At 41.6% G+C, this 122897-nt stretch overlaps 1 protein-coding gene across 1 annotated transcript; it reads left to right on the forward strand.

The window, feature by feature from the left end:
* The first annotated feature begins 4841 nt into the window (after positions 1-4841).
* On the forward strand, positions 4842-79903 carry JDP2 (Jun dimerization protein 2). The gene is made up of 4 exons (XM_036735976.1): positions 4842-5041; positions 19335-19558; positions 62009-62113; positions 78695-79903. Exons 2-4 carry the CDS (start codon positions 19358-19360, stop codon positions 78878-78880), a joined length of 492 nt encoding a protein of 163 aa, XP_036591871.1. The 5' UTR covers positions 4842-5041; positions 19335-19357; the 3' UTR covers positions 78881-79903.
* The last annotated feature ends 42994 nt before the right edge of the window (positions 79904-122897 follow it).

Raw genomic sequence — 122897 nt, forward strand, 5'->3', positions numbered from 1 at the left:
GAGGGTCAGATATTATTGGTTCTAAGCCTTTTTTGACCTCTTAGAATATCATATTCCAAGATATTCTCACATTTGTATGCTACCAAGTCTTGTATAATCCTGATTATAGTTTCTGGATACTTTAACACTTTCTTTTTGGATGCTTCCAGTACATTTCCTTTGACCTGAAAGCTCTGGATTTTGGTTATGATATTCCTTGAAGTTTTCAATTTGAGATTTCTTTTGGAAGGTGATAAGTGGATTCTTTCTATTTTTACCTTTCTCTCTATTTCTTTATTTTTTATTTTTAGTTTACAACACTCAGTTCCACAAGTTTTTGAATTCCAAATTTTCTCTCCCTCCATCTCCTCCCCACTCCCCACCAAGACGTCATGTAATCTGATATAGGTTCTACATATACCTTCGCATTAAACTTATTTACATAATAATCAAGTTGTAAAGAAGAACTATAGCCAATGGAATGAATCATGAGAAAAAAGAAGAAAAAAAGAGAGCAAATAGTTTGCCTCAATCTGCACTCGGAGTCTGTAATTCTTTCTCTGGATGTGCATACCTTTTTCCATTGTGAGTCTTTTGGAGCTGTCTTTGGACCTTGCATTAATGTTTCCCTCTATTTCTAACAGATCTGATCAATTTTCATTTATGATTTCTCAACAGATGATATCCAGGGTTTTTTCCCCATCACAGTTTTTAAGAACTCTAATGATTCTTCAATTGTTTCTTCTATATATTTTCTTTTATTTTTTTCAATCTTTTGATTCTGTCCTAATATTTCTTGTTTCTTGAAATCATTGAGTTCTTTTTGCTCCACCTTCATTTTCAAAGAGTCTAATACTTGGCTAATACTTTCTTTTTTAAACTACTTATTCTCCTTCCTATTCTTTCTTTCAGAACCCTTATTTCACTTATCACTTCATTTTTTTTAACTCTTGCTTCATTTTTTCCAGTTACTCTTGGAGACCTTCTCCCATCTCCCACCTGAAATTCTGTTTGTATTTGTTGTGGAGTTGCTCTCATCTTTTGAATATAGTTCTTGAGCATCTCTTGACCTATATTCTTCCTTCATTGTGTTTGTCTTCTTCTCATCTCCAGCCGCAGTTCTGGGTTTGGGATACTGTGCCATAGTCAGGCTCTACGCTATCCTGCATTCTTGGGTAGTAAGGCTCTGTTTGGTTCTGAATTCAATCTCCTGGGCTCTTGCCACTGGTATGTGTACTTTCATGGATCTGGGAGGGTTAATTCCCCTCTGGATTGTCAGAGTGCTGTACTGTTCACAGACACCTGGAATTTCCTTGGTTATAGCATTGTGGTCTTTAGGAATTTTTGGAGTGTCCCCAGTTTGAGCTCTGTGGGCTTCTAAACATCCTTGGAGCTTTCCCATCAAAGCAGCCAGGGCTTCTAGCTCCTGGCAGTATCCCTGGTGAGAGTGCTGACAGGATTCCAGCCTATTCACCTGTGCTTTTTTTACCTGGCAGAATCTTTCTCCAATGCCTGCAGGCTTCTCGTTGCCTTTTTTGTGAAATCCTGGCTGAGTAGAGGTTCTTATTCTAGTTGCTCTCTGGTTTTCTTGATCATTATTCCACATGTGCTCTCTTGAGATCTTCATTGAAGTATTGACAGGAGTGCAGAACTCTTTTAGAATCTCTCACATCAGCATCTTAACCAGAAGTGATATGTCTCTGTTTTGTGCAAAGCAAAATTGATTTTATTTTGAGAACTTTGTACTTTTTTGAGATAACTGGAGATATCCTCATGGTTTGGGATATTGTGTCATGGCCTGGCTCTACACTATCTTGCACACTTTGATGGAGTTGTAAGGCCCTGTTTGGTCTTGACTTCAACTTCCTAGGTTCTTGCCACTGGCTTCTACCTTCCTAAATAGAATTGTTAATTTCCATCATAGAGACTAGCTGTCTATACTTTCTACACAGATGAAGTTAAAGGAGGAAACAGGCATTTTCTCATAAATTTATGCTGTGGAAACATCCAGTCAAACTCCTATGTCACTTATGTTTTGTACCACATTGTTTAGCACTTAATTTGCCATAAATTACATGTTGTTTTCTTTATTCATATCCCCTACCCTTATCTCCCTTACTAGACTCTAAGCTTCTTAAAGGAAAGGACCAAGTCTTCTTCTATTGTAGCCCTAAAGGACCTGGTAGAACGAATACAGTAGGTGCCACATAAGTGCTGGGTGATTGATTGGCAACTCAAGTTAATCTCTGTCTTCTTCCTTCCTTTCTTTCTTTAGTATCAATGGACTGATATGAGGGGAAATCCATTAACTTTTCAGTCTACTTTTCCATTCTAGGTACCTATACCTATATGTATCCATGCTCAGTAGACTTTAAAAGCCAATGAGCCTGGTAACCCAGGTAAGAGTAGAACAATTTGGGCAGAAATGAGGTGGCTCGCAACACTGCTATTGTCTCTCCCTCCAGATATTCCTGTATTTCATTTACTTTGTGGGGAAAAGAGAAATAAGAAAGCTGTAACAGTTCTCAAAGGGCTTATAGAAGATTTTGAGGCAGACTCTGGAGAGGACCTTGGCTTTAACCAAACAGGATAGTTATAAGTCCCTGTACATAGACTAGTTTGGTGTTTTCAAAGTCCCAGCTGAGAGCCCATAAAATATCACTGCTCCTGCTCAATGTGTTTCTTCCATATAAACGTCCAGACCTTAGGCCCCTAGGGAAGCCACCATAATGCACTTTCACTGTCTGTAGCTTTGATCTTTCCACTGTAGTAAAGGTATAGTCAGCCTTTCTAGTGCTGAGTTCTTGATCCTATATTAGACCATCAAATTACTTCTCATTCTCCAGGGTCTTTCGGGAGCTTTTGATCTTATTTCCTTTTGCCTGTTTAATTAGTTTGGTTCAGTGAAAATAACACTAGACTTGGAATCAGAGGGGCAGAATTCAAATCCTGATTTTGCTATTTATGATATATGAGACTTTGACTGAGTCACTTAACCTGTCTAGCCTCAGTTTCCTTATTTGTAAAATGAGATTGGACAAGATGACCTCCAAAGTCCCTTCCAACTCTTAAATATATGATCCTATGATCCTAAGTGTGAGGAGAAAAGCCACAAGGTTAGGGAGGATATTATTAACCTTCTCATCTGACAAATTTTCCTGAAGACAGGTATGTAAGAAGGAGAAAACACAGGCGGAAAGACAAAAATGTTACCTTCTTTTCCCCCATTCTCCTTGAAGATTCTACTCTCTGTTCACTCACTTCCATCTATCCCAAGTCTTGTTCAATTTGATTTTTTTTGACTTTGCGAACAAAGAAGCAATGAGCTTTTCCTTTCACTTCCTTTCTTTTGTTGACCTGACATCACATTGAGAAGGAGGATGAAGGTCCCACTATATAAACATCAGCACTTCTCTCTCTGACACAAAAAGGTAGGGGATTGGTTGGGAGTCAAAGGGGTTTGGAGGCGGGGGATGCCAACTATTGGTTTTTGTTTCTCATTTCTTCCTGTTGAGGGTTTCTTTTTGTCTCGCCTTCTCTGAATACCAGGGGATACTATAATTAGTTATCAGCCAGTTTGGGGGAGAGCCTTAAGTAGTCCCAGGACTCCACAACTCTTTCTGCTGAAGGGAATAAAAGTTATGATATGGGAGACTAGGGGTGCAATTCAGGCAGAATGGGGCTGCTGGGTGCTGTTTATTCATTTGAGCCATTTTGAGTGGATGGAGGTTAGTTAGGGGTTTGGTGGATGGAAGATAAATCCAAAGATAAAATTGTGTGCTGCCACTGGGAATCCTTTGGCTGGCATTTCCTCTTCAGTTATCTGAATTGTAAATGACAATGGAGCCCTTTCAATTGCTATCAAGGATGTTGATTGGGGGACAACCCCAACCCAGCAAGTTAAGAAGAGGAGGCACCCAAGCACAGAGGAAAGAGTGGTGGATTTGGGACCCAGGGGACCTACGTTCAAATCTTGGCTTTCGACAGTGTGACGTTGGGCAAGTGACTTAAACTCTCTGGACCTTTCCATCACCTGTAAAATGAGGTGGGTTGGACAAGATGACATCTAAGATCTCTTCCAGCTCTAAATCTATGATCCCATGATGTTAGAAAAGTTAATAGAAAGGGTGGGCGGGGAGCATGTGATGGGTTCACAGCCCGTGGTCCCAGAACTTGTTATATACCAATTGCCTTTTTCAGCGACCACCTACCTGCAGCTGATCTGTCTTTCACACACACGGGATTCGCGAGGAGCCGGGAAGGCATGAAGAAGATAATCAAATACAGGCTATGTATAAATGGGCTTCAGCTTTCTAAAACCTTCATCTTTTCTCTCTCCAAAGGGGCCAAATGGGGGTGGGGGAGGCAGCTAGAGCACACGAGAAGGGGAGGGGGCGGCGGTGATTGTGTGGTGTGCGAGTGTGGCCGGGTTTGGGGGGGGGGGTGCGCGAGTGTCTTACATAACCCTTCTGTCCTCCTCCCTTCTTCGGTTCTCTTGAAACGTAGGGTAGGAAAGAGGGAGCTGAAGGGATGCAGGTCAGGCTGTAGCTATGGGGTGATGCCTTCTTTCGGAGGTGAGGGTTGGGAGGAGGAGGGCGAGAAGACAGGAGGAGGTGAAGGTCAGTGGGTGTGTGGCGCCGGATCCACACCCCCCTTCCCTCCCCTGTCCCCTCCTTCCCTTCCTCTCTGTTCCCCTCTGACGTCTGGAGCTGGCAGCTTGGCCGGTTCCGCATTCCTGACCCCTCCCCGCCGCCCAGGGGCCGCTATATAACCGGGGCTGATGCAACCCATCCCGCCGCCCGCCACAGCCTGCGGGAGGGACGCACCGGGGCAGCGCAGCGACGGGGGGGTTGTGGCAGCAGCCGAGGCGGCGGAGGCTGCAGAGGCTGCAGAGGCAGCGGCTGCTGGCCAGGCGCCGCGGCGGCTCCCGGGACAGGACGGGCCTGGGCACGGGAACGGAGCTCTGGAGCCGGGCGGTAGCGGGGCTCGGCGTGCGGCCGTCCTCCGCCTGCTCCTGCAGCCCTGCGCGGGGGGCGCCGCCTCCGCTTCCTCCCTCTGCACGGTGGGTACAAGGGGCGCGAGCTTCGTGGGTTCTCCCCTCCCCCCGCTCCGGGGGGAAGCCCCCTGCAGACCTGGGCACCTGGGACACCCTCCACCCCCGGGCTCAGCGCCCTGCTCAGCCTGAGCCCCCTCCCTGGGCGGAGCTCCCTGCGCACCCTGAAACCCTTCCCTGAGTGCAGCTCCTTGAAGAGCTGGGACCGGTCCCCAAAGCAAGGTGCTTAAAACCTCTGAACTCTCTCTAGGGGAGAAGTGACCCGGGGAACCACCTCCCCTAGGCACAGCTCTCGCCACAGTGGCCTCTGGACTTCCCTAATGTCCCCTCCCCGGGACTACTCCTTTCGGCTGGGCTGCCGGATCCCTCTCTCCTTCGGTCCCTCTCTGCCTCCCCGCCCAGCTCTCCTCCTTAGTCCACTTGTGGGGAGTTCCTCTGCTCGGGGAGGCGGGGGAAGGCGGGGTGGGTGAAAAGAAAACTGTACAAAGCCGATGGGACAGTTACCTTGGGGCTGGAGACCTGGAGGACCAGAGTCTCGGAAACTGCAATATGCAAGGAAAAGAGGACGAAAACGATGTGAGGCCCGCCCCCTGCCCACCTTCTTGGAGAGGAAGCCCCAGGGAATCCCAGACCTCAAGGGATGGAAGTGGGAAGAGTTCAGTGGGAAAGGCATCTTGGGTTAAGATCCAGCGGGAAGAGGGCATCAGGGAATTCCAGGCTGTCTCTATGGTCTGTGCCCCCATTTTAGCCTGGAAGAGGGGCTGTGGGCTGTGGCCATCCCAGCTCCACCCTTCCCCACTTTGGGTTACATAAGGACCTGAGCAGAAACTGGCCTTTCCTCCCCTGGCTGCCGGGTCTGGCCCAGTGTTGAGGACTCTTCTGATCCATTGGAGTTTGGAGGTGGGAGGGGTTGTGAGCCAGTGTACAACATACCTGGACCCCTAGATGTTAGTGGCATGTTGACATGACTCTGGGGGTGAAGGGAAGAACAATACAAGTCAAAAGACCTTAGGGTTACTTAGAGGATGGACCTCTAGATGGGTGGGAAATTATTTCCTTCAGTAGGGAAGGAGTTGGAGGCCATGGTGGGGAGGCAAGGAGTTGCTTTCCCCATTTAGTTTCTTTCAGGTTTAACATTGAGAGCAGACCTGTCCTCTCTATGTGCTACATGTGCCCAGGGTATACCTGTAATGTTGGCTAGCGCCAACTGATTTTTTAGAATGTTCTTCAGTACAAGTGTAATCCTCTTGTCTGGATGGGGGAATCTCATCCTGAATGGTATTGTGAGACTGTTATAGATAGTATATGCCAAAGTTTAAATAAATTTTGTTGGAATCTTATGAGAACTGTTTTTAGGTCATCATCAATAGAAAGTGCTGGGAAATACAATATGGGGAGGAGACCTACTTCTTGTCATTATGGAGGCCCCAGTGAAGAACTCTCTACACAGCCTCTCCTCCTCTATTTCCCCTGAAGCTTTAGGAAACAGGTTTCATTGCTTTCATTTTTGTAACAAATCTGGCTTCAAGATAGATCTTCCTTTGCAGATTTTTAGGATAGATTTAAACCTGGAACCAGGTGCATGTGGTATTGATTTTAGACGTGTCTAAGAATCCCTGCATGGAATCCTTATAAATGGAGACCCTTAAAAAAAACAAGCTAGAGTCTCATTACCCCAAGAGAGGTAAGATAGGGTCCTGTCCAGTCATTGAGAGTTGGGGGTAAAAGGTGGATAGCTCTTATTCCTTCTGTTTTCTTTCTGCCATGACACTACTCCAGAACCCCAGGCATCTGCTGAATCTTCCTAGACAGTTGGAACCTTGTCTGACCTGAAGGGATAAGGTGCTTCTAGAAGTCATAAGAGTTGGGAGATCACTTCCTGCTTTCCTCTCCATTTCTAATGAAGTAACCCTTAGGGTGATGTGTTGATAGTGACTCCTCTGGCAGAAGGGGGTGGCAAAACTCACTGGGTATAGGTTTAGGGTCCTATGTGTATGCCTTAACTTTTACAGTGATGACTGCTGCCTGCGAGGGGTCCCTTTCCCTCCCTGGCTTTCCCTTGCTTTTGATGAAATTTGTTATCCTCCCCCCTGGCCTCCCATCTCCCCCATCTGTTTATAGGATATAGGTGCACCTTCTTTTTTCAGTCTGCAAAGTTGTACCCAGGATTGGAAGAGCCAAAGTCTTCTGACCTTGTAGTGTGGTGGGGCTGCTGGTGTTGCAATGGGGGCTACTCTTCATGCGAGGGCCTCCGTTTCCAGCTCAGCCCTGGAATGGAAGAGCCTTAAGCAGTTGGTCTGTCCTTGGTTCATTCAGCCTAAGTTCATTTGAGTAATTGCAGTTACAGCAGAGGGCAAGTTACATTCTTTCATTCTTTTTCAGCTTTCTGCTTTCGTTTGCTACAGTTTGCTTTTTTTCCATGGTAGTGAAATACGTTTGAAAGTGAAGGGGGGAAGGGAGAGAGGGAGAGAGACAGAGAGCAAGAGAAATGCTATGTGTGTGGGCACACGCATATGTATGCGTGTATGTATGTGTGTATACATATGTATGTAGAGAGAGGGCAACAGGCACCTTATTTTTTCCATTTTCCTTTAATTAAGGCCCTGTGGAGGTGTTTGAAAACAGAGGGTCTCCTATGCCTTTGAGGAGGGTGAGAACACTGTTTTCGCTGGTTCCAGGGCCATATGCAGTATATGGTGTCCAACGAAACTGGGCCTGGCTCGTTCTGTTGCTTGTCTTGGCAGTCAGTTCCATGGCTTGTATTACCAGTCCTGGAACGCAACCACTGCCAAGCTGTGTATGTGTATGTATATGTGTGTGTGTGCGCGCGCTTGCGAGTGTGCGTGAGTGCGTGTGTGTGTGTGTGTGTGTGTGTGTGTGTGTGTGTGTGTGTGTGTGTTCGTGCGCGTGTGGTTTGGCCTCTTAGAGCTCAGTTAGAGACAAACGCCTCAACAACCCAGGCGAGGAATTTTCAGCTTATGTTTCTCCATACTCACATGAACATTTCTGGCCGTGGGAGGCCTTTGCTAGAGCCCATATACTTGGGAGATTTTCTCCTGTGTTCTTCTATTGTTGCCTATGGGATTGCAGTTGTTAGACTTGGGTTGATGGAATTTTCGCTCTCAGTGGCATTTAAAAAATTACAGATCGCTGTCTAACTGCATGTTCTATTGTCTTGTGTGTGCATGTTTTACTACTGCCTTTTGATGCTAAGTTCAACAAATATTTTTGGGGGTATCTCTTGCATGAAAGGTGCTGTGCTGGCCAGCAGTGGTTAGGACTGGGGTGGTTAGAAAAGACAGCAGGATTAACTCGGTGGCAGTCACTTCCTGCCCAGTGGACTTTGAAGATCTGTGATTTATTTATTGCAGCCATTCCCTCTACCAATGCAGATCAAGGTAGCACTCATGCAATGAAAAGGGCAATAGATGTGGAGTCAGAAGATCTGGTTTCAAGTCCTGCCCCTGCCGATTCCTACTTGCATAACTTTGGGCAAGTAAATTCACTTCTGGGGCCCTCAGATTCCTCACGTGTAAAATGAAGTAGTGCAAATAGGTGGTTTCTTCTAGATCTAAGTCTATGATGCTATGAGTGATCTCTCTACATCTTTAAGAGATAGTCTTTATGAGTTATTGTGTCCAAAATATTCATCATCTGGTGGTGGCCAACTTTCTAGTGTTAAGCCATTCCCTAAGTACCCAAATTGGTTCTAGGGTAACAGGCACCAAGTTGTTTCTGAGACCATACTTAGTTTCTGGTGGCACAATCTTCAGGACCCCAGGGTCTCCTCCATGACATCATGTGGCATCAGTTATAAAGGAAGACTTGGATTGGAAGCCTGCCTCTGGTACATAGTAGCTATGTGACCCTGAGCAAATAACTTAACCCTTCAATGCCTCCAGACAACTCTAAGTCTATGAGTTAGAGACAGCTAGGAGACATAGCTCTGGGACTTGGAATTAGGAAGACCCAAGTTCAAATCCTGCCTTAGACACTTATTGGCTTTGTGACCCTGGACAAGTCACTTTACTTCTCTTAGACTGGGATTAAATTGGGATTATAGTAGCTCTCCCTCCCAGGTTTGTCACGAGGATCAGAGAGATCATAAAAGTATGGTGCTTTGCAAACCAGAAAGAACTATGGAAATACTAATTAGCGTTGGTTATGTTGCAGAATGTTGCTCAGGCACTTTTGTAGAAGGAGTTCCCTCACTGGGAGTTCCCATAACAATGAAATCATAGGCTCAGTCCCATCTGCCACTCCCGGCCCCCTACCCCACTAGTCCTTCAAATGAGCAGAGATGGCTATGTTTGCCCGGTTACAGTTTGCTTTCATGAACAGCCTTACAATGAAACTATTGCTTTTTTCTGTAGATTGGGTCACATAAATGCCCCTCTAGAACCCAGCGTTCCCAATTTTCACATATGGGTGAGACAATTCTAGGAAAACAGCTCCCTGGACAAAGTTGTGTGGCCCAGGTGGCGCACTGACCCCACTATTCCTTTTTCCCCATGTCGTTACATGGATGGAATGACCGAAGGTGCTGTTTTTATGCCTGCATTTGGAAGGATTAAAAACTAACCAGAATGGTAGAAGGCAGTTCTCTCTTGATGGTACCTCATTGCAAATGAAATGTGAAACCATGGCCCAATTTGGTGATCAGGAATGATTTGGGAGACCCTTATCAAAGGTCCAATATTAGGCCAACTGTCATAAAAAGTTTGCTTTGGGTCATATGGTCTTCTTTATTCAGGCTTTCAACTGGGTAGCTAGTAGTGTCATTGCACGACTGTTAAAAGAGTTCCGTATTGCCAGTCCATATATTTTTAAGGTGAGAAAGAATTCTCCAGAGAGGGCATTTGTCAGTGTAGCAGGTGAGTACCTGGTTGGGAACCAAATTTCAGGACTAAGAGAGACCTTCAGAGAATAAGGACTGGATTGTATTCCTCATGTAACAGTGATGAAGAAGGCCATAGGGACTGAGGATGATACAGATCTTTGGTCAGAATAGAAAATACTAGACATTCTGAAAGTCTGACCTTGGAATTTTCTCTGGATATCAACTCCAGATTTTACCCAGATTCTTTATTCTCCTGAATATTAGCCCAAGATCATCCACAATACCTGGGATGACCTTAATTCCAGAATGGCTCTGATCCTCGAGGGCATGTTTGTAAACTAAATTATGCCCAAATCCTAGAATTTAACCCCAAGCAGGAACTCCTTTATGACATTCCTGAGAAATGGTCATCCAGCCTTTACCTGAAGACCATGGCCTAGTACAATCCATTCTACTTTTTGACATCTCCTCACTGCCAATTGTTAAGAAGCTTTTCCTTTTGTAACATAACCACAGAGCCAATTGAGGGTCACAGAGTCATGGAACATTAAAATTGTAGACAACCTCAGCCAACCCCTTCACTTTACATATGAGGATACTGAGGCCCAGAGAAATTGAATGACTCGTTCAAAGTGACACAATTATTTGCAGCACTTTCCAACATACTGTTTTTTAAAAAAAAAAAAACAACACAAAAAAAACAAACAAACCATCAAGCCTATTTCTCAGAAATCCCCAGCAAAAATAACTTAGCAACTTTCCTCAGGAACCTTTTATCAGGTTTACAGCCATCTAAGTAAGAAGGTTCTTTCTTATGTGTATCCTTTGTTTGTGTTACTGCATTTAAGTTTATTTTCCCTCTTGTCTTTCATCATTAACAATGAAGAACATCTGATCACTTTCCACTTGGTAACAACCCTTTTTTTGAGGCAATTGGGGTTAAGTGACTTGCCCAGAGTCACAGAGCTAATAAGTGTCTGAGGGCAAATTGGAACTCAGGTCCTTGTGACTCCACAGCTGGTACTCTATTCACCGTGCCATTTAGCTGCCCTTTCTTGAACCTTTCTTGAAGTGAACTAAATCACTCCAATCTCCTCATTTTCAGACTAGCAGAGCCACCTGTTTTTAACTTTTCCTAATAAAGCCTATTTTCCACCCTTTCATTGTTTTGTTGTTTGTGGTTGTAAATCTTCTGTGGATCACCCTCAGTTTCTACCAATGCTTTTTAATGACACGATCCCAGACTGGCTATGACAAGAGCCTGATGAAAGCAGAATTAAACAGGCCCTGTTAGAGTCCTTTAGAGACATCCTAGTATCTGAAATGGATTGTCTTGGAAAGATGTGGCTTTCTGTCATTGTAAGCCATTAAAGGGAGCCTGGATGACACTTGTCTGGGGTTTGGAGGGGGGATTCTTGGTTAGGTATGGATTGGTCTTAAGCTGGAGTTCCTAACCTCTTGTGTGTGTGTGTGTGTGTGTGTGTGTGTGTGTGTGCGTGTGTGTGTGTGTGTGTGTGTGTATGTGTAAGTATGTGTGTGATGGGCCCCTTTGGCAGTCTAGTGAAACCTAAGGACCCTTTCTCAGAATCATGCTATCTTGCCTGCATTCAAAATCAAAGGAAATGTTAAATTTCAGTGAAAGGTTAGTGAAAATAATGATGTATTTTTCCTCTGCCCAGTGGACCCCAGGTTAAGAACATCTGACTAGATGATTTCTGAGTTCCCCTCTAATTCTGCGATCTCATCAAAATCTTAAATCTGGGGTTAGTTTTGGTTTGGGGTCTACCATAAATTTCTTGTCTCTTTCTGCCCGATTTGATACTGGCTGGTTCTTCTTCTTTCTCAGATGAGGATACATTTTCCTCTCCTGGGTGGCATCTAATAATATCATGAACCGATATCTCAACTTGTCAAAGGGCTTTTGAATTCTAGTCTTTTCTTTTGAGACACAAGCTGCTATTCTCAATTTTACATCAATTTTCAATTTAAGGGGTAGATTTCCTATTTTAATTCAGTTCAACAAATGCTCAATGAGTGCTTACTAAATATGAAATCCTAAGCTACAGGTAGTTTCCAAATCATTTCCACAATCAAGCCACTGATGGAAATAAGATAGTGAGGTTGATTCTCATTCTCATATTTTTTTTCGCCTAGTAGAAGAACATAAACATACCTCTATACTTTTTGGTTCTCAGTCATTTGGAACACTGGACATAGTTTTATTTTGTCTTCTAAGTTATTTAGCAAATATATTTTTCTTTTCTTAATTTCTTGATTTCTTTTGTTTTTGCATTACTTTGATTTCCAAACATATCCTTCCCTTCCAGCAAGCTACCAATTGTGTAACTAAATAAAACAGTAAGAGAAAAAAAAAACAGTTCAGCAAAACTGACCAATCCATCAGCTATGACAGTGTATGCAGTATGCCACACCCATAGACCGCCACCTCTAGGACATAGAATTTTAGAGGTGGAAGGGATCTCCTGAAACCTAGCCCAATTTGACTGCTTCTTGTCATCTGGCCTTGTTAGTCTCTTACATTGGTCAGAGTGGGTGTGGAAACTCATAATTATTTTGGCTTGTTTTTTTTTCTTTTTTTTTCCACTAGAGCCCTAAATTCCTTCAAATTAAAAGGAACAACAGCCCAGCTTTATATCTCTAACCAATTATTCCTTAAAAACAAATCAAATTCCCATCAAATTAAGAAGGTCTTTTGGCCTAATTCCTCCACCTTCTGCTCCTCAATGCTAGAGAAATGTAGGATGACTCCTGCATGGCGAATGTCAGCTGTTGTGGTTTTCTTTTAGGAATGGAATGTGTTAAGTATTTTGTGGTTTGCATCTAAGCAGTAAGGGGCTCCCTTGGGGAGAAGGAAACCAGGAGGGCTGTTGGTTCCCATAGGGAAAGAAAGCCTGCATGTGGGGTTCCAGAGTGAGGGGCTTCATTGAGAAAGGATGCTTAGGGAACAGGAAGAGATCTAGAGGGGAAAAGAAGACACTTGAATATTTCCCTGAGGGGGTGGCTGCCTACCCAGGGGTTTATACAGTAGCTGAGAATTCATTAAGTTTCTGAATCACTTTTTAATGTCTCATTCCCACCATCTGCGTGAAAATAAACAGAAGCTGCAGGCAGAATCCTTCCCATAACGGAAACAGGGTCTGGCTTCAATCTCCTAAAGATGGTCCTTGGAACTCTGCTTGGAGCCTCCTTATAACACTGTTCTCAAGATGGCTTTATAATGGAGCTCCTTTTAGCAGCTCCTTCTCCTTCTACTGAGAGGCAGGGTGCTATAGTGGATAGAGAACTGCCCTCAGAATCAGGGACGTCTGGGTTTGGGTCCTACTTGGGGTGCATGCTGTCTTTGGCAAATCACTTAACTTCTCAGTGAGCGTTTAATTCCCTCAGTTGTAGAGCACATGCTGATCTCCATTGAGAGGACTTTCCTTACCCTAGAGTTCCATATGCAAAGGAAATCGCAGATCAAGTCCAAAAAAATGTTTCGTTGCCTACATTCAAAATTGAAGGAAATGTAAAATTTCAGTGAAAGGTTAGTGAGAACAATGATACAATTTTCCTCCATTTAGGTTAAGAACACCAGGTTAGGCGATGTCTGCTTTCCAGCTCTGTAATATTGTTACGATCCTATTTTTTGCATTAGGGGTGACAGTATTAAATAACTTTCCTGTGGATAGTTTTAGTTTGGGATCTCTTAACGACTTCTGTATCTCTCTGCCCCTTCTCCCAGATGGCAGGCCTCTATCTCAACATGTCAAAAGGATTTTGAATTCTAGTCTTTTTTCTCTCTTGAGGCCATTACGCCTCTCTACAATCCCATTTTCCGCCAAGTTCTGCCTGATTAACATAAGTATCAGAGAGAGATTTCACTGTAAATCCTAACTCAGTCAGCATGCGTTTATTAGGTACCTACTTTGTGCCAGGCACTGCATGGAGCTAGGCTTTGCAACTGGCGGGTGTTTCTCTCCCTATTTCTACCACTTTGGTAATGCTGAGTATAAAAATTGAGTGTAATAAATGCCTTGAGTCAGGGCCCTGGGCACAAGAGAATCCTTTACCCTTATATCTAGTCTCCTTTTGGACCAGCACAGATAATTAGCTCCCTTTTTAACCTCTTACTTCTTCCTTCAAGCTCCCAAACAACCATGTGGCTTTAAGTTTCCTTCCTGTTCTAGGTCTTATGTATCCTTTTGAGCTTTACAAAACAACAGCCCTGTGAGGTAGGAAATACACTGATTTTACAGATGAGGAAACTGAGGCTGAGAAGATAAATAATTTCCTCAGGCCCCACAAGTAAGTGTCAGAGATGAGATTCAAAGCTGGTCTCTGGAGTTTAAGGCCAGTGTTCTTTCCATCATGACAAGCTGCCTTTTCCTCCATGTGGAGAAGGAGCTTTCCATGTTCTGCGTGTTGCTATATTTCCTTTCTTCGTTCCTTTTTTGTAAGGATGCCTTGGCTTAGTATCACTTCTTGGTATGGATTTCTTTATTATTCCCGTGGGTTCCATCAGTCACTTTTACAGGTCTTACTTTCAGAGGAGTGTCCCAGATGTCTGACAGTGAGGTGAATTAAATCCCCCTCAGAGAAATTAAGTCTCCTGTCCAGTCTAGGCTTTAGAGTGGTCATTAGCACAGTTAAATAATCACATGTGGGAGGATGTTAGAGACCATTTCTAATTCAATTTACCTTCTCAGATTATAGCACTCTGCATTAGGGGGACTTCTAGGGAATCCTAATAGTTTCCCTTTAATGGAATCATTAATGTAGCTGAATCCTTACATCCCAGCCGGGTTGGAGCTAATGAAATAGGTGACCACCCATTTGGTGTTGTTTCAGGAGCACTAGAAAGGCCTGATGGTCTGTTCTACCTAATGACTAATTTCTGAAATTATACCATTAGACCTTACTGTAAAGGCATCTTTGTGGTGCTGTGGATAGGGTGCTGGACCTAGAGTCAGGAAAACCCAAATTCAGATCCTGCCTCAGACACTTGCTAGCTGTGTGACAACAGCTAAGCCACAACCATTTTCTTTTCTGTAAAATAGAGATAATGATAGAACCTTTCTGTCAGGGTTGATCTGAGGATCTAATGAGATAATATTTGTAAAGGACATTACAAATCTTAAATCACTATATAAAAGCTATCTGTTATTTATCTCAGTTACTATAGAGATACTCTGGGAGGGACAGTGCTTGAACCTGTTAGCAGAAAAGGTCAAGCCAGTGGAGAGCTAGATTCTAATCAGTTAAACAAAGACTTTTGCCTCACCCCCTCCTTTTTTCATTTTGTATGTGTTTATTTTTGCCCTCCAGTCTGTGAGGAGTACCAAGACCAGATTCATCTTTTTTAGATGCTGTTTTGGACATTTCAGGTCCCCTTCTGTTAATCTCATAAGGTTTCCTATTGCCTACACAAAGAAGGCCTCCTTCATGGCCTAGCATCCAAGGCCTTCCACCATCGAATGGAATAATGCATAGGAAGTATTTTCCAAACCTTAACATTTCTTTATAAATGTCAGTTATTATGACCAAATTCCAAATTACCTTTTCCAGCTTTGTCTCTTACCACTACCCTACATGAGTGGTTTAAGCACCGTCTTCCATGTGCCCATGGTGAATTCTGGCCCCTTGGCCTTTGGGCAGACCATCCCATTCTCATTAGGAAGCTCTCATCACTCCTTTCTAGCATTCTGTCAATTCTTCAAAGCCTTGATGAAGTCACACAGCTCCCAGGAAGCCTGTCCCCAACCATCTTTCCTTCCTAGGAACTCCTCTACCACGTTTCTGTGTCTTCCTGAGTGAAATCCTGTTGGAGGATAGGGGCCGTGTCCTTTGTGTTTCTGTATCCCAAATAGAGTCAATGCCTTGCACGTTGGGTTTGAGACAAATGATAATGGGAGCTGCTGGATGAGAACACTCCATTGTTTGGTGCAAGTCAGCACCTTCTCTGCGACTTCTCTTCCTAGAGCACTGAGAGAGAGCTTAAGTGAATTGTCCAGAGTCACACGGCTAGGACACATCAGAGGCTAGATCTGAAATCAGGTTTCTTGGCTCCAAGTCCAGCTCTGTCTGCACTGGGCCATGCTGCCTCTTGCTTTTTACATGTAGTAGAGGCTTAATATATGGTTATAAAAGTACATTATGGTGACTTGTTGCATGATCTTAGACAAGTCACTGTACCTCAGTTTCCATATTTGTAAAGTGAAGTAAGTTGGACTAATTATTATTTTTACAGCCTTTTCCAGCTATAACTTTCAATGATTTATACCTTAGTGTGAATTGTAAAGCAAGTTTTGGTATTCATTCGTTCAGTAATCGTTTGTAAAGCACCTACTATGTGTCAGGTACTCTACAAAGCTCATAGTGGATATGAGGGACATAAGAGGGGATACTGGACACGTGTAAAAATAAGATTCATTGTGACTGACATTTATACAATGCTTTGTAAAACACTTTATATAAATGATCTCATTTATGGGAGTGATGGGTGAGAGCCTAGGGAGGGCGTGTGGAAAAAGAGATTGGGAGTGGGGAGAAAGAAAGGGCACGGAGTCAGAGAAGGCAGGGCTACTACACTCCACCCTCAGGCACTTCACATTTTTGTCTAGAGTTGGCTTTGCCAATAATATTAGCCACTCACATTTGTATGGGAAGTATATCAAAGTTTAAGAGGCTGAGTGTCGTAGTGATTCCAGCTTGGAAACCAGGAAGACCTAGGTTCATGTTCCACCTCTGACATGACTCACCTGTGTGACCATGGCCCATTCACTTAATTTTTGTCTGCCTCAGTTTTCTGAACTGTAAAATGGAGCCAATAATAGTACCTACCTCACAAGGTTGTTATGAGAATCAATTGAGTTAATATTTTAAGTATTGCTATTAAATGATAACATTTATTACTAGCTAAATGTTAACACAGTGGCTGGCACATAGTAGGTGCTTAATAAATGCTTGTTTCCTTCTTTCCTTTTCAGTGCTCTAGGGAAGTCTATAAATGGCAAGGGAGTACCTCATCCTCTCTCATATGTGTCTCCTCTCAGCTCACACAGCTGCCACCCTGCTATAGGCCCTTATCACCTCACACCTAAACTACTGTAATGAACTCCCTGGCTCATCTCTTCCCCACTCCACTTCATCTGCCACTCAGCTGCCATAGTGATTTGCCTAAAACATAAATCTGACCATGTCCCTCCCCTACTCAATAAACTCCAGTGGCTCCCTATTGCCTCCAGCATCAAATATAAAATGCTCTATTTGGCATTTCAAGTCCTTTATAATCTGACCTCCACAATACCTGTGATCCTGCTCATTGCCCTACCATTCCCCACACAAGAACCTCCATCTCCTGTTCACCAGATGTCCCTCATGCTTGGAATATTGTTCCTCCTCCCTTCCACTTCCTGGCTTCCCTGGCTTCCTTCAAGGTGAAGCTCAAAGCTCATCTTCTGTAAAAGAATTTTCCAGTCCCCCTAACTGCTAGTACTTTCCCTCTGAGATTGCCTTCTACTTGCATTGTACATATCTTGTGTGTACTTAGTTATTTGTATGTTTTCTCCTCCATGAAACTGTGAGGAGAATCCATGTGACTGTGTTTTTGTCTTTCTTTGTATCCTTTGCACTTAATATAGTGCCTGGTTCAGGGTTGGAGAACCTGTAGCCTTGAGGCCACATGTGGCCTTCTAGATCCTCAAGTGTGGCCCTTTGACTGAATCCAAACATCACAGAACAAATCCCCTTTATAAAAGGATTTGTTCTGTAAAACTTGGACTCAGTCAAAAGGCTGGACCCAAGAACCTAGAAGGCCACATGTGGCTTCAAGGCAGCAGGTCCCTCACCCCTGGGCCCTGGTGCATAGTAAGCATTTAATAAATTTTTGTTTTTGTTGAGTCATATCAGTTGTGTCTGACTCTTCATCACCCCATTTCAGGGTTTTCTTGGCAAAGACACTGGAGTGGTTTGCCATTTCTTTCTCTGGCTCGTTTTACAGATGAAGAAACTGAGGCAAACAGGGTTAAATGACTTGCTCTTTTAGGGTCACATAGCTAGTAAGAGTCTGAGGCAGGATTTGAACTCAGGAAGATGAATCTACCTGATTTCAAGCCTAGTGATCTATCTGCCTTGACTTAATAAATGCTTGTTGATTATTGACTGACTGACCTGAGAATCCTTTATCCCACTGAAATTACATAGGCACAGGCCCTCTCTCCATTAAGGTTTACAACACCTGTTCCTCCCAACAAACCTGGCAGTGTGAGTAGAGCAACTCTTATTGTCCTTCTTGTATGGAGAAGGGAACTGAGGCTGCTTTCCTCATCCAAGTTCCCACAACTTGTAAGTGTGAGAGCTGGAATTTGATCCCAGGTCCTCTGACTCCAGAAACAATACCCTTTCTCCCACACCAGGCTAGTGATGACCAATGGAACAGCTCTAACCCCATGTTCCTTTCAGACCAACATTCTAAAAAAGAGAATGGCGGACATAACTAACTAGAATTTAGCAGTGATGATGAAAATGAGACTCAAGGTGGTAGACCATTTTGGGTCAGTGGCACACAAGGGTCTTCATTAATGTAACTTGTGTCTTAGAATTCTTGTTTTCTACTTGTGAGCATCATTGAGGAGAGAGAAAAGCAAAAAGTCCATGCGGAGTACACGGAAATGTCTTGACCTTCTATATTCTTCCAACTCCTAATGATTTGTGGCTCCCTCCTATTTATCCTAATTGATTTGGAAGACATGATGTTGTATTGGTCAGGCTTACATCCATTGAGTCGGAGAGGTGTAGACATAAAGGATGGTTCATTTAAAGTCAGCTCAACATTTATCAAGCAACTGTAAGGTACAATGCATTGTGTTAGATGCTGGGGAAACTACAAAGATGAATGAAACTTGGTTCCTGCCCTGAGGAAACTTACAGTCTGATAGTAACATTTTTCATTCTCTACCTCTGGCCCTCACTTGAATTCTCCCACATTCTTTTTCTCATATACATATATCTTTTCATTCTCATATTCTCATATACATATCTCTTTTACATAGATTTATTCTGTATCAGAGGAATTATATGGGCTTAGAGGTAAACAGAATAAGCATGTGTGCCTTGAGTGGCTTTAGGAAACCCTCTCCCCCTCCAAATCTCTACTACCTAGTTGCCACTATTCACCATCAGTGATTCAGTCCTTTGGCCCTCTTTTAAAGTGGAATAATTCTAAAAGGTTAAATCTTTAACATTCTTAATTGTCAGCAATTAGTTTTCTTCTCGGCAGTAGGGCCTCGGGGTGGTGGGGAGAGATATCTCTCTTGAACATCTACAGAGGAGAGATTAAAAGGCTGCTCCAAAAGGAGAGGGCGAGTTGCTGAAGACTAAGGTCCCCTGCTTCATGGTTTCCCCCAGGGTCGGCATCACTTGGATGAGTGATGATCAGTGTTTCACTTTTTTCTCCCTTAGGCGGCGGCGTCATTCCTTCTGCTATGATGCCAGGGCAGATCCCAGACCCTTCCTTGACAGCAGGCGCTTTGCCAGGGCTTGGCCCCTTGACGGGACTCCCCGGCACTGCTCTGACAGCAGAGGAGCTGAAGTACGCTGACATCCGTAACATCGGTGCTGTGATCTCACCCTTACATTTCCTGGAGGTGAAATTGGGGAAGAGGCCTCAGCCTGTGAAGAGTGAGGTGAGTGGTCTTCCCCTTCTGCCTGCCTCTCCCTTACCTCTGGAATTGAGTTCCATCTCAGGAATTAAGTATCATGAGACCTAGCTCTCATCTTAATTCTTATGACTAGATGACTAGGAAGTCAAGTAATGGATTGATCTCTGTCCCAGGCTTCTCATCTGTCAAACGGGGGTGTTAATATTTGATTTGCCAACCTCCCAGAGGCTCAAATGAGAAAATGGTTATGAAAGTGCGAGGAAAAGTACAGACTATGCAGGCTTATTATCATCACCATCAACATCATCACAGCTACCACTTAATGCAGGCAGGTACCGACTCAGTGGACGCAGTGTTGTGTGCCGACGGCTTGTACCACCACCATCACCACCCTGCCCCCAGCCCTTAGGCTGAGTCACTGTAACTTTGTCATCCTCAGATGGTATTTGCTAAGTACCCATATGTGGCTGGAATAAGTTCCATCTGCGACAAAGGATTTCAAGACCTTTTATTTCAAGAAAGCAGTATTGTTCCAGAAATTGATTGAGCAGGAGGCCTAATGAGCTACCCCCTGGTCCCATTGATTTTTTAGCACCTACTTGCTATAGTCTCTTTGCTTCCCTGCACCCACCCCCAAAGTCCTCATTTAATACCTTATTATGTTGGGCCATACAAGGAACAGGGGAAATTCATTATGGAGAAGAAAAAGATTTAAAGGGCTACCAATCTGATGAAAGATTAGATTGTTTTGCATGGACCTAGAGGGAAGAACTAGGAATAGCATAGCAACCTATTAGAGAGGGGTTTCAAATAGTCATAAGGATCCATTTCCTAGCAGAGGTGTTAGATGGTGGAATGGGCTAGCTCAGGGGAAGCTGAAGGACCACTTCATTAGTATTTTCTAGAAAAGATCTCTGATTTGGGTATGGCTTAATTAGATGACCTTCACAGACCCTTCCAACAATAGGATTTTGCAGGGTCTTTTTGAAGGTTTTTTTTTAATACCATTTGCCTAGATCAGGGGTATGAAACCTGAGGCTTTGAGGCAACATGTGGCCCTCTAGGTCCTCAAGTGTGGCTCTTTGACTGAGTCCAAGTTTTACAGAACAATCCTTTTATTAAGGGGATTTGTTCTGTGAAGTTTGGATTCAATTAAAGGGCTGTACTTGAGGACCTAGAGGGCCACACATGGCCTCGAGGCCGCAGGTTCCCCACCCCAGTAGATGTATGGATTGTTTGATTCAGTGGGTATCTCTCCATGAAGGAAAGAGGCAGCAGGAGATGAAGGTTTCAGGGCATTCAGGGCAGATCTGATGCTAATACCTTGTTAAGTTAGGTTTGATAGGTACTCATAGGTCACGAAAAGTTAACAAAAATCAGCAAGAATTTATTAAGTCCCTATTATATGCTGGGCACTGTGTTTATCACTAAAATTTGCTTGGTCCTAATCTAACAAAAATATTCAATAAGCATGTAGTGACACAGCTTCAGTAGATATCTCTCTTCTCCCCGCCTTTGTCTCCAAATGGAGCCATATCTGGTCAGCAGGGCAGGGTGTGGTGACTCTTGGTCTCAAGACATCTAGTAAGCTAAAGGACACAGATCCCACATGGCTGGGACTTTTTGTTCCCATAGGTGGCCTGCAAGCCATGTCAATATAGTCAGGGGCTACCGGGAAGCTGTTATCAAGGGAGGCACGGCTTGGGCTTTACCCCATGACTTTATTGCCTTCTAGGGAAAAATCTAACTGAACCCGTGTGGTGGGCTCTTTAGGGGCTAGGGAACAACTGGGAAGAGATACTGTGGTAGATACTGGACTTATAACATAGGGGTAAGACCAAGCTGGAGGTGATGTGTACAGTTCCTGGGGGGAAGGAACTGGTACTTTTAATAGGCTAAGTTGCATCTATTAGCTTGCTGGAGGGTAGGATGAATCCTTTGAATATAGGAAGATAAGGGTCTGAAAGATTTATTCACTTCTTGGAAAGGTTCTGGTTCCTGGTAGTGGGTAGTGAAATCAGATATATAATTAACACCTTTCTCCATCATTGATTGCCGTCATATAAAAACTGAAAGAAAACGTCTCAGATCTAGTATAGCTAGACAGGTATTTCATAGCATCAGAGGATAAGGAATTTAGAGTTAGAAAGGATGTTATAGACCATCTACTTTAACCCATTTCACAGATGGGGAATTGAGGCCAAGAGTGGTTAACTGAATTGCCCAGCTTGAAAGCATCTGAGGTGGGATTCAAACACAGATCTTCCTGATTCCAAATCCAGCACTCTATCTACTATACTGTTGATTATTGACTGACAGCTAAGAGTTTATTTTCTTCTATGTAGGGTAGCAAGGTGGCCAAGTGGATAGGGTGCTAGGCCTGAAGTCACAAAGACTTGTATTCAGTTCTGGCCTATGACACATACTAGCTGTGTGACCTTGGTCTAGTCACTTAACTTCTGTCTATCTCACTTTCCTAAAATAGGGATGATAACAATAGCACCTACCTCACAGGGTTATTATGAGAATCAAATGAGATAATATTTATAAAGCACTTAGTACATACAAATGCTTATTCTTTGCCCTTCTAAATTAATTTAGTATATGATATGAAATTTACAACCATGCCAATCTATTAATTGCTAAGTTATTATTTATTATTAATAATAATACATTGACAATTAGATGTCATTTAAGTGACAACATGTGGTGGTGAGTGGACAATGGGGTTGTCTGCTTTTGACCCACACTAACTGTGTGATAAGAGCAAGGCACTGAACCTCTTAACTTCCTAGGCAACTATAAGTTGCAGATATTACCATTTCTGCCTTGGTGTACAGAATTTGCAGTTTGGAAATCTCCCCGCCAATGAGACCACACATCTTATTTCTCTTCCTAAGAAAAGAGATATAACTATAATATTTTTAGATTATCTAATCAGGGGTGGCTAGGTGGTGCAGTGGATAGAGTGCTGGGGCCTGAAATCAGGAAGACCTGAGTTCAAATCCGGCCTCAGACACTTACTAGCTGTGTGATCCTGGTCACTTACTCCTGTTTGCCTCAGCTTCCTTCTTGGTAAAATGCGCTGGAGAAGGCAATGGAAAACCACTCTGGTATCTCTGCCAAGAAAACTCCGAAGAGAAGTCATAAAGAGTCAGACATGATTCAAACGACTGGACAAATGATAACAAATTGTGTCATTTCCCTGCTCTTCCCAGAGAGTGCTACAGTCTCTTATAAAGTGCGTTGAACTAGTGATTGTGATACATCGTTTTCATCCTGGCTCCACCTGATTTGTGAATTAGGGCAAGTCCCTTTACCTTTCCAGCCTGTCAGGCTAGACGACCTCTCAAGGCCCTTCCACTCTAACATTTTGTGATTCTCCACTCTTGAGCACGACATAGGAGAGTCAGGGGTGTGCCAGTGAATGTTTAATAACTGACTCCCTGGGGTGGAGGGAAGTACTTATAACACACTTCTAAGTTTTATTTGTACTATTAATATTTTCTTTATTACTTTCTTAAGTCTAGACAATCAACAAAATAATAAATCAAGTCCTGATTTGTAGCCTTCACTGATTTCTGAAATGTAAATGTTCATAGAAAATTGAACAATTGGCTCTCAAGAGCCAGGATACCTCTGGATAAAGTGCTTTATTGGAAATCAGGAAAGTTAATTCAGTTGTTTTTCAGTCATGTCTGACTCTTCATGACCCCATTTGGGGTTTTCTTGGTAAAGATCCTGGAGTGATTTGCTATTTCATTCTTCAGCACATTTTACAGATGAGAAAACTGAGTCAAACAGGGCTAAGTGACTTGTCCAGGGTCACACAGCTAGTGTCTGGGGCCAGATTTGAACTCAGGAATATAAGTTTTACTATTCTAGTCACCTCACGCCTAGCTGCCTAGAAATCAGGAACACTGGGTTCAAATCTGGCCCCTGACCCTTAAGAAGCATTGTGACCACGCCCAACTCTCTGAGCGCCAATTTCCTCATCTGCAAAGTGGGGATAATAAAACCAGCATGTATGTACACATGTATGCATGTATGTATATATGTATGTATGTACACACGTATGTACGATGTGTATGTATGTATGTCTCTCACAGGATTGCTGTAAGTCACAGATGAAAGCATGTGTTCAAAATGCTTTGCAAAACTTAAGGTTTTATGTAAAATTCAGTTATTATTTCTTCTTCCCATTCCCCAAACTGAACTGTTGTCTCTTTTATATTATACAATGCACTGTATAAATGCTATTGAAAGCATTAAAGACTAGAATTTTAGGCACCTGAGTTCAAATCCTGCCTTGGACACCTACTAGCTGTGTGACCTTGGGCAAGTCAATTAACCTCTCTTAGTCCTACTTTCCTCATCTATAGAAATAGCATCTATCTCATAGGATTGCTGTGAAGTTCAAATGAGATAATAAATGTAAAGTGCTTTAGAAACCTAAAGCACTATAAACATACCGTCTGTTATTATTATTGTTCTTTTAGAAGGGGAAATTATATTACAAGATCAGTACGGAGTCAGATTTTTAGGGCACAGTTTTGCTCAACGGGAATTTGTCAAGGACACCCAATTTAATGCCACCTACCCCTTTCCACTCTGGAAAAAGGCGCTAAAGAACCTTTCCTTTTTAAAGAAAAAACTTTTTTTAGTTTGGGTATTTTTATACTTTACAGCCACCCAAAAAAATTGGTGGCATATGTCCTGTACCTGATAATGACGTCCTGTCCTCACAAGGACCCATAAAAATCTGCCATCGAAATGAGTCCGTGAAAAAAAAAGAAGCCATTTTTAGGGCATATTTGCATATCTTCCCCCTCACTGTCTGGCTTCAGTTTTCTGGGGAGTCAGGAAGATGTAGAATATTGTGCTAGTCTCTGGTCAGGCCACTGTCAAGACAGCATCTCACCCTTCCTTAAGCATGCTAATAGGTTTGCCTGGGGGAAGGCAAGGTGTAGGAAGATTGGAAAGGTAGGAGGGGGCCAGGTTATGAAGGGCTCTAAAAGGCAGAGGATTTTTTATGTGATGTATTTTTATTGTATCTTATATATATTGTATGTGTTACCTGGAGGTAATAGAGAGCTTTTGGAGTTTATTGACTAAAGGGATGATATTGTTAGACTTGTGTTTTAGAAAAATCAATTTGATAGTTGAATACAGGATGGATTAGAGAGTCTTGAGGCAAGGAGATCAACCAATAAGCTATTGCAGTAGTCCAGGCATGAGGTGATGAAGACCTGTGCCAGTGTGGTGGCCATGTCATCGAAAAAAAGGGGGCATATTGGGACAGCTAGGTGGCGTGGTGAGTAGAGCGCCGGCCCTGGAGTCAAGGGGACCTGAATTCAAATCCGGCCTCAGACACTTAGTAGTTGTGTGACCCTGGGTAAGTCACTTAACCCTGTCTGCCTCAGTTTCCTCATCTGTAAAATGGGCCAGAGAAGAAAATGGCAAACCATTCTAGTATCTTTGCTAAGAAACCCCCAAATGGGGTCACGACGAGTCAGACACGGCCAAAACGACTGAACAACGTGTGCCAGGTACTGGGCTAGTTGCTGAGGATACTAATACAAAGAATGAAATCATCTCTACCCAAAGGGAGCTTATAGATGAGGAAACTAAGGTCTAGAGAGTCATTCAGTCAATGAACAAACATTTGTGAAGCACCTACTATGTGCTAAGCACTGCGGAGACAAAGAAACATAAAAGGTAGTCCCTGCTCTCAAGGAGTTAACAGTCTAATTCAACATTCAACCAACTACATACAAACAAGCAATATGTAGGATAAATTGGAAATAATAATGGGGGAAGGCACTTGAGTTAGAGGCATCAGGAACTCTTCTTGTAGAAGGTGGGATTTTAGCTGGGACCTGAAGGAAGCCAGGAGGTGAAGATGAGGAGAAAGTATTTCATGCATGGGGGACTCCTGGAATTAAGAGGGAGAGTGTCCTTTGAGGAGCAGCAAGGGGGTCATTGTCATTGAACCACAGAGAGGTGGAGTGGTGGTGGTAAGGTGTAAGGCAACTGGAAGGGTTGGGGGCGGATCGGCTTATGAAGGGCTTTGAATGCCAAACAGAGGAATTTCTACTGTATCTTGGAGGTAATAGGGAGCCACTGGAGTTTATTGAGTGTGTGTGTGTTTGTGGGGCATGGTCAGACCTATGCTCTAGAAAGATCACTTTGACAGTTGAATGGAGCATGGACTGGAGGGGAGAGAGAGACCAACAAGGAGGCCGTCGAGGTGGAGTGACTTATCCAATAAATAGCAGAGCTGAGAGTCCTGCCCAGGTCTTCTACCTCCAAAACTAGGCCTCTTTTCCACTATATCATACTGTCCTTACTGTCCCCGATATCCCTTCCAGGTCTGATATTCGGTAACTACAGCCTGATTACCACTTACTGCCTGTTCGACTGTGTGTGTCCAGCTGCTTGTTTTGGAAACAAATTGTTTCCCTGGCTCTCTACCCCAAGTGTGTGTGTGTGTGTGTGTGTGTGTGTGTGTGTGTGTGTGTGTGTGTGTGTGTTTGTGTGTGTGCTGTACCAACTCAGTCCATTTCTGACTCAGCCTTCAGTTTGGTCAGATACTTTTCTAGACTAATCTTTCTGTCCTCGTGATACTCATCTTCACTCTGTCAGTCAGTCAATCAACATTTATTAAACACCAACTGTCTGCTAATTGCTAGAATCTTCTTGGAAGATGGGGGGAGGCAGAAGGTCACTGTTTCCTTTTCCCTTCCTAAGGAATCTTCCTTCAGTCTGGAGCATGTGGCCAGCTGTGTTCTGAGATCCATATCATAGTCCTTTGAGGGAAATAGCCAGGTTTGCCCCTTAGAATATAAGCTGTATGAAGGCAGCAGTCAGTAATTGTTAGCTACCAATTTTCCTGCTACATGGTCATGATGATGGTTGAGACTGAGAGAGGACACAGTTAGACTTTTTCTTTATTCCTTCTTCCCTCCCTCCCTTTGTTCCTTCGTTCCTTCTTTCCTTCCCTCCCTCTTTCTTTCTTCCTTTCCTTCCTTCTTTCTTTCTTTCTTTCCTTCTTTCTTTCTGACTGGGTCTCTGTACTTCACCCAGGCTGGACATGCAGTGGCTACTCACAGGCCTGGTCTCTCATCCCAATCTGCATAGGAGCTTTGACCTCCTCTGTTTCTGACCTGAGCTAGTTTGCCCCTCCTTAGGCAGCCTGGTGGCCCTCTCCCCACTCCCCAAGGGCATACCCACTACATTAATACCAAACTTAGTTTGGACACCTGATGATGGGCTTAGCCCACTGTAGCTCAGAACTCTCAAGCTTAAGAGATCCACCAGCTTCAGCCTCCCAGGTAGCAGCGATGGAGCTATGTGCCATTACACCTGACCAGACTGTATTCTTGGAGGTGATCAAGTGGTTTTTAGGCCACAGAATGAGACATCAAAGAGGTCTGGGTCATTCTGCCATGTAAAATTGAAATATAGGCAAGCTGTTCACCTGTAGCCCAGAGTCCTTGTGATGACTCCTGTGCTGTGGTTTTGAAGACTGATTTTCTCCCCACCTTTTTGTAGTTCTTTTTAGTTCCTCCATGCTTCCTTCTGCTTTCCACTTCCCTTATTCTTTCCCTCCTCTCTTCCTTCTGCAATGCCTCTATGAACATGGCCACCACGATAATAGATTCTGAATGCTTGGTTGGTGGATCTTGAAGCCAGCTGTCACCACTTTGCCCTCACTAAATCACAGAATTTCAGAGCTGGAAAGGACTTAATAAATCTCCACCTGTTCCAATCATGCCCCCCAGAAGTATACACTTTACAACTTACTTGACAAGTGGTCATCCTTTTCTTTACATGGATCCCCAGAGGGGCAATTGAGTATGGCCAGAAATTGGGAGTCTAAAAGTATCCAAACTAAAAAACTACTTTAAAAGTAAAGAAAGGGAGAAAAAAGCTTTATCATCAGATCTCTGGACTCTTGAAACTACTCTGTATTTACTTTTCTTTTTATTTCATATTGGCATATTTACATAAAAGTTGTTTCTATCCAATATAATATAAGCTCCTTGAGGGGAGGGTCTGTTTCATTTTTATCCTACCTCCCAGCATGGTGCCTGTTGAATGAATAAAAATTTTCCTGTCTTCTTCCTCAGTTCATAAGTGGTGACATACATACCAACTACACTGTTAGCACCCTTAACCTTTAAGATATCATGACTTTGAAGAAAACCAAAATTTACTTCTTTCTCGGGAAAGGTTGAGCCCCCATGTACTTCATCTCTACCTCTTAGAACCTCTGGCATCCTTCCAGGCTGAGCTTAAGAGCCACTTCCCACAAATGGCCTTCTGGGATCTCCTCAGTCATTGGCACTCTCTCCCACCTCCCCCGCAAAATTACTTTATGTTTATTTTGAACATATTTTGTATGTCTCTGCATAATGTTATTTCTACCCAGTAGAATGTATGCTACTTGAGGGCTGGGATTGTTTAGTTTTTGGCTTTGTTTTCCAGCATTTCGTATCATGCCTGTCATATAGTCCCTGCTTAATAAATGCTTGTTGAAAATCCTCTGCCAGCAGTACACGTCTCCTACTTACTCCATGTAGAGATACTGGATAAGTTCTTGTCTCTTTGGAATTTTCCACCTTGCCCCTCCATGGGCTACCTGTCCCTTCCAGCTTCCTATTATGGGTAGTCTTCTCCCCCACCCCCAATTAGAAAAGTAAGCTTCTTGAGGTCAAGGGCTGTCTTGCTTTTTTGTATTTGTATTCCCAGCACTTTGAACAGTGACTGACATGTTGTTGCTGAGTGATTTCAGTCATGTCCAACTCTTCATGACCCCATTTGGAGTTTTCTTGACCAAGATACTGGATTGGTTTGCCACTTTGTTCTTCAGCCCATTTTACAGATGAGGAACTGAGACCAACAAGGTTAAGTGACTTGCCCAGGATCACATAGCTAGTAAGTGTCTAAGGCTGGGTTTGAACTCATGAAGATGATTCCATGATGATTCTATCCACTGTGTCATCTAGCTACACGCCTGGTATATAGTAAGGGCTTAATAAATGCTTTATCTTTCCATAAAAAATTTTTAAATGCAGCTTTGTTGTAAAGCACACACATATGCATATATAATACACATACAACTTCCCTAGATGTTGTAAAATACACACATATATGTACACACACACACGAAACTTCCCTAGATGACAGCTAAAATGAATACATACTTCATGTTATTTGTGAAGCTAGCCCAGTTATCCAATTTAAGTCTCCATTTTAATATTAACAACATGATTTGAGAAGAGAAAACCCCCACTATATTCATGTTTAATTTCATAGGGAAATTGAGGTCTGGCTGTCAATATTACTCTGCTAGGATGTTTGCACTTAAGAGTAAACAGGGTTGGAATTTACATTTTCCATTTCAATAGTTCTACAGTTGTAGTCAGGGTCAGACTCTCTAAAGAGACCACCAGGGACAAGCCACTGGAGATTTGTGGGGTAACCTTCTCTTTTAGGAAAGGAAGCTGCCTTGACCTGTTGTCCTCAGAACTCTGCCTAGTGGTCTACAGTCTTAGGAATATGCCTAGAGTGTGATGGAAGCTGTCCTGCCTTGATGACAAGTCATTACTTGCACATACAGAGCACCATTTCTTCGCTTCTCTTTCATGAGTGCAGCTCACATTCCAACATGACTCTGAAATGCTCAATCGTAAAAGAGCCTCTCTTGAAGCTAGGATGCCCTCAGTGCATTCATCAATTCTAGGCTATATTTAAAAATCACAATTTATTTTAATAAGCAAAAACATTCCCCTAACATTGGCTTCAGTCCTCCAGGGTTTTTGTTGGTTTGTTTGTTTTTAATTTCTTTCTGGTATAGCGGGTAGCTCTGAACTAGAAATATGGAGACCTGGGCTCAGATTCATCTAGGTTGTAAATCCCTTGAAGGCAGAGAATGTATCTAATATTTCTTTGCTTCCTATCTCCCACACCAAACCTGCTATAATAGTAAGGAAGTTAGGAAAGGAAGAAAAAGGAATAAACATTTATATAGTGACTACTGTGTGCCAGGAAATGTGCTAATCCCTCTTACACATATGATCTCATGTGATCCTCCCAACACCACCTGTGAGGTAGGTGCTGCTACCATCCCCTGATAATAATATTACTATGTATTTTATATATACATAGACATAAATAAAATACTTGTTTTGTGGTCGAAGAAACTGAAGCAAATAGGTTAACTGACTTTCCCGGGGTCACACAGTTAGTGTCTGAGGCCAGATTTGAACTCAAGTCTTCCTGACTCAAAGCCCAGTGCGCTATCCTTTGTGCCTCACAAAGGAGGCACAAAAATGTATCTATCACACGAGAGACACTTAATAAATATATTGATCTGAAAGCTAATCAAATTGTGATCTTAGGAAAGTCACTTAACCTCTGTGTCTAAGTGACCTCATCTGTTAAGTGGGGAGAATGAGATCATAGGTCTAAGGCAGGAAGGGACATCAGAGATCGTCTAGTTCAGTTGCTTCATTTCACAGGTGAAGAAACTGAGGCCAAAGGTAGAGAAGTGACTTTCTCAAGGACACGTGGATAGCAAGTAGAAGAGCCAGGATTCAAACCCAGGTCCTTTTTTACTTCAGATCCAGCCCCCTTTCCACCGTACCATGGATAATATCGTCTGCTTTGCCTGCCTCTCAGGATTGTTCTGTGGCTCAGATAAGATAATAGCTAGCATTGTATAGCACTTTAAGGTTTGAAAAGCACTTTATTTACATTATCTTATTTGATCTGCATGACTACCCTGGGAGGGAGGTGCTATTATTATTATTCCCATTTTATAGATAAATAAATAGAGGCTGAGAGAAGCTAAGCAATACACCCATGGTCAAGTGTCTGAGGCAGGATTTGAACTCAGGACTTCCTGACTGCCAAGTTCAGCACTCTCTCTATTAGGCCCAGCAAAGCAAAAGCACCGGAAAGTATCATAAAAGAAGAAAAACAGGAGACTAAGGTGAACTGAGCAGAGATGTGTATGGGAGGGAAGGTGACAGGGCTAGGGCTAGAGGAGAATGAGGGTAGGTCAGTAGGTATGGAGTGTCTCAATGGACACTCGTCAGTCTTACTCTTTAAGAAGGGCAGTTCTTTTTAATATTAAGGAATTCCACTTTTTTGTGCTATGTCAGGTGTATGTGTTGCCGTAAAGACCAACTCTCTGGTGGACAGCAACATTGTGGGGGGGTGGGAGAGGGGTGGTGGAGGGAAGAGAGTGCCATTTTATACCTTGCCAAGCAAAGGAAGATAACCCAGTACCCTGTGCCAGCGTTGGCTCAATGCCCTCCATCAGTGTTCTGGAACAAAGGCAAAGGAGAATGTGGAAGAAGAATTGGGGAGAGTGTCAGAACATTCTATCTCTGCCTCTATCCGGATAATACCTTGGTTAGTGGCATTGGTAGCATGCTTAGCAAATTTGCAGGTTGCATAAAGTTGGGAGGGTTGACTACAACAATTAGCATAGCACCTGGCAAATACTAGGTGCTTAATAAATGTTTGCTGCCTGGATGACTCAGTCAAGATCCCAAATGATCTTGACAGGCTGGAGCATTGGGCCAGATTGAATCAGATGGAATTTAATTGGGATACATGGATTCAAAAAAATCTTATTCACAAGTGCAAGATAGGGAAAGCAGTCTTCTTGAAAAAGATCTGGGGGTGTTAGTAACCTACAAACTCAGTTTGAGTCATCAGTGTGATATGATTGCTGAGAAAGCTTATGTGATCGCAAGCAGCCTTAAGAGAAATGTAGCATCCAAGAATGAGGAGTTGATAACCTTGATTATTCTCAGCCGTAGTTAAACCACATCTGGATATTCTATTCTGGATGCTTCATGTTAGGAAGGTCATTGATCACCTGGAGAATATCCAGAGCAGCACAACCAAGATAGTGAGTAGCCTCAAGCTTTTGCTATATATGGATCACCTGAAGGAGCAGGGCATTTTTCTCCTGGAGAAAAGAAGATTTGAGGGAGTTGGGGTGGGATGGTGTTGTGTGGTGACCCAATACCTGTGTTTAAATATTTGAAGGGCTTTCATGTGGAAGAAATCTTAGCCTTGTTGTTTTGGGCCCCAAAAGGCAGTTCTCGGAGCAATGAAGAGGCAAATTTAACATTGAGGCAAGGAAAACTTCCTAACCATTTAAGTAGAATATGCTGGTTTAAGTTGTCATCCCCTTGCAGATGATATATCCTAGACCTATGTGGCCCACCCTAGTCTCTCTTCTAGGTTATGGTCTTACGCCATCAATTGCCTATTGGGCATTTCCAACTGGATGTCCTATAGGCATCTCAAACTTCTAAAATGGAACCCATTGTCCAAGAATGGGAAATTGAGAGGATTTCCATCAATTGGGGAATGGCTAAACAAGTTGTGATATATGAATGTAATGGAATGTTATTGTGCTATAAGAAATGATGACTTCAGAAAAGCTGGAAATACTTATATGAACTGATGCTGAGTGAAATGAGAAGAACCAGGAGAACATTGTATACAGTAACAGCCACAGTGTGTGATGACTGACTTTGATAGACTTAGCTCTTCTGAGCAATGCAAGGACCTAAAACAATTCCAAAAGACTCATGATGGAAAACGCCATCCACATCCAGAAAAAGAAATACGGAGTCTGAATGCAGATCAAAGCAGACTATTTTCTTTTTTTGTTTTTTTTGTCTTATGTTTTTCTTTCTCATGGTTACTCCCATTTGTTCTAATTCATCTATACAACATGGCTAATGTGAAAATATGCTTAGTATGTTTAACAGGAACGTAGAGCCTATATTGGATTTCATGCCATCTTGGGGAGGGAGGGGGAGAAAATTTAAAAAACTTATGGAAGTGAATGTTGAAAACTAAAAATAAATTAATATATTTTAAAAGAAATAATAAAATGGAACCCATTTTCTCCCTCTATTCACCCTCCCTCCCCAGGCTCCCAAATTTTCTCTCCCTTCTCATCCTGTTCCTGTCAAAGGTACCACCATCAGATTTGAAATCTTGGTAACATCCTCTTCCGTCACTCTCACTCATATTACCTTCCAAACAGTTGCCAAATATTGTTGCTTCTATTTCTGCAACTTCCCACATCCCCATTCACATAGCCCCCAGCCTGGTTTAGCCCTTCATCCCCTCTTCCTCAGATTATTGCAGTAGCAATCTTGGTCTCCCAGCCTCCTCTTCTCTCTCCAGTTCATCCTTTACACATCCTAAGGCAAAGGTACGATTACACTCCCCACTCCCCACTCAATAATAACCAGTGGCTCTGTATTGACTTCAGGATCAAAATATGAACTTCCCTATTTTGGTATTTATAGCTCTTTACAGCCTGGCCCCTTCTCACCTGCCCAGATTTCCTTTTACCTACTTTCTGGTCCAACAACAGTGGCCTACTTGTGGTTCCATCTCTCATCTTTTCCCTGTTCCTGGAATGCCCTCCCTCTTTATCTCTGCCTCTTGGAATCTCTGGTTTCCTTTAAATGCCATCTTCTTCGAGAGGCCTTTCATGGTCTCCCAGCTGCTACTATCTCTCTCTTTCAGGTTACCTTGTATCTCAATTATATTGATCTTGTATGTAACTTTCTATGTACAGTTATCCCTTCCACATTGCGACTTCCTCCATCTCGGTTTTGTTCTCTCTCTCTCTCTCTCTCTCTCTCTCTCTCTCTCTCTCTCTCTCTCATCACCTTGTATCTCAATTATATTATTATATTGATCTTTTATGTAATTTTCTGTGTGTCGTTATCCCTTACACATTATGACTGTCCCCATCTTGGTTTGGATCTCTCTCTCTCTCTCTCTCTCTCTCTCTCTCTCTCTCTCTCTCTCTCTCTCTCTCTCTCTCCCCCTTCCTCCCTCCCTCCCTCTCTCTCTCTTGTCACCTTGTATCTCGATTATATTGATTTTGTATGTAACTTTCTATGTACAGTTATCCCTTACACATTGCGACTTTCCCCAATGGGAATTTTGGGGAGTTTTACAGAAGCTACAGATGATAGGCAAAGTTTAGAAACTCAGAAATGCATAAAATATATGTACAGTATTGTATAATGGCAACATATTTTATCTTTTAATACTATAATAATTCAGACTTCTTTTCTGACATGCTAGTATGGCCAAAAAATTTTACAGGGATTTTCCAGATTGTGAGGGCACTGCTCCCCTAACCCTAACAATATGAAAGGCATAATATGTTTTCCCCCTTTCTTTAGAAGGTAAGCTCCCTGAGGGCAGGGGACATCTTTGCTTTTTCTTTGCATTCACAGGACTTAGGATAGTACGTGGCATATAGTAACACTTAATAAAACCCTACAGATTGATGGATAGTGGGTTCCCACTTATTGGATATCTTCAAACCGAGGCAGTTTGACCACTTGTTGGATAAATTGTAGAAGGAATTCTTTTAAGGTGTAGATTGAACTGAATGACTATCCCTTCTTACTGAAATTCAGTGATTCTATTAAGAAAAAACATACTGCTGGCTTCTGGGTAGCAGCTGAGCAGGAGCTGGCTTGTCAACCTGGGATGACACCAGGCAGCCTTGGGGGTAGGGAGCTGGGTGGTTAACTATCTCCATTCTAAGTGTTCTTCAGCAAGTCTATGCCTGAGACAGATAATGATTTTCTGTGTGCAATCTGAGCATAAGAAATTACCCTAAACTAGCTGATAAGCTAGGTAAATATTGGCTTAAGCACAACTGTGGTAGAGTGTTGTTTTTTTTAAGTCAGTGAAGCATGGCCAACAATTATAACAAATATTGCACATTTGGTTTTTAATTTGCAATTCTTCAGAATAGCATTGGCCTTTTTCTTCCTGACTCAGACTCTTTTTCTGTCTCAAACCTTGTTGGCAGAGACTCTCTCAATCTGTTCCTTTTGGGGGCAGATTCTCTCCACCCATCCTTGAAATGCTGCATTTTTCCACTTTGATTCCAACACCTTATTTATTAATCTCAAGAGTTTTTTGGTGTTGCTTTAAAAATTTTTTTTAAATTGCTCTTTTAAAAAAATGAAAGTAAAGTTTTTTGATCTGTGTGAGTGGTACCCAGAGCCAGCTGGTCATGTCTTTTTGTTGATCGTTGAACAGGCCAAGGGCATCATGAATGTTAACAGGTATTCATTCATTTTGATTTTTGGCTAATTTCTAAAGTTGATCACTCATATTTTCTTCATCCATTTCTATCTTCATCAGTGCCCTGTGGGAACATCAATGTTCTAGAAGTTTTTTTTTATTTGTGCACCTGTCTTAGAATTGAACACTCTTGAAAGATCCCACTAGTTCAGGTCATTGTGACACAGTCACCTATTCTGTCTAGATGGAGCCCCTGTGTTTTGGGGTTCCCTACTGATTATAGCTGAACAGAGACAACGAGGACTGTGTGACCCTGACTAAGTCAGGACCCATGTTCAGTTTTCTCCTTAGATGATGACCTGTGACACCTTTAATGAACCTCTTAACTTCTGCCTTGGTTTTCTTATCTATACAATGAGGTGGGGCAGTTAGACTAGAAGGCCTCTGAGGTGTCTTCCAGCTCTGTATTTATGATTTAATTAAAAAAATAATAATGTTACTTAAAACCCCTGTGAACCTTAGTTTCCTAACCTATAGAATGGGGTAGCAATAGCATCTCTCTCAAAGAGTTGTTGTGATGTGCAAGTAACATAATGTCTGTACTTGTTGTTCAGTCATTTTTCAGTCATGTCCAACTCTTTATGACCCCATTTGGGGTTTTCTTAGCAAAGATACTGCAGTGATTTGCCATTTCCTTCTCCAGCTCGTTTTACAGATGAAGAAACTGAGACAAACAGTGTTAAGTGACTTGCCCAGGGTCGTGTAGCTATTAAGTGTTTGAGGCCAGATTTGAACTCAGGAAGAGGAGTCTTCCTGACTCCAGGCCCAGAACTCTATCCACTGCCCCCACCTAGCTGTTGTGATGTCTACACAGTGCTTTGTAGACCATGAAGCACTGCAAAAATTTCAGCTATTATTATTGTTGGTATCATTGTTTCAGAAACTATGTTCTGGATCTAGGTAATCATCTGCCTATGGATACTTGGTACTCAGAAAGGGATATAATTTACTTACGTAAGAGGACTGAGGAGTTGGGCCAGGCATGTGGTTTTAAACATGCCACTTTGCTAGCCTTGAGGTGGGATACTCTTTTAAAGACTTTGTCCACTTGTGGTAAAACAACTAGACAAAATGGAGAACTGATATTTCAAATGTGGACAGTGATGGTCTGAGTTGATGGCCACACTGAGAGTTCTGCAGTTTTGTCTCGGCTAGACAGACACAGCAATAATTTCAGTTATTGTCACAAATAGTGAATCCGATGGCTCTTCAAATACTGCTCTCCCTCTCTTCCTCTCCCTCACTCCCCGTTTCCACATCATTAAATAACTTATTCTCATTTCCTTCAGTTATAGAGAGTGTGAAAGAAAGGTCATGGCTGGGTTCAAAGCCACCATGCATTTTTTTATGTGTGGGGAAAATGAGCACACAAATATATAGATAAATGGGCTTGGAGAAGGGTGGGTAATATAGAAGGAGTAACTAGTAACTATTAAGGGTATATAAATTTATTTTAAATTTAATTTCACAAAGATTTAAGTGCCTACTGTGTGCTAAGCATTGGAGAATACAAAGACGAAAATGAAAGTCTATTCTTAAGGAGCCTGTCATCCACTATTTAAATAATTAAATTATAGAGGTTGAGGGTGGGGTGGGGAAGAGAGTTTGAGTGAATCAATTCAAATCCATCTATACTTTTGAAAAGAAAAAGGTAACTCATGTGCTTGGCTTATTGTATAGGAACTAGACCTATAAATGATGATAAATTTGTTATAGTTGTATAGTCTTTTTCAGTTGTGTCCAACTCTTCATGGCCCCATTTGGGGTTTTCTTGGCAGAGATACAAGAGGCTCATTTTACAGATGAGGAAACTGAGGCCAACAGGGTGTAACTTGCCCAGGGTCACATACCTAGTAAATGTCTGAGGCCAGATTTGAACTCAGGAAGAGGGGTCAGGTCCTGACTCCAGGCCTAGCACTCTATGATGAATAGACAATAGTTTTTAAAAAATTTATTAAACTCTTAACATGTGCTGGGGCATATGGGAAGCATTGCGGATAAAAATAGAAAAGTGGAAATAGATTCTGCTCTCAAGGAGCTGTCATTCTATTACAAACCAACATATATTGGAGTTCTCCGCTGCAAGATGGAAAGGCCCATGGTTTTTAGGGTACAGTAGCAAAGCAGATGGTATTGAATCTTCTTTAGTGTCTTTAGTGTCATTTCCACTAATAAAACCCATAACCATTTCCGATGTTGGATCATTTGGTTCTGCTGTGGAGGCAGGAATTTTTCCTGGCTCTTGAGAGCTGTGGCTGCTGAGGATTTCATTGGAATAGGTAACTCCCAAGTGAGGAAATTCCTTCTACTGGTACAGGTTGGCACCTTCTCTGTCTTTTATGATCTTAGAGAGTTACCTAGAGCCAGTGGTGGGATTCAAATGAATTAACAACTGGTCCTTCACTGAGCCGAGATGATGCGCTTGCCTCCACCGCCACTAACAGCTAGTTGAATGAACCCAACCTAAAAACTGGCTGAATCCACCACTACCTAGAGCCCTAAGAGGTTTTCCAGGTCACATAGTCAGTATTATTAGAGGCAGGTTAGTATTATCATCTTTGCATATAAAGGAGAGCATATTGCCACTCTCCCCCCACCCTCCCACCCCCAATGTCCTTTCACTCTTCTCTGCCCCAGCAAAAAACCTTGCCTTGGTTCAGTTCTTTTGGAAACAGTGTCAATTTCTCTGCCCTTGGCTGTTCAAGAGTTATTTTCTGAGGAAGGGGAGGATTTTCTTTCTTTGCATTGCTAGTAACCTCTCAGATGCAAAGATTTTCTATGGAAATATGGTTTGTATCTGGGAGCAACTATAAGACTCTAGAATACATTTTTCTTCTGTCTTGATACTAAGCTTTCTCCGATTATGTTATTGAGGATTTTTTAAATACCTGGGGGTATATAGCAACATTTTAGGTGCTAGAAGTTCTGTGATGGGTATGGTGCTCTTTAGAGCACTGGATTTATAGTCAAGACCACGGTTCTAGAACCAACTTGCCACTTACCATGTGACCGTGAATGTGTTGCTTAATTTCCCTGGGCCCTCAGTTTTTTCATCTGAAATATGAAGAAGTTGGATTTATGCCCCTTAGAATCAGTAAACTAAGAGCCAGACTAATACTAGGTATACTGAAGTCTTAAGTTAGCCTAAATAAAAAATGTGTTAGCTTAAATGCCATCCTTGAACAGTCTGATCAATTTCCCATGTGTCCTTGATTCTATTGTTTCTGGTCTTCTTAAGCTTGTTTCATCAAGTATTCCCTGTCTCTCCTAGATCTTCAGTCTCTCCCTCTCCATGGGTTTCATCCCCTTTAACAACAAATACTAAATACAACTTATACTAAAAAAAAAATCCCTCTGCCCTGCCAATTTCTTATACTTTTATGCTATTTCCATTTGCTGCTAAATTATCTCTGAAGAGCAATCTTCACTTGATGCCTCCACTTCCTTTCTACCTACTCATTCCTTAACTCCTCAGAATCTGACTCCCACCCCCACCACTTTGCTGCCTCAAAATTCACCAACAACTTCCTAATCATTATCTTTCTTGATCTTTCTGCTGCATTTGACATTGTTGATGACTGCCTTTCTAGAAATTTTCTCTTCCTGTGGCTTCTGTGATAAAGAGATAGTCCTAGTTACTTGTCTATACTGCTCTTTTTCTCCCATCCCATAAATGGGGGTGACCCCCGAGGAGTCCGTTCTTGACTATCATTTCTTCTATCTCTACACTTATAATTTCTTCTACTTCTCCAGCTTCTGGAGAAGGAAATGGCGAGTCACTCTAGTATCTTTATCAAGAAAACCCCAAATCGAGTCATGAAGAGTCCAACATAACTGAAATTACTAAACAACAACTACAGCTTCAGCTATTACCTTTGTGCTGATGCTTAAAGATCATAAAATTTTTGACCTGAAAGGGACCTTAGAGATCATCTCGTCATAGGGTTCTTAACCTAGGGTCCATGAACTTTTAAAAAATTCTTTTTTTTATTTTAAAGCTCTTTAAAAAATATTCCGATAACTGTGTTTTAGTATACCTGATTGCCTTTGTAATCAAATATATTTTATTTTGTGCATTTAAAAACATTATTCAGAGAAAGGGTCCATAGGCTTTACCAGACTGCCAAAGTGGTCCACAACACAAAAAAAAATTAAGAACTACTGCTCTGGCCCAACTTACTTTATAGATGAAGAAACTAAGACTCAGCCTCCCAAACCTGTCTTTCTAACCATGACCTCTCTCTCTTGAGCTCTGAGCCTGTATTCTCCAACTAGGTGTCTCATTAGCATCTCAAACACAGTGTGTCCAAAACTGAACTCTTCATCTTTGGAATAACATCTGCTCTTTCTTCTGACTGTCTTATGTCTGACAGCAACACTGGTGTTCTCTCTGTTATTCAGAGAGTTATTTTTCAATTTGATTGTCCTTTCCCACTCTACCCAATCTTATTAGTTTTCATGTATTGTCACTTATGGGGCAGCTAGGTGGCACAGTGGGTAGAGCACTGAGCTTGGAATCAGGAAGAGTCATCTTCATGAGTTCAAATCTGGCTTCAGACACTTAATAGTTGTGTGATCCTAGGCAAGTCATTTAACCTTGTTTACCTCAGTTCCTCATCAGTAAAATGAGGTAAAGAAGAAAATGGCAGACCACTCCACTGTCTTTACCAAGAAAACCCCAAACAGGGTCACAAAGAGTCAGACACAGTTGAAAGGACTAAACAACAACCATCAATCATACCTTCAAAACAGCTCTCCCAAGCATCTCCTCCTCCCCATTTCTCCATTCCTCCTGTTCGTGTCCACTTAGATCACTTCATCAGTACCTATTATCTAGACTACTAATAATAACATAATTCATATTGCTATAGTTTATGGTAAGTACCATGGTGATTAAGCTCACTTTACAAATGAGAAAACTGAATCTCAGAGAGGTTAAGGGATTTGTCCAGAATCACACAGTTAGTAAGCTCAGAGCTAGGATTTAAATCCGATAAGTATCATAGTCTTTCAACTACGCTGCATTTATTGTCTTCCTAGTATTGTAATAATTTCCAAACTGGTCTCCTTACTGTTGGTTCTTCCTGTCCACAGCTACCGTAGTCTTCCCAAAGCACAGTTCTGATTATGTTGGCATCCTTCACACTCAGAAACCTTCGTGGGCTCTTTTATTTATCTACATAATCAAGTCCCAACTCCTCATGTCATTTGACTCAAGCCTTCACAAATTATTTCATTTGCTCCTCACGCTATCTCTGTGAAGTAGGTAACAAAATACTATTTCCATACTTATCGATAAGGACACCGAGACTGAAATTTTAAGTTACTTGCTAAGGACTATATAGCTAGTATCCTGGGTCTGTCCTGACCCAGGAAATGTTTTTCCAATGACAATGTGTCTTTTACATCTTCTTTTCATGAATCCTCCCTACAAATGCCAAAACAGTCTTCATAAAACCCACGTGTGACCGTGTCACTCCTATGCTTAATGACTTCTAGTGATGATCCATTGCTGTGGATGAATTATGAACTCATCAGCCTGGCATTTAAGATCTTACCCCATGTGGCCCCTTCCCACTTTTTCAGCCTTGTTTGCTACAACCACCCCACCCCCCATCATGAATTCAATGTTCCAGCTAAATTACTAGCTGTTTTCTGAATTTAATAATTCTTTTGCTTCCATGCATTCCCCATGCCTACAATGTATCTCTCCTCTTCTTTGACTTGCAGAATAATTTTTTCCCCTTTTAAGACAACTCAGTCATTACTTTCTCCATGAAGGATCCATCCAGGTGTTAGTACTCTCTGCTCAATATTCTTTTTACTCTAATTATTTATGCACATATTACATTTTCCCAGTTGAGTGTAAGCTTTTTTGAAGACAGGAGCTGTTTCACTTATGTCTTTTTAGCATCACCATCCAGGCATATAGCATCACCTTGCATATAGTAGGCACATAATAAATGATTACTGATTTTTGTTATTGTTGTTGTTTGTCCTTTGTTCTCAAGGAGGACCAATGACGTCAGGAAGGTGATGACTTGACTTGCAAGTGAATTGGATGTAAGTGAGGCAGAACTGTGCAAAGTCACCAGCCTCACTTACATCCAGTCATGGGGGTCCAGTGGCAAGACATAGGTCAGGACCATTGGCATTGGCTCCTGATGTTTACTGGACTGCATGGATGAGATGGGGTAGCACTGAATTCATCCTGTGGGCCATTCAAATTAATCTATTCTTCCCAACTGAGGTGGCCTAAAGCTTTCACTGTGGCATTGCATGTTCCTTCCTTTTCCTGGATATTCCTTGAACTCAGCCAGTTCTTCTATGAAGGCTGCCCTGATTCCTGCATCTCTCCCCTTATCTAGAAGGAATTTCTCCCTCCTCTCATAGCCTTTTGTTTGTCTCTTTCTTACGGGGCTTTGATAGCCTATCTTGTATCAGTTAATTTTTTATTGCTCTTTATATAATTCTTATCCCTCCTGGATTTTTGAAGGCTAAAGCCCATAAACCCTGAAAATAGTCCTGAGTGGTTGGGTGTAGGGTGTTTTCCTGCTAAGGATTAATTTAAAAGTTGTCTTAGGGGAAGGAAGGAATTATTGTATTTGAAACTCTTCTGGTCATTAACAGCTAACAGATAGTCTTAATGCTGGCACGTACAGTACAGCAAAGGACAAGCTATGGTAGAATGTCCTACTGCTTCATCTCTGCCTCCTGGCTTCCTCTAAGTCCCAGGCCAAATCCTACTTTCTACAGGAAACCTTTCCCAATCTACATTAATGTTAGTGCCTTCCTTTTTTCAATCATTGCCAGTTTATCCCTTATCTATCTTCTTTGTATATAATTGTTTGTATGTTGTCCCCTGCTATTAGACTGTGAGCTCCTTGAAGTCAGGGACTGTCTTTTACCGTGTGTGTGTGTGTGTGTGTGTGTGTGTGTGTGTGTGTGTGTGTCCTCAGTGCTTAGCTTAGTGTCTGGTGCACAGTAGGTGCATAATGAATACATAATGCATAATGAATGCATAATGAAATATTCACTGACTGTCAAGGTGACAGGCATTGGAGTACTAATGGTCCACTGACCAGCTGAGCTAAATTTGGAGAGAAAGGCTGATCAGCAGGTTGGTTACTCTATGAAGAACTCAAGAATGTCATCGTCTGAGGCTTAGAGGACTATCAGTGTGCTGCAATGTAGGTCTTGCCCATGCTAATGAAATCAGAGATTCTGGAAGTATGGAAGCATTTTTCCAAAGAGACTGTAAGGTCCTTGAGGGGGCTGGGACCTGTCTTACTCACCTTTTGATTCACAAACGATCATTTATTAAGCATTTATTTTTGTGTTAGGCACTGTGCTAAGCCCTGGGATACTAAGACAAAAGTGAAAGAAATACTCCCTGTCCTCAGGGGACATACATTCTAGTCAGGGGAGACAAAATGTACATAGATAGATAGATAGATAGATAGATAGATAGATAGATGGATGGATGGATGGATAGACAGACACAAAATAGACACAGGGTGATTTGGGAGGCAGCAAAAATCTTTCCTGGGTGGATCACTCCTCCTTATCTCCCCTTCTTCCTCCCTACAAAGTATTGATCATGAACCTCATATGTACTGAGTTCTCAACTGATACCTGACAAATGAGTATTGGAATATATTGAATATGATTTTTAGATTTCATTCATTTACACATTCAACAGACATTTTGTAAACCCCTGCTGTTTGTAGAGCACTGTACCAAGCCCTGGGGAGATAATAAAGTTTAGATAAGACAAGGTCTCTGCCCCATGGAGCTTACAGTATATTTAGTGGGGATAGGAAGGTATAACTCAAACAGAGATAGCTGTAGTGCACAATGAGTGCTATTGTAAAGTGCTTGATAAATTCTGAAAAGGAAGGAGATTGTTACTGATTGGTGTGTGTGGAGGTGGGGAATGGGAGATTGGGATAGGTTTCCTGAAGGACTTCACAAGATGGGTAGCTTTGACTCAGGTCAGCTAGGTGGCACAGTGCCACTGGGCTTGGAATCAGGAAGAGTCATATTCATAAGTTCAAATCTGGCTTTAGACGTTTACTAGCTGTGTGACCCTGAGCAAGTCACTTAACCCTGTTTGCCCCAGTTCCTCATCTTTAATATAAAATGAGCTGAAGAAAGAAATGGCAAACCACTCCGGTAACTTTGCCAAGAAACCCCCAAAATGGGGTCATGGAGAGTTGAACATGACTGAAATGAGTGAACAACAATAGCTTTGACTCAGGGATACTACTTAACCCAAAGAGGTTGTTACCCACGAGAAAATTTTTTAAAAGTGCCTATAGCAACATATTTATAATGATATAAAACTCCAGAAACAAAGTATGTGCTGAGTGATTGGGGAACAGCTTAATCAGCTATGGTATATGAATACAATGGGATATTCTTGCCTGTAAGAAATAACAAATCTGAGAAATTTAGAGAAATATGGGAAGACTTGGTTCAAGTAATGCAGAGGAAAAGAAAGCAGAGCCCAAAGAACAGTATCTATACCCAACAACTGCAACAATGTGCTACCAACCATATACAATGCTGGTAGGGTACTATCAGAGATAAAACAGGCTTTCTAGTAACAGTGTTAACAGAGACAGAAACTGACACATGCTATCAGTTGCAATCACTATATTAGGTGGTTTTGGGCGGATGATGACATTTAGTGTTTGGGAAGTGTCATTAACAGCTAACAGACAGTCTCAATGCCGGCACGTACAGTACGGCAACGGACAACCTGTGGTAGAATGTCCTACTGCCTCATCTCTGCCTCCATCTTCACTGGCTTCCTCCAAGTCCCAGCTTATCAAACAAAATATATCAACACTTTTATTTTTTTTAAAGAGTGGGTAGGATTCAGGCAAAGTGGGAAAGATGGGCACATGAGGCATAGGAAACAGGCACACAGGCAAGAGAGCACAGTATACTTTCCCAGGGAAGAGAGTAGATCAATCTGGCTTTACAGAGAAGTGCACGGAGGGTAGAGATATAAGCCAAAGCTCGAAAAGTCAAGGGGTTTTTTTATTGTGAAGGGCCTTGAATGCTAGGGAAAATGAGGACTAGGTCAGCATTTCTGCCTCCACCATATCATTTATATAAATATATGTATAATTTTTATATATTTATAATTATTTTATATATTTATATAATTATATATTATAATTATTACATGAAGTATTATTTGAGTAAGGCATTCTCACTTTCCCAAAGACTGGACAGCCTCTCCGTAGCACAAGATTTTTGTGCTTTAATTCACCATGAGCCACATGCCCCAACATTGCTAAACCATTCCTTTAACATTAATCACTCTTTCTGAAATTTAATTACATCAATTTCGTTATACCCATCACTCATCTTGAAATTGACTTTCTTCTTTCCTTGATTTCCATGCTCCTGGCTATGAAAGAATTTAGTGTTGTCACTTCTAAGAATTTATATCATCTGGAATTCAGAACCCTGGATCTGGAGGCTGTATCTTTCCTGGTCTCATAGTCATATGTACAGATGCCTTGTGCCAGAAAATAATTGGCATGAATCTGTGCTGAGCATAGTCTAAAAACTGAGCTTGCTTTGGAAGAGAATAAGTAAGCCAGGGACTTTATCTTCTGCCTTCCGGATAAAATGGCGATTTCTGTTTTTAAGTCATTTAAATTCAGATGGTTTAATTTGGAGCAGGACACGAAACATCCTTTTACTTGGACAGCTTGAGGACAGCAGCATAAGCACTCTAGTCTAATTGGTATTGAAGGAGCATTTTCCCTGGAATGTTTTTGTTCAGTCACATCCTACTCTTTGTGACCTCATTTGGGGTTTTCTTGGCAAAGATACTGGAGTGCTCTGCCATTTCCTTCTCCAACTCATTTTATAGATGAGGAACTGAGGCAAACAGGGTTTAATGACTTGCCCAGGGTCAGTGTAAGTGTCTGAATCTGGATTTGAACTCAGATCCTCCTGACTCCATGCCCAGCTCTCTATCCACTATATCACCTACCTGTCCTACTCTGAAGGGAATATCTTTGCACAAGATTTGCCTTTCTCTGTATCTTTTTTTTTCCAGTGAGGACAAACACATCAGAAGGAATGTTAGGTTCAGTAATGTCCAGAGATATAATAAGTAATATCAATGCCTGGGGTAACTGCTTTCTGGAGCAAAGCAAACCAACTGAGGCAAGCAGCACAAAATATCTCAATTTGTAATTAGTGATTAGAATTTTTTTTTAAAAAAGGCAAATTCAGTTGAGTGGGAGAGAGAACTAGTTACTTATAGTGGCTTAGGGGATAGAATCAGAGATTTGGAGGAGATCTCTCAGCTAATCCAACATGTAGGATTTGGAAGCCCATGCTCTTTTTACTACATCTGAGGCTTCTTTCATATTCCCTCCCACCCAAATTGCAGGAGAAAAGGAAGCCATGGGATTATTACTTAGCTTCACTGAGGGAGCTGTTGCTGCTTGCTTTCCTTGGAGAAAGGAGAGAGAGAGAGAGGAAGAAGGCTCAGGGAGCTGATGGGATTGGGTGGGTTGAGGATTTTAAAAAATGAGATGGAAAGAAAAAGGGAATGAACAAACTGTTCTCTGCCGTCCCTCAGAAATCAAAATTGAAACTTACTCTTTTTAGTGTCTGAGCTCACAGTTTCTTCTCTGCTGAAGGAGGGTACAGGTCTTTTTATTTTTCACCCTGACTTTCATGTCCTAGGGCAAAGTTCTGGTGGCCCCACACTAGTTACACTTCTGATAATAGCACCTCTTACATTCAGTGATGAGTTTCAGCCATGTTGGTGGGTGAATTGCAAGCATACTTTTCAGGAATTGAGTGTGAAAGAATGAATACTGATATTTTCCTTTACTGCTTTGTCTCTGGATGCATTCGCCTGCCCCCCTTCACTGATCCTTTGCTGCCTTGATTCTGTTAATGGGCTTTTGGAGGTGAAAGAAGCCTGATTACATTTAAAGGAAACAAAGTTCATCCCATATGGGAGTATTAAGAAAAGCTATCTTGTGATACATATATATATATACACACACACACACACACACACACACACACACACGCGCACACACACACACACACACACACACACACATATATATACATATATATAATCTTAGTATTTTGTTTTTCCCCTAAAAGTTATGTTTTCTTTCTATGTCAGATAGATTGCCCCATATCCACAGTGTCTCCATCTCATTTTATTATAACAATGTTAGTTGTTTTTGTTAGTAGGGTGGTTTTCATTGGGTGTCACCCAAATGTACTGCTTTCCCCAAAGCTTTTCTTCTAAACACAATAGTCTTTTCTTAGCACCCAGATGCAGGCTGTTACTCACAGTGTTTTGAGAGAATGGCTGTAACCTACTGTCCCTGGACTAGTCACCCACTACATCAGAGGCTCTTTGAGCTCTTTTAACCCAGGGCTGGGATTTGGGGCACTTGAACAGGATCCGAAGAACACTTCAATTTGCCCACTTAGATGAGAAGAGATTAAAATCAGCCCGACTGGGTCTGTTAACTCAGGATTTGGGCTCCCTTTCACCTTCCAGAGATATAATAAGATATAATAGAAGATGTAGCAATCGTACAGATTTTCAAGGTTCATTCTCAGAAAGATGGTTATTCCAGCATGACCAGTCAGCCCTGGCCCCTGCCAAAGCTCAGGAATCTCTCCTGTCACTCACTCATTATGAGACTTACTCATCACTGGATGTGTTTGTGTAGAACATAGATGATGACATATTGGGAATTTGTAGAGGGTATCCATGCTTCTAGGATGGATTAGAAAAGGCAGCCTCTGAGCTTTCTTCTAGATCTGTGATTTGGAGGTGGTATAACCTTTGCCAAGTTCATGGAATCATGGACATGAGAGCTGGAAGGGACCTTAGACATCTAGTCCTTGTCATGCAGTCTACTCCCCATCTTACAGATGAGTCACACCACCTTCCTCGGCTTCATATTCTTCATCTGCCAAATGAGATGTTGCTCTAAACTAGAAATCCTTCAACTTGTTTGTGTTGTGGGTCCCTTGGGTAGTCAGGTGAAGCTGATAGATCCCTTCTCAGAGTCATGTTTGAAAATGCACAACATAAAATATCCAGAATTACAAAGGAAACCAGATATATTGAAATAGAGAAATATTGAAATATATTGAAATACAGATATATTGGAAGAAGTTTTCTTTTGTTCTCTGCTGTGCACCTTTAATTTTTTTCTTCCTCCCTCCCTCCCTTTACCCAGAGAAGGCTACCATTAGACACAAATATGTGTATATATGTAAAACCATACTATACGTACTTCTATTTATCAGTTCTTTCTCTGGATGTGGATAGCATCTTCCTTCATAGGTCTTTTGTAGTTGGTTTGAGTATTTAAAATATTCAAAATGACTTCAAAGTTGCTGTTAGAACAGTATTGCTGTTACTGTATACAGTGTTCTCTTGGTTCTGCTTATTTCACTCTTCATTATTTCATGTAAGTCTTTCCATGTTTATCTAAAATCAACCTGCTTATCATTTCTTACAGCACATTAGTATTGCTTCACAATCATATACCACAACTTGTTTAGCCATTCCCTAATCTATGGGCATCCCTTCAATTTCCAGTTCTTTGCCACTACAAAGAGAGCTGCTATAAATATTTTAAAACATATAAGTTCTTTTCCTTTTCTCCTTATCACTTTAGGAAACAAATATAATAGTGGTATTTCTGGGTCAAAATGTATACACAGTTTTATAACTCTTTGGGCATAATTTCAGATTGCCCTCCAAAATGGTTGGATCAGTTCATAGTTCTACCAGTTGTGAACCAGCGTCCCAATTTTTCCTCATCCCCTCCAACATTTGTTGCTTTCCCCTCCTATCATTTGAGCCAATCTCATAGGTGTGAGATGATATCTCAAAGTTATTTTAATTTGCATTTCTCTAATCAATAGTGATTCAGAGCATTTTGTCATACAACTACATACAGTTTTGATTTCTTCATCGGTATTTACCAATTCTTATAAGTTTAACAAAGTTCTTTATATATTTGAGATATGAGGCCTTTATCTGAGAAACTGTCTCTACCAATTTTCTGCCAACTTTCCATTTTCCTTCTAATCTTGGCTACGTTTGTTTTATTTATTCAAAGCCTTTTTAATTTAATGTAATCAAAGTCATGCATTTTACATCTCATAATGCTCTTTATCTCTTTTATTCATAAATTGTTCCCCTATTTAAGTAAGTTTGATACATAATATGTTCTATGTTCTAATTTTCTTATGATATCTCCCTTTATATCTAGGTCATGTATCCACTTTGACCTTATTTTGGTAAATGGTGTAAGCTATTAGTCTATGTCTAATTTCTACCAGACTGCTTTCCATCTTTCCCAAAAACTTTTGCCAAATAGTGTATTCTTATCCCAAAAGCCTAAATCTTTATAATTAAAGTATTTTTAAAAATTCAGAGACCCCTGAATTCTATCTGTCAACTCTTTCGGGGGTCCATGGGCCCCAGATTAAGAATTCCTTTCCATAGATACTCTCTAAGGGCCCAACGTTCCGTGATTCTGATTTAGCTGAAACTGGTACCCATAGTGCTCCATGAAGACTAGATTTTCATGGGAAGATCTTATCCATATTCATCTAGTCCAACACCATGGCTTCTGAAAGTCAAGTAAATCATCTTGGCGTGTAGAGTGATTACCTTCTGAAGTGCCCTCATTCATAACACAGAGGCCTTTCCCTCTGATAAACTGTTCAGTTGTGGAGTCAGGAGTGTGTGTGTGTGTGTGTGTGTGTGTGTGTGTGTGTGTGTGTGATAGTACGTGAAGGTCCAAGTGATGCAACCACCACAGTACAGATAGTTCTTAAAAAGGGAAGAATTGTTCTTTTTGTATATACCCCCTCCTGCAGAGTAATAGCACTGGAAGGGGCCTTAGAGGTCACTTCCTTCTAAGTCAGGTGTTTCCTAATTGAATGTTCTTCCCAGTCCTTAATCTTAGTGCCTTCCCTCTGAGATTATCTCCAATTAATCTGAATGTATCTCTTTTGTACATAGTTATTTGCGTATTGCATCTCCCCATTGGACTGTGGGCTCTTTGAGAACAAGGACTGTCTTTTTTTGAATACCCAGTGCCTAGCATAGTGCTTGGCATATAATAAGTGCTTAATAAATGCTTATTGACTGACTGCCTGTGTTTCCTTCTGATGGAGGGGCAAAGCTAATCTAGAAAACTAGGTTCATACTTTCCTCATTCTGTCTTCCCCATTCCATCTGCTTTTAAAACAAACAACACATATAATACCTTAACTGAGAGCTATAAATCCTAAGTGTTTGGAAGGTTAAACGAAAAAATCTGCAAACTATTATTGACACACATGCTTGTTCACAGGAAGAAGTTTATCTTGTGTCAAAGAGGCCAGATCTGGCCCATCATTGTTGAGTTGAGAGTGGGCTGATGGGAGAGAATGCTTTGTTTTCTTCTGTAGAGCAAAGCTGAATACCAGAGAGGTGACTGAGGCAAGAAGGGCCAGAGGCCCTTAGGGAAGGATGGGGTCAGAATGAATGTGGAATGTGCATTCCGAGGGGAGCTCTTCATTCTTCCCTGGAATGGTTAGAAAAATTGTGATGCTGTAATGGTTTGAGGCCTCCGCGGCTGAGATTTAGGCCTCCCCCAACCTCCTTTGGCCTGATCTGTTTTTATTTGTCTTATATGCAGGGGGACAGCCACCCCACCACCATCACCCCACCCCAGCTCCTCTGTGTGTTTATTTGGGGGAATGTCTGGTATGTTTGGTATTTAGGTATTTACTTTCCAGGGTGCTCTGGGTCTCTGCTGCTGAAACATGGCTCCTTTCATGTACAAAGGGTCTAGGGCGAAACTTTAGGGTGAATTTGCTGCCTGGAAGGTTTTTTAAGCCTCAGAGTTGAAATTTGGTGGATTCTAAACCCTGCAAACTGGAGCTTTCACATGGGAGCTCAGTAGCCCTAACAGCCCCACCATTCCTTCTCAAAAATGTCCATACTCATAAAATCCTTTTTTTTTTTGAGGGTAAAGGGAGATTCTGGGTCTGTAGAGATATGAAGTGGGACATATCCGGGCTGTCACCTGTAATATCACTGCTTTAGGAGAAGTCTCATTCATTATGTCCATTTTTATATTTATTACTTCCTTTATTCCTGTATTTTATAGTTTATTGTTTTGCTTATGTGGGTGTCCTCTGGGTTTGTGTATTCTCTCTCTCCCCTACCCTTCCTCTCTTCCTCTTCCCCCCCCCCCTTTCTCTATTCCGTTTTCTCCCTGCTCTCTCTTTCTCCCCCCTCCCTCCCTCTCTCTCCTTCTCCCTCTTTCTCCTCCTCCTCCTCCTTCTCTCTCTCTCTCTCTCTCTCTCTCTCTCTCTCTCTCTCTTTGTCTCTCTCTCTCTCTCCCCCTCTCTCCCCCTCTCTCCCCCTTCCTTCCTCCTTCCCTCCTTCCCCCCCCTTCCTCCTCCCCTCCCCTCCCTGCTCTCTTTGTCCTTCATGCTTGAAGACACCGCTGCAGCTTTGTGCTGCTGCTGATATTTTTCAGATCCCTGGGTATGGCTGAAGAGCAGCATGTGTAGCTGCTAAAGACACAAAGGCCAAGGATTGAGTCAGATCATCCTCTGGAGATGGACTCCTTCCTGCCTAAAAGGGTTATGCTCTATGTACCTCTGTCCCAATTCTCTATAGACAAGGCAATGATATATTTCAACTGAGCTCTCCACCTCTGTCTATTTTTGCAGTCCCTTGGTGGCCACTCTTGTGTAATTTCCAGCATCTGGACCCTGGTTTATCAAACTAGGAGTTTTCTGTGTGTATCTTCAAAGCATTTCTTCTGTGTGTGGTGAAGGCTCTGGCAGCCTGGTTGTGGCAAAGTCCCCATTACTTGAAGCCTTCAGCCTCCAACTGTTGGCTGGCTGGCTACACGATAGGGATATTTTAGAGGGATTCTCATTCAAGTGTGAGCTGGGCAAATGACCCCTGAGGCCTGAGATTCTGTGGTTGTGCACTTCTCTGATACTGGTATCACCCCTGTATTGGACACCCATGCTTTACTGAAAGACATGGAATATAGCCCAGGGGCAAATATGATCTGATAAGGAAAAATCTTGAAAATTAGAGGTTTCCTTTGGAATCTGGGGTTGTGGGCCCTAGAAAGTAAAGATTTAGAAAAGCCATCTTTCACTGGGCTGCTTTTCTCTTGATATCACCCATCACACCCCAAGGAACCTCATCATTTATCATCCTGCAAGACTGCTTAAACCCTGGAATTCATGCCTCATCAGTACCCCTGCCTCTGGGGCTCTTCCTTCTGATTGGAGAGGGTAGAGTTGGAGAGCTCCTCCCAAAACCTCCACTTAAGGAGGCACCTGGCCAGCCACTTTCCATTTCCCACCTCTTCACTACTCTGGACACAGTCATTCAAATACCTTTTCTCTCCACCTCAGCTTCCTGATTGTAAGCTCCTCGAGGGCCAGGATTATCTTTCCTTTCCCTTCCTTCCCCTCTCCTCATCTCTCCTCTCTTTTCCTCTCCTCTCCCTTTCCCTTTTCTTTCCTTTTTTAAAATTTAAATTCTCAGCATTCAGCACAGTCCCAGCCCCAAAGTCGGTGCTTAATAAATGTTTATTGACTGACTGGCAAGGAAACTGGTTGGTGAGTCACTCTGATCTGTGGCACGTCTCAAAGATATTGAGTTTCAAGTGGCCTTTTTTTCCTCTCATTTCTCCTCCCTTTTATCTTCCTTTTTTTAGATGCTCTGATTCTCTGTGCTGTAGATATATGAAGAATTGTAAGCATGATAAATACAACAGCCCATTTTTAGGCTGAGTTTTAGAAAACTGTCAAGTGTGTGATGGAAATGGGATTTTTTAGCTTAAAACATTTTTAATCTTGAACTTACATGCCAAAAAAAGAGTGATTCCATGTACAAAGTAAAAGACAAAATGAGAATTTTATATGAAATGACAACCCTGCTCCATATTGTTTACTTTAAAATATATATATATATATAATATATATGTATATATATTTACAAGTATTTGACAAGCGTAAAGATTCAGACCATTATTTTCAAAACTGTCCTGCTTGTTTGTGAATTTATTCTATTTCAATGACCTTCCTTTTTTTTTTCCCTTTTTTTGCCTTTTTTTTCACACCACCCCGCCCCCCCCCCCCCAAATAGTTGGAAAAACCACCTTGGAGCCAGTAAGCATAGTCGAGCAAGACCAATTCACACAATGGGCACATCCAAAAATGTATATCTCTTCCACAACTTGAGCTCATCATCTCCTTGTCAAGAAGTAGGTGACATGTTTTATCACAGGTCCTCTGATGTAAGTGGTTAGTTGTTGCTTTCATCCCTGTTCCCCCAGGGTCTCTCAAAATTTTTTTTTCAATGTTGTTGCTATTGTATATGTAAGAATGGGGGGGGGGAGGGTGGGGGGGTGGAATTTTGCTTGTGTCAATCTATTACTCCACCCTCCTTGAAGTAACCAGATGCTACTGCCTAGATAAAGGTCAGGTGATAGAATCAATCAATCTATGAGCTGGTTGTGAATGAGGCCTAGACATCTTTATTGAATCTATCAATCTTATGGGCTTTAGGCTAAGTGAATCAATTAATCAATTTAGAGGACTTTGAAAGCTATTGGATAAAAGGCAGTGTCTTGCACCAAAAGTGTATTAGTATTGACTGAGAAAAGTTGATTATACCCTGTGAGTCCTCAGCAAAATAGCAATCCAGTTTGCAATTCCAGGATTTAACTGTCTGGTAGCTTAGTGGTTGGAGTTTCCAGCCAAGCCCCCAGGAAGGAATCACTTGTGGGGGAGTTGAGAGGAGAAAAGCCTTGGCCTTGACCTTGGTCTGTCTCCTCCTCCTCCTCTTCCCCTCTTGGTTAGATGAGGACTTTGTGAACTTCAGAGGGTGGAGGATTTGGCGATTTACTATTAGCATCTTGCCCCTGGAAGAGTACCCTTCTGAGTGTGTATGGAGAATTGGGGACAAAATAGATACATTGAGGGAAAGTAGCTTCTGAATTCTGTAAGAAATCAGCAGAAGAGCTATCTCCTGCCTAAGGGGAATATCGCAAGTACTTTCAGCACCTAGGAGTTGTGAGTTACCCCCTCCTCACACATCTCTAAGGTTAAGTCCATAATGCGTATGTACTGATGGGAGACTGCATCACAGAATTTGGGGAGTGGATGTCTCATACCAACTACTGTCACTATGCTATCTTGGTAGATATCCCTTATTAGAAGCTGTTTAAAGAATGCTTGCTGGCTTGGGGAGCAGGGAAGGGGAGGGAGGGAGGGAGAAAAATTTGGAGCTCAAAATCTTTTTAAAAAACGAATGTTGAAAATTGTCTTTTCATGTAAATGGAAAAAAAGAAATACTATTAAATAATTTTGGGTGGGGATGGGAGGAAGGTAGAAGAAGGGAGGGGAAAGCTCACAAGCTATAGCATCGAAAGACTCTTGTCTTTCCTTTCTTAAAACTCTCAGAGTAGAACTAATCCACCACTACCCAGGTCCTCTGGTTTTCTTAAGTTAAATCTAGTCAATAAATCTCCCCTCAAGACACTTACTAGCTGTGTTACCCTGGACAAGTCACTTAACCTCTGTTTGTTTCATTTTCCTCATCTGTAAAACAAGGTAGCACCTACCTCCTATGGTCGTTGTGAGAATCAGATGAGAAATAATTTTAAGGCACTTAGCACGGTTCCTGGCTCGTAGTAAGCACCTTATAAGTGTTAGCTATCATCATCATTATTATTATTTGAAAGAGCATTTATTAAGTGCTCTTTATCAAGTACTGAGCTAAGAACTGAGGATTACAAATGGAAGCAGAAAGAAAGATAGTCCCTGTCCTCAAGGAGCTCACATTCTAGTGGGGAAAAACAACACATAAAGGGAGCTGAAAAGCAAAGGGTGGCATGGGGATGGCACTCTGGTGAAACCTATGGAACCCCAGATCCCTACATACTTTTTGGAGACATTTTCTTAAGGGACACTTGTTTTTTCTCCCCCATTAGAGTATTAGCCCATATCTCAAGCCTTGTGTTTGCCTTTCACAGTTCCTATTCAGCTCTAGTCTTTTCATCAGACATTTTTCCAAGTCCTTCATTCAATTAAAGATCAACTTTTTCCCACCTTTATAATTATACCTAGCATTGCAGGTTGTTATTCTTGGTTGTATGCTTTTATCTGTTTTCCTTTTGGAACATCGTATTTCAAGATCTCATTTATAGTACAAGTTTCCAGGTCTTGTGAGATTCTGACTAGGGTTCCTTAGAGCTTGAACTCTTTTGTAATTCATAGCGTCTTTCTTTGATGTGGAAGCTCTGGATTTTGGCTATGACACTCCTAAGTCATTCCTGGGATTTCTTTTGGGAGATGCTTGGCAAATCCTTTCTACTTTCATGTTGCCTTCAGGTTCTAACAGAACTGGGCACTTTTTATTTATGATTTCTTGAAATATAGTGTCCAGGATTTTTTTTTAAAACCATACTTTTCAGAGACCTCACTGATTCTTAAATTATCTCTCTTTGACTTGTTTTCTAGGTCAATTGTTTTTGATAACATAGAATTTCTATCTTCTTCTGCCTTTTCAATCTGTTGATTTTGTTCTAATAATTTTTGCTTCTCACAGAAGTATAGATTTATATTTTTCTATTCCAATTTTCAAGAACTCTGTTACTTTGGCATGATTTACCATTTTCTGTTCTAATTTATTTTCCTTCCACTTCTGTGCACTAGAACTTTTATTTTTTTTTCAATTCCTTGTTTCATTTCTTCTTCTCATGGAAAATCTCATTTTTTCCTTTGACTCTACTTATGGTTGTTATGGAGTATCTTGTCTTCTGGTTTTGATTTTTGGATCTATCTGGAGCTATTAAAATTCTTTACAGTGGTCTAGATCTTCTTTTGTGGACTTTTCTCCCTAGCCTTAGTTCTTGGACTAGGGCTTTGTGCCAGGACCAGGCTCCACTTTCTGCTGCCTTTTGGATGGGGTGGTTAGTCCAGGTTGGTCTCAATCTGGGCCTAGGTTTCTACACCAACCTACACATCTTCATCTTTGAAGTTCAGAGTGCTAGATTTTCAGGAATCTCTATGGCATCTAAGGACAGAGTCCTAAGGATCTTAGCCTGAGTGCTCCTTACAGTTTCAAAGGTCCCTGTTATGGCTTTCCAACTACCCTGGACATTCTCAGGGGATTCCTTTGTTCTTTCTTACTCTGCAGACAGAGCCTTGCAAGCAGCACATGTTATAACCCATCTCTGGTCTTGATGAGAGGCTTATGGTCTAGTTTGTCTATACTAGTTTTTTCTGTGGCCTCCTTTCCCATTGTCCATAGGCATCTTGTTGACTTTTTTGTTCAGTTCTGTGGTGGAAGAAATTACTTTCTGTAGTTTCTTGTTGGATTTCTTGATCATTATTAGACCTGGTGTGATTTTTAGATTTTTTGTTGGAGTGGGTGTATGGAACTGGCCAGTTGATTGAAATGTGATTTAGAAGAAAACGGTCAAGTCAACATGGATTTTTAATTAAACTCTTACTATGTGTCAGGCACTGTACTAAGCTCCAGGCTTACAAAGAAGATAAAAATTGGGAGGTTGATACCACCTAACCCTAGTTTCTTTTTTTAAAAAAAAATTATTTATTTTTAAATTTAATATTTTATTTCCCCCCCAATTATACCTAGTTCCTTTTAACTTTTCATTGCACAGTCTCTTCTCAAGTCTTTAATCATTTAGATTTCTTTCCTCTGGACTCTCTCTAGTACAGGTTTCCCACCTCTACTCTAGTATCTTCATTTATCACAAAGGTTGCAAGAGTCTATCTTTCCTGACCATTCTTTAAAATTTTTTGTCTGTGTGGAGGTGGAAAATGACCCATTAGAACGTGAGTTCCTGAGTTGGTATAGAGGAGAAAAGAAAGCTGATTTAGTATTCAAGGATACAATTGGTAGAGGTACACTGGCCCTTAGTTTCCATTTCTTATGAGGACAACTGAAATAGCTGTAAGTGGGATTTAGGCTAAATCTAATCTTAATTCTTGTGAGACATTGAGACATGCCACATGGAGTGTGTACAGGGGAAAAATGACTTAGGGTTTGAGGACTTCTTGCATTTATTTGGCAGTGTTAATAGTAGACGAAAGATAATAAATTGGGCATTAAATGAGGAGATGGGACCAAGAGAATCAAATTGAGGGAAGGAAGGGCAAATAAGGGGTAGATGTGGGAGTTGAGTCTGACCCCAATTTCAGAGGACTTAGCACTGAAATGAACCTTAGAGATCATATATTCTTCCTCCTCCCCCAGTAGAATGTAAGCTAGTTGAAGGTAGAGATTATTTTGGGTTTGTACACTAGTATTTACTAGATAATTAGTAAATGTTTGCTGAATTGAATTAAATCTAGTCTGATCATATCATTTTACAGTTGGGAAAACTGAGATTCAGAGGGAAGAGAGGACTTCTTCAGGGTTACACAGGAGTAGAGAGAGGCTTTGAGACCATGTCCTGACTCAACCTGCATTGCTCTTCCCGCTACGTACATCACCCTGACTTTCAGAGTGAGCCTGGAAGCTGTTACTCAGGGGCCAGTGGCAGTACAGAGTAGAGTCAAAGCCAGGAAATAGTAGGACCAGATAGCAGTGGGATTTAGATGTAGTAGTAGATACTTACATCCACTTAGTGTATAGACAAGTCCTAAGGATCAGGGATCTAGGCAGGGAGACCAGGAAATAAAAGACCAAGGACCAAGCAGGAAATACAAGCAACAGGTACAAGCATCACCAGTCTCAAAAAAAGGCATTTGCCAATGTCTTACTGTTCCCCAGGAGCTTTCCCATGATTCTTGTGAAGGTAGGAACCCATCCCCAAGCTTAACTGACCTGGCGATTGATAAGACTACCTGATTAAAGTAAGGAATGGTGAGGGGGAAGAGGGGGGTCAATTCCTGACAAATGGTGGGGAAAGAACTGCATAACATAATGATGATGATAAAAAATAATGTGAGTCTGGACCTGTGATTTCATTGGTATTGAAAATCCCAGGGTGAGGAAATTCCATCTGCCAACAGATCTACAACTTACAGTCTTAGAGGTTTGCCTGAGAGAGCATGAAGCTCAATGAAGGGTGAGACAGCTGCAATTTCATCATGAATATGGGCCAGGATGTGGCCCTCATAGGTTCTCTAGCCTAGTGGAAAGGAGTAGCTTTCGTAAATAACAGGAGTTGGGGAAACAAGACTTGGTCATTATAGTCCCTGAAAGGGTGGGGTGACATGGCATGGCATGGGAGGGAGGTTCACAGTTCTATTTGTCCAGCAGCAAGTATGCTCAGGTTGCATACCATGTTGGCAGTTTGTGGGCAAACCTCTTTGACCATGAGTGGGATTGCACTGCCGGCAGCTACTTCCTCTAGTTCCTTCCCTTTCCTCTCCCTGTCAGTGTTACCTCAGTCTTACCCTGGCTGAGGTTAAGTAGTGAAGATTTCATCATGGCTCCTTCTTACCATCCTCCCCCTCTCCTGGTTTAGGGGACAACTGGGACATTGCAACTTGAGAGTTAATTTCTTGGGAGGCTGAAGGCTGGACTGTCACCTGTGCTCAGTGCTCAGTGCTCAGGTGTGGTGATGACAAGTTGTCTTTCTCCCTAGCCAGCCTCCTGATGTGGAGTGAGAATAGAACAGGATCCTCCAGGCTTTACCTAGAATGTATATGGTTCCAGAGGAAGAATCCATTGGACTTGAGACCTGCTGTGAGTTCTGTATTATGATCCTGGGTCCTCAGCCCTGGGCCTCTCAGAGGTTGCTTGTGTTTCTGGGTGACTGGAGCCATTCATTTTCCTGGCTGGAATCCTGTTCAACCGGGCGTTCGTTCGGTCCAGGCCTGGGGCTGGTGGAGTTGCATTCCTGGCTCCAGAGGTGAGAGAACTGGCAAGCCTGTAGGGATTTGGAGACTTCTCAATCAACCTTTGACCCTAGAGTGTCCCAAGACGAGCAAGACATGCTGTATTCTCTAGCTGTAATTTTTTTGGCAGCCAGTTGGTCACTTTTAGGTATGATACCAAGTTCAAGTTAAGAGCAGTAGGTTGGGAGAGTTTAAAGACAATTGTGATAGTGACTATCTTTTTTCCCTTTTGTTGTTGTTCATTTGTTTTCAGTCATGCCTGACTCTTTGTAACCCCATTTGGGGTTTTCTTGGCAAAGACATTGGAGGGGTTTGCCATTCCCTTCTCCAGCTTATTTTACATATGAGGAAACTGAGGCAAACATGATTAAATGACCTGCCGAGGGTCACAGAGCTAGTGGTTTGCCATTTCCTCCTCCAGGTCATTTTATAGATGAGGAAACTGAGGCAAACAGGGTTAAGTGACTTGCCCATGGTCACATAGCTAGTAAATGTCCGAGGCCAGATTTGAACTCTTCAGTCAATTCCTCACTCCAAGCCTGGCCCTCTGTCCACTGCACAACCTCCATGTATCATGGATTCTTTAATTTTAACTGCAGAACCCCAGCTTCATGAAAAGCTTAAAAAAAACAAACCTCCTTCCGTGATGGGAAACAAGGCTGATCTCCCCAAAGCTGGGGCTCTATTTCAATTTAATATACACTAAATATCTACCATGTGCCAGGCACTCACTGTGCTAAGTGTCATGGATGTGAAGACAAAAATGAAACAATTCCTCCCCTCAGGGAGCTTGCCTTTTATATGTAAATACACAATGTATATACTTTAACTGGGGAGGCAGGAAGGCTCTAGCACCGGGAAGAGACTTGGAAAGGGGGCATGCAGGAGGCTGTGCTTGAACTGAATTTTGAAGGGAACAGAGGTGGAGAGAAGGATGGAGTGCGGAATGGCCATTGTTGAGGACGCAGTGATGGAATGTGGTATATGGAGAACAGCAGAGCAGTTTGGCCGAAACCTGAAGTGTGAAGGAATAATGTTCAACGAGCCTGGAAAAGTAGATTGGAGCCAGATTGTAAAATGTCAAACAGAGGAATTTGTATTTTATTCTACAAGCAATAGGAAGCCACTGAAGCTTTTTGAACACATTTGTTTCCTAAAATGAGGTTTAGGGAGCCTGAAGGGATCCTCTAACATAGGACTTCACGGGAAGTGGGTACCAACTATGGGAGAAAGAGTTGGGGAAAAGAATGAAGAAGGGTGGGGAAGGGGTGGGGGAAGGAAAGGGGCTCAAGAGACTATTCAAAAGGAAAATGAGCAGGATCTGAGAGGTGTTTGTGTACACCAGAGAGGATGAAAAATGAGATTCTGGAAACATAGTCAAGTTAAGGCAGCACTTACAGAAGGCATGATGGGAGAGGAAAATTTAAAGAGGAGTTGTGAAATTTGAGCCCATGCCAAAAAGAAGCTTTCTTTAGGAAGTATTTGAAAATTGGTGACCTGGAAAATTTGCCCTGAGGGCTTGGGTTGGGTTAGGATGGCAGCAGAAAACTTGGCTTCATCTCCTAATGGGTTGCCGCCCTTTTTATTGACAGGTGGTAGTACCCAAGCTGCTGCTACTGTCCCTTCCTTCTTGTGAGATGAGCCTTCGATGCTTGGGAAAGTTCTCCACTGGTTTTGTTGGCCACTTAGACTTGACACAGAGGGTTTACTACTTCTCAGGCCTGGAGTCATTTAGTCTGGCAGCCTAGGGTACATCTCATGCACTGGTGTAAGACAGATAAACTCTAGCACACAGGAGGGCTGCTAGCACAGATTCACTCTTGATCTGGTCATGCAGGAAGACAGCTTTGGAGGGGTTAATGATCTTACTTTATTCTAGTCTAGTCTTCTCACAAGGGTTGCTGATAATGGGAGCACAAATTTCTACAGCATTTCCTGATCACCCTTCTCGCAGGGGCTGGCAAGAAGTTGGGGCAACTACCCCTATGTCTTGATGGAGTTGTTAGAGACAGGCACAGCTTGTGCACCCCCCTAAATCCCCTCAAGTCTCAATGGGGGCCAATTGAGGCAAACACAGATTTCCCCCAAGCCTTGATGGGGGCCAATCAAGGCACACAGAGCATTCCAGCTTGTGCATTCCACCCTAAGGGCTCCCCACTCACTGACCAATGCCTACATACTTTATAGGGCAACAGACAAAGAAGGCATATTGCTGGCAATAGCCTCATAAGTTTACGTCACCTCATCCCTGTATCTCATTGTGCAGTTGTAGTGAGTATTTACAATTTAAGCACAAATGTTTATATTATTTATCATTATATAACGCTGCGCAAGCGTAGTGGAGATGTTTTGAGCCATAATTGTGAGAACTCATATCTAATACCTGGGAACAAGCGATTGTTAGGGCTATGGATCCCGGGAAACTGAACTTTAAGAAATAATAACAAAAATCCACTTCACACACACTAAAATTCACCTTATTTACAACTGGTTTGTTAGAGGAGATGTCTGCTAGAAATAGGTAAGACTCGGTTTCAGCAGGCAGTCTGGGGGCAGCCATGTTGGGACCCAGTGGACCTGTCTAATTCTCTAGTATGACTTGCGGCTATCTGTGCTTTTCAAAAACATTTTATTTTTGTTGATGTCTTTTGTTTTTATACCATCTTCCTTTCCCAAAATTTCCCATCCTTCTTCCCTTGCCTTGCAAGCCATACCTTATAGCAAAGATTTACAAAGAGAAAAACAACCCTGTTCCTCCAGTCCAAGAAATGCATCAAACTTCTGACCTTAACGAAAAACAAATAAATGAGCATTTCAGCACACAAAGTAGAAGAGAAAAAGAAGATTGAACGTTAAACTGTACATCTCTGCTATCTACTCCTTGGTTTTTTTTTAAGTGCGTAATACATTCAACATAGTCTAAAAGGTCCCTTCTAACTCTAAACTTATAATCCTGTGATTAACCCTATATAACTTTCAAAGCTGTCCCGCTTGCCTGTGATTCCTTCCTCCTTTTGTTCTTTTTTTGTGCATTTAAAAAAAATGCTTCAATGCACTTCTCTTGTTTCGTTTCATTGCCTTTCTTTGTGGACATCTCAGTGTAATTCCATCCCCTCTCTGGCAGGAGATGGGGCCCGTCTCCATCGTCAGCCCTCTGGAATCATTGTTGGTCACTTGCATTGATCAGCGTTCTAAATTCTTTTAGAGTTGTTTCCCTTTACAACATTGCTATTGTGCAAATTGTCCTCCTGGTCCCACTCACTTCACTCTTCATCTGTTCGTACAAGTCTTCATGGGTTTCTTTGAAACTGTCCCTTGCATCATTTCTTACAGAACAATAATGTATAATAGTAGATGGAGTACTAGACTTGGAGTTAGGGAGACATAAGTTCAAATTTGGCTGCTGACGTGTACTGGCTGTGTGATTCTGCGCGAGTCACTTGGCCTTTCTCAGCCTCTGTTTCCTTGTCTGTAAGATTGGGATAATAATGGCACCTCCCTTACAGAGTTGTCATGAGGACCAAATAAGATAGCAGGTATTAAGCACTTGTAAACCTTAAGCACTGTATAAATGCTAACTATTATTACCATATTCTAATACATCCGTAAGCCGTAATTTGTCCAGCCCTTCTCCAGTGGATGGTCATCCTGTTTGTTTCCATTTCTTTGCCATGTGGAAAAAGCTGCCATAACTACTTTTGTACGTATGAATCCCTTTCCTCTTTCTTTGACCTCTGGCACATAAAGCTAGCAGTTTTAATTTTGAGTAGAAAGGTACATACATGGTTTGTTGGCTTTGTTCCAAATTGTTTTACAGAATGGTTGGACCAATTACCAATGGTTGGTGGGTCCACCCACCAACAATTCATTATGTGCCTATTTTCCTGAAGCCTCTCCAACATTTGCCATTTTATTTTATTATCTTCTTTGCCAGTGTGATAGGTGTGCAGTGGAACCTCAGAATTGTTTTCATTTGCATTTCTCTAATTATTAGTCATTTGGAGCATTTTTTTCATACATATCTTGATTTTCCTTGTTCTAGGATTTCTTTCCTTTGAAAATTCTTTGTTTATAACTTTTGACCACTTATCTATTGAGGAATGGTTCTTGTTCTTATAAATTTGAACCAATTCCTTATATATCTTAGATATTAGACCTTTATCAGAGAAACTTGCTGCAAAGACTTTTTCCCTAGCTGTTTCCCTTCTGATTTGAAGTGCATCATTTGTGTGTGTGTGTTTGTGTGCTCACACGTATGAGTGCATCAACTTTGTCTGACAGTATATTTCATATTCTACACCCATAGTCCTCTACCTCTGCAAGAGAGGGATAGAGGTACATTTTCTCAACTCTTACGTTTGCTTTTAACAGCTAGATGAGGAAGAGGAGCGGAGGAAAAGGCGCCGGGAGAAGAACAAAGTAGCAGCAGCTCGATGCCGGAACAAAAAGAAAGAGAGGACAGAGTTTCTGCAAAGGGTGAGTGTAGTAGATTAGTCAGATCTTCTCCCTGAGAGCAGATAGGAAGATCTCCAGACTGGCAGAAATTTCCAAATGTGAGCAAAACCAGAGCAATGCCTACTTATACCTACTGAAGCTACCTTGTATGCTATCTTTTCATGCCCTCACTTGCCCATCGCTTCCCATTATCACTAAAGGACCCAGTATCTTCCTACCTCAAGAGGATTGAAATAATCCCCAGAGCCATGGATCCCTGTGGAAGGCCATTGGAAAGGAAAGAAAAGTAGAAGTAATTTTGCTTATTATAAACTCACTGTTCCTTAAAGTCATGGACCAAGTCTGTTATCTTTGTATCTCTCCCAGAAACTAGCACAGACCATCTTGTGCAGTAAGTGCTTAATAAATATTTGTTGAACGAGTGAATAAATGAATGACTGTTTCTCTTTAGTGCCTGGGCTAATTGGCACATACTACTTTGAGTAGTTGGCTTAGAGGCTAATACTATCCAGGTTTGTGGTTGTTTAACTCCAGGAAATAAGGCCAAGATCATAGGTCCTAGAGGGGTAGGTAGGGTAGGATCACCAGAGCTTTGCTCAAGAAGGAAGTTCTAAAAGGGGCTAACAACTGTTTCATTTGGGTCTGACTCGTTGTGACCCCATTTGGGGTTTTCTTGGCAAAGATCCTGGAGTACTTTGTGATTTCTTTCTCCAGCTCATTTTATGGATGAAGAAACTGAGGCAAACAGGGTTAAGTGACTTACCCAGGGTCATATAGCTAGTAAGACCATATTTGAACTAAGATCTTCCTGCCTAGGCCCAGCACTCTATCCACTGTGCCACCTAACTGCCCCACACCAACATAGATTGCTAAAATATACAATTTTGGGGGGTCCAAACGTGCAATTTCACTGATGTAGAGAACTCCTACTACAGGAACTTAGTTTGCCAATGCAGTCTTAGAGAGCTGCCTGACTTGCTCATGTCCACATGGCTTCTGTGTGTCCAAGTCAGGACTTGAACCCAGGCTTTTTGAGTCCAAAGTTGGTCCTCAATCCACTATAGATATCTGTTTCTCAATATACATCACATCTATGCATTGAAGTTACAAAGAGAGAGTGATGCGAGGTCTGTAGGGGAGGATTGTTGTCATGTGGTAGATCCTGGAAGGCTTTCTGAAGGTTTCATTTGAGGTAGGTCTTAAAGGGTAGCAGTAATTGAATAGGGGAAGAGGGCAATTTGGACAAAAGGAACAACATGAGCACATACATGGAGGTATGAGAGTGTGGAATAGATTCAGGGTTGGAGAGTATTCCAATTTGGTTGAAATAGATTGCATGGGGGCACCTAGGTGGTGCAGTGGATCGAGCAACAGCCCTGGAGTCAGGAGGACCTGAGTTTAGATCTGGCCTCAGACACTGTCTACTAGCTGACTGGCAAGTCATTTAACACTGACTGCCAGAGAGAGAGAGAGAGAGAGAGAGAGAGAGAGAGAGAGAGAGAGAGAGAGAGAGAGAGAGAGAGAGAGAGAGAGAGAGGAAAGAAGGAAGGAACAAAAGAAGTAAGAGAGATAGAGAGAGATTGCATGACAGAAGTAATAAGAGATAAAGTGTTGTCAGGTGGAGACTGGCCTTGAATGCTAAGTTAAGGAGTTGGAACTCTGTTTGGAAGGCAATAGGGAGTAATGGAAGATTTTTAAGCTGTGAAGTGACCTGACCAGATATCTATGTGAGAAAGATTGCCCTGCCAGTTGTATGAAGGATGGATTGGACGAGGGCAGAGAGTGGAGGCTGAAAAACTGGTTAGACGACTCTGGCAATAGGAGAGTGAGTGGCAGGGGAGTGAGGAAGAAAGAGCAGATATAAGAGGTGTTCAGAGAGGTAATCTGAGAGGTGATGGAGGGAGAAGAGTGGAAGATACAAGCCTAAGTTTATAAACATGAGAGGTGGGTAAAGGTGGGCAGACTCATATATTGCTCTAAGGTTTGCAAAGTGCTTGAGACATGGATTATCTCATTTAAGCCTCTTCCCCACTCTAGGAGGCAGCTGCTATGATCATCCTCATTTTACAGATGTGGAAGTGTATAGGCTAAGAGAGATTAAGTAACTTGCCATAGAGTCACATCGTCAATAAAGTCTGGGACAGGATCTGAACTCTAGCCACTGTGTCACCTTGATAGCTTAGAGAGAAAGGTAATGCTCACATCTGAATATGTAGAGTTCAAGTTTTTTCAGCGACAGATTATGCAGGATAAGTGTGTGAATTAAGACCAATATTCAAATTAGCATGCTGAGAGATTCCAACCTGTCCTTAAAGGGATGGCTTTCTCAGATCTAAATAAATGGAAAACATCAGTTGCTTGTAGTTAGACCGAGCTAATATAATAAAAATGACAATTTTACCTAAATTCATTTACTTATTTAGTGCCATACCAATCAAACTACCAAAAATTATTTCATAGAGCTAGATAAAATAATAACAAAATTCATCTGGAAGAATAAAAGATCCAGAATAGCAAGGGAATTAATGAAAAGAAATGCTAGGGAAGGCTTTGTAGCATCGTTCTCATGGTTCCTTTCATTGGTTATAATTCTTCTTTACAACTTGATTATTGGGAAAATAAGTTTAATGTGAAGGTATATGTAGAACCTATATCAGAACACATGCTGTCTTGGGGGAGAGCGGGGAGGAGGAGGGGGAGAAAATTGGGAACTCAAAAATTCGTGGAACTGAGTGTTGTAAATTAAAAAAATAAAATAAAATAATTAATCAAAAAAGGGATGACTTTCCTGAGCTAACTCTTGCACCTGCCATTTAACTAGTAAACCAGCCTATAATATTCCAGATCTAGACTCCCCTTCCCTCCCTTACCCCATCTACCTCAGTCACCTTTTCTTTTCTTTCCTTTCCTTTCTTTTTTCTTTTCTTTTCCTTCCTTTTCTTTTCCTTTCCTTTCTTTTCTTTTCTTTTCCTTTCCCTTCCCTTCTTTTCTTTTCCTTTCCTTTCTTTTCTTTTCTTTTCCTTTCCTTTCTTTTCTTTTCCTTTCTTTTCTTTCTTTTCCTTTCTTTTTTTCTTTTCCTTTCCTTTCTTTTCTTTTCCTTTCTTTTTTCTTTTCCTTTCCTTTCTTTTCCTTTCCTCTCCTTCCCTCCCCTCCCCTTTCCTTCCTTCCTCTTCCCTCCCCTTCCCTCCTCTTCCCTTCCCTTCCTTTCCTTTCCTTTCCTCTTCCAAGGCAGTTGGGGTTACTCGACTTGCCCAGATCACAAAGCTAATAAGTGTCTGAAGCCAGACTTGAACTTATGAAGATGAGTCTTCCTGATTCCAAGCCCAGTGCTCTACCGGCACTTTTTAAACTGTGGGTCGTGACATTATACGTGGTCGAAAAAAATTTGGCAACAGTAAAAGGTTTCTGAAAGTGCAACAACCGAAAATTAATTCAAAATCGAGCCCATAATGAAGCAGAGATGTTTCTGGCAGCTCTTGAAACTTCACTTGCAGCCTTGGTTCTGAACACAAAGCGAGCGCACTTTGCACTGTGTATGCCCTCAGGCCGCACAACACCAAAGAAAGTTGCTGAACCGTGAAAAGGAGTCGAGAGTGAAAAAAGTTTAAGAAGCCTTCCTATCCACTGTGCCACCTAGCTGCCCCTTAGTCACCTTTTCTAATGCTGGGATCACTGCTAATGATTTCCAAGCTCTACCTTCGTGAGGACCTTGCAGACTAGTGCATACTCTTCTTGACCTCAAGATAGATTTGATGTCTCCTTTGGAAAGCATTTCTCTTGATTTACATTTCTAACGCCTTGGCCAGAATGCATATATGCCTATATGAAAGAACTGTGATTTCTTCTGCATAGAGAAGTCCTGCTTTGGGAGCTCCTTCCATCAACACAAGTTCTTTCTTCTATAACCCATCTTAGGAACTTGTCTGAGGCATTGAGGTAAAGGACTTGCCTAGTGACTCCCTCATTAGAGCAGAAGCTCCTTGAGGGCAGGGACTGTCTTTTGCCTCTTTTTGTATCCCCAGAGCTTAGCACAGTGCCTGGTACACAGCAGGTGCTTAATAAATGTTTATTGATTGATTGATAAGGGGATCACAGTAAATTCATGTTTGTAGAAATTATAGGGCAGGGACTATTTTTGTTATCTGCCTTTGGATTTCCCTAGGCATACACACACACACACACACGTGCATGTTTGTATGCATATATGTATAAATACATAGAGACAGTCCATATATATGTATGTATATATGTAACTGGCCCTTAATAAATAGTTGTTTGTTTTACATATTTAAAATATTTTTGTTCTGAACTGAAACGACAAAAACATTTCTAAGCACACAGCAGAACGCAAAAAGAGGATTCTCTCTGAGAATGTGAATCTCCATTTCATTCCATTTGCTTTTTAAAAAAAGTATGTGATAAATTCTACATGTTACTTTCAAAACTGTTTGGCTTACTGTGCTTCCTTCCAAATTTCCTTCTATTCTCTTCTGTGCATTTAAAAAATGTCTCAGCAGGCATCTTATTTTTGGGATCACTATTGCTTCATTGAAACACAAAAGAAAGAATGAAAATCCTTGTTAAGAAAAATAAGCATAGTTGAACAAAACAAATCCAGACAACAACCGTGTCCAGAAATGTATGTCTCTTTCTGTACCTTGCATCCATCATGTCTCTATCAGGAGATAGGTAACATGCTTCATCATAGGTCCTCTGGGGGATATGACTTAAAGGGTCAGAGGTGAGATCTGAACTCTAATCTGTTATACCATATTCCCCCTACCCAGACTGAAAGTAGATATTCTTCCTTTGGGGGCTTCGAGATGCTTTTTCTTTTTCTAAGTTTCCGAGGGCATGTTCTACAGGGTAACAGGAAGAAAACAAGCATTTATTAAGTCCCTAGCATGTGTCAGGCGCTGTGCTAAGTGTTTTACAAAGATGATCTCATTTGATCCTGAGAACCCTGAGAGGTAGGAAATTGCTTCACAGATCATAGAATCTCAGTGTGGGAGGGACCTCTTCAGTCAGCTAATCTAACCCCCATGTCCAATGGAAACTCCACCTGGGCAGATTCTTCTACTCTTGTTTTTGTTTCTCCAGTACCTGGGACAGTCCCTGGCACATAGTAGGCACTTATTAGATGTTCTTTCACTGATATCTCTGCCTGGCAGCACCTCAAACTCAGTATGTCCAAAATCAAGCCCGTCATCCTTCCCCAACAGCTTCCACCCTGATTCAAACTTCCCTGTTTGAATGATGATACCACTTATCATCCTTCCTATTACCCAGAGCTGAAACCTTAGGGCATTCTTTGATTTTTTTCCTCTCTCGCTGCTCATGCCTAATCCGTTGTCAAGCTGGTCGGTTCTTCCTCCCCAGCATTTCTTGAATTCACCACTTCCCCTTCATCGCACTATACCCCCCTTAGGATTTTTAGTTCCTACAGTCTGGCTATCACCTATTGTTTTACCCTCAGTTCCCATCATTTCTTTTCATATACTTTACATTTCAGTCAAATTGGACTATGTTGTTGTTCAGTCCAACTCTTTGTGTCGCAATTTGTGACTCCATTTGTACTTTTCTTGGCAAACATTCTGGAGTGGTTTGCCATTTCCTTCTCCAGCTCATTTTACAGATGAGGAAACTGAGGCAAACAGGGTTGAGTGACTTGCCCAGGATCACACAGCTAGTAAGTGTCTGAGGGCAGATTTATACTCAGGTATTCCTGACCCCTGGCCCAGTGCTTGATCTACAACACCACCTAGCTGTCCTTCATACACTTTATCATGGATCTAATCTATCAGTATATTTTTCAACAATTGTAAATTTTTCTGGTGTATGGTATTATACATATATTATTATTATATTATTAATATATATTATATATTATTATATTACACACACATATTACGTGTGTGTGTGTGTGTGTGTGTGTGTGTGTGTGATAGCACATAGTACAACCACCGGCCTGTGAGTCAGGAGACTTGGAATCTTATCCCAGGGCTGCTGCTAACTAGCTACCATGTAACCATGAGTGAACAGTTTAATGTTTTGGGTCTCACTTTCCTCATTTATAAAATAAAGAAGTCGGGATAGATCAGAGGTCCTTAATTTTTGGGGGGGACATAGACACCTTTGGCAGTCAGGTCGATGCTTTGGATCCCTTCTCAGAACTGTGTTTTTAAATGCACAAAATATATAGGATTACAAAGGAAACCAATTACATTGAAATATAGTTATCAAAAAAAATTTTTAAGTTCATTGACCCCAAGTTAAGAACCCCTGGGCTAGATGATCCCAAAGGTTCAGCTCTAACATTCTCTGTTTATATTGAGCTAGGTGAATATGATCTTTTGAAAAAGTGACACCCTAACAGATGTTACATGGTTTTATCTTATTGTATATGCTATGCTGTCTCCCATTGCTTGTGTGATAAAATGCAAAACAGTCCCCTGACTTCAAGGTTCTTTCCCATCTTTGCGTGTGTGTCTATATTGTTTCCCATCCCCAGAGAAGGGGAAGTGAATAAACATTTGTATTAGTTTCTATTATGTGTCAGGCGCTGTGCAAAGCACTTTACAAATATTATCTCAGCTGATCCCCACCACTATTCTGGGAGGGAGGTGCCGTTATTATCTTCATTTTACAGATGAGGACACAGGCAAACAGAAGGTAAGTAACATGCTTAGGGTCATAGCTCTCATAAGCGTCTGAGGCCAGCTTTGAACCCAGGTCATTCTGACACCAAGTCAGTGCTTCATCCACAACCTGTATGTGCCCTCTCTATTCCTCACTACCTCTCCAGGTCCTACCCCTCCAGTCTTGGCTCAAATCTCACCTTCCCCATGATGTTTTCCTTGATTGTCCTAGTTAATATGCCCTCCTACTCCTAAACTACTGTAGGATTTATTGGTCTGCCCCCCTCATTTGGCAGTTAACATCAACTTCTTTGTTTTATTGGTGTGGTTTAGATAGGAATGTCGTCACAATATTTTCTAGTTATTTGTGAGCATTGCCTAACATAATGTTCTGTTTGTGAGGAGTGTTCAAGGTACACACATACACACATGTTTATACCACAAAATGGCCATCACATATGTATACATTGAACACTTAGGGTATACTCTTTGTTATAACTTTTTCTTTTTTATGTGTATGTTATTAATTTACTTAAATGGTAAGCTCAATGCGTGTTCATAACTCCTTGTATCTCCCACATTGTTTATGTATATTGATTAAACAATTCCAGATCCAGTGAAATGATCTGGAAAAGGGTAAAGGCAGAAAAGGAACTTTTGGATCTGGGGACTTGCCAGAGGTTCAGTGGTGATCCATATCAGGAAAATTTTCTCCTGCTTTGAGTGAACAAATTTTTTTTTTAAATTCACAAAAACTAAAGCCATGCTCTCTCTGATCATTAAGGCTAATGGACCAGGCCATCTCTTTTGCCCCCTCATTAAAAACAAAAGTTCTATGCATGTCTTTTTGCATTTAAAAAAAAAACAAAAAAAAATATATATAATCATTCCCCCCCAAATTTGCCTCACCCTAGCCCTATTAGAACTTTCCTTTGTAACAAAGGAAAACAATTACCAACATAGCAACTGTGCCTGCCAGCATATGTTGGGCATCTACAATCCTTGGCCCTCTTCTGGAGATCAAGGAGGTTACTTCTGTTTTAATCTGTGCCCAGAGTGACACCTGGCCTCCCCATCACTCAGACAGCGGAATGATCTGGTTCTGTAGGAGTTCCCAGGTAGCTCTTCCTCTATGGGAATCCTTCACTTTTTGACATCTTAGAGTTGTCGTCTCAGAATCTGATAGTTAGAACTCTACTCCTTAAACTTCATTTAAAGCCATGTCTACACAACTGTGAGACATTTAATCCAAATGGTCAATTGGTATCATCGTGACGAAAAAGAAGTGATTTAACTCAATTCCATCACTTGCCCCATCTCATCCTCTCCCCAGCCTGAGAAGAAAAATGATAATAGCTAGCATTTATGTCCTTTAAAGCAGGAGTTGTTTTTTAATTAATTATTTTTAGTTTTCAACATTCACTTTTATAAGATTTTTGAATTCTAAATTTTCTCCTCCTTCCTCACCCTTCTCCCCAAAAAGGCATGCAATCTGATATAGGCTATACATGTACAATCATATTAAACATATTTCCACATTAGTCACGTTATAAAGGAGAATCAGAACCAAAGGGGAAAACCACGAGAAAGAAAAAGGGGAAAACAGAGAAAATAGTATGCTTTGATCTGCATTCAGACTCCATAGTTCTTTCTCTAGATGTGGATAGCATTTTCCATCACGAGTCTTTTGAAGTTGTCTTAGAATAGATCATTGCATTCTGAGAAGAGCTAAATCTATCATAGTTGGTCATCACACAATGTTGCTGTTACTATGTACAGTGTTCTTCTAAAGCAGGAATTCTTAACCTGGGATCAGTGAATTTATTTTTTAAAACAATATTTTGATAGCTATATTTCAGATGGTTTGCTCTGCAATCTGATATGTTTTATTTTATACATTTCAAAACATTATTCTGAGGTCTATAGGCTTTACCAGCCTGCCAAAGGGCTCCTTGACACAAAAAAGGTGAAGAATTCCTGCTTTAAAGGTTGCTACAATTGTTTTTCTCTTCTTCTCCTCCTCCTCCTCCTCCTCCTCCTCTTCCTCCTCCTCCTTCTCCTTCTTTTTCCCTTTGGTTTTGAATAGATGTGGTCTTTATTAACCCTGCTCATATTTCTCAGCTCAGATTTTCTCTTTGAACTTTAATTTCCATTATCACAAATCAAGTGACACAGTGCTATTGCCTATTGTCAGTCACAACAAGCCCTGACTGGTGATTATAACAGACTTGCCCTGGACAGAATGAATGATCTACAGTGACATCTTTTTTAAAATTTTAATTTTAATTGATATTTTTGGTTTTGCGTCATCTTAATTTCTGAATATATTCTTTCCCCCTCTGCTACAATGAGAACCACCTCAATAAATGAAAAGAAATGTAAAGATAAAATAAATAAAAGGAATATAAGAATAAAGATAAAATAAATATAAGAATAAAATAAAGAGAAACATAAGAACAAAAGATAAAATAAATGCAAGAAGTATAAGAATAAAATAAAGATAAAATAAAAATAAGAAACATAAGAAGAAAAAAAGCAGTTTAGCAAAACTAGCCAACAAATAAGCTCAGTCTGATACTATATGTGATGTTCCAACTCATAGTCCCTAGCTTCTTTCCATCTACATTTTTGCTGTTGTGTTGTTGTTCAGTCGTTTCTTATTCTTTGTGACCCCATTTGGGGTATTCTTGGCAAAGATACTGAAGTGGTTTGCCATTTCCTCCTTGAGCTCATTTTACAGGTGAGAAAACTGAAAGCAAACAGAGGTTAAGTGACTTGCCCAGAGTCACACAGTTAATGAGTGTCTGAGGCCAGATGTGAACTCAGGTCCTCCCAACTACTACAGGCCTGGCACTCTATCCACTGTGCCTTCTAGCTGCCTCTTCACATTGTTGTAATCATTATGTATATTGCTTTCCTGGCCCTGTGTATTTCACTCTATCCGTTCATATATTTTCCCATGCTTCTCTGAATTCTTCATAGTCACAGTTTCTCTTTTTCCTGTTTTATTCTTACGAACTTGACGGACATTTGGTGGCTTCTGGCTGTCTTTTTATACCGTTTTACACTAGATGGAGGGTCTTCTGTTACTCTTCAGTTCTCTTTATCATTCATCTAGCTGGGATCCTTTGCTTCATATTAGGTTTGTTTAGTAGAGAGCTGGACTTCGTGGCCTTTCACCATCACAACTAAAAGTTATTATAGTTAAAGTATCTTATGGTTCAATGACCTTCCATTGCATCATGTGCCGCAATTTGTGTAGCCATTCCCCAGTCAATAGGCATCTACTCTGTTTACATTTCTTTGCTATATGGTGATATAGCTCATCTATAATGGCTCATCTGCCATTCCTCCTGGGTATTCATTTGATCCTAACCTTTTGGATTAGTAGGCTTATTAAAAGTCTTCTTCCTTTTTTCTTCTCCTTTTCCTCTTCTCCTTTTCCTTTTCTTCCCCTTCTTCTCCCTCCTTCCTCTTCCCCTTCCCCCATCCTCTCTCCCTTTCCTTCCTCCTCTCCATTTCCTTCTTCCTTCTGTTCCCCTTCCGCCACCTACTTCTCTCTCTCTTTCTTCCTTCTCCCCTCTCCTTTCACCTCTGCTCCCTCCCCTTCCTCTTTCTCTTTCTTCCCCCCACTCTTTCCTCCTTTCCTTCTCCTTCCTTCTCCTCTTTCTGTCTTGCCCAGGCTGGAATCACAGCAGGTACTCACAGATTCCATCTCACTGCTGATCGTCACAGAAGCTTTCACCTCCATTTCTGATCAGGGCCAATTCATCGCTTCTTAGGCAGCTTGGTGACCTTTCCCCTGCCCCCATTCCAGGGTCTCAACATAGGCTTAAGGAGAATACCCAATTGGCTTTAGCCCATTGTAGCTCATAACTCCTGAGCTCAAGCTCAGCCTTGTCCGGTAGCAGAGCTCATGGGCATGTGCCACCCCTTCTGGCCTCTCATAGTCTTCATTGTGCTTCTTTGGGGATCCTGTCAAAATAAGGACTCCTGTTCAGAGCATCTCTCCATTTGAGCAATAACTTTCGCATTTGTCACATGGTTGTCATTTAAAGTGAAGCCCCTGATATTCTAGTTTAAATCAATCCGACTGAACCCAAGGAGATTGCTTTATTAATGCCTGTCAGAGTGGGAACATTTCTTTTCAAAATGTAGCTCTTGTTGCCCCCATGAACTCCTCCACCTTCCCCTCAGTGCCATTATGGTCTCTCCTGGGTGAGTTGTATATGAGTGTTCACTCCTGCTTGGTGCCATAAGAACTCTGAAAAATGTCATCTACATAATATTTTTTCTTGTCCTCTGGTTCCATGCATTTTCTTTACATGAGAACCCTTTGCTTCTCTGTTAATCCAAAAGAAAAATCTCTAGGAAATGTCATTTATGTTCACTACTTACCTTTAATCTTGGCTGATAAATCAGCTAGCCAATTTTTCTGTTTCCTCTTCTCTGGATTAAAGGTACCACCAGAGCCTTGAGCTTCTTCCCTCTGGGTCAATCATTTGATTACGTTTGACCACTCAATTGTGAATCCCTATGTGGTTGATGGTGGCTAGTAGTTATGACAATATTACTCCCTCTGTGCCTCTGTCTCTTAAAAATTGGGGGAATGTCCTATAAGAAAAGCAGCATGGCTGGAATCTGTTGCCACCTAACCAAGAGCTTGAAATACTGCATGAGAACAGCAGGTTCCAGTCATGCTGTCCTTTTTGTATCTTTTGACAATAAAACACATGGAAGAAGGCCAGGTGATGGGGATAGATAGCTTTGGCTCAATGCCTTTCCTTTTGGGCCCATACTATCCCCATCCCCAATCAGTAGTCCCTTACTAGAACCATATCCATAGATACATCTTCACCCTGCATTTCTATCTTTAGCCCTTGTTTAATAGTGATACTTCTTAGAAAAGAAGGCAATTCATTAGAGAATAAAGAGGTTTTTACCCCCTTTGGACATGAAATTTATTCTGATCTTCCCATTACTAATCTGGTAAAGAAAAATTTTAAAATATCAACATTTGAGCAGGGCATGGTGGCATACACTTGTAATCTCAGCTACTGGGGAGGGTGAGGCTGGTGGATTGCTTTAGTTTGGGAGTTCTGAGATGCAGTACACTGTGCTGATCAGGTGTCCTCACAAAGTTTGGCATCAGTATGGTGAGCTCCCAGGAGAAGGAAGTGGTGGAGGTGGGGGGATCACCAGGCTGCCTAATGTATAGTAGCTCAAGGTTGGTCATTAGTGAGATCGGACCTGTAAGCAGCCTCTGAACTTCTAGCCTAGGTGAGATGGAGATATCCAATCTTAAATACACACACACACACATTTAAACACTGAGGAATCAAGTGATCAGCCCATAAACATTTATTGAGCACTACATGTAGGATGCAGTGCTAACAACACAGAAGGCACAGATCCAGTCTCTGCCCTTGTGGAGCTCATAGTCTAGTCAGCTCAATAGGCAGTTTATATACTTATCAATGGAAAAGTTTAATCCAAGTCCTTCTGTAAGTATCAGATGAGTAACAGGCTAGGGGTTCAGAGGAAGGAGAGAGGGCTGTAGGTTGGGATCATTGGGGAGATTTCAGAGAAGTGGGACTTGAAGAATGGTATGATTCCAGTAGAAAGAAGGAGAGTGGGAACGTGCTCCAGGTAAGGAACACAGGGTCAGAGCTCTAGATCTGCAAGGGACCCCTAGAGATCATCTAGTGAGTCCAGCCCTTTCACTTGACAGAGAGGGAAACTGGGACCCAGAGAAATAAAGCGATTGCTCAAGCTAGTAAAGTGACCGAGCCAGGATTCAAACCCAGTTGCTCTGATCCATCAATCAGTCAGTTTGCATTTATGAAGCACCTACTATGTGCTGTTTCCATTTTGCCATACTGTTGAGAATGGGGGGAAACAGAATGGGGGGAAAAGTTAGTGGCATATTCTAGGGTTGGTGTATATATCAGTGAGGCTGAAGAGGCCAGCTAGAGGCACCTAGGTGGCACAGTGAGTAGAGCGCTGGACGTGGATTTGGGAGACCTGAGTTCAAATTCTGACTTTGACACTCACTAGCTGGGCAAGTCACTTACCTTCTTCTATCTGCCTCAGTTTCCTCATCTGTCAAATGAGGATAACAATAATAATAAAAATGATGTAAATAAATAAATGAGTAATAAAGAGTTGTTGTGAGGCTCAGATGAGATAATACTTGTGAAGTGCTTTGCAAACTATATAAATGCTATTATTTATTTTTATCAGTGGAAGTAATAGTAGAGTAAGTCTCAAGTAATGGGAGATTTGGATTATTGGAAAAGTGAGTTGTAGCCAAACTGTGAAGAGCTTTGAATGCCATCCTAAGAATTTTGGATTTTATCCTGTAAGCAATGAAGAGCTCTTGGAAGTTTCTTTGGAGGGGAAGGGGCAGCCATGATGATGGTGATCTAAGAAGACTGATATTTATGCCCACAATTTTAGCTAGTGTGGTTACTCCTCCTTTTCCAAAAAAAAAAAATACTGTTGGAAATTACTGTTCTGGAACACAGAAGACAGGGTAGGTCATAAAATTTAATGGTCTTTTCCAAGACCTTAGAGATTATAGAGTTGTAGACTCTCCAGGTTGGGAGGGATGTGAGAGGCCATCTATTCTGACCTCTTCAAGAATCCACTTTATAACATACCCCAAAAGACTGGTCATCTGGCTTTTGCTTGAAGTTCATCTAGTCTAATCCCTTCTTTTGACAGATTAGCAAACTGAGGCACAGAGAGGTAAAATGGTTTAGCCATGGGTGGTCACACAGCTAGTAGGCATTGGAGCTAGGATTTAAATGCAGGTCCCTCGACTGACTTTAGCGATGTGCTACAGCAATGATGGTCAGACCTTTTTCAACTTTCAAGTGCTGCTTTTCTGATCCTATTTGGGAGCTATCAGAAGAGCTAGGAAACTGGTTCACAGGAAGCCAGGAGGAGAGGCACCTGTTTGGGTGTTTCACTGTCCCCACCAGTAGATCGTGCTTCTGAAATCTACTCTTTTTCATAATCTACCCCTAATTCCCTCACCATGTGCCCCACCCTACTTCTAGTACTTGCCCCCCCCATTATTTATTTTTGGACTGGATCTATACTTTTATTGGCATAGGGAATTCCCAGGGAGGAATTCTCTATATCAGTGCGAATTGACACCTAACCTGCAATTTACAGTCTTAGAGAGGGATCTTGGGTGCCAAGACATTAAGTGATTTGCCCAGAGTCACACAACTGGTATGTTTCAAAGGAAGTACTTGAACCTGGGACTTCCTGATTCTGAGGCCAGTCCACAATCCACTACCATTCTATGGCTGCCTCTCCCTAAGAATGACCTATTTGTGTGTGTGTGTGTGTGTGTGTGTATGTGTGTGAATACATAAACGGAGGTATATAAACACATTTATTTCTCTTACTACGTATATACAAATGTATATATGTATGTATATCTATCTACATATATGTATTGTGTGTGTACTTTATCTATCTATATTTACAGGCATACACGTTGTCCTATAATATAATGCAAGTTTCTTAAGGGCAGAACTGGTTTTTTTTTTGTGTCCCAGTGACTAGTCTGGTACTCAGTAGGTGCTTAATAAATGCCCATCAATTGATTGATTATTCCCCTGCCTAGATAGAAAGACGCACTCACGTAGCACAGATGTTAGAGCCATTTCTTTACCAGCCTCGTAGAGGGAGTTGTCCTGAGGAGCTGATTTCACTAAAAATCAACTTTCTTGTGTATATATGTCACATCTGATTCTTTGTATCCCCATTTCGGGGCTTTCTTGGCAAGGATACTGGAGTGGGTTGCCATTTCCTTCTCCAACTCATTTTACAGATGAAGAAACAGGGTGAAGTGACTTGGTTACGCAGCTAGTATCTGAGGCTGGATTTGAGCTCAGATCCTCCCGACTCCAGGGCTGGTGCTATATGCACTGTGCCACCTAGCTAGGGGGCCAAAGGTACTGTGACTATGGCGAAGTGGGTGTCTTGGGTTCATGAAGAACTGCGTAAGTGAGATCCTGAATTTCTTTTTGTTGCTGTTCAGTCTTTCAGCCGTGTCTGACCCCATGTGACCTCATGGATTTTTATCCATGGGGTTTTCTTGACAGAGATGCTGGAGCAGTTTGCCATTGTTTTCTCCAGTGTGTCCCCATTTTACAGATGAGGAACTGAGGCAAATAGGGGTTAAGTGACTTGCCCAGGGTCACACAGCTACCAAGTATCTGAGGCCGGATTTGAACTCAGGTCCTCCTGACTCCAGGCCTGGTGCTCTATCCACTATACCACCTAGCTGACCCCAATTTTAAATTCCTGGGAGATTTTAAAATGATCTTCCTAAAGTGAAGATCTGACTGTGTCAATCTCCTAGTCAGTCAGCTCCACCGTCTCCCTGTCATTTCCAGCATCAAATGTAAAATCGCTTGACTTTTAAAGCCCTTCTTAGCCTGGCCCCTTTCTACTTTCCAGTCTTCTTACACTGTGCTCCCTTTGGTGCATCCTGTAATCCAGTGACTCCGGCCTCCTTGCTGTTCTTCACCCTCCATCTCCTGACTCCACTCGCTCCCATGCCTGGAACTCCCTTCCTCCTCACCTCAGCTTCCTGGCTTCCCTGGCTTCCTTCTGCCGGAAGCCTTTCTCAGCTGCCTTTAGTTAGCCCCTTCCCTCTGAGGTCATCACCATTTAGCTTGTTTGTCCATGTTGTCTCTTCCATTAGACTGTGAGATCCTTGAGAGCAGGCACTGTTTTTTGCCTTGCTCTGTACCCCCAGTGCTTAGCACAATGCCCGGCACATAGTAGGTGCTTAATAAATGCTTGTTGACTTGACTTCAGTTCAGGTGAACCCATTCCATGTGTATTTCTCAGTCGAGTTGCACAATTCCAGTATAGGCTTCCTTGCTGTTGATCCCATGACTACCTGGTGATGTACTTGAGTACTGTCTGCCTAGAGAAGGGTAGTCTATGTCAGCTTCAGGTCCTGTTCCTTGGGTTCTTCAGCCAGCAGCAGACTAACAGCCAGACGGCTGTAATTAGCAGTCCTGGTGACCAAGACAAATAGGAAAGACAAATTAGGTTATTGGGGGGCGTGGGGGAGCAACCTCAGGAAGAAATCACGGAATCATACAATCACAGCATTAGAGCTGGGAAGGCCCTCAGAAGTCAAGCCTGCCATTTTACAGATATGAAAACTGAGGCCCTGGGAAGAGATCCCAGTTTGCTATCTGTGATTTGGCAAAGAAACAAAATCAGGTCAGGCCAGAGAGAGGAGCTTAAGGCTATTAGAGGAGAAAAGCAACTGGTAGTTTCTTATTTTAACTAATTATTATTGGTAAATGTTAAGCTTAGGGACAATAAATGGCACAATGAATAGAATGCCAGCTCTAGAGTCAGGAGGGCCTGAATTCAAATCCAGCCTCAGACACTTCCTAGCTGTGTGACCCTGGATAAGTCACTTCACTCTGCATCAGTTTCCTCATCTATAAAATGAGGTGGAGAAGGAAAGGACAAACCACTCCAGGTTCTTTGCCAAGACAACCCTCAATGGGGTTTTGGAGAGTAGGACTTGACTCAGCAACCACCACAATACCGAAGTATTAAGTTTAGTTATTTCTAGCTGTTAAAGAAATACAAATTTTGGGCAGCTACGTGGCACAGTGGGTAGAACACCAGCCCTGGAGTCAGGAGGACTTGAGTTCAAATCCAGACTCAGATACTTACTAGCTGTGTGACCTTAAGCAAGTAGCTAAACCCCAGTTGCCAAAGAAAGAAAGACAAATGATGTTGGATCCGTCTACATTTAAGCACCCTGGGATGAAGCCCTCGATGCCTCACCCTAGTTATGGCATTTTGCCTCAACAAGCCCCTTTTCTCCCCCTCCCCCTTCCCCTTGTTCAGAGGCCAGTCCCTCGGTGCACATTTAAAGCTGCCTCTTTTTATGTTTGGGGTTCTCTAGGAATCCGAGCGCTTGGAACTCATGAACGCAGAACTGAAGGCACAAATCGAGGAGCTGAAGCAGGAAAGGCAGCAGCTGATCTTGATGTTGAACCGCCATCGTCCCACTTGTATCGTGAGGACAGACAGTGTCAAGACGCCGGAGTCTGAAGCCAACCCACTACTCGAACAACTTGAGAAGAAGTGAAAGTGGATTGGGAGAAGAAAGAAGAAAGAGGATGAGGAGGGAGGAGGACACAGGGTCCCACGTGGGGCCTTTGTTTTTGTGTGAAAAAACTTTGCAACAAGGCTCAGCACCGCCAGAGTACAGCGGGCTTCTTTGTGGAATACAGACCAGCAACACATGGGGAAGGGAGGGTTGAGGGAAGCTTGAGATCAGCGATGAACTGAGACCAAAGTAGAAACGGGGGAGGGAGATGATCCAGTGCCTGGGGTTCCAGTGATGCAGGAGAGAGGGGTGAATGAAGGGACGTCCCAACCTCCATGGCCACAATCTCCTCTCCCATCATTTCCCATCAGTCTACCTGTCTTTGGGACATCTCCTGGCATTGGAAAAGTTTAAGTTGAATAGGAAAAAAAAAATCCAAATGGAGTTCAGAATACAATTTCAGTAACTACCCCCTAACCCCCTACCCCCCAAGTAACACAGCCAAGCAGGAGAGGGATGTGATACAGGACCAACAAGCACTCTCAGTGGCCGCCATCTGCATGTCCCTGTCCCATCATCATCCCCCTGGATCCTGCCGACGCTCTTCCTGTGTCCCTGGGAAGAGCCCTCCTTACCAGACCTCGCTCCCTGCTGGAGTTTGCTGTGGGCACTGAGGCGCGGGCGCCCTTCCAAAGCACATACTCACTCTAATGTTTACAGCCTGGCTGTCCCGGCAGTGCTTTAAACTGCACATTTTTACACTTCTCTCTTTTTTTTTTTTTAATATTTTTTACAAAAAGAAAAAAGGTTTTATACAGCAATATATATATGGATTTATATAATCACTCGACGTGATATGGTATAAATATGTTATGGTTTGTTTGTTACGAACAAATACTCCACAGTTATTACCATTGTGTGTAAGTCAGTGTTAAGTGCTGTAGTCCCTGGGCGCCCTAGGGCTGGTGCCCGTGGAGGGGATGCCTGATGCCTGATGCAGTGATCCCGAAGGGGGTGATGCCCGTTTCCATCCGTGTAAGCCCTTCATAGTACTCAGTCCTGTATCGCTCAGTAAATGTTACTATTACTTAGCCCATCGTCTCTTGTGGTTTCTGCTGGCTTTTTCTGTGCCCCTAATGTGTGTTTGGGTGGGACGGGTTCTGTTGGGGAGGGCAGAATGAGCAAGAGCTGTTGGACGTGCTCGGTTTGTTTCTATCTGATAAAATGGGATGTACATCACTGTAACTGATTAGCTCAGTAGGCACGAGGCTTGGTGCTGATGAGGCCAAGGTTAGCTGTTTGATCCGCCTGTGGGGGACTGAATCAGAACATTCCACGATCACTGACTACACCCTTGAACCTTTGTTTACTCTCAGATTATACCTTTGGTCATATAAGAACCCAGCTGGGTGAGTTGAAATATTCTCAATACAACTCTTTCCTATAACTCAGAAAACATGAAGAAAAAATAGCACAGTGCCCTAGCTATCTGTGAAAGGCATTTAATTACTCACACTTACTACTCTGTCATGGGGGTAACCCTACATTCTTGAGGTCTCCACCCATAGAGTTCAAGCTCTTCTAGGCTCTACCATGCCAGAAAGGCTTCAAGTCCAGTCTACTTTCCAAGGACAATCCTAGCCAATTGAGAAGAGGCTTATCTCTAGTAAGCTGGATAGTTGGTGATCCCAGGATCAAGAGTTCTAGAATTAGGAGGAACCTATGGAAAGGTTATCAATTCTAATACCCACTTTTAACAGATGAGGAAGCTAAGGCCCATGGAGACTGTGTCATATAGGTGAAAAGCATGAGGGAATATTTGAACCCAACAGCTCTGACTTCAGAAACTTTTTGTTGAGCTTTTGTACAATAAAAATTGAAGCATCCAGAATCAAAAGGAAAGACACAGATTGGAAGAAAAAAATCTTTGCATCAAAAACCTCTAATGGAAATCTGACATACAAAATTATTGAAAGTGACATAAATTTATAAGAATGAGAGCAATTCTTCAGTTGCTAAGTGACTTAAAAATATAACCAGGCAGTTCTTGAATTTAAAAAGAAAACTCATAAACTATCAAAAATTACATGAAAAAATGTTCAAAATTCCTAATGATTAGACAAATATAAATTCTTAAAACTCCGAAATTATACCTAGCAAATTGGTTACAATAATAAATTAATTGACCATGATAAGTCATGAAACAAAATAATACAAAACGGCTCTTGGCCCTTTGTGGCCATCTTCCTTTTAGGCAGTGATAGTTAAAGTGTTGGAAAATGAGGCATTATGCTAAGAATTATCCAATTTTAAGGTCATCTACAGACATTGTGAAATTCTTGTCCAATGACCCAGTCAATACACTAGAGCTAGATTGTATCATTCTTGGCGTAGTTGCTAGAAATAAAACTAGAAGACGAGGAAATAATAACTAAATATAAGGATGTTGCACATGTTCTCCTTGGAGAAGCAAATAAAAGGGCTGGCAGAATTGGTTTCATCATACAAACAAAGGCAACAAAACACATGATCTTGTGGGACATTTGTTATATTGCAATGCTTATGAGGAACAAAAGCAAATGGACCAACGTGAAGATAATTGCAGCTTATGTCAATATATACCTATATGTCAATATACCAAGATCTCATGTGCTGATTGCAGATGGAGAGAAAGAGAAATTTGACAAAGAATCTGATAAGACCTTTCAAATTAACTCCATATATATGTTACTACTCAGTGACTTCATTATAAATATGTAAAGGATGATGGTGCAAAATATGTTGGGAAATATCGCTCAAGATTAAGAAACTAAGGAGGTCAAAGGCTGTTAGACAACACAGAGACCAAGACTATATCTAATTAATACTTAGATGGCATTGTATGTGGTGAGTCACAAAATTGGAAGACTGTCTTAACAGATAAGAAATGAATAGTTACTTTATAAATCAGTCAGCTCCAAATCAGTTGTTGATGTATGATCAAAGAAATAACAAGTTAGGACAAAAAAAATAAAAATAAGTTGTGCAATTAAAATAGACGGAATGCAACTGACCTAAAGAAGTCACTACCTCCTCTCCCTCCATATAAGGAAAGGGGATAAAAGAAGAGATATCAACACAGACGACCATCGTTCCCTAAGGAAATTTAATTGCTATAAAGCGATTGCCGTGATCAGAGGACAAAAGAACCTACAAACTGCCTTAGACGGCAAATGTAAGATTGTTGCTAAGTGAAGTGATGTGGCAGCCAAGGTCAATACTGATGAAATATAAACTCGTATATAAGATCATAGGGATGAGGACTGGATCTATAATTTCATTAGTATAGGGAATTCAGATGAATGTACTTCCTTCACCAATGTAGGTTGGTAACTTCTCTGTTACTTATAATTTAGAGAATTGCCTAAAGTTTGGAGAAGTTAAGAGACCTATCCAGAGTCACACAGTCAACATGTGTCCAAAGTGGGACTTGAACCCAGGTCTTCCTGTGTTTAAAGAGCTTCATCTCCACTATGCCATGCATAAATTTATAAAATTCATTTTTCAAAACAGAGAATAGTAATGAAAGGTTGCAACCTGTGTTGAGCATGAAACACTGAGAAGTGATAGATGGGGGGAAATTTCTTGCAGAAAGCTTGGCAAGAAACTCGATTAAGTCACACTGTCCCAAGAGAATTTAACAGTGAAACAGAGAAGAAGCAGATGAAAAATGGAAAATGTCCATCAAGACTTTTATTACAAATTCTTTCCTGTATCAGTGACTCTACCACATTTGGGTAAGTAGTACAAATATTATTATCCTTATTTTATAGATGAGGGAACTGAGGCTCAGATAGAAGTAGGTGAGTCATGGGCAAGTCACTTAACTTCCATCTGCCTCAGTTTCCTCATTGTAAAATAGGAATAGTAATAACACCTACCTCCTCTGCAACAGATATCTATTCATAAGCTCTGGTTACCTTGATGGTTGCTTTTTTATTTATGTTTATCTGGGGAACTGCAAGACAATACTCCCATCTCGTGAAATAATTTTTGGGTAACTGTTGGGTGCATGATGAAACCAAATCTTCCCTCATATGACTTGCCCATAGTCACACAGTTATTACATATTGAAGCCAGGATCTAAACCGAGATCTAACTCCATATCCAACACTTTAACTGATACATGAAAACCTCTAGCAAGGGATACCCATTGCTCCTTGAGGAAGTCCATTCCATTTTTTTCATAGCTCTAATTGTTTGGGAGATTTTCCTGACATTTTTCCTAAATTTTCCTATTTGTAGCTTCTACCCATCACTCTAGTTTCTACTCATTACTACCTTCTAGGGTTAAACAAAAAAAATATATAGACTTTAAAGTACTACAGGGAATCTATCGTGTTCCTTCTCAGTCTTCTCTCCTCTAGGCTAAATATCTCTACTTCCTTCATCCTATCCTCATCTGGGCAGCTGGGTGGTTATATCAGTAAGGCAGAATTCATGACTTCAAAGATAACCATGAATATGCCTGAATGGTCCAGAATCATAGGATATAAGCAATTCTCTAAGTAGAAGACAGAGCAGTTAAAGCGTTTATTGAAATTCAAAAGTAGCAGACCCACAGACCAGTATCCTCAATTCAACATCCTGGCAAGTACCTTCCAAAACCAGTAGGCCCATCTCACAATAGTGACCAGGGGGCCACAGAAAAACATTATGGCAGCAAGCCAAGCCATACTGGTGCTTCCCCACCTCCCTGCCAATGCCAGGGCCCTCCAGCAAGAACACCACCCACTGGCCTCAAGCCCCTGCTCAGCACTCTCCAGTCCCCACGAGGGTCAGTCCTGCTTTTTTGTAGCTCCTGCCAAAGTTGCTGCCGCTTCCACCACAATGTCCAAGCTGTGTTCCAGCTAGCCAACTGCTTCCTCTCTCCTTCAGCTCTTAACGGCTCTTACCAACTGCCTCTTAACTCTGCTACAACCGTTCAGCAAGCTCTTCCCACCACAGGCTTCATGTCATCATGTGGATCTAAGGTGCCTACCATTGGCGTCCAGTCCTAGCCAATCCCCCCAGGACCCTAAGAGCCCCGCCCCCGAAGCCCACTCAAATGGGAGGGGAAGAGCTTCCTATTCACTGATTGCCTTTACAGTGGTGCAGTGGATACAGTGCCCGACCTGGAGTTAGGAGGACCTGAGTTAAAAACGTGGCCTCAGACACTTATTAACTGTGTGACCCCGAGTAAGTCACTTAGCCTTATTTGCCTCAGTTTCCTCATTTGTAAAACGAGCTAGAGAAGGAAATGACAAACCACTCCTAGAAAACCCCAAATGGGGTCACAGAGTGTCGGATGCAACTGAAACAACTCCACAACCGGAAGCCCCTTTGCCCTCCTGATTACCCATGCCTGGATGCTCTCCATTTTATTCTTTCTAAACTACTGTGCCTAGAGCTGAGCATAATGCTCCAGGACAGAGAGTGCAGTTGGATTATCCCTTCCCTGTACCTGGAAGCTACATCTCTCTTAGTGCAGCCCAAATCAATTAGGGGCAGCCAGGTGGTGCAATAGAGAGAATACGGGGCCAGGAGTCAGGCCAGAACACTTCCTAGCTGGGTGACCCTGGATGAGTCATTTAACTTCCATCTGCTTCAGTTTCCTCACAGTACAATGGGAATATTAGTAGCACCGACTTCCCAGGGTTGTTGTCGGGATCAAAAGAGGAAATAACTGTAAAGAACCTAGCACCTAGCAAACACTATGTAAATGTTAGCTATTATTTTTTGGCTACAATCTCACACCATTGACTCAATCACTAAAGCTTTATTAAACATCTACTATGTGTCAGGCACTGAGTTAAGTGTTGGGGATACAAAAAGAAGTAAAAGACAGTCCCTGTCCTCAAGGAGTTTACAATCTCATTGAACTTTCAGTCCACTGAGACCCCCAGATCTTTTTTCCTGACAAACTGTTATCTTCCCATCTTGTAATTGTGAAGTTGATTTCTTGAATGTACATGTAAGATTTTTATATTTGTTGCTATTGAATTTCATGTTCTTCATAATTTTTCTCAGCATTTCTCAGCATTTCTATCCTCTGTAAGCTCTGGTTACCTTCATGGTTGCTTTTTTTTTTTTTAATCTGGAGAACTGCAAGACAATACGCCCATCTCATAAAATAATTTTTGAGTAACTTTTGGGTGCATGATGAAACCAAATCTTCCAAATTCCTTCATTCACCTCTCTGAGGAAAGCCTATGAACCATCCTTCCATTTGACCATGATTATATCTTTTAATTCCCACAACAACCCGGGAAGGTGTTATTCTTCAATAGTTCTCAGTCGTGTCTGACTCTTCATGACCCCATATGGGGTTTTCTTGGCAAAGATACTGGAGTGGTTTGCCATTTCCTTTTCCAGCTCATTTTATAGATGAGGAAACTGAGGCAAATAGGGTTAAGTGACTTGCCCAGGGTCACCCGGCTAGCGAGTGCCTGAGGCCAGATTTGAACTCAGGAAGATGAGTCTTCCTAACTCCAACCCTGGCATTCTATCTACTGTGCCAACTAGCTGCCCATATAGTAATCATTTATTAAATGTTTATTGGCTATATTGGATAATCTCTGAGCTCTCTTCCATTTTTAAGTCCTTTAAGTTTTCCTAAAGGGACTACTTTGAAGGAAAGCCCTTATTTGGATGCATAAGTTATGTTAGGTTTGTGATGTTAGGAAATAATGCTGTAAAATGATGTTGATGATGATCTGACATTTTATATAGAACTTGTTGAAGTTTGCAAAGCACTTTGCATATTTTATCTCATCTGAGTTTCACAAATCTTTGGGGGTAGGTTCTCATCACCATCACCCTTTGTTTTACAGATGAGGAATCTGAGAATCGGGGACTTAAGGTATGTCTATAGTCAAGCAGCTAGTAAGTTAATTGGCTGCTGAGTCTTCAAAGAAGAACAAAAGAGTCTCAAAATTCCAGTGAAAAGTCAGAGATTCCCAAAATCCTAAACCCTGCTGAGGTCTCTGCAGTATTATGCAAATATACAGCTAGTAAGTATTAGAGGTGAGATTTGAACCCAGGTGTTCCTGACTTCATGTCCAACATGCTATCCACTGCGCCACCTGGTGGCCTGTCTGTATAATCACAACTCACATATATAGAACCACTTCAGATTTACATTTATTTTACGAGCAAAAACGACGTGGACATCTTGGGTTCTCCAAGGTGCCATTGATGGAACACAAACTCTGTCCGGCTCTACCAAGCCGAGAAAGTGTCATGTAGAGTCAAGATAAGAGCCTGCATTGGTTGGGGAGCAGGGGCACAGACAAAATTACAGATCATGAAGTGGTGAAGCAAACTTTCTAAGAATAAAATGTAGCTGTGTGGAAGGCACAGCTCTTCCTCTCTATTGCTGTTGCTAATGTAGCAAAGACTCCAATCCTCATTATCTTAAAATATTGTGTTGATAATAATAATCAGGTAGCATGGGAATTGTTAGATCTGTCCATGGTCCCTTTTGACCAAGGACAATTCTGTGGAGGGGATGAATGACAGCTGGGTACTAGACTTGGGATTTCACCAACATAGGGAACTCATGAATGAGGAAACTGTCTACCAGTATATCCCTAAAACTTACAGCCTTCTTCTCTTACAGAGAGCTGCCCCAGAGCACCAAGAGGTTAACCAGGCTGCCCCACGGTCACACCGCCAGTATATGTCATAGGCTGTTATGGATGAATTGAGAGGTGAGGAAGTTCCCTAATACATCTAGGTATTATACAACAGTTGGCTGTTAGAGATCCTTGTCCATTGGGTTATTTTGTAAGTCTTGCTAGCAAAGGCTGATCTCCGGTAAATCTTTAATCCTTTGACTCTGAGGAAGCCTCTCTCAGCTACTCCCCCACCCTGCACAGGGAGCGCGGCAGATTAATTGCAGATTGCATAAAAATTTTCCTTTTCCACCTTTTTAGGTAACTGCGTGCCTGCCTAGGCACTGCAGCCACCTGGGTTGAATTCTGCTAATTGGTTACCAGTTCAAAGTACCTTGATTATAGCTTCCGGTATGGCTATAGAGAGGGCTCTGAGTCAGTCTTGGCATTTATAACATTGCCTTTATCCAAGCCTCCATCGCAAAGGTTTCTAATCTTGCCCCATTTCACACTGACCTTGCAGATACCTATTCAGACTCACCTCAGGCCCCAAATCACACCCTATTTACACAGATATTTTTGGCTCACTGGGTGGAGGGATACTATTGTTCTCCTTCCTGGCTTTCTAGTTGTTTTTATTTTAATAAAGACCTAACACACAGTCCTATTAAATGAGATTTGCATAATAATGCTGCAGAGACCTCAGCAGGATTTAGGATTTTAGAATTCTGTGACTTTTTACTGGAATTTTGAGAATGTTCTGTTTTTCGTAGAAGGCTCAGCAGATGGCTCAACAGCATGATCACACCCAGATTTTGTTAAATGCTCACAGTGCAGAGCACTGTGCTAGGCATGGGGACACGGGGATAAAAGTTTAGATAACTCTGTGCTGGTCCTCATGAGGCTTACAGTCAAGTGGTGAGAGTCACAAACACAAATAGGTAGAATACACAAAATTGCATGATAAAGCTGCAAGTGGTGACATAGATTTATAATCCCTGCCGCTAGGTAAGGCTGAGGCTGGTGGATTGCTTGAATTTGGAAACGTTGAGCCGCAGCAGGGATAAAGCCCAGCAAGTATGCTTACTAAGTCTGGGAGCTCTTAGGAACAAGGGGCTACCAGAGTGCCCTAAGGAGAGGCAAACTGGTCCAGGTAAGAAACAGACAAGGTCAAAGCTTCTGTGGGGATCAGCACTGAGCCTGGGTTCTGAGTGCTGACTGTACTTCCAAACTGGGCAAGATAATGAGACCCATTCTCCACAAAAATCCCCCCAAAATATATACAAATACAAATATAGCATGATAAATTTATTAGAAAGGTAGAAAACAAAATAGTAAGTGACATCTAGGAAAGACCATGTAGACAGTAGGCATGATAATAGTCAAGGGGAGATCAGAGAGGACTATGGGGAGAAAGTTTGCTTGGTTTAGAGGCAAGAATTGGTTAGTTGGTTGGTTGGTTTTTGTCCTTGGTTCTCCAAGAGGACCAAAATGACATCACTCTGCTAGAGTCAAGTTACACTGTCTCTGACTGGCTGGTCAGACCAACATGAGCTTGGAATGTTCTACCACAGGTCAGGCACAAATTGTCCATGTGAACATTCGGGGTAGATTCTCTAAATTTGTACAAATCATGTATATTTTGCTCACAGAACAAACACCTTCTCTGATGAGGGCACACCATGCTGAGCAGTCTGCCAATGTCTTCCTACATGAGAGGACATGAGTTTGAGGCCTGGCTCTCGCTACCTGTGCTCTAGGTGACCTCAGACGACGATAGTAATCAGTGATGTTTACGTCATACTTTATAAAGCCCTTCATTTGACATTCTTGGGCCTTAGTTTCCTAATCTGTAAAGTAAAGGAGTTGACCTAGATGGTTTCTAAAGTTCCTCTGAGATCCACAAGCCCCGAGGCAGATTTCGAAGGGTTTTTAAAAATATTTTATTACTATATTGTAATTTATTTGGTTTCCTTTGTAATACTATATATATTATTTCATACATTTAAATATATTATTCTGAGAAGGGGTCGATGGGCTTCACAAAGGAATCCATGTCACAAAACAAGGGTCTGTAAGATCTTATATCCCTTAGAGATGGGTAAGAATTCAGCTGACATCCGCATAGCACTTTGACAGATTGCTTAGAAGACTTTGTGACCCTCATAGAACTCTTGTAAGGTAGGTGCTATTATTATCCCCACTTTATAGATGTATTAGCAAGGCAATAATCACAATATAGACAATAATTGTCAATATGTCTATGTGGTTCTGTATCATAAAATATACAAGACTCTCCATATAGAAGGTAGAAGAAGTAAACCATTTATTCAGACACCAGAGAACCAGATCCTGTGACCAATATGCCCAATCCATCACAGCAGCAAAGAATTCAATATACAACATCACAGCAGAGAACCATTCCATCCCAAATCATATGCCCTTTTGCTGGGGCCTTCCCACAAACACTCACAGCACAGCACAGGACACATCTGCTGGCACACTTTCCTTTTCCTCTCAGCAAGCACCTCCCACCACATGTTGCTTAGGCTTCCTGTGATGTAAGCAGGTCACATGTCCTATTAATGGGTGGGAAAGATCTGCAAATCTAAATTGTCATTACAATAGATGAGAAAATAGAGGCTCAGAGATGTTAAGTGATTTGCTTATATTCACACAGCTGATAAGCATCCAAAGTGGGATGTGAATCCAGGCATCTCCTGCCTCTTAACCTAGTAATCTTTCAACACTAACCCATGCTTGCTTCTCGATGGTATCCATGAAGGCAAGGAGATGGGAGAGTACAGATCAATCAGGAAGTCAATAAACATTTAAGGGCCTTTTATATGTCAGGTACTGTCCTAAGCATTGGGGATACAAAGAAAGAGAAAAGATAGTCCCTGCCCTTGAGCTTACAGTCTAACAGGAGCAAATCAGAGAATCTTAGGCTTGGATGGGACCTCCAAAGTTTCAACCTTGATCTAGTCAATTCTTCAACATTTCTTTTGTTCTTTCTTTTTTTTTTTTGGAGGGGAGAAGGCGGGACAATTGGGGTTAAGTCACTTGCCCAAGGTCACACAGATAGTAAATGTGTCAAATGTCTGAGGCTGGATTTGAACTCAGGTCCTCCTGACTTCAGGGCTGGAGCCCCCCTCACTGCACCAACCTAGCTACCCCAATTCTTCAACATGTCTAAAAAAATGGTCCTCTGGGTTTCTGTTGAAGGTCTCAGGTAAGGGACAAGAGGCAACACCTCTTGAAGCAGCCCACACAATTTTCAGTTATCATTATTATGGTTTCCTTACACAGAATCTCAATCTGTCTCTCTGCAACTTTAAACTATTTTGGGCTTAGTGAACAAATCAAATCCATTTTCCCTGTGACGGACCTTTAAATACTTGAGGATAGCTGGCGTGTTCCCTCTAAATCTTCTCTTCTCCTGGCTAAACAATCCTAGTTCTTTTATATGATTGTTATATCGTATGGTCTTCAGATTCCTCACTATCTTCTTCTAACACCTCTGGATATTGGGTATTCACAATCAGAGAAGTGAGAGCCTTGATTATTCCGTTCTGGTCTGACCACATCTGGGTTGCTGTTTTTAGTTCTGGGTGCCCCAATTTAGGAAGGACTCAGAATAATTGGAGAGCAGCCAGTGGAAGGCATCCAAGATGGTGAAGCATCTTGAGTTCGTGCCTTATGAGATCAGCTGAGAGAACTAGAAGTCTTTATCCTGAAGAAGAGATGGGGTGGGGAGGTGAAGGGTTACAGTGGAGGTCTTAAAGGGCTTGAAGTTTTTGAAGGTCTGTCAAATGGGAGATGGATTTGATTTGTGTAATGCTTCATTTTTTACTTCCCAATTCCATTTTACATTCTTTGAGGCTAGGGACGGAGTAACTTTTCTTCTTTGTGTTCTCAGAACCCAGTACAGTGCCTTACACATAACAGATGTCTAATAAATCTTCTTGAATTATTGTTGTTGAATTATGCTAACAAGATTTTTTTCCCTTTCCTTTTGCTTCTCTTTCCTATTCTTTCATTTCATCATCTTCAACACCACTGGAGCCCACTCAGGCCTTCCCTACATCATCGAGGTGTTCAGCTTTGTGGGAGGAGCACCAGTATTACCTCTGCTGTATTTCTTCCTTCTTTCCTTCCTTCCTCTCTTCTTTCCATCCATCCTTCCTTCTTTTTTCTTCCTTCTTTCCTTCTTTTTTTCCTTCCTTCCTTCCTTCCTCCTTTTTTCCTTTCTTCTTTCTTTCCCCTTCCTTCTTTCTTTCCTTCCTCCTCTCCTTCCTCCCTCTTCTTTCTTTGATTCAACAAATATTTATTGAATGCTTACTATTTGAAACATTCTGTACTGGATGCTATGGGGCATATAAAGAGATTATCTGTTCTCATCCATTTCACAAGACCTGGCACATAGTAAGCACTTAATAAATGCTTGGTGACTGACTTTTCACACAATAGTTATGAAAGCTATTGAGATAAAGATACTATGTAGAAACAACTGAATTATTCAGAGACAAAATTTGAATCCTAAACTGGCTTTTCACCATTATCCCGCATGCCTCTGGGATTTATTGAGTCAGTCACTCATCCATTTACCAAATATGTACTAATCACATTTTTTAACAGTTTGATAATTGAATTTCAGTATAATTAGTTTCCTTCGTAACGTTATATCTTGTGTATTTAATAACATTATTTTGACATACTGGGATAGGTGATAAGGGAAAAACAAAATTTAAGTGAGATATGAGGTGCTCTCCTGGAGTTTATAGTCTGTGTCCTCCCTTATAATTCCATCAGTTAGTGTAAGCTTAGGAAACGTAAACTCACAATAATAGGTCACATGTTATAATATTTTAAAGTTTACATAGTACTTTCCTTACAGTGTTTGTTGATGGATTAATTGAGCAATTCTTACAGATAGCTAGTATAAGTATCGTTACTCCCCATTGTTGTGATTTTTGGTTTTTGTTGTTTGTCCTTTGTTTTTGAAGACCATATCATGGGGTTATGTCTTGGCTTATGCCTGGATTGGACTTAAGTGAGGTGGAGTTGCACAAAGTTGTCAGCCTCACTCTCCGTTCCAGAGTCATCAAAGCCCAGTGGCAAAACAAAAGTCAAGATGACCAGTGATGGCCTAGGATGCCCTGGGTGACCTTGGTCTTTCTAAATTAAGGTCTTTCCCAGGCCTCAGTGTGTCTAAGGCAGCACCCTTTCAATGTACAGATGAGGAAACTCCAATTTGGCTCAGAGAAGTCAAATCAGTTGTTCACCATCACCCAGCTAGGAAAGTTAAGAGCCTGAACTGGAATTCAGGTCCTCCGGTTGCAGGTGAAATGTTCTACCCCCTAATACTACACAACATAACAAACGTTTGAGTTGTAGAAGTAAGCCAAACTTTGAGCTAATGACTTAAAGGAATTTGTGGTATGAACTTAGGGAATCATAGGTTGGAGCCGTAAGGGACTTTAGAGGCTGTCATATTCAACTCCCCTCATGTTACAGATGAGGAAACAGGCTGAGAGAGATTAAGCCACTTGCCCAGGTGTATAGCTAGTAAGTATCTGTAGGATTTGAAATCAAACCTTCCTGACTGCTAGCCCAGGACTCTATCCACTGTGCCACCCAGATGCTTAGCTTTCATAAAGAGAATAATCTTTTTTATAATGCAAATGATTTCTCCCTCCCCCTTCATTCTATCTGTTTTGTAAGTTTGGAAGGTTTTAGAAAATCAGGCCTATGTTTCATCTCAAAGTAATAATAGCTGATATCTAAATGTATGGAGAAGGAAATGGCAAACCACTCCAGTATCTTTGCCAAGAAAACCCCAAATAGGGTCATGAGGAGCTGGACACAACTGGAAAACGACTGAACAACAAAAACAATTTAAATGTAAATTTGCACACATTATTTCATCTGATCACCGTGGTAATCCTGTGAGGTGGATGTTGTTACACAGACATTATTATCTCAGTTTCACATAAGAGGAAACTGAGGCAGAGGGGGTTGGAACAAACATTTATTAAGTACCTACTGCATACCAGGCACTATGCTAAGTGCATTACAAATATCACCTTAGTTGATCTGAGACGAGCATCAACCCTGGGGGTAGGTGCTATAACTACCTTTAATTTAGAGTTCAGGAAACTGAGGCAGACAGTGTCTTATCCAGAGTCACACAGCTAGTAAAGGTCTGAGGCCAGAAATGACTTTGCAAGGCATCACTAAGAAAAATAGCCAGAGACCCAAGAAACCATCGGCTCATGTTGCCAACATCTCAGGCAGAATTGAGAAAAGTGCCCTCGTCTCACACAATTCTGGATGCTAGGACACGGGAGAGAGGTGATGTTTGCCTGAGAACCTCCTTCCAGGTTTCATGAGGTCTCTGTGCCCTTGTCCCATCACTTTTGGGTCACTGAAGAATCTCTAGCTCCTCACCCATCTCCTCCTGTTCCTGGAAGTCTGGGTGCTCAGATGGGAGGATTCCTTGGGCCTCACACCCCCGCAGGTCATGAGTTTACCCCTTGGGGCTTAGGGATTTATTAATCCTTGTCAGTCAGTCACCCTGGATTAGCCGCGTTGACTCCCTCTGGTCTGTTCAGTGAGAGGAGAGGATTCTGGGTGAAGAAGAATGGGTGACATCACCCACCTTGGAACACCGTCCCTATTGCTGCTTTGGTCAGTGCCCAGTTGGCTTCATCTCTGGTTAGTCATCTCTCCTCTCCCTTCTCCCCCAACTACTTGGCTGGGTCTCAACCATGACAGAATGAGCTTGTTAAACATCGTTTGGGCTAAATATGTGACCTAGAACATTGAGATCTAGTTGGAAGGGAACAATATATACTGGAAAAGTCTTGTGAGTATAGAAGGGAAAAGGGGTGGGGGGAAGGTGTGTGTATTTAGGGAATGGCCTAGGCTACAGAGGAATGCTCCTCTCCATTCCCACCAGTGTCACCTTTGTATAATACCATCATTACTGTGTGACCTTGGGCAAGTCACTTAATCTCTTTGCCTCAGTTTCCCCATCTGTAAAATGAGAATAACAACAACAGCAACTACCTCTCCGGGTTGTTGAGAGCATCAAACAAGATAATTGTACAGCATTTAGCACAGCAACTGGCACATAGCAATTGCCACATAAATGTTAGATATTAATATTACCACCCACCAAAACTATTGCAATGACTTCCAAAGAGGTCCTCTCACCTTTACTCCCTTCCCACTCCCATCTGTCTTGCATAGACAGAAGACTCTTTCTTACATATAGACTGGTCATTACTCTGCTCAAAGTATCTTCAGTAGCTTCCTATTATCTAAAGCATAGTACTTAGTGCAGTACCTGGCATGCAGTAGGCCCTTAATAAATATATATTGATTGATTAAAGCTCAAACTCTCCACATGGGCTTTCCATGAGTTAATACCATTCTATCTTTCCAACATCATCTCATGTTGCTTACCTACAGTCAGTCCAACCAAAATGAACTAGATCTATGTTTGTCTCACCCCTCCCAGGACACCCCACATTCTCTGGATGCTGTGTTTTTACCCACTCTGTTCTCTGTATTTGTTCTTCATTTCATGAATTCTTGCCCATCCTTTGACTCAAATGCTGTCTCTTGCATGAAGATTCTCTGATTCTTTCATACCCTTGTAACAGCCAGCACCCTAGCATACCCAGGATGGCCTGCTAGCACAGGTTCTTTGATCTGCTTTACTAGGAAAGATAGCTTTTAATGGGGTCAACAATCTTCTTTAATTACACTCAGTAGTTCAGGGGAAAAGTCAGCCCCCTGAACATCAGAGAAAATACCAGCGGAGATACTAGCATAAAGACCAACAGACGCGGCTCTGACTGCCTGAATCAAAGCAATATTGCTATATGCTTTACATACACCACTGGATCAAGAGAGCCTTTACATCTGAGCAGCTGAGGGGGTCTTAACATATGGCTGCTCAGAGTCTTGACCAGGAAATCAAAAGATCCTTCTCAGAAGCCAACCCCCAAAGCAAAATACCAACTCAGAGTATATATACACTTCTCAGAGTCAGAAGGCATCACAACCCTTGTGACTCAGTGCCTCATCAACTTAGTACAAAAAGGTGTGAAAGCCATCCTACAAGCAAGCCTCCCCTAAGCAAGTTTCCCTCCCCCAATGAACTCTGTGTGACTCAGGATATATCACAGCTGTGAGCTGGGCCAGAGCTCAAAGCAGGTCACGTAGACCTATTAATGGATGGGAAAGATCTTCCTATTCCATTAACATTACAACTTTGGTTTTGTAACTCCCTAATGTATTTAACTTCTACGGTTGCATAATTATCATTTTATGCCTTCTCACCTTACTGCATTGTGAACTCCATAAAACCACGTATCAATTCTTACCCAGATTTTTTTACCTGCCCCGCACCAAGCACACAGTATGAGCTGAATTGCAGAATGAATGTTCATGGATGGAAGAATGGATGGATGGTGGGTGGGTGGATGGATGAATGGATGGATGGCTGGATGTATGGATGGATGGATGAATGGATGGATGGATGGATGGTGGGTGGGTGGGTAGATAAATGGATGGATGAATGGATGGATGGAAGGATGGTGGGTGGGTGAATGGATGAATGGATGGATGGACGGAAGGTGGGTGGGTGGATGGATAAATGGATGGATGAATGGATAGATGGATGGTGGGTGGATAGATGAATGGATGGATGGATGGATGGTGGGTGGGTAGATGGATAAATGGATGGATGGATAGATGGATGGATGGATGGTAGGTGGGTGGATGAATGGATGGATGGATGGATGGTAGGTGGGTGGATGGATGAATGGATGGATGGGCTGTGAGTGTTGGTCAATGACAAGAAGTATGTAGAGTGTTTAACAGTGAACAGTAGTGGAAAATGCCTATTTTTCAAAATCTTCTATGGTCTAAGCTCTCTCAAATAGAAATATTTGAAACTGTCAAGCTTGGAAAGAAGGTTTGGATGTTTTATGTCTCAGCAGAATGGCCAGAAGGTCTCCAAATATCTCCCCTACCTGTTTGCCACTGATACCTGCTATTCCTTTGGGATTAGAAAATTGTCCCCTATACTGTTACTCCTGGAAGTGGTGATTCCTTTAGCCCTCACTCACGCCTTTAGTGTGAATAAAGCTTAAAGTATCTAAGACTGAACTAATTCTTTCACCCTCAAACATGCTGTTCTTCCAGGCAGCTAGGTGGCATCATAGAGCATAGAGCACCAGGCCTGGAGTCAGGAAGCCTAATCTTCCTGAGTTCAAATCCAGCCTCAGACACCCAAGAAAACCGCAAATGGGGTCATGAAGAGTGGAACATGACCGAAACAACTGAAGAAATTGCTGTTCTTCCTCTTCCCAAGTTCCCTATTTTTGTGCATGGTATCACCATTCAATTTCCAGACTCAAAATCTTGGAGTCATCTTTCATTCCCCTCTCTTTTACCCTCGTATCTAATCAGTTGCCAAGTCCTCTGAGCCTCAGTTTCCTCATCCATAAAATGTTGAAGTAGATGATCTCTAAGGTCCCTTCCAGTTATAATAGCAAGAGGACTATGGAGTCAGAGGACCTGGATTCAAATCCCACATTTGATGCTTACTGTGTGACCTTGGGCAAGTCACTTAACCCCAATTGCCCTACCTTCCCCCCTCCAAAAAAAAAAAAGAGTTGGACATGACTGAAAATGACTAAACAACAACAACATTTAGCATTTTTCTAAAACTTTAAGGTTTGCAATGTGCTTTGCAAATATTATCTCATTCGGTTCTTACAATAACCCTAGGATGTAAGGTCTCCTATTATCTCCATTTCACAGATGAGGAAAGTGAAAACCAAGGAAGTTAAGTGACTTGCCCAGGGTTATATAGCTTGTATCTGAGGCAGGATTTGAACTCAGGTCCAATAATCTATCCTGCATCACCTGTAACATCTATGAAGTTATGATTCTATAATCCCATAATCCCATGGTCCTTTTGGCCCAACTTTGAAACTATGGCTCTTGTCCATCCTTTGCTTTCCATTCCCATTATCACCACTCTCATTAGGTCCCGATTCTCTCTCCCCCAGACTATTGCAGGAGACCCCTAACCGTCCTTGCTTCAGTCTTTCTTTCCTCTATTCTGGCATCTGGAGGTAGGGATGATTACTCTTCCTAATTCAAAGCTTCATTCATCTCGCTTCTTTGCTCAGATGTCTTCTTCCATTCTCCGTTCCTTACAGGACAGAGTGATGAAAACAGACTTTCCCAGTTGGAGATTTTTGAAGTTCCTCAGTGGTTTCTAATCCAACCCATACCCAAAAGGGAATCCTCCCTACAATGTACCTGATGAGTATATGCTTCAAGGTGTCCAAGTCTGAAGCTACTTCTTCCCAAGGCTGCCCATTCCGCCACCTCTGGAGAGTTATAGTTGTTGGAAAGTTTTTCTGACATGAAGTGTAAATAGGTCTCTTTTGCAGCTGCTCCCCTTGCTCCCGATTGTGCCTGCTGGAATTCACCAGAATAAGGCTAATTGTTCTTCCAGCGTGCTGTTGTGGTTTAGTCATTTTTCAGTTGTGTCTGACTCTACTTGACCCCATTTGGGGTTTTCTTGGCAAAGATACTGGAGGGGCTAGCCATTTCCTTCTCTGGCTTATTTTACAGATGGCAAAACTGAGGCAAACAGGGTGAAGAGACTTGTCCAGGGTCACACAGCTAATTAGTGTCTGAGACCAGATTTGAACTCAGGAAGAGGAGTCTTTCTGACTCCAGGCCCAGCACTCTATCGACTCTTTCAGTGTGACAGCTCTTCAGATATTTGAACACAGTTATCATGTCCTCCCTAAGTCTTCTCCTCTGCAAGCTAGATACTCCCAGTTTCTTTAACTAACCCTCATATAACATAACTCAAGGCCATCCTGGTTGCCTTCCTCTGGACCCTCTTTAGCTCATCAGTTATTCTGGCATTCAAAGACTTTTCCTTAGAAGGACCTTAAAGATCATGCAGTCCAACATTTTACAGATGATACTCCGATGACTTGGTAACAGATTTATAGAGACAATGACCTACCTTATTATTCACTACTCACCTTCATATGGCCTGTGCTTCACTCACACTGGATTCCATCTTGTTCCCTGAGAACACCTTCTATATCATTGCTTAGTCAGGGCTAATATAGTGAATAAAGGGCTAGCCTTGGAATCAGGAAACAGGAAGACCTGGGTTTGAATTCTGCCTCTGTTACTAGTTCTGTGACAATGGACAAAGTCACATCTCTGGGTCTCAATTTCCTTGTCTGCAAAATGCAAAAATAATACATATCATGTAGGGCAGTTGTAAAGAGTTGCAAACCTTAAAATGTAGTATGTGTCATCTATTTTTATTGCTCCTGATATTCTCCCAGTCTAGAACAGTCTAGAGGTCCTCCAACCTCCCTCCATTAACCTCCTCCCCAGGTCCATCTGTTCAATGTCTACCTACCATCTTTCAAGGCTCGCCTCAAATATAATCTCCTTCATGGAGCTGTCTATGGTATCACCCCTTATGATCATAGAATTTCAGCATAAGAAGGGACCTTAGACACCTATTGGTGTAGATTGTTCCTGAATAAGAGCCCACTCCACAACATACCTGATAATTGGTCCTTTAGCGATTTCCTGAAGGCCTGCAGAGGAAGCCCCATCCAATCTTTGAATGACTCTAATTGTTAGGAAGTTTCCCCCAATCACTGCCCTTGCAAACTCCCACCTATTAGTTCCAACTCTACCTTAGAAGAATAAGTCCAATCCATCTTCAGTATGACAGCCCTTCAGTCCTCAAAGACAGTCATCACGTCCTCCTAAGACCAATCTTTTTTTTTTTCCCAAGACCAATCCTTTTATGACATGACTTCCTTTTACCATCCAGATTGCCTTACTATGGATGCTTTCCAACTTATTGATGTTCTTCCTAAAGTTTGGCTCCCATGCTTGAATACAATACACTGGATATACTCTGATCAAAGCATAGTATAGGACAGCCACTATTCCCCTCTAGAGGTAGGTATGTAGGAGTTGCATTGGGTAGAATGCTGGGCCTAGAATCAAGACCTGAGCTTACATCTGGCCTCAGACACTAGTTGTGTAATTTTGGGCTAGTCACTTAACCTCTGCTTGCCTTACCTGTAAAATGGGGCTAATAATAGCATCCATATCCCTGGGGTTATTATGAAGATCAAATAAGATAATTCTTTTTAAATGCCTGGCACATAGTAGGTGCTTAATAAATGCATATTCCCTTCCCTTCCTTTCTCTTCCCTTTCCTTCCCTTCGCTTCCCTTCTTAATACAAGTCAAGACGGAATTAATTTTCTTGGCTCACACCACATTAAACTGGCAGTCTACCAAAACTCCCAAAGCTCTTTCGCTTAAACTGCTCTATGGCCACCCTCTTCTGTCCTCTACTTCAGGAGTTGATCTTTCGAACCCAAGAGTGAATCTTTACATTTCCCTGCCTCCCCCCTGCCCCATCAGATTTGATCCCACTAGGCACGGTTCTATGCTCTAGAACAGGGGTGGGGAACCTGCAGCCTCAAGACCATATGTGGCCCTCTAGGTCCTCAATTGTGGCTCTTTGACCCTCAGATCCCCAAGTGTGACCCTTTGACTAGATTCGGTGGCTTCGAGGGAGCAGCTGATCCACCCCTGCTCTAGACTGTCAAGGTCTACCTGGATCCTGACTCTCGCCGTCCAGTGTGCCAGCCATCCCTCCCAGCTTCATGTCTTCTAAAAGCCTGGCAAGAACACCTTTTATGCTTTCACCCAAGTAACTGAAAAAAAAGATAAGCAGCGTAGGACCACACGCAGATCCCACTTCTCTCTTTAGTTTGAAGGCTAGTACACTTTGGTTTCCCATTCCCCGCTGGAAACGGTACAATCCTTATAATGATGTCCCTCAAATGAGGCTCAACTTAATCTTTTCAATGTATCTGCTGCCCTCTGGTGGCAAGTACGGGCTTAGCAGATACAATTGCAACTTTCTCCAAATACTTATTCCTGGGCAAGAGTCAACACAAACCTAAATAGCAACAGGAGCCTTTGCCACAGTACTTAAGGATTTCTGGTCCTTGTTGACCTAGTTTTAAAATGGAATATTATTGATGTTTGATTATATTTGTATTTATTTTGTTAAACAATTCCCTATTACATTTTAATCTGTTTCAGCCCACCCCTTTACCCCTCTCCTAGACTCACACGTGTGTACACAGACACATCTTCATCATTCTACACTCTAAAAAGTTTGGTCCATTAAAAAAACAAACATCTGAAGGTCTTGGGTTTTATATTGTTGCTACATGGGTCTACTGGGGATGTTCTGTGACAGCTCAGTCTCTGAGAAATTTAAAAACAATGGAAAGATGCATGGTGTGTGTGGGTAGGCTGCCACACATCACCAACAGAGATCTGTACAGAAGTGGGCGGAAAAGATATCATGAGACAAATGCCTGGAGAAGGAGGTGAGTCATACATGTAGTAGATCCATTGAACACCTGCAAGCTCCTTCTGCTGGTATCCAGGGAACATTGAGATTTGGAACACAGGTTCTAGGCCCGAGGTCTGTGAGCTTTTTTTTTTTTTTTAATATTTTGATGACTATATTTCAGTATAATTGGTTACCCTTGTAATCCTTTGTATTGTATCTTGTGCATTTAAAACATTATTCTGTAAAGGGATCTGGTTTTACTTGACTGCCAAAAGGATTCATGGTACAAAAAAAAGTTAGGAACCCCTGATAAGGAGGAAGGTCTCCAGCACAGTAGATGTGGACCCCTGGTGGAACATTAAGGGAAAATTTGATGTGGGAGTATTGTAAATGATGAAAAGTGATGGATGGGCTGTAATCTGCATTGTTGAGGGAGGTGCCTATATTGATGAAATCTAGATACTGGGTTTTACTAGCCAGAAATTCACAATATAGCTCTGGCCTGGGGTGGGGAATCTGTAGCCTCGAGGCCACATGTGGCCTTCTAGGTCCTCGGGTGTGGCCCTTTGTGTCTGAGTTTTAACAGAACAAATTCTTTTATTAAGGGGATCTGTTCTGTGAAGTTTGGATTCAGTCAAAGGGCTACACTTGAGGTCCTAGAGGGCCACATGTGGCCTTGAGGCCACAGGTTCCCCACCCCTGTTCTAGCCTCTCAAACAGGCCCTCTGATATGACTTCTTAGTAACCAAAAGCAAGGGTAGCTAATGATACAGTGGATAGAGCACTGGGGCTGGAGTCAGGAAGAACTCAGTTCAAAACCAGCCTCAGATGCTTACTAGTTGTGTGACTCTGGACAAGTGACTTAACCTCTGTTTGCCTCAGTTTCTCTTCTGTAAAATGTGGATAGCAACAATACCTAACTCCCACAGTTGTAGTGCTTAGCACATAGTAGGTGCTTAATTAATGCTGGCTTCCTTCCAGTGTAAGTGCAATACTGTCTCCACATCTCTTTAGATAACGAATGTTCCCCTATTGCTTTATTCATATTTTTTTCCATTGCATTAGTATTAAATCTAGCCCAATATTTATACTACAAAAGCATACCTGAGAAAGAAGCACAAATGTGTGATGGTTCTGACAGATGTACTAGTTGGCCTGCACCATACACAGGTGTGTTTACCTGCACTGGCTCCTGGTTGGGGGCCAGGACCTCTTATTGGTGCATGGCTTCTACACAGATTTAGAGGTGGAAGGAGTCTTCAAAGGTCAGCTAGCACATTCCTCATGAGGAGGCAAGACCAGAAAGGTTTATTGTCTTACCTAAGGTCACACAGGAAGTAAATTACAATTTGAAACTATGTTCTTTGGCTCCAAATCTAGTATTCATTTCACATGAGATATTCGCAAAGTGCTTAGACATAGGACAATGACTGGCACATAGTGGGTGCTTAATTAATACTTAATTTCTTTCCTTCCTTCCCCTCATTTTACTGTACACTATTTTCTCTCTCTGGAAAATGAGAATGGGCAGCTAGGTAGCACGGTGGATAGAGCACTGGGCCTACAGCCAAGGAGACTCACCTTCCTGAGTTCAAATCTGACCTCAGACCCTTCCTAGCTGTGTGACCTTGGGCAAGTCACTTCACCCTGTTGGCCTCAGTTTCGTCATCTGTAAAATGAGCTGGAGAAGGAAATGGCAAACTATTCTACTATCTTTGCCAAAAAAAACTTCAGACCTTCAAATGGGTCACAAAAGGGGTAAATATGACTGGACAATAACAGAATGATTAAAATTCTTGGGCCCTTTGATTATGACACAGATATATTATGAACAAATGAAACAGGTTCATTTGTGTAAAGTATCATGGAAGAGAAATATATTATTTAAATGTAGTCCCAGCACAGGAAAGTAGCCTCTTACTCTCCACCAAAGTATTGAGGGATGAGGTGGCCAGGAGAAAATTTGCAGGAAGTATCTGCTATCTTTTTCTACTCTCTCAAGTTTTCAAACTGCAGGGCACCTGAGGGAGGGGGAAGGAGAGGGGAGGAGAGGAAAGGGGAGGGAAAGAGAGGAGAGAGGAGAGGAGGGGAGGGGAGGAGAAAGAGGAGGGGAAGGGAGGGCAGGGAGGGAAGAAAGGGTGAGGGATAGGGGGCACATGTGGAGCCAAGCATGGGAATGAAACTAAGAGAGGGCCAGCCTACCATACAGGAAACAAAATGGAGATGATACATCTTTGTCATCCTCAGTCTAATAGCATTAGCCTCAATCTTAGATCTGGGTTCTAGGCTTGATTTTACTACTAATTTGCTTTATTATCTTATTTCAATCACTTGACCTCTCTGGACCTCAGTTTTCTCATCTGTAAAATAAAGGGATTAGATTAGATGGTCCTTTAGGCATTTCTATGATCCAAAATTCGAGGGGACCTAGGACAGACCCCTCCTCAAAATATTCCTCCCACTAATCTGAAATGCCACCATTAGTCTTCATTTCTTTGTATGAAACATTGCCCTGATGGTGCCTGTCCTGTCTTAAAGTACAAACTCTTTTTGGAAAGGTAATCCATTACATGGATGACTAACAGCTGAGTAACAGGGTGGGGTTGGGGTGGGGGGTGTAGCAGAGGCAGCAAGCAGGAGATCCGTGTTCTAGACCTTAATTTTCTCCTGCCTCTGTGAACTTGGACAAGGCATTTCCTTTTGGAGTTCTACACCTGCCACATGAAGAGGTAGGACTGGAAAACCTCTAAGAGCTATCTCTGACCTGTGAAGGACATATGGGGACCAAAAGGTGGAGAGGCACTTCAGAGCAAGCCTTGCTTCCCTCATTGTTTGCCATGGGGCTGACCAGAAGACTGGGACCAGTACAGACAAGTCTACAGAACGCCCTCGGTAAGTTCCATGAGGCCAGGCCCTAGGCTCAATTCCCTTGGGCAAGGGACTCTTAGTTTTCTCATCTACTTTCCCCTTTCTCCACAGGGCAGATACCTAATTACCTCACAGGTTTATGTGACTTAAGTTGTTATTGTTGTTTGTCCTTCATTCTCAAAGGGGACCATGATGTGCAGGTGAATTGGATTTAAGTTAGGAGTCAAGCAAATGTTGTATTGTCATATCTAGGAGGGAGGGGCGGGCAGTCTGGTCATGAACTTCAGCTTCATTTTTCAGTCGAGTCTGACTCTTTGTGACCCTACTTTGGGGATTTCTTGGCAAAGATACTAGAACAGTTTGTCATTTCCTTCTCTACCTCATTTTACAGATGAGGAAACTGAGACCAACAGGGTAAAGTGACTTGCCCAGGGTCACACAGCTAGTAAGTGTCTGAGGCTGCATTTGAACTCTGGCAGATGAGTCTTCCTGACTCCAGGCCTGGCACTCTATCCATTGCTCCAACCTCGGATAAAACATGGAACCTCTCTCATGTTGGAGCATAAATTGTTCTCCTACCCTCATCTATTGAACAGCCTCTCTGTCTTTCTTCAAGGCCCAGAGGTAGATGTTAGCTCCATGAAGAGACCTCTTAACCTTCTCCACTCCCTGGATGAAAATGATATTTCCCTCCTTAAAATTCTCATAGTGCTCTCCTGTGACATTTATGTTATTTTTTGGTATCATATTTAGCTCAATGTCTGGCTTAGTGGAAAGTGAGCCAGGTGTTAGAGTCAGAAATGATAGGTTCAAACCCTGGGACTTAGTGGTAGGTTCAAACTCAGAGGCAATTCAAACTGGTCTGAGTCATTTAAACCTCTCTGAGTCTCTATTTCATTTCATAGAATGGGTAATAAAACTTTCACTACTTAGCTTCCTCCCAACTAACAGAGTGGTTTATGATTCTGCAGCCCCTCAAAACTATACCTCATGAGCCCCCACTAATGTGTTTACCTTTAAAAGTTAACTAGAGCAGTGCTATCAAATGGAAACAGGGCCACTCATATGTAGAAAAGAAGCCCTATGGGCAGCATATTGATTTAGTTTAAAATATATTTTATATAATACACATATACATTTTATTGTATTTTTATTTGTTATGTTAAATCTTACCCAGTTACATTTTAATCTGGTTCAGCAGCCCTCAGGGGTGTTGTGGCTAAGTGTTTGACACCTCTGAGATAGAGGACCCTTTTAGTTCAAAATAAAGGTATTTAATGAAATGGTATAGGAAAAACAATAGCGAGGACACATTTTCCCCGTAGACTTAGGACATACTGTCCCACAAATACACATGCTCTATCAGTCAGAAGAATGGATATACATAGGGAACATGACTAGAAAAATACAAACACCAGGAACATGTATGTTAGTCAATCATGAAACATTTGTTGAGTATCAGACTCTGTACTAAATGCTAGAGATACAAAGAAAGGCAAATAAACACATGGTCCCTGCTCTCAAGGAGCTCAAATTCTAAAATGGAGGACGCAATATATAAGTGACTCCATATGTATAAGACATACACAAAGTAGGCAGAAGGTAATCCCAAAGAAAAGGCATGAGGGGAGACTAGGAATGATCTCCTATAGAGGGTACAATTTCCAGTAGTCTCTGCCAAAACTGTCAGATACATCCCTGGTTCCAAATGACTTCAGGCATAATATTTTCTTTGGTTTCAGCTTCCTGGTCCAGTGGCTTGGGTTTCTTAATCAGATACTTCAGTGAAATTTGTGGTGCACATTCTCTATATGCTCCTGATTTTAATCTCTGAAACCTAGACTAGGAAGGAAATAAGCATTTATATAACACCTACTATGTGACTGGCACTGTGCTAAGCATTACAAACATATATATGTGTGTGTGTGTGTATTATTTATATATGTGTGTGTGTGTGAGGTAAATAAATGAAATGTGAAGACTTCACGGGGGATGATGTATATAATATTCATATCCATTCATATCTATATACAGGAGTGTTTAAAAATCAAGATATAGGGAAGGGGAAGATTCTGAAACTGTGAGAGTCTGATGGCTCAGCCTCTGGGGAAGTTTACCCTGAAACTTTTTGTTCTTTCTTCTGGTTCTGGTTTAAAGATTTGCTCAGTAAGAACAGGGTCATAATGACCTGTTTTTCTCTACTGTAAAGAATGGAGAGGGTCTCCCCCTCCCCTTATCCTATTCTCCTTCTTTAGATTTATAGATGTCACCTCAGTTGTAATCATTAACTAAGGGAATGGGAATTGGAGTTTCTGTGCCTCAATTTCCCGGTTCTTTGTCTAGCTTTCATGCTCAGATTGTAAGCCCACCTCCCAGCCAATGGTGAGATGGGTCAGAGGTGGGCAGGAATTCTCTTGTGTTAGGTATGATTATGGGTGCCTTGCCTCTTGTAAAGCGCCTCCCTTGCTGGATTTGTTCTAGAGGGGGATGCCCAATTCTCGAGAATTTAATAAAATTTATTTCTGTTCCCCACCCTGAGATGCCTCCTTATTAACTTTTAATTGGTGAGGGTCTTTCATCCCACACATGTGTGTGTGTTATATATTTGTGTGTGTGTGTGTGTAATTTCATTTGAGATTCAGAACAAACCTGTGAGGTAGGTGCTATCATAATAGCAATTTTTTACAGTTTTAGGAAGTTGAGACACAAGTCAAATGACTTGCCAGCATCATACAGCTGATGTCTGAGACTGAATTTGAGTTTAGGTCTTCCTGACTCCAGGCCAGAGCTCAATCCACAATGATACCAGACTACCAGGGGTTCATTATCCATGTTTAAGCTATTTGCCCTCAAACTACCAAACCACTGCACCAGAGAGGGATGTGGTGTAGTTAAGAGTTCTATAGTTTTTCAACTACAGCCTAGTTCCAGTTTTCCAACATGTGTAGGTGGGGAAAATACAAAAGACAAAATTAAGCCCAGGGGTCAAAGTCATTGTCTCTTTTACCTGCCCACCCACATTCTTGGCCTTTGAGGTACATATAAGACCAGATAAATTCTAAAGGAGTTTTGGTCATTTCATTTAAAACCTTTAGTAGACACAAACAACTATTACTTAATATCTTTGCCACCGCTGGAAGGTAAGGACTAAGTAGCAACTCTCTTGGCATCTTTAACTTGTAGCATAGTACCTTTGAATAAATGGGCAATTAATAAATGCATCTTGAATTACAAAGAACAAATTTGTTTATTTCTTTTTGAACTTGGCTTTCAGGCCAAGATGGGTAGAGGGGTTTCCCCCAAATTCTCCCTCCTTGGGTTCTTCCCTGGGTACAGAAACTGAAAAAGTGTCAGCAGGTTAAGTTTTCTTAAGCCAGGCATCGAGTCATAGAATTTTGGAGTTGGAAGGGACCTTCAAAATCAGCTAGTTCAGCCCCCTCATTTTACAGATGAGGCCCAGAGAGATCAAGAGGTTTCCACTAGGCTTCAGAGATGGTAAGGGAAGAATGTCTTCTGATTATATTGCACTGCTGAACCAAACAAGAAAAGCACTTTGCAAACTATGAAATATTCTTATTTTTAGTGGTGGTGGTAATCAGAACTTGTGATTTCATTGGCATAAGGAACTCCTGGTGTGGAAATTCATTCTCTCCATTCAGATGAACAACTCACCTATAATTTTCTGTCTTAGACCAGTAGTTCTCTAAGGTATGGTTCCACAGACCCCTAGGAGTCCCTAAAACCTTAATGGGGATTTGAGAGGTCAAACCTATTTTCATAATAAGAAACCTTTATTTGCCTATTAAAATACTCCTTTCCTTTCCAACTACATATCTGGGTGAGGCTGGATTTTTTTCAAATACTTTAACCAAAACAATATATCATGACAATATGAATGCAGAAGTAGATATGAGAATCTAGCTACTTCCTGTTAAGTCAGACATAGAAGAAATTCGCAGTAATATGTAAAACAACCACCTGTTGCACTAACCTTTTTTTTTTTTGCTTTGGAAAATAATTTTTTTAATCAAAAAGTTATTTGTTATCATGTAATTGAATTATTTTAAATGAAAAAATAAATTAAATCAGTTTTAATTTCTAATCCAGTATATGTTGATAGACATAACTCACATAAACTAAAGCTCTTTGGTGTCCTCAATTTTTAAGACTGTAAAAGAGACCAAAAAGATTGAGGACCTGGGACATATGACTTGCCCACAGTGACACAGCTTTGGCAGAGACAAAACTTGAACCCAAGGCTGGTCCTTCATCTGTTACATCCCTTTCCATCTCATGAAATGTTATACAGATTCTTGACTGAGGGTGGCGAGGAGTAGGAAGAAAGGTTAGTTCCTTCATCAGTGCAGTGGTGTAATGGTAATCAGGGCAGGATTTTTTGCTGTTCTTCTCTTTTGGGGATGCTAAGGCTATCAAGTGCCTTTAACAAGTCTGGACTTTGTTTGAATGGGGCAGGTAAAGTGGGATCTTTTTGTTTTGGAGTATTTATCAGCACTAAGACAATTGGGAGTCATTGATTTGTATACGATGTGGTGCTAGAGATTGAGGAACTTTCCCACAACCTGGATAGTGAGCCTTGAGCCCTGAATGGCATATACGTACTGGAAGGTTAGTATTTGACTTTTGGGGGAACATTCATTGAAAGAGTGTTGGTGACAAGACTCTGGGCAAGCCATTGAAACAGCCCGCTGGCTTTGATAACCCAGATGTGGGTGCTTCTCTGGTAACTATGTATTGCTTTGGCTAGACTGGTTTGTGTTATTTAATCTGTTTATATAATGTATACTTGTAATTTCTCTGTTTTCTCTGAAGTTCAGGGTGCTGAGTTTTTCCCCCAAACTAAGTGAATGATATATGTACATTTAATTAAACTGAGATTGTTAACCCCTTAAAGTTACTTTCCTTAGAAAAGCAGATCAAAGAACCTCTGTTAGCAGCCTTTCTGTCTGCTAATGTTATTGGTCTTACACAGACACAGTAGCAGCTGGCAACGTTGTTGTTCCAAGTGGTCCCTGTGAGCAAATGCCTTTTACCAATATAGATCAATAACAGTTCTGTTACTTACATGCTCTTAGAGAATTATCTGGGGAAAATTAGAAATTTAAACCCAGATCCTTTTTAATCAGAAGCCAGCTGGACACCAGTCCATTGTTTGATGTGGCTTCTCTAGAGTTACTTATCTCTGCTTTGTATGTATCTCTTGTCTCTAGTTATATGTCATCTTCTTATAGAATATAAGCTCCTTGAAGGCAGGGGCTATTTCGCCTTTCTTTGTATCCCCATCACTTAACATAGTGCCTGACACATAATAGGTGCTAAATAAAAGCTTGTCAATTGATTGGTTATAGAGAGCTGGAACATTATTTTATTATAAGCTACTATTACAACTACTACTACTAGTACTGTTACTACTACTATTACTACTACTACTACCACTACTACTACTTCTACTTGTCCATTGCCCAAGGATGAGTACTAAGACTGACTCATAATTAGCTCAGCAAATATTCATTCTCCTAATTGTGGCCTGCTTTGGTGCCAGGTGATTTGGGAGTAGAGACAATCTTTGCTGTCATCAGTTTTCACAGCTGAATCAAAGTTCTTGGTAGTACCAATAGTGAGGGGTGGGGTGGGGGTGGAGGGTAATCAAAGGAAGAGAGACCCTTTGTAAAGAAATCTCTTCCCCATTCAGGGGCAACCTTAACGTGGAACAATTCAGGGGCAACCTTAACGTGGAACAATTCAGGGGCCTGTTGGAACCATCTAGTACTTGATTTCACAATGATTGTTTAATTTTCAGGGAAAGCATTTACACTCAAAAATCCACGAATGCAGAAAACCAAAGCTTGATTTATTGCCTTACTGTTTGTCTGGACTAAACTGTAAAGTATGTCCTGAGTACATTTGGGGGAAGGAGGGAGAACTGATTATTAAACATTGACCAGGACATTCCTGTTGAAGACAGAATTTATTGAGGAGGAAAAAATAATCTCTTTCTCCTATAAAATGGTAGTAGAAGGGAAAGAAAGCACAATAGGCAGCAGTCATATGCATGATTGCATGACCTCAGAGGCATTTATTGGTATATTTAGGATACTTTTTCCCATGATGTATTTGTACTCTAAGTTTTATGACCCCTTAGTACACTGCCTTAGACTTAACCTTAATATTATTTCAGCACACCACCATAGGGACCTGTTCCTTATTTGGCAACATCATTTTGTATAATAAGAATTTTAAGCTAGAGGAGACCTTGATCACCTAGATTGAGGGTCCTTAAACTGGAGTCTGTGATTTTTTTTTGAAGGCTATTAAAGTTAAGTGATTTGTCCAGGGTCACACAGCTAGTAAGTGTCTGAGGCGGATTTGAATCCCAGGTCCTCCTGACTCCAAGCCCGGTGATCTATCCACTGCTCCACCTAGCTGTCCCCTGGGATTTTTTAAAAAAAAATTTTGATAAATGTATTTCAGTATAATTTCATTTTCCTTTATAATCTCATGTATTTATTTTAAGCATTTAAAAACATTATTCAGAGGAGTCCATAGGCTTTATCAGACTGCCAAAGGGGTCCATGACACAAAAACGGTTAAGAACTGTTTTGTTTTAGAAATGAAGAAATTGATGTTATGGGAGAAATATCTCCTCTCTACGTTCATGTGGTGGGTTTTTCTTGTTTAGTCATGTCCAATTCTTCACGGCCCTATTTGGGGTTTTCTTGGCGGAAATACTGGAGTGGTTTGCCATATCCTTCTTCCAGCTCATTTGACAGATGAGGAAACTGAGGCAAACAGGGTTAAGCCACTTGGCCAGGGTCACCCAGCTAGTAAGTGTCTGAAACTAGATTTGAACTCAGGTCTTTCTGATTCTAGGCCTGCCACTCTATCTACTGCACCACCTAGCTGCTCTTTACTTGTCACTTACTAGCCATGTAACCCATGTAACCTCTGCCGCACTTTCCTCATTTGTAAAATAAGGATAATATTAGCACCTACCCCCCAGGGCTGTTACGAGGATAAAATGAGATAATATTTATAAAGTGCTTTGCAAACCTTAAGTCACTTTGTAAATGCTCATTATTATTATTATTAATATTAATTAATACTATTATTATCATTATTAATCACCATCATTATAATCAGTGGCTTGGACCCTTTTGGCTGTCAAGTGACACCTATGGGCCCTTTCTCAAAATGTTTTCAAATTCATAAGATAAAACACATAGGATTACAAACAAAACCAATTTTATTGAAATGTAGTTATTAAAATATTTTAAAAAACAAAAAAAATTTAAATTAAATTTAATATTTTGAAAAACAAAAAAATATATTTAAAAAACAAAATAAAACACAAATTCACAAATTCCCCTCAAGTTAAGAACCCCAGTCTAGATGACCTTCAAGGTACGTTCTAGCTCTAAATTTATGACATTTATTTCAAGGAGGTGGTTGATTAGTTTCCATTTTGAAGATTTCTTCTGTTAAAGGAATCTCTTATCTCAGGACAGGTAGGATTCTTTCATAGGGGAGACTGAGGGGACTTCTCTATTTTGAGAGGTCGTACCCTTTAAACACTGTTGTCACCCAAATAACCCTGTGCCTGAAATAACCCCTGATTCCTTACCTCTGGGTGGACCTAGCTTCAAAATAGGGGGAGCTAGATGGTGTGGTGGATAGAGCACTGGCCCTGAAGTCAGAAAGACCTGAGTTCAAATTTGGCCTCAGATACCTACTAGCTGTGTGACCCTGGCTGGGTAAGTCACTTAACCCCAGTTGTCTCAAAAAAACAAACAAACCACAGACTCCAGATTAAGGACCCTCAGTCTAGGTGATCAAGGTCCCCTCTAGCTTAAAACTCTTATTATATAAAATGATGTTGCCAAATTAGGAACAGGGCCATATGTTGGTGTGCTGAAACATAGTTAAGGAGGAGTCCAAGGTCTACTAAGGGGTCACAAAACTTATAGTACAAATACATCATGGGGAAAGGTATCCTAAATACACCAGTAAAGGCCTAGTAGTGCCCTTCTTCCCAAACTTCCTTGTATTTAACTATTTTGTATATATTTTCATTTATTCATTTTATATTTATACTGAATATATTTTAAATATATTTGTCTCCTCCATTGGAAAATAAGTTTCTTGTGAGTTGAAATTTGTTTTTTTCCCTTGCTTTTCTGTCTCCAAATCCATCACAATGCCTGGCACATAAGCACTTGCTGATTGATCTGATGAAATCTCAACTTTGATATTTGATGGTTGAGTGACCCTAGGTAAGTCACTTAATTTCTCAGTGCTCTAGGTAAGTCTCTTAAGATTATAAGTAACAGAGAAGGTTCTGACCTGTATTGTGAGAGAGAATTTCCTCATCTGGAAGTTCTCTTTATCAGTAACATCAGTAACATCACAGGTCCCCTCCCTATCCTATAAATGTATCACAGGAAGGAAACACTCAGCTGGATCGCTCAATTCTAGTCTAGTGCCATTCTTTGTAAAATACAAGGTTAAAAAAAAATTGTCTCAATATTTTAAACTATCAGTTCTCAAACTTTTTTATTGAGAACCCCAAAAACATTTGTTTATGTGGATTATATCTGTTGATACTTTCAGTATTAGAAATTAAAGCCGATAAATTTTAAAATGCTTACTTTAAAAATAAAATAACAGTAGCAAACTGATAAATTCCTTCAAAATTTATTCATTCATTAAAAATAACAATAATAAACCCATTATATGTTCATACAAATAACATTTTTATGAAAAATAGTTATATTTTTCTAAAACAAAAAATTGGTGAGAAAAGTGGTGTTATTTTACATATTTTTGCAAATCTCCTACATGTCTAACTTAATAGAAGGCAGCTGAATTCTTATATCTGTTTCTGCATTCAATCCGTCCTGATATATTGTTTTGGCCGAGGCATGTGAAGAGAATCCAGCTTTACACAGATATGTAGCTGGAAAAAGGAAGAGTATTTTAATAGGCAAATAACATCTTCGTATAATTTTAAAAATAGTTTGGACCTCACAAAATCCCTTCCCAAAGGGTCTTAGGCACCCTGGGGTATTCTTGGATCATTTGTTGTATGTTTTGCATGACTGCACATGTATGTTCTATATCAAATTGTTTGCCTTTTCAAGGAGGCGGGAGGGGAGGGGAGGAATTTGGAGCTCAAAATTTAAAAAAACCAAATGCTAAAAATTATTTTTACATGTAATTGAGTAAGAATATAATAAAAACAATAATAATGAAAAAGAACCATTTTTTTAGGTTAAAATAAAATGTGTTAGTGGTTTCACAGATATCAACCCTGACATTTATTTCTTCCATGACCCTGAAGTCAATTCACTTGCCTGGGCCTCAATTCTAAAATCCTCTGAGGGCCCTTCAGTTTCATGTTCTTCTAATGAGCTCTTGAGGAGTGTGCAGATTAAAACCATGCACACATACCTCATCCTGTGTGAATCTCATCCATGTACTCACATAAATCCTCCGTGGAGAATGTATTCGAAATGTAAGTGGCCTCCCTAGGGTTCTTTTAATAGTGTATTTTATACCTCACTCTTAAATTATGTATGGGTGACCTTAAAAGATCTGGGTTTCATGGAAAGTGATTATTTTGTCACTAGGTGGCGCCAGACACCTTGGTCCTTTGTGGCTTTCACGCGATAGGAATTGAGTGTTCTTGGTCTTAGTCTCAGTATTTGCCTCAAAGTAGATGGTGGCTGATATTAGGTACCATAACTGCTTAAGTAGCATCCTTCCGGAACATGAATTCCTCAAACTCCTTTGGAGAAAACCGGGTGGTGGAGTGAAAACAAAGCTGTCTGTAGAGTAAAAGCGTCTGGGTTCCAACACCTTCTCTTCCATTTTATTATCTGTGTGAACTTGGACAAATCATTTCTGGGTCTCAGTTTCCTGATCTGTAAAATGAAGGGATTGGACTAATGACCTTTACAGTTTTTTTTTTGAGAGCTCTACGTTTATAATCCTCCTCTACAAAAAAAAAAAAAGTCATAACCCAAGATTATTCCAATTTTAGCTGTGCCAGATTCGCCATTTTGACCATAAGCAAGCCCTTTTTCCTCTCTGTCTTCCTATCCGTAAACTAGACAGTTTTTCTCTACTTTGTCTAGCCTATTGAAAAATGGAGGGTCAGAAAAATGATAATCAGCTCATCTTTGTAATGTTCCATAAAGAGGAAGCAGCATTAAAATAGACAGAATATTTGACTTGGGACTTTGGAAGATTTGGATTCAGTCTACCACTGGCTCTTATAAGCCATGTGAACAAGTCACAGCATCTCAGGGCCTAGGTTTCTCCATCTGTTGTTGTTGTGTAGTCCTTTTCAGTTGTGTCCAACTCTGCATGACCCCCTTTAAGGTTTTCTTGGCAAAGATACTGGAGTGGTTTGCCATTTCCTTCTCATTTTATAGATGGAGAAATTGGGGCAAATAGGGTTAAGTGACTTCCCCAGGTTCACACATCTTGTGTCTGAGGCCAGATTGGAACTTAAGACTTCCCTGACTCTAGGCCCAGCACTCTATCCACTGTACCACCTAGCTGGCGCTTCTGCATCTGTAGTACGGGGATAATTTTTCTTTACGCAAAAAATAGGGACGATAATAATGATAATTGCAGTAAATGCATTATACATTATGCATCTCAAATGAGAAAATATATGTGAAGATTTAAATAAATGTCAGTTATTATTAAAGTTGAGATTGAACATTTGATAAGGTCTTATTCCCTTGTTTTTAATGTGAGGTGATGATTGCAGCTGTATCCCTGAAAGACTTGGGATGCTGCCTGCTGTAGATACTTGTGTTAGTGCTCACCGGCATCCATTTAACAAATTCAGTTCCATTCAACAAATATTTCCTGAATGGTTGTGTTGTGCAAGGCACCATATTCAACGATGAAAGCAAGTACAAAAACAGTGGAAACAAAGGAACTACTACTCATTTATGGCTGTAGGAATTTGGGGCAAAAGTTGCCATAGGCCGTGTTGTTGCTAAGTGTTTCCTTCAGTTGGGTGTTTGCATAACCTTAGCATTAGCTGCCTGGGCATTGTGGGAATTGAATTTTCTCACCCCAGCTAAAATATCAAGCATATTTTGGGAAGTTCCAAAGGAAAGCAAAGGTATGACAAAAACAAATTTTAACTTGGGGTGATCTTCTCTATTGACTGGGAGGTGGCCTGTGTATATAAACATGTGACAAAAGATAAGCAGTGATACGGTTATAAGAGAGCTCCAAGTTCAGTTTCAGGAGGAGAGTGATACCTGTTGGAGGGGAGGTGGTCAAGGAAGGCTATAGGGAGGTGCTCTGTTAGAAATCAGGGAAGCTATGCTATTAGCATATTTGAAGTTTGAGATATCACCTATTTCTGAGAGGCAAAAGAACCAATGGAAAAAACAAAGGACGGAGACTTGGGAGGTAAGATTTCAAATCCCAGCCTTCCTCTTTTCCCTTGCTTCCTATGACTTTACTTGATGATCCCATAGCCTTTCTCTGTCCCTCAGTTACTTCACAACAGGGTGTAGTGGAGTGACTGCTAAATTGCAGTCAGAAAAGGCCTGCGTTTGAATATTGGTACTATCTACTCTCTATCAATCTCTATGAGCCTCAGTTTTGTCATTGGTAAAATGCGAATAATACCACTTGCCTTCCTCAGCTCACATGATTAATGTGAGGAAAGACCTTTGCGAAATGCAAAGGACTATGGAAATGCGAGCTGTGTTATTATTAGTGTTCTCTGTAAAATACATGTAATATTATCTATAACATGTATGTAATGATGATGGCTTACATTCCAGATTTTCCATCCCCTGGGTAGAGTTGTTGTTGTTGGTCCTTCGCTTTCAAATATGACCAACTATGTCATGAGGGCAATAACTTAACTTGCTTGTGAATTGCATTTAAGTGAGGCAGATCTGAGCAAAGTCATCAGCCTCACTCTCTCTTCCAGTCATCAAAGTCCAATGGCAAGGCAAAAGTCAAGATGACGCAGTGACCCAGGGTGCAGTAGATTATCTCCGCCTTTCTAAATTAAGGTCTTGCCCAGGTCTCAGTTTGCCTGGGGCAACATCCATTCAATGACCAAGTGCTAGGTAAGAATTGAGACAAAGGCCATCCCAATTAAATTGCTAAAAAAAAAAAATCTTACCGAATTAGGAAAAATAGTAACAAAGTTCATATGGAAGAACAAAAGGTCTGGAACTTCAAAGAAACATGGGGAAAATATGCAAAGGAAGCAGATTCGGCAATATCAGACCTTAAACTACGTTATAAGGTGAGAGCATGGTTGAAGAGTAAAATGGATACCTTCAATTATTTTGTAAATGGATACTTTTCAATTATTTTAAAATTTTTCTTGTATAGATAAAACCTATGCAGCCAAGAATAGAAGGAATACAGAAAATTGGAGGACACAGACAATCTCTCACATAGGATGTGATTGGGTTGCAATATTATTGGTACGGTGCAGGAAATGATGACGTGGTCGATTTAGAAAAACTTGGAAAGACTTGGACCTATGAAGGAAGATGCCATCCACCTTAAGAGAAGCAGATGACAGGTGGGAATAAGCATAGTATGGTCTTACATATATGTGTGTATATATATGTATGTTTATAAATATGCATATGGGTGTATATGTATGTCTATAAATGTGTATATATGTATTTATAAATATGTATATGTGCATATATATGTTTATAAATATGTATATACGTGTGTATGTTTATAAATGTGTATATGTATGTTTATAAATATGTATATATGTGTATATATACACACACTTATACTATGCACTTAATTGTAACCTTTAGGGTGGAGTGGCGGGCAGGAGAAGAAGAGGAAAAAGGTAAAGTAATAAGTGCACATCAGAGAATAAAAGAAAATCTAGAAGGAAGCAAAGAAAAACAGGGCAGCTTTGAAAACAATGTGTAATATTTATTATATCAGTTTTCTTGAAATTTATTGTTTCATATTTAATCCTCTCCTATGTTCTGCTGTGTACGTAGCAATGTTTTTTTTTTCTTTTCCCATTTTGTATTTAAGTTTAAAATAAATTTTAAAATTTACTACAACAAAAAAGAATATTACTGAGGTGGCTCTTGAGTTTTATATGGGAAAGGAAAGGGAAAATTCTTTTCCCATACTAAGTCTGTCTCCCCTTGAAGGAGATAGGACAGAACAATCAGGGCTTAGCTTCCAAGTACACATTAAGTACCTTCAGAACCTACCCTGTATCTAACCCAGTGCTAGTAATTGGGGAAGACAAAGAGAAAGATAAGGCATGGTCCTTAGCCTCAAGGAGTTCTTAATTTAGTTGCATACATTAAATTTGATTTAATAAAATTTAATAAGCTTGTATTGTGTATTCAGCACTGAAAAAAAAAGATGAAAATGGTCCCTGCCCTCTGAAATAGCAGAGATAAACATGTACACAAGTAAGGATGAAGTAAAATATAATGTAATATAATAAAGATGATAATAATACCTGGGATTTGTGTGTCAGATTTATAATTTATTTATATATATTATATATGTATATAAATATGTATTAAACATAAATATATATTTTATACATAGATATACATATATTTATCTCATTTGATCCTTATAATAACTTTGGCTTATTGTCTATAATTATCCTCATTTTACAGCTCAGGAAAATGAGGATCACACATCTAGTAAATGTCCGAGGCAAGATTTGAAACCAGCTCTTCCTGTCTCCAAGTCCAGCATTTGATCCACTGTATCACTGAGGTGGGCAAAGAAAATACTATAAGAAATTTGAGGAAGAAAAGATAAACTCCTATTGAGGGCATGGTGGAGAGAGAGAATCAGCTGAGGCTTCATATCTGAGCTGAACTTTAAAGGAAGATAATAGATTTCAGAAGGCAGAGATGTGCAGGAGATTTGTTCCAGGCAAGGTCTTCAATGCATGAGGGCAGGTGAGATCAGAAGATGGTTTTGCTGTTGAGTCATTTCAGTCGTGTCCGACTCTCCATGACCCCATGTAGGGCTTTCTGGGCAAAGGTACCGGAGGTATTTGCCATTTCCTTCTATGGCTCTTTTTATAGATGAGGAAACTGAGGTGAACAGGGTTATGTGACTTGCCCAGGGTCACATAACAAGGAAGTGAAAGAGGCTGGATTTTTTTTTTTGGAGGGCGGAAGGCCGGGCAATTGGGGTTAAGTGACTTGCCCAAGGTCACTCAGCTAAGTAAGTGTGTCAAGGGTCTGAGGTGAGATTCAAACTCAGGTCTTCCTGACCCCAGGGCTGGTACTCTACTCGCTGCACCACCTAGCTGCCCCAGAATGAGGCTGGATTTGAACTCAGGTCTTCTAGTTAGAAGTTTACTTAGGCTGATACCTAACAAAAAGAAAGTAAGTAATTTTATAGGTATCTAGAAAGGTAGATGGAGCCAAATTTCAAAAGTCTTTCAATTCCAGGCTAAGGAATTTGCATTTTATCCTACAGGGAATAGGAAATTGCTTAAAGGGATACAACTGGATCATACCTGTGCATTAGGAAGATGATGTCGATGTATCTGTGAAGGCTGGGTTAGAGAAAGTAAACACAGGAGGCGGGGAGACCAGGTTAGAGACTCTGCCTCGAATAAGTGAAAGCTGGTAGAAGCTTCATTTGGGGCATGGCAGTGTGAGTGGAGAGGAGAGGGTGAATATGAAAAAGGTTCTGGATGGAGAGTGAACGAAACTTGTCAATTGATTGACTACAGGAGATAGGTTGTTGTAGGACCATGCAGGACCGGGACATCGGGGAAGTGATCACAAGACTTGCCATTGACTTTGATTTGAGTGAGAGAGGGCTGTGCAAGGTCACCAGCCTCACTTTCTCCTCCAGAGCCACTTGGGTCCAGAGGCCAGACATTCATCAGGATGACTAGAGATGGCCTAGGATGCACTGGGAGACCCTGGCCCTTTTAGGCTAAGGTCTTTCCCAGTTCTCACTGTGAGTGAGGTAATACTCATTCAGTGAATAGGCGTCTTTAAGAAGTGAGTCAAGGGATGGCCCCTTTAATTAAAAAAAAAAAAAGAACCAAACTGGGAGGGGAAGACCCTCAGGGTTGCTGGTCAAAAGAGAAACAGTTACTATTGACATTCACTCTGAGCCAGGAGGGCCCAAAATAGAGCCATTTAAGTGGAGCTTGGGCAGGGACCTAAAAGGAGAAAGGAAGGAAACAGGCCTTTATTAAGTATCTGCTACATGCCAGGCACTATGCTATGTGTGTTCAGCATTTGGCGCAGTGCCTGGCACATAGTAGGCATAAATAAGTGTCTGTTTATTAATTGAGGTATGTGGGGTGTTCAGAGAGGACTAGCACCTCTGGTGTGACGGCTTGCTGAGCCCTTTTCAGGGCTGCTCATCCACTTTAAGTGTCCACCTGGCACTCAACTCTCACCTGTGACTCCAAGAAGCTGTAGCATGCACAGCGGCTGCACCCCAGTAAAACCATCTTGGCAGATGGTCTAAACCAGGTTGCTGGTAACTGATAGGCCTCAAACACTCGGGTGAGTTAGGGGGATGTCTACCCCCAGCATGTGAAGACTTCCTTGGTAGAATGGGTGGATGAAAACAATTCGTCCCAACAGCAACGAAGGCGGCTGAAGCTTGGTTAGATATAGAAGATGCCTGGGTCATCCATTGCATCCTGGGACATCACCAGTCATCCTGACTTTTGTCTTTCCACAGGACTTCGATGACTGGAAGGGAGAGTGAAGCTAATGATTCTGTACAACTCTGTCTTTCTTAAATCCAATTCACACACAAGTCAAGACATCATTGGTCCTCTAAAAACAAGGCACAAACAAACAGCAACAGCATTGATTGTTCATGGATAAAGTGTTTTTCAAATATTACCTCATTTTATCCTTACAATAACTCAGGAAGGTAAGTGCTATTACTACCCCCGTTTTAAAGTTGAGGAAACTGAGGCAGACAGAGGTTTAAATGACTTGCCTGTGCTTAGGCAGGTAGTAAATATCTGAGGCCATATTTTAACTCAGGTGTTCCTCACTCTAGATCTCTATCCACTGAGTCACCTAACTGCCTGAAGAGTTGTTGTTTGTCCTTCATTCTAGAAGAGAACCAGGATGGCAGGAAGGTGAAGTCATGACTTGCAAGTGAATTGGATTTAAGGGAGGGCTGTGCAAAGTCACCAACCTCACTTTCTACATTGGAGCCCACTGGAGGTGGCCCCTAACTGCCTGAGGGGAGGGAAGAGTTAAAGATGACTCTGAAATGAAAGAGAGGATGATGGTACCACCAAAAGACATAATAAAGTTGGGAGGAGGGCAGGTTTGTGGAGAAGAGTGCAGCATGGGAAGTGGTTATTTTAGGTGCTAGCAGGACATCCAGGTGTAAATGTTTAGCAGATATTAGAAATGTGAGCCTGGAACTTAGGAAAGAGAACTGAGGATCTGGATCTGGGGGCGGGGGGGGGGGGGGGGGGGAGGGGGGGGGGGGGGGAGGGCGGAGCAGGGAGTGGGGCAGCTAGAGATGCAGATTTGTGAGTCATCTGCATGGAGTTAATCATGGGAGCTGATGATATATATCATCGAGGGAGATCTTGAAAGGGACTGAAGATCCAAGCAGAGAGTCTTGGGGGATTCCCACACTGAAGGGGGCAAGAAGAGGGGCATGAATCAGTTAAGGAGCCAAGAATGATTATTCATATACAGGTAGGAAGAGGACCAGGGCAGAGCAATGTCACAAAAGGTAAAGAAAGAGAAAGGATGGTGAGAAGGGGAAGGAGGGGAGGGGTGTCAATAAGTGTCCAAAACAACAGAAAGGTCAAAGATGATGAAGACAGAGAAAAGGCCATTGGATTTGGCATTTATGAGGTCACTGGTGGGAGCCGCTTGGAGGGAGCAGTTTCAACAGAGCAGTTGTAACAGAAGCCAGATGGCAAAGGGTAGTGAGGACAAGAGGGAGAAAGCATAAGCTATTACTGCTAGAAGTGTACCAGTAAAGGGGAGAAGAGATATAAGATGAGAGTTTGAAAGGATACCAGTATCAAAGGAGAGATTTTTGAAATTTTAGAGGTTAGCATGTTTGTAGACAAGGGGGAAGGAACCAGTGGAAAAAGGAAGAGAACTCTGCCATCTCTTTTGGGGCAGCAGCATGGAACAGGGGCAAGAACTCTGAGTCTGGAGTCAAATTACTTACCATGCACGCATATGGTCAATTTACTGTTCCTTCTGCTAGTGGACAGAAACACTAATTAGACTTATACGTCTCAGTGCATGTAATCAAACTTTATTAATTAAAACATGCAAACAGTTCTGTCGTTTTCAGTCATGTCTGACTTTTTGCAACCCCATTTGGGGTTTTTGGCAAAGATATTGGAGTGGTTTGCCATTTCTGTCTCCGGCTCAATTTTACAGATGAGGAAACTGAGGCAAACAGGGTTAAGTGACTTACCCAGGGTCATTCAGCTAGTAAGTGTCTGAGGCCAGCTGCAGCACTCTCTCAGCTATGCTACCCAGCTGCCCTGAAGGGACACAATACCTTCCATTAGAAAAACCAACCACTAACTTGAATCTTAGAGATTCCTGATTTTCATTCATTCATTCATACCATTCATACCAAACCCAACAAGGTTCCCAATCCACCCAGCTGGAGGCTGACTATCTATCTCAAGTCAACACAGGTTGTTTGTGATTCAAGTCTGGGAAATACAGGAGCTGGTCCTAGTCATGCTGCAGGAATAGATTGATGTTTTTTAGCTATGGGTGTTCCTAAGCTGTTTACCCCACATAATTTGATTAGTAATTTATTTTCCAATTACTGATAAAGATGTTTATAATATGTTTTCATTGGTGGTGCCTCTTATGGAAGGCCCACCTTTGTTTATCAGCTATTAAAAAATATACACAGGTTATTTACCATGTCATACCATACATTTACTTATTTTATTATTGAAAAAACAAGTTACTCAGAATCGTTCAATCCCAGAATGGAAGCTTAAAGCAAAATGGAGTCAGTTGTGCTGTAGACAAACTTTTTCCTACTCTCTTTGTGAAGGCTGTCGTTCGTTCTTGTCCAACTCTTTGTGACCCCATAGACCATACTGTCCATGGAGTTTTCTTGGCAAAGATACTGAAGTAGTTTGCCACTTCCTTCTCCGGTGGACTAAGGTAAAGGTATGCTTGCCTAAAAGACTAATTTATGAAAATCTCACACAAGGCAAACACACAGAAGTCAGAAGAAGCAATAGAAGGACACTCTCAAGGTGTCTCTGAAGAACTTTGGAGTTGACTGTGAGACCTGGGAGGCACGGGCACAGGACCACCCAGCATAATGTGCCCGTACCAAAGAAGGTGCTATTCTCTATGAGCAAAGCAGAAATGCAGTAGCTCAAAAGAAATGTGAGAAGAGCAAATTTAGCAGCATCACCACTCCAGATTCTCATATGGACTATTTGGGCTCAATCTGTAGTAGAACCCTCTGAGCCCGTATTGGTCTGATCAGCCACAATTAGACACAATGTGCATTGACCCCGACATAACAACATCATTTTGGTCATTTGAAGGACAACAAGGCAAACAGATTAAGTGACTTGCCCAAGGTCATATGTAAGGAATAAGTAGGTAAGTATCTGAGGCCACATTTGAACTCAGATCTTCCTGACTCCAGGCCTAGAGCTCTCTCCATTGGGCCACCTAGCGGCCTCCTCTTTTATTGCACTTCAGTGGGGTGGGGTGGTGGAGTGAGGAGAGGACTAGATACCATGGGCTTGACCCCAAGCCACAAAGTGCTTCTATACTTTCAGTACAATTCCCCAGACAGGATTGTCCTCTTCATCAGTCTGGTGGTACCAGCTTCTTAGCACTTTGTATACATTTCCGTATGGTTTTCCTAAATCTACTAGCAGGAATTCTTTTGCCTGTTGCTGCGCACACAAGAATTTATGGGGATAAATAAATAAAATCTATGCCTTTCTCCCACCCCCATTATCCAGAGATATTCTTCACCCCTTCCCCTTCCATATGTCAGGTGTTCCCCATTTTCACTTAAACAGGGTGAAAGGTCACAAGGGGCAGAGATAATGAAATGTAAACAGAAAGTTGAAAAGTAACCATTCCACACCTTAGAAGAGAACTCTCCCTTCCTACCAGAGAAATCTGATTTATTATGGTATTAAAAAATAAAACATGTTGATATTAAACAATATTATACATGTATTTTATACATTTCTGAGTTTCTAAACTTTTTCTGTGTCATCTGCCGGCCAATGTGTGTCATCTACAGATTCCCTCCAAATTCCCATTTAATTTCTCATGCTGACCCACAATATATTGAAACCGTGATGGGGAAAGTCACAGTATGGAAGGGACAACAGTATACAGGATAAATAGGGGATAGTCTCGGAAGGAAGACACTGACAATTCTCAAATCTACTTATCCAGCCCTGACCTCTATACTGATGTCCAGATTCACATCTCCCAACTGTCTAATAGAAATCTTGTATCATATGTGCAGTAGACATCTTAAACTCAACATATCCAAAACTGAACTCATTATGTTTCCCCCTAAACTTTCCTCTCTCTCTAATTTCCCAATTATTGCTAAGGACATCACCATCATTCTAGGCACCCAGGCTGGCAACCCTGGTATCAGCCTTTACTCTTCATTCTCTCTCACCCACCCCACCCCCCATATCCAATCTCATGCCATTTTACTAACATCTCTTGAATATCCACCCTTCTCTCATGACACTGCTACCACCCTGGTTTAGGTCCTCAGCACTGCATGCCAGTACTGTCCTAGTAGTATGCTGATGATCTGCCTGCCTCAAGTCTGTGCTCTCTATAGCCTACCCTCTCTTCAGCGGTCAAAGTGATTTTCCTAAGGCATAGGTGTGACCCTGTCAATCACCTACTGGGGTGGGGAAACTGTGGCCCTCTAGGTCCTTGGGTGTGGCCTTTTGACCAAGTCCAACGTTTACAGAACAAATTAAGGGGATTTGTTCTTTGAAGTTTGCATTCAGTCAAAGGGCTGCACTTGAAGACCTAAGGCCTTGAGGCCACAGATTCCCTATC

This window comes from Trichosurus vulpecula, chromosome 8, assembly GCF_011100635.1.
Source record: "Trichosurus vulpecula isolate mTriVul1 chromosome 8, mTriVul1.pri, whole genome shotgun sequence".
In the NCBI taxonomy this organism is placed as follows: Eukaryota; Metazoa; Chordata; class Mammalia; order Diprotodontia; family Phalangeridae; genus Trichosurus; species Trichosurus vulpecula.

Excerpts from the sequence above, each read along its gene's own strand:
- JDP2 (XM_036735976.1), top strand. The coding sequence starts at position 19,358 with ATGATGCCAGGGCAGATCCCAGACCCTTCCTTGACAGCAGGCGCTTTG. Across the intron at positions 19,559-62,008 it reads CTCAGCCTGTGAAGAGTGAG|CTAGATGAGGAAGAGGAGCG; the intron begins GTGAGTGGTCTT and ends TGCTTTTAACAG. Across the intron at positions 62,114-78,694 it reads GGACAGAGTTTCTGCAAAGG|GAATCCGAGCGCTTGGAACT; the intron begins GTGAGTGTAGTA and ends GGGGTTCTCTAG.